Source organism: Lotus japonicus, chromosome 3, assembly GCF_012489685.1.
Source record: "Lotus japonicus ecotype B-129 chromosome 3, LjGifu_v1.2".
Lineage (NCBI taxonomy): Eukaryota > Viridiplantae > Streptophyta > Magnoliopsida > Fabales > Fabaceae > Lotus > Lotus japonicus.
The window spans coordinates 94,591,340-94,732,534 of NC_080043.1; the positions used below are offsets into that span (position 1 = coordinate 94,591,340).

General features: G+C 36.3%; 16 protein-coding genes and 2 long non-coding RNA genes across 28 annotated transcripts in view; 14 read left to right on the top strand and 4 right to left on the bottom strand.

Moving 5' to 3' along the window:
- The first annotated feature begins 8,911 nt into the window (after positions 1–8,911).
- Positions 8,912–11,047, top strand: LOC130747687 (serine carboxypeptidase-like 35). 3 transcript variants are annotated; one of them, XR_009022455.1, is made up of 2 exons: positions 8,912–9,277; positions 10,566–11,047. XR_009022455.1 is itself a non-coding variant. In XM_057600695.1 (2 exons), exons 1-2 carry the CDS (start codon positions 8,995–8,997, stop codon positions 10,973–10,975), a joined length of 366 nt encoding a protein of 121 aa, XP_057456678.1. In that variant the 5' UTR covers positions 8,924–8,994; the 3' UTR covers positions 10,976–11,034. The 3 variants fall into 3 exon arrangements, 1 of the variants encoding a protein (XP_057456678.1); XR_009022454.1 differs by having other exon boundaries at positions 10,590–11,047; XM_057600695.1 differs by having other exon boundaries at positions 8,924–9,277; positions 10,893–11,034.
- Positions 11,048–15,575: 4,528 nt separating this feature from the next.
- On the top strand, positions 15,576–19,352 carry LOC130747686 (serine carboxypeptidase-like 35). Its single transcript, XM_057600694.1, has 8 exons — positions 15,576–16,019; positions 16,696–16,800; positions 16,990–17,178; positions 17,315–17,403; positions 17,675–17,956; positions 18,058–18,194; positions 18,583–18,675; positions 18,956–19,352. The coding sequence occupies exons 1-8, from the start codon at positions 15,779–15,781 to the stop codon at positions 19,212–19,214; spliced, it is 1,395 nt and encodes a 464-aa protein (XP_057456677.1). The 5' UTR covers positions 15,576–15,778; the 3' UTR covers positions 19,215–19,352.
- An 845-nt stretch (positions 19,353–20,197) lies between these two features.
- Positions 20,198–24,129, top strand: LOC130747688 (uncharacterized). 3 transcript variants are annotated; one of them, XM_057600696.1, is made up of 5 exons: positions 20,198–20,416; positions 20,603–20,664; positions 21,410–21,504; positions 22,638–22,912; positions 23,136–24,129. In XM_057600696.1, the coding sequence occupies exons 2-5, from the start codon at positions 20,635–20,637 to the stop codon at positions 23,918–23,920; spliced, it is 1,185 nt and encodes a 394-aa protein (XP_057456679.1). In that variant the 5' UTR covers positions 20,198–20,416; positions 20,603–20,634; the 3' UTR covers positions 23,921–24,129. The 3 variants fall into 3 exon arrangements, with proteins under 3 accessions (XP_057456679.1, XP_057456680.1, XP_057456681.1); XM_057600697.1 differs by having other exon boundaries at positions 22,652–22,912; XM_057600698.1 differs by lacking the exon at positions 20,198–20,416 and having other exon boundaries at positions 20,620–20,664; positions 22,624–22,912.
- A 12,140-nt stretch (positions 24,130–36,269) lies between these two features.
- Positions 36,270–37,742, top strand: LOC130743066 (uncharacterized). The gene is made up of 2 exons (XM_057595170.1): positions 36,270–36,525; positions 36,749–37,742. Exons 1-2 carry the CDS (start codon positions 36,306–36,308, stop codon positions 37,531–37,533), a joined length of 1,005 nt encoding a protein of 334 aa, XP_057451153.1. The 5' UTR covers positions 36,270–36,305; the 3' UTR covers positions 37,534–37,742.
- Positions 37,743–45,279: 7,537 nt separating this feature from the next.
- LOC130747689 (uncharacterized) lies at positions 45,280–46,760 on the top strand. The gene is made up of 2 exons (XM_057600699.1): positions 45,280–45,543; positions 45,767–46,760. The coding sequence occupies exons 1-2, from the start codon at positions 45,324–45,326 to the stop codon at positions 46,549–46,551; spliced, it is 1,005 nt and encodes a 334-aa protein (XP_057456682.1). The 5' UTR covers positions 45,280–45,323; the 3' UTR covers positions 46,552–46,760.
- Positions 46,761–47,502: 742 nt separating this feature from the next.
- On the bottom strand, positions 47,503–48,986 carry LOC130747690 (uncharacterized). The gene is made up of 2 exons (XR_009022456.1): positions 47,843–48,986; positions 47,503–47,763 (listed from the first exon to the last, which is right to left on the bottom strand). It is a non-coding gene; the product is annotated as an uncharacterized LOC130747690 (long non-coding RNA).
- A 4,347-nt stretch (positions 48,987–53,333) lies between these two features.
- LOC130745069 (abscisic acid 8'-hydroxylase 2-like) lies at positions 53,334–56,786 on the top strand. Its single transcript, XM_057597214.1, has 4 exons — positions 53,334–53,345; positions 53,477–53,575; positions 53,927–54,112; positions 56,234–56,786. Exons 1-4 carry the CDS (start codon positions 53,334–53,336, stop codon positions 56,285–56,287), a joined length of 351 nt encoding a protein of 116 aa, XP_057453197.1. The 3' UTR covers positions 56,288–56,786.
- A 1,628-nt stretch (positions 56,787–58,414) lies between these two features.
- Positions 58,415–61,855, top strand: LOC130745070 (uncharacterized). The gene is made up of 7 exons (XM_057597215.1): positions 58,415–58,663; positions 59,390–59,576; positions 59,692–59,879; positions 60,308–60,377; positions 60,484–60,708; positions 60,886–61,252; positions 61,348–61,855. The coding sequence occupies exons 1-7, from the start codon at positions 58,415–58,417 to the stop codon at positions 61,853–61,855; spliced, it is 1,794 nt and encodes a 597-aa protein (XP_057453198.1).
- Positions 61,856–63,085: 1,230 nt separating this feature from the next.
- Positions 63,086–67,188, top strand: LOC130747691 (uncharacterized). 4 transcript variants are annotated; one of them, XM_057600700.1, is made up of 5 exons: positions 63,086–63,311; positions 63,552–63,663; positions 64,467–64,561; positions 65,706–65,980; positions 66,196–67,188. In XM_057600700.1, the coding sequence occupies exons 2-5, from the start codon at positions 63,634–63,636 to the stop codon at positions 66,978–66,980; spliced, it is 1,185 nt and encodes a 394-aa protein (XP_057456683.1). In that variant the 5' UTR covers positions 63,086–63,311; positions 63,552–63,633; the 3' UTR covers positions 66,981–67,188. The 4 variants fall into 4 exon arrangements, with proteins under 4 accessions (XP_057456683.1, XP_057456684.1, XP_057456685.1 ...); XM_057600701.1 differs by having other exon boundaries at positions 63,563–63,663; XM_057600702.1 differs by lacking the exon at positions 63,086–63,311 and having other exon boundaries at positions 63,563–63,663; positions 65,720–65,980.
- Positions 67,189–68,218: 1,030 nt separating this feature from the next.
- Positions 68,219–75,284, top strand: LOC130747693 (abscisic acid 8'-hydroxylase 2-like). Its single transcript, XM_057600704.1, is given in 9 exon segments — positions 68,219–68,618; positions 68,941–68,951; positions 68,954–69,249; positions 69,670–69,819; positions 71,344–71,486; positions 71,488–71,587; positions 71,688–71,777; positions 72,129–72,314; positions 74,436–75,284. Coding segments are annotated over 9 exon segments (1,251 nt in total). The 5' UTR covers positions 68,219–68,397; the 3' UTR covers positions 74,490–75,284.
- Positions 75,285–92,527: 17,243 nt separating this feature from the next.
- Positions 92,528–95,900, bottom strand: LOC130747694 (uncharacterized). The gene is made up of 5 exons (XM_057600705.1): positions 95,517–95,900; positions 95,315–95,437; positions 94,139–94,238; positions 93,500–93,618; positions 92,528–92,930 (listed from the first exon to the last, which is right to left on the bottom strand). Exons 1-5 carry the CDS (start codon positions 95,835–95,837, stop codon positions 92,718–92,720), a joined length of 876 nt encoding a protein of 291 aa, XP_057456688.1. The 5' UTR covers positions 95,838–95,900; the 3' UTR covers positions 92,528–92,717.
- Positions 95,901–97,188: 1,288 nt separating this feature from the next.
- Positions 97,189–99,703, top strand: LOC130747695 (SNW/SKI-interacting protein-like). The gene is made up of 2 exons (XM_057600707.1): positions 97,189–97,349; positions 97,514–99,703. Exon 2 carries the CDS (start codon positions 97,518–97,520, stop codon positions 99,333–99,335), a length of 1,818 nt encoding a protein of 605 aa, XP_057456690.1. The 5' UTR covers positions 97,189–97,349; positions 97,514–97,517; the 3' UTR covers positions 99,336–99,703.
- A 14,224-nt stretch (positions 99,704–113,927) lies between these two features.
- LOC130747696 (serine carboxypeptidase-like 34) lies at positions 113,928–121,711 on the top strand. Its single transcript, XM_057600708.1, has 10 exons — positions 113,928–114,431; positions 117,716–117,826; positions 118,090–118,185; positions 118,286–118,378; positions 118,472–118,560; positions 119,047–119,325; positions 119,932–120,068; positions 120,265–120,360; positions 120,933–121,038; positions 121,384–121,711. The coding sequence occupies exons 1-10, from the start codon at positions 114,140–114,142 to the stop codon at positions 121,531–121,533; spliced, it is 1,449 nt and encodes a 482-aa protein (XP_057456691.1). The 5' UTR covers positions 113,928–114,139; the 3' UTR covers positions 121,534–121,711.
- Positions 121,712–123,889: 2,178 nt separating this feature from the next.
- On the top strand, positions 123,890–127,302 carry LOC130747697 (uncharacterized). Its single transcript, XM_057600709.1, has 5 exons — positions 123,890–124,382; positions 124,516–124,791; positions 125,151–125,381; positions 125,495–125,721; positions 127,018–127,302. The coding sequence occupies exons 1-3, from the start codon at positions 123,984–123,986 to the stop codon at positions 125,301–125,303; spliced, it is 828 nt and encodes a 275-aa protein (XP_057456692.1). The 5' UTR covers positions 123,890–123,983; the 3' UTR covers positions 125,304–125,381; positions 125,495–125,721; positions 127,018–127,302.
- A 614-nt stretch (positions 127,303–127,916) lies between these two features.
- On the top strand, positions 127,917–128,930 carry LOC130745071 (uncharacterized). The gene has a single exon (XM_057597217.1). The coding sequence runs from the start codon at positions 127,917–127,919 to the stop codon at positions 128,928–128,930; it is 1,014 nt and encodes a 337-aa protein (XP_057453200.1).
- Positions 128,931–129,383: 453 nt separating this feature from the next.
- Positions 129,384–129,925, bottom strand: LOC130747698 (uncharacterized). The gene is made up of 2 exons (XR_009022457.1): positions 129,790–129,925; positions 129,384–129,698 (listed from the first exon to the last, which is right to left on the bottom strand). It is a non-coding gene; the product is annotated as an uncharacterized LOC130747698 (long non-coding RNA).
- Positions 129,926–130,285: 360 nt separating this feature from the next.
- LOC130747700 (uncharacterized) lies at positions 130,286–132,155 on the top strand. Of its 4 annotated transcripts, none has more exons than XM_057600713.1 (4): positions 130,286–130,541; positions 130,616–130,693; positions 130,781–130,870; positions 131,315–132,155. In XM_057600713.1, exons 1-4 carry the CDS (start codon positions 130,439–130,441, stop codon positions 131,863–131,865), a joined length of 822 nt encoding a protein of 273 aa, XP_057456696.1. In that variant the 5' UTR covers positions 130,286–130,438; the 3' UTR covers positions 131,866–132,155. The 4 variants fall into 4 exon arrangements, with proteins under 4 accessions (XP_057456696.1, XP_057456693.1, XP_057456695.1 ...); XM_057600710.1 differs by having other exon boundaries at positions 130,313–130,541; positions 130,613–130,693; positions 130,778–130,870; XM_057600712.1 differs by having other exon boundaries at positions 130,313–130,541; positions 130,778–130,870.
- A 6,973-nt stretch (positions 132,156–139,128) lies between these two features.
- Positions 139,129–141,195, bottom strand: part of LOC130747701 (uncharacterized) — a 4,144-nt gene continuing 2,077 nt past the window's right edge. The window contains exons 7-10 of the mRNA XM_057600714.1: positions 140,970–141,025; positions 140,668–140,890; positions 140,004–140,112; positions 139,129–139,617 (exon numbers count right to left, since the gene is read on the bottom strand). Coding sequence (XP_057456697.1) covers positions 139,355–139,617; positions 140,004–140,112; positions 140,668–140,890; positions 140,970–141,025 — 651 coding nt within the window. The 3' untranslated portion in view covers positions 139,129–139,354. The remainder of the gene's footprint in view (positions 139,618–140,003; positions 140,113–140,667; positions 140,891–140,969; positions 141,026–141,195) is intronic.

Genomic DNA, 141,195 nt, shown 5'->3' on the forward strand with positions numbered 1-141,195 from the left:
ATATGATAAATTTTAATTGATATAACACAATACTGTATCACACCCACAAACAACTCGTATGCGAAAGAATTGTGCTTCTAATAATTGGGCCAGAAATATTCAGTTTCATTATATTGCTATTTTATGAATATTAGTTTAATAATTCTAGTATTTTATTATATTTTATGATTTAGAATATTTTATTTCCTAAGATGATGTCACATGTAAGGTCACATTTCATTCCTTAAGTAAATAGTTACTATACTTTCATTATGAAATGGTAACAAGAAAAAATTGATTAAAATTTTTCCGTTCTATCTTTTTTTTTTATAGTTTAGAATAGGAACTAGCTCCTTATCAAATTAGCATTGGTACCTAGCTGGAGGCCACATGCTTCTTTCGAGTTAGATAAAATTAAGTTTAATACTCCCTCATTTCTTAAATAAGGCAATTAAGGTGCTTTAAAAAGTTTATACAATTTTTTACATTTTTTTTTGATGGAAAATGCAACTTCATTAAATGATAACTGAAAATACATCTGCTAAAAGCGCAGCTTGAATTTGAGAAGGAAAATTATCCCACCAACAATGGCTAGGATACTCTGCCGCTATTGAAGCTAGATTATGAGCTACTTTATTGGCATCCCTTTTTACATGTTGAAGTCTAAAAACAGCAAATTGTGTTGCAATCATCCGACAGTCTTGTAGAATTGGTTCCAGCTCTGCCCTGGCCACTATTAAAGTTATTAACTACAGTCAAAGCATCAGATTCAAAAATTATAGTGTCCAACTTCAAAGCCTGAGCACGATTAAGCGCCCACCTAAGAGCTGTTGCTTCCGCCAGTGTCGGTTCTAATCGGTTCTCAAGCAAGGCTGTCTCAGCATACATACACGTTCCCTCATGATCCCGTATCACCATTGCCATACCCAACCCGTCGTTTCCTGTCCAACCAGCGTCAATATTGATCTTCATAGTAAATGAATGTATTAGGAAGCTCTGAATAAATTAATTACTAAATTATCAAAATTTTGAAATTACAAAAGTTTGATAAATGCAAGCGTATATATGAATTTTTTTTAAATTCAATAGAAGGTCTTATATAAAAAGACACCAAATATGTCTCCAAGGACCTGAATAATCTCAACTGTAAACTCTCATGAACTTAGTTAAAACTTTTATATCTTTATATATGTATTAAATAGGCGTAATCATTTGAATATTTATTTATAAATAAATAAATAAATAAAGTGCTTTATTTAATATTGTCAATTCACTTGAAAAACTTTTCCGATGTACCGAAAAAAAATCCACTTGAAAAACCATAATCTATCTCTGATGGGTCTTATAGCTAGAAATCAAGATCATATGCAACTGCTTCATGGTCAAGTCTTTGTAAAAGCTCTATGTGATTTGTTTAATTAAATAACTATATATTACGGTTTTTTTATAAGCCAAATAATTACATATTATGGTATGTATAGATGTTAATGTCAGTGCTAACATGAGTTAACACACAAAATTAATGGAATTCTTCTAATAAATTGAGATAAATGTTTTTCCACATTATCTCGAATCTCAATTTGTAAAAGCCCTATATAATTTGTTTGTATATTACGGTTATTTTTATAAGTCAAATAATTATATATTATGGTATGTGTAGATATATATTAATCTCAGTGCTAAGCGCTAACATGAGTTAACACACACAAAATTAATAGAATTCTTCTAATAACTTGAGATGAATGTGTTTTCATATTATTTCAAATCTCAATTAGTATCTAAACACTTTTTTTTCTCGTATAAATAAATGTTAGTTGTTAGTAATGTTAGTAAATTATTATCTCCTCAAGATTTGAACTCTGGACACTGCATCATTCGTCCCACCCAACCCTTATATCTCTTAGGTTTTACCACTTGAGCTAACTCTCGAGGATGATCAACGTAATATTCAAATAACAAGTCATCAGGAAACAATCCGAAAGTTTAATACCTAGCATGCATTTTGGCCGGAATTATGGTACTGTGTCCTTAGTTTTAACTTTTAAGGTCACAAACGTAAACCTCTTAAATTAATGAAAATGACCATAGCCCGAATTCATGAAAATGACCATAGTGTATTACTTTCACTCTTCTGTCCATGACACCCTAATTTAAGGTCATTTGGCTCCACACGACTTTGACAGCCAAAATTCTCCTACCACAAACAAATCTCCTTGTGAACTTACGCTATGTTTGGTAGCATAGAGTTATCGAAGAGGAAGAGAGCAGAGAGAGAGTTGGAAAAGAAATACTTCATCCTCCTTGTTTGGTTCTATTTTACTGTACCTGCAGAGAGAAGAAAATGATGGGCCAACCCACCTTTTATGAATCTTCGCTATTTGCGAAGAAATATTGACTTGTGATTTCACTTTTTGTGCTTTCCAACATTCCCCTTATCAGCTTTTCACCTACTTGTTTCATAAATTTTATGTATAATTAAAAACTTAAATTTTAAGGTTAAAAATGTATTTCAACACAAAAGTTATTTTTATCTCTCTCTTCCACCTCATTAATTCTCATCTCTCTCCTTTATCTCTATCATACCAAACAACCTCTTAAATCCACTCTATTTCTCTCTACTATATTTCTCTCTACTCTACTTCTCTCTTCTCTACTCTCTCTTCTCTATCTCTCTCTTCTCTACCAAACAAAGCGTTAAGGCATCACAATTTCCTTGTATGGCTCTGTACTTATGTTCTAGCCCCTAAAAAGGTTAAACATTAGAAAAAGTTTATATAAACAATAAAATTGTTGTCTATGCAATGAATAATATATTTCCAACAACCTGATTTAACACAATTGATAGATAATTTGACAACTTAAACATTTAATCAGAGTTTAATCCCTCTATTTTTTACGTCCTGTATTAATATTTAATTTAGAATTAAGTAAGTACATACCAATTTTATAATATGGTTAAATGATTGATGAAGCTTATAAAAGTGGATAAATAATAAAAAATTAGGATTGGAATTCATTTGTAATTGTGATTACAAGATTCTAGATTGCAAAGCCCTATTTTTCTTGTTTGTTTACATGTAAACTAGATATAATACCCGTGCGTTGCACGTGCGCTGCACGAGTTTATTTACAATATTTTTCAATATTATAGGAAAATTATTGTAGTGTAATTATATAAATAATAATATTAAAATAATTTTTCATTATAAATATAACTGAAAAAATATTTGTGTAGAGACGTCTAAATAAATTGTATTAGAGGTTTTTATGCATTAAGTTCCTTGTATTAGAGCGTTCTCTTTATGAACATAACAGATATTACATAAATTTAATATAAGTAGTTGAATAATTTTTTTTTATAATTTTTTTAGTTTTGAATTTTTTTTTATTTAATAAATAAATGTATAGGAGCTTTATGGTATAATGCATGCAAAAACTCAAGTCTCTTTTACATATGTATATAGATAAATAGATATCATTTTTTTATTTTAAAAGTATTTTATCTAAATTACTTATTAATAAATATTATTTTATTACTAATTTTAATTTTTAATATTTTTCAAATGCAAAGCTCAAGACAATTTTAAGTTTATGAATGTTGTTATTTAATATAAGTAGTTGAATAGTTTTTTATAATACAAATGTTTTCAGTTATTTATTTATTTATGTATAAAAAAATATTTATTTAATATTTATTTGTTAGTTTTTAATGTATTTAATATAAAGGTATTAGAGTTTTTATGGTTTAAGGCAATTTAGTGATATTGGCATGTAGAGCCTTCTAAACCTCCTGATTATTGAAATATTTGCTTACATAATCTTCTGCACAGGGATCATATCCTGATGGTAGCGTATGCCACAGATCCTGAAGTTCAACAAAACAGAAGCATTAATTTTAAGTAGAATATAAAAAAATTATTCAATTTAACAATTGAATTGTAAATGTGTGAGAAGATAAGTTACATGTTGGGTGAGAAGATGAGGAGCAACAACAAGTTTGGTTGAAACTCTTCCTTTAGAGTCATCGAAGCAAATTGGTGAGTAAATGCTAAATATGTCAATGGCTCTATAAGCTCCAAAAAACCCTCTGAGATAAAATTCACAAGCCTCTGTTAGGTTTTCTCTTTTAAAGTTACAATTTCTTTCTATCCCATGATATACTTTGTCTGAGATGATGGCATGGCTCCAAGCATAATCAATCATGCCATATACATCTGTAAGATCATTTATCACAGCATTTCCAATCTGATTTGTTACCAAAAACAAAAATCATTTGTTAATTGCTATCATGTGATAAGAAGAGAGTAAGATAATAGAAAAAAAAGTGATAAATGTAAAATTTGATGTGATGTATCAAGAATAACAAACATGCGAGAAAAATAGTGTCTATGTGAGGTATTAATACTGTCTTCGTGTCTAAAAATTGGGAGATTTTTGAAAAGTAATGCAAATCGTTGGATAATTTTTTAATGTTTTATTGGATCATCTTTTACATAATTGGATGATAGGGATCATTACCATAAATCCCTTGAAGTTTATATAAGAACCCTGTTGTGTTGCTTTGTTTCCTTTATAGATGACGTCAGCAAGTTGTGGAACATAATTCCCTGTATTAAATCATTTCAAAAGTAACAAAAATTGTTTTGTTATGGTTTCGGTTGGGGAGGAGTGTAAGAGTATTACTCCCCAAATGTTATTATATTATTTAATCATATCTTATCATTTAAATTTTTTATTTTTTAATTAATAATATGAAAAAATATTAAGTGAAGTTGAAATATTTTAAATCAAATAATAAGTTTTTAATATAATTTGTAGTAAAAAGTTATGCTTAAGTTATACTTTTATCATCAATCAAATAATTTTAACTTTTAAAATTATAATAAATTATAATTTTGATATCATAAAATATTATCTAGTAAATTTAAATTTATTCATCATTGATTATAAACTTACCATCATTTTCCTCTGTTATGATTTCTCGACTTATTTTAACTACTATCAAATAGATTAAAAAGAATATTTAAAAAATGCGCGCGCACACACACACGCACACACACACAAATTTAAATTTATTCATCTTTAATTATAAACTTTTCATCATTTTCCTCTGTTATGATTTCTCGACACACACGATATATATTTAATAGCAAATACCTTATAGAGACAATTTTTTAATTTTTATATTATTTTTAATTATTTATCAATAAATATTATTTTTACGGTTAAGTAATTTAATTCTTAATATTGCTTACATCTAAATATACTTCTTTGTTTTGTTTTAAAATTTCTAAATTTTTGTCTCAATTTATTATTAATAATTAAAATTCTAACAATTTTTAATTAATACTTAAGTGATTATTTTTTAAGAAACTGAAAAGTTGATAATTAATAGTGCACACTTAAATTTTTTTCTGATGTATTTAATGCAAAACTCAAGTGTGCTTTATATATCTATATATATCTATCTATATACATATGTAAAGGAGACTTGAGTTTTTGCACTCCTTTACATTAAATGCATTAAATAATAAAGCATTTCTTTTTATATTAATACCTTTAATAATAAAATTAAAAATTAAATAAAATTTCTTAAGTTAATAATCTATTCAACTACCTACTAAAATCTTCTATATACTTATGCAAAGCAAATTTGAACAATAAAATTAAATACATAAATAAATAATGAATTTCTTTTGTATTAAATACACTTAATCAAAAAATTGAAAACTAAAATAAAAACTACATCCCCTTTATTATTCATTATATTAATTACTAATTGTTAAGCATTTCAATTTCTCCTATTTAAAATTTTTTAAAATTAAATATTAAAATTTAAAATTTTTTAAGTTCTCTTATTGAAAATTAAATATTTAAATTATTTAAATTATAATAATTTATTACAACTTGAGGTGAATTTTTTTAAAAATAATAATAATTTAAATTGACCACTTTTACATTAATGACAATAATATATTTTTAATAATAATTTTCTTATATTCTTTACTAATTGTTAATAATAATTATAAATTAAAATTAAAATTATTTTAATTTTCATTATTAATCATAAGTTGAGAAATTTTTTAAAAATAACAAATAAAACTTATTACTATTTCTTTATTAATAAATAATGTTAAAAAAATATTTGAAAATTAAAAAATGTCTCGATATGGTATTTACTATATGGTATTTATTATTACTATATCGAATGTATGTATTATTTGAAAAAGATTCTTTAAATATGATTTTCATCTATTATATAGATGTAAAAATAACTTGAGGAATTTAATCAAAAAAAAAAACTTGAAGAAGAATAATAGAGAAAAATAATTATAACAAAAGTTAAATAAATTTAAGTTTACTAAATAATATTCTAAAATATTAAAATTATGACTCATTATAGTTATAATTTTTAAAGTTAAAATTATTTCATTTTTGATAAAAAAAAGTATAAAAAAATGTTATTATAACTTATATTAAAACCTTATTACTTGATTTAAATTATTTCAAATTCACTTAAAGGATTTTTCAAATGATTAAATAAATAAATTATTAAATTATTTTTTAAGGATAAGTTATGATTAAAAAACAGAATAACATATGGGGATAATATTCTCTCTAACTGAGTATCAATGTTTACAACCGGATATATGATAAATCAATCTCTCTGCAATTGAAACCACAATAATAAACCCAAAACAGAGAACCCAAAACAATAGAATATGTTACAACCAAAGCTTCTAAAATTAATTCAATGCTAATTATTAAATATCAATTACTAAATTTGAGTGATATTATTTATTTACGGAAATAGATATTTTGTACGAGCAATTTAATACACCAAAACTATTATTTTGATGTCTCAACACAGTTTTTTATTATATTTACAATAAAAAATAATTTTTATATTTAGTAATTTAATTACAATATAATAATTTTTATACAATATTAAAAAAAGTAGTGTAAATAAACCCGTGCAACGCACGGGTATTATTTCTAGTATATATGTAAAGCACACTTGTGTTTTTTAAGCATTAAATATGTATATGTACAAGAGACTTTATCATTGTATTAAATACAAAGATTGAATTAAAATAATAATCTACATTAGTTTTTTTTTATAAGCATGATAATCCACATAAGTAAGTTGGCATACGAGGGAGTAAGGATTAAGAAACTGACAAAAATGAAAAGACCCCAATAATGGATAAATAAATAAATAGATGAATATGTATAATCAACATACAATGAATAATGTACTCCTAGAATGTATTTGTGTTTTCTGATGTATTCTCATTTTTCTTTTAATGAAAGGTCAATGAAATGAACTCGCAAAAAAATTATACTACATGCAAATCCATGGAGATGTAACCGACTAAAAAAATTTAAGTATCAGTTATTAGAAAATAATTAGATTATAATATGAAATCGTGTGGCATACCACAACTCTAAAAACTTAATAAAATTGCAATGTTTAAAGCCATTAACTAATTAAAAAACAAAGTTATAAGACAATAGTGAAGGAAATAGTGACTCTTCTTCTATTTAATATATTTCTTATATTTATAAAAAATTATAATTTATAAAGATCTTACAATAAAAAAATACAATTAAAAACAAATATGTGCATTTGAGTTTATATGTAAAGGAGACTTGGTCCTCGTAAGATAGCTCAAGTGGTAAGAGCTGGGAACATATGGGTTGGATAGGGGGAGGTCCAGGAATCGATTCCTGGCGAGTGCAATTTATCTTTCCGATGTACAAAAAAAAAGTGAAGGAGACTTGAGTTTTACATTAAATACATTAAACTATAAAACAATAAATATTTATTTGCATTTGACAAATATTAAATATTTATTTTAAATTATTTAAGTTTTGCATTTTACAAATATTAAAAATACCCAAAATTAAAATTATTTTAAAATTGAAAAATGCTGCTACAAGGTATTTAATATTAACTATAACATATATGTTCATTATTGAAAAAAAAAATATATTTTTTTATCTATGATATATTAATAAAATTACTCAAGGAAGCATAATAGAGAAATAATAATGGTCAAAGTTGAATAAATGCTTTCTGTGAGAGGCCTGGTCTATCCACTTAACGTGATCGTAGAGCCTCAAGGAATTAGTCTCATGGTTATCGGCGGTGAGAAAATACTCACAAACCAAATAAGTTGAAAAAAATTAAATTCATAAGATGATATTTTGGGCTTTTTTTCGTAAAAAGGTTATTTAAGTTATCACTTATTATAATTCAAAAAGTTAAAATTAATTTATTCTTCTTGGTCTTGACATGTCACACCAAATGACTTTTCCAGATAAAAAAATATAAAAAATGATATTAAAACTTATTTCAAGACATTAAACACTTACTACTTAACATTTTTTTAGTAATTTAAATATTTCAAATTAACTTAATAATTTTTCATATTATTAAATAAATAAAAAATTTAATTTTTAAAATTATTTTATGCTAATAATTAAATTTGAGTAATATTAATTATTTGAGATTAATGGATATGCACTATCAGTGTAAAGAAGTTTTACACTGACGTCCAATCACATTATGCCACATAAGACTAAGTAGTTACAAATCTTTTTAATTTTAATTAGTAAATTAATAAATTGCTGATGTGGCGGAAATCAATTGGGTGCATGTGTAAAACAAGTTTACACTGTCAGTGCATCTCCTATTTTCTCTAATTATTTATACAAAACGAACTATAATAATATTTATTGAAATGTCTTTACATAATTTTTTTTATATTTATAGTGAAAAATATTTTAATTTTAATTATTTAACTATGATAATTTTTATATAATGTTAAACAATATTTTAAGTAAGCTCGTGCATCGCACGGGTATGATATCTAGTATATATAGATATTAAACTTTATTCATGACCATGTGCTGTATAACTCTCACTCTAAGTTAATTAGAGTATCCAATAAAGAAACACTCAAGTATATATAATAACACTACACTAGCTACCGTCTACTTCACTTTCTCATGCTCCAACATCCAATGGCCACTTTCTGGACCTCACTATTCTACTGTCTCCTCCTCACCACCGTGGCAGCCGCCGCCACTGGAAGAGAATACTCCGGTGAGGAGGCACGACAGCAGGACGCTGATAGAGTGAAGAACTTGCCAGGGCAGCCGCCAGTGAAATTCAGACACTATGCTGGTTATGTGAAGCTAAGGCCACAAGAAGAGAAGGCATTGTTCTACTGGTTCTTTGAAGCTCAGGAAGCTCCTTCACAAAAGCCTCTTGTGCTTTGGCTTAATGGAGGTATGCTTTCATCACTATACACTCTCTCATATCTTAATTTTCTCCAGATTCAAAATTTTCTTCCTCCTTTCAAGATCTTTGAGTGCTAGTTAACTGTAGAGTATAGTTAAAATACTTTTAAAAGCTCAATTCAACACCAATTTTCCAATACTTTCTTATTGCTGAGTTAAAATTCATGTGAATTCCATTAAATTGAAAATGAGATTCATATTTTTAGTGGAACATAAATAAATTTCAAGCAATCAATTGAGAGTTGAAGTGAGTATTAGTGACATTTTTTATAAAGTTATCTTATAAATGAATTATAAGCACAAAGGCCCTTAATTAATTCCTATTGGTTTCTTTTTTCCGCTAAAACCTAAAGCTTATTCTAAAAAAGAGATTAATTTCTATGCATCGGCGGTGTAAAAAAACTTACACCATCATTCAATCACAACCTTCCATTTTCTATTTTAGATATTATTAAATTTAAAATTAATTGTGGGCTAACAAAATGGAGGAATGTGATTGAATAATTGTGTAAAACGTATTTACACCATCGGTGCATAGAAATTAATCTCTTCTAAAAAAAGTAAAAAACAACTCATCATGCAGGCAAAGATAACTTTCTCTCTTCACCCATTTCCTCTCTTCTCATTCCCTCCCATCTTCTCGCTTCTAGATAATTTGAAAAATGATGGATATCCATTAATTCTATCAAGGTTGACAAACTTGAAGCTTTGTAATAATTAAGGTTATCCTTTACCAATAAAGTGTGTTGCTCCATTTCTTCACCCGGGAACTTTTCTCCATTTCTAGGCCTACTTTCTCATTTTTAACATTGATTTTTTCATTATTAAGAAACTATTAGCCAACTACCAATATATACCGTCCAACAGAAGAGCTTCATTGTCCTCAATAATGGGCAAGAGGGCAAACCAAGCAATGATAATAAATTAATAATAATCCATGTGAGGAGAGTACAAATAATTGGGCTAAGCCCATATTGGTTCCAACATATGAAAATAATTTGTACTTCCATGAGCAAACTCAAAGAGTCGAAAACAAGAGAGATTGCATATTCGTGTAAAACCAATCACATGGTTCACACGTAACTGAAGTCTGAATATGACGACGGTGAGGAGTACGTCAGAAGGAAGACAATGGAGCTAGAATAACTAATCCTCAGCAAGAGTCTGATTAATGAGTTTTTTTTTACGTTCACAACTTTGTTTATTTAATGCACCTAGAGTTTTGAATACATATTAAATTTGTGCATTTTTTTCATACATAAATTTTGATTGCTAAGCCCAATGGGCCTGCAAAAAAACAGAGCATTGCAGTTTGTAAAATTGTGATAGTAGGCAATGGAATAGAAGCATATGCGAAGCTTTGAGGCACGACAGAGTAGAATGGGTGGGTCCGAGTTGGCTACGTTGATGGATTTGTGCTGTTGAATTTGGATCAATAATTCCAGTAAAAGCTGCCTAATTTCATCAAATTAGCATTACCAGGAAACGAGATAATGTAATGTTGATAGGTAGCCTACAAGGTGTTTGTAGAAATGCTGCTGTGGCATTGCCAGTAATAGTTTAGCATTACTTGTATTGATTAAGCCACTCTTTTTCTCTGCCAGAACATTTGCAGTATCTACAACTCAATGTGCATGAAAAGCATGTTCGGTGGTTGTCAATAGGAGCATCTACAACCTTTTTATAAACTTCAGCACTTTTCTAGAGGGTGTTGCTTTTTGGACTAGCATTTTTTTTCTTTATGCACCACTATAGAGTTAACTTTTAAAAACTAGGGTCCCATTTAAAAGAACATTTTAAAACTCGTTTTATAACATAAGTTAAGTATTGTCGTAAGTGTTTAGTTAAGTTATTTTCAAATTTTCGAAAAAATGTTATTTTTCAAATTTCCGTAATTTCGAAAAATAAATTTACTTGTAGAAAAATAAGCATATATCCTAGATGATGTTTTTTTTTTTGAAACTGAAAAATATTATTAAAAAGAGCTTAAGTGGCCATAGCGGCAGTTACATCAGAATCAACCGAACGGACACAATCCGGCGGAACCTCCTCAATCCAAACATAGTTGGGATACTTTGAAGAGATCTTAGCTAAGTGATCAACTACAGAGTTTCCGGATCAGTGAACAAAAGATAAACTAAAACTATTAAAGCGGGAAACCAAATCCTTACAATCTCTAAGAATTGAAATAAAATAAGAAGCACCATGCAGTGGCTTATTCCAAGCATCAAAAATTTGAAGACAATCTGTTTCCAAAGCAATCTCCATGAAGAACAAATCAGCGGCGAGTGAAAGTATCCAACGGAAGGCCAAGGCTTCAGCGATCAAAGGCGAAGGCGCATCAATGGGGAATGTCGCCGCAGCTGCCATAACTAGTCCCTGATCATTGCAAGCCACACAACCAAACCCAGCCTCTCGATCTTCCTTCCATGAACCGTCAAAGTTCAGCTTAATGATGTCCTGCTGTGGTCGGTGCCATGTTGCCGGAAGGATCCTCTCTCGAATTGAAGCTGTTGTGCGCGGTGGTGCCGCCATCAACTGTAATCGAGTCACCAAATCATCAACTCGCGGCTCCACCCCTTGGAAGACACACATGTTCCTTGCTTCCCAAATCACCCACAAAACTGAGACACACAAAGCTTCCAAGCTGCTGTCATGAAGCTCAAAAACCTGCTGCAACAAACTCATTACCGTGCTATCGGGCTGCACTCGCAAGCCACTCACCATCGCGAACCACCATCATGATGTAACCGGGCACGCTAGAAGCACGTGGTCGATCGTTTCAGGAATGTCATGGCAAAAAGGACAGCTAGCGTCCACATCAACTCCACGAACTTGCAACAATTTCCTCATTGGAATAATGCCTCTCACTGCCCTCCAAGCAACCTCCTTGCAACGGGGTAGAGCTTGGACATGCCAGAGAGATTTTCAGAACTTAACAGGAGCAATATGGGCAGTGGAAGAAGACGCTGTGCGAGAGATCTTCCACTGTATGAGGCTAGTACAACTCATCACGTTTAGCTATCAACGCAAGGGGAATTTGGAGAATCAATTTTGCTATTGGAGGCCAAAAAATCATCTCCACCAAGTCCTTATCCCACACTTGTGCGGCTGTGCACCAGGAATAAACAACTGCGAGACCAAGTTTAAGTTTGCACTTTGGGCAAGGTCCTCCCTAAAAATAAGCGGCTTATCATCCAGAAGCCACCTTTCCTTATTTTTTTAATCAACACTAAGCAATTTCATTCAACCAACGAAAGTGGCTAAAGGACCAGATGTTAAAATGCGAGTCAATAACAAAAGTTTTAATTTCACTTTTGATCCCTCAACTATTGCCTTCCTGCGAAAATCGTCCTCAAACTTCAAAATTAGCAAAAAATGTCCTCCAACTATACATGTTGTTGCACTTTTGGTCTGCCGTTTACCTTCCGTGAGAAAACTAACGTGAGAAGTTGATGTGGCCCCCTCACTTGTGTCTCACGTGACTTTCTTCAGAGAGCTTGATGACTTGACAAGTCACATGCTTCTCACGTGACTTTAAAAGGGTTCCATGGTGAAGAAGACGATGGAGGAGGGAGATGACCGTTGGAGCCTTTCAGAGTTACGTGAGAAGCATGTGACCAGTGTTATCAGACTCGGACCGGTGATCGACTCGGTCGAGGCACTGGGTCAATGAGTCAATGGTTCAACCACTGGGTCATTGGTTTGATTGCTTGACTCGGTTTATATTAAAAAATTATAATAATTTAAAATATAACCTTAGTATATCATATATATAAAATAATATGCATTCTTCTAAACAAGAAGTAAGGTGGTGTAGTGGAAATTTGGATTAGCTTTCCTCCTTGAGGTCCTGTGTTCAAGTCCTAGCCATGACAATTTTTTTAAATAACTCTCAATTGAATATCATTTGACCAAATAATTAACATTAAATGTAAATTAATTACAGTTTGACCATTAAAAACAGTTTCGACAAAAAAAAAAAAAATCAGAAAAAAAAAAAAAAAGACTGACCGGTCCAAAAAAAAACCGGCCGAGTCGCCGGTTTATTACCTGAACCGGCCGGTCCAAACCGGTTCATACCGGTTCAATTACATGCCCGATCCATTTAATGGCTCGGACCGGTCAAGGGTCCGGTTCCCGGTTCAACCGGCCGGTCCGGTCCGAGTTTTATAACTATGCATGTGACTTGTCCAGCATCAAACTCTCTGAAGAAAGTCACGTGAAACGCGCGTTAGGGAGCCATATCAGCTTCTCACGTTAATTTTCTCACGGAGGGCAAACGACAGAGTAAAAGTGCAACAACAGGTATAGTTGGATGACTTTTTTTTGCTAATTTTAAAATTTGGGTACAATTTTTGTAAGAATGCAATAATTGGGAAGCAAAAATGCAATTAACCCTAATAAAAAAGCATATGAACTGAACTAAAACCCTTTCCAAAAATTGTTTTGTTGCCGTTAATTTGTTTTGGGGTCAATTTGATAGGATTGCATTGCTAGCCAATGAAATTATGTCACATTAGAAAATAAATATTTGTCCAAAAATAAAATACATGTTTGACAAAAAAAAAAGGGATAAGGTTATAATCCTATATGATAAATTTTAATTGATATAAATAACACAATACTGTATCACACCCACAAACAACTCGTATGCGAAAGAATTGGAATTCTAATAATTGAGCCAGAAATATATAGTTTCATTATATTGCTCTTTTATGAATATTAGTTTAATCCTTTCAAAAAAAAATATTAGTTTAATAATTCCAGTATTTTATTATGTTTTATGATCTAGAATATTTTATTTTCTAAGATGGTGCCACATGTAAAGTCACATTTCATTCCTTAAGTGAATAGTTAGTATAAGTAGTATTACTTTCATTATGAAATGTTAATAAGAAAATTGATTAAAGTCTCTCTTTTCTAATTTTTTAGTTTAGATTTTAGAATTCTTAGTGTTCTTCCTTAATAGGAATCAGCTTCTTATCAAATTAGCTTTGGTACCTAACTGGAGGCCACATGTTTCTTTAAAGTTAGATAAAATTAAGTTTAATATTCCCTCATTTCTTAATTATAAGATAATAAGGCAATTAAGGTGCTTTAAAAAGTTTATACAATTTTCTACATTTATTTTTTAATGAATGTATTAGGAAGCACTGAATAAATTAATTACTAAATAATCAAAATTTTGAAATTACAAAAGTTTGATAAATGCAAGCGTATATATGATTTTTTTTTTTTAATTCAATAGAAGGTCTTATATAAAAAGACACCAAATATGTCTCCCAGGGACCTGAATCATCTCAACTGTAAACTCTCTTGAACTTAGTTAATTTTTTATATATTAAATAGACGTGATCATTTGAATATTTATAAATAATTAAATAAAAAAAATGCTTTATTTAATATTGTCAATCTACTTGAAAAACTTTTCCGATATACCGATAAAAAAACCACTTGAAAAACCATAATCTATCTCCGATGGGTCTTATAGCTAGAAATCAATATCATATGCAACTGCTTCAGGGTCAAGCCTTTGTAAAAGCCCTATGTGATTTTTTTAATTAAATAGTTATATATTACGGTTTTTTTTATAAGCCAAATAATTACATATTAGGGCATGTATATATGTTAATGTCACTGCGAATATGAGTTAACACACAAAATTAATGGAATTCTTCTAATAAATTAAGATGAATATGTTTTCACATTATTTCGAATTTCAATTTGTAAAAGCCCTATATAATTTGTTTATATATTACGGTTTTTTTATAAGCCAAATAATTATAATTATATATTACGGTATGCATAGATGTTAATCTCAGTGCTAACATGAGTTAACACACACAAAATTAATAGAATTCTTCTAATAACTTGAGATGAATGTGTTTTCACATTATCTCAAATCTCAATTAGTATCTAATTCTTAGTTTCAGGGTTTGAAGATGTGTAGGGTTTGCATTTGGACGCAGGAAGAGAAACGGGAAAACATGCTTTCAGAAGGAGGAGAGTAGTACCCTGCAACAAACTGCATCTCCTCATTTGACTTTTTAGAGAAACAGAACTGGAATAGATAGAAAACAAAATTAACGTTTAAAATACAACACACAGATAGAAGAGTCAAACTAAATTAAATCCAATCCAACAGAGAAATGGAAGCGTGTTGGGAGCAACAAAGATTTTTTAAACATTTTCTTTTCTGTGTTCTGTCACTTTCATCATGTATCAACTATATTTGAAATTTGAAATGATTCAATCTAAAGCATGAAAATGGAAGCGGCAACATAAAAGTTTTTATTTCTTAAATAAGCAAAATAAGGAGAAGACGACACGTGTCTAGTAAGGTATTCTTTATATATTTGATTGATTTAAAACCCTAAATACAACACCATCTTTCCCAGCGCTTTCTTCTTCTTCTTCTTCTTCCAGACAACACCATCTCTGTACAAATCATCTCCCCTGGAGTCTGGGCACGGGCACAAGCTCGCCGATGGCCACTTTCTGGACCTCACTTTTCTACTGTCTCCTCCTCACCACCGTGGCAGCCGAGGAGGCACGGCAGCAGGAGGCTGATAGAGTGAAGAACTTGCCAGGGCAGCCACCAGTGAAATTCAGACACTATGCTGGTTATGTGAAGCTAAGGCCACAAGAAGAGAAGGCATTGTTCTACTGGTTCTTTGAAGCTCAAGAAGCTCCTTCACAAAAGCCTCTTGTGCTTTGGCTGCACGGAGGTATATATGCTACACTCTCTCATATCTTAAATAATTTAAAAGTAGCTAGCTAGAGTGACATTAAATTATTGCTATCATTTATCAATTTTACTATAGGCCTTGGTTTTGGTTTGGCATCTGGAGTGTGGCATGTCATGTGTTGTCCAAAAAATCACCAATATAATGCGACCAAATCATAAGATCTTTCTTTCTCTAACTTTAATTTCATTTACAGACACCCGTGGCCCAGTGTTAGGTCTTAGGAGTTAGGACTAAAGACCAACTTACTGTGAGATGATGTGTTCACGAGTGTCATTTAGTAGCATAATTAATCTTAAAGACTAATTATGGGATGAAGGTGCTTCTCTTATGAAAAATATAAAATCCAACAATCACTAATGTGTAATTTGGAAGAGCATCTGATTTTAAATACTTATGCAATTATTTAAAAATTTATGGTTTACCTATAAGCCGTTTTCATCTCATATTCATAAGTTGTTAATATTAACTTATAATTGAAGAATTCATGTTTACCCATAAACTATTTTAAACTTATTTTAAATTAGCTTATGAATAATGTAAACGGTTAATTAAATTGAAACGCAAACGCACTATAAGTACAATTTTTAAGTTTTCATCATTATCCCATGTTTCTTCACTAGGACCCTTTTTTGTTGTTGGAATATTGATTGAGTAGGACCTGGTTGTTCATCCATTGCCTTTGGAGCTGCAAGTGAGCTTGGTCCATTTCTTGTGAAAGACAAACATGGCCTCAAACTTAACATGTTCTCTTGGAACAGAGGTAAATACTGCTTTCATTATTTTATTGAGTTTAATAGCAATTAGCAAGTGGAAATATATTCTATGTAGATGTTTAATTAGATTTACTACCTTGTACTAAAATTTTGCTTGTTTAAAGATATTTAATTGGATAGAACTAATTAATTTGAGTACTGCGATTAATATTTGTGTGACATTTATATTTTCCCAGTTGCCAATATCATATTCTTGGAGTCACCAGTTGGTGTTGGCTTTTCTTACACCAACAATTCCAAAGATTTACAGGAACTTGGAGATAGAGTTTCTGCCAGTGACAACTATGCTTTCTTGATTGGTTGGTTCAAAAGGTTCCCAAGCTTCAGATCCCATGAATTTTATATTGCAGGAGAGAGCTATGCAGGTATCATCATATAATTTTGATCTCTAGACTCTAAAATGAATTTCCACATCATACATACTCTTCCCCTGTTATAATTAATGTTTAGTCCAATATTTTAAGACACAATTTTTGTCTCTTTTGAAATGATTTAATACAGGGCATTATGTTCCACAACTTGCTGACCTCATCTATGAAGGAAACAAAGCAACACAACAGGGCTCTTTTATAAACTTGAAGGGATTTATGGTAATGATCACTATCATCCAATTATGTAAAAGATGATCCAAGAAAACATTAAAAAATATCCAACTATTTGCATTACTTTTAAAAAATTTCCCAATTTTTAGACACTAAGAGAGTATTAATACCTCACATACACAATATTTTTCTCGCATGTTTGTTATTTTTTATACATCACATCAAATTTCACATTTATCACTTTTTTTCTATTATCTTACTCTCTTCTTATCACATGATAGCAATTAACAAATGATTTTTGTTTTTGGTAACAAATCAGATTGGAAATGCTGTGATCAATGGTCTTACAGATGTGTATGGCATGATTGATTATGCTTGGAGCCATGCCATCATCTCAGACAAAGTATATCATGGGATAGAAAGAAATTGTGACTTTAAAAAAGAAAACCTAACAAAGGCTTGTGACTTGTATATGAGAGGGTTTTTTGGAGCTTACAAAGCCATTGACATATTTAGCATTTACTCACCAATTTGCCTCGATGACTCTAAAGGAAGAGTTTCAACCAAACTTGTTGTTGCTCCTCATCTTCTCACCCAACATGTAACTGATCTTCTCACACATTTACAATTCAATTGTTAAATTGAATAAATTTTTTGATATTCTACTTAAAATTAATGCTTCTGTTTTTTGTTGAACTTCAGGATCTGTGGCATACGCTACCATCAGGATATGATCCCTGTGCAGGAGATTATGTAAGCAAATATTTCAATAATCAGGAGGTTCAGAAGGCACTACATGCCAATATCACCAAATTGTCATACCCATATACTCTTTGCAGGTAATTAAGCATGCTATTCATCATTAATTAGTGTTAGAGTTTAGGTTAGGCCTAATTCTCATCTAAAAATTAGCTTGCGGGTAAGGGTTGCTCTACTACAAATGTATGTTTGATGTAATTTTCCATACATTATAAGCTTTAGGATTAAAACTAAATGTACCTTAACACTCGTTTTGAAATAAAAAGGTAACATAACTCTTTTTATGAATTTGGATGAAAATCAGTTCAAGCACATCCAACTGGCATATCTGGCTTTGCAAAAGTTTTTTTTCAATTGATAAAAAGTTATTAGCATAAGAAAAAACACAATCACCTTTTATCTACAAACACACACTAAATGGTTGTGAGATAGAACTTATGCTTTAACAAGTTCTTATGTTTTATGAAGCTCTGTAATTCAAAATTGGACTGACTCACCAGACACGGTTCTACCAGTCATTCAGAAGCTCCTAAATGCAGGTCTACGCATTTGGATCTACAGGTACTCCAAAATATATAACTTGTACAATTTAGATAACTTGTTGCATTTCAACTTCTACCAATGTTTTGCATGTTACTATATTTGAGTTAGAAATTTAGAAGGACTTCAATCACATTTTCCTGTCTCACTAATCAAAATTTAGCACATAAGTTAAAAAGACATGCTTTATATTGATATGACACATTTTTATTAGTGAGACACACAAATAAAACACAATTTGGGGTTTCAGGATTTCTATCCGAGAAGATTTTGATCTCATTTATATGTCTGATACATGCAGTGGGGACACAGATGGTAGAGTTCCAGTGACATCAACAAGGTACAGCATAAACAAGATGGGTTTGAAAGTCAAGAAAGAGTGGAGAGCTTGGTTTCACGAGCATCAAGTGGCAGGGTGGGTGGAAGTTTATGAGGGTGGTCTCACATTTGCAACCATTAGAGGTGCTGGCCACCAAGTTCCAGTGCTTGCACCACAACAATCCCTTTCTCTCTTCACCCATTTCCTCTCTTCTCATTCCCTCCCATCTTCTCGCTTCTAGATAATTTGAAAAAATGATGGATATCCATTAATTCTATTAAGGTTGACAAACATGAAGCTTTGTAATAACTAGGATTAAGACCCCTGCCTTAATATGTTATCATCTGATTTTACTAATGATTGAATTTTATATAAGCAACTGACGTTGAATGGTTAAAATTACAGCATTGCACAGATGTTTAATCTCTATTATCATTTCCTTAACATGATTAACTAAATTCAATTTAACAATACAGGCATTAAACATACAAAATACTTTTTCAAATATAATCCATCATACTACATAATTATAAATAAACTAATTTATAAAAGATTAAGATTATATGTGCAATTTGGTTGTGAATGGTATTTAATGTTGGTAAAACCTAATGGAGCTTTGATGCTAATTATCGTCACATTTATAATAATTCGAAAAAAATCCTCAGCCCTAAATTATATAAAAATTGGGTGAATATATTGAAGCATTTGAGAATTAAACTGAAAAAATAGTAACAACTTAGATTTAAAGAACTTCTTAACACATGTTTTTTGGTACATCACTTAGCTATGGTGACTCTGACATGAACACGAGGTGCAGGATAACAGGCCCAGGAACCCGGACAACTACCCCTTATGTGTCGATCGCTAGTGCATCTAGGGCCCCGACGCCCAACAGAGTTGGAGAGGCCTGACCTGATCTAGAAATGCTATAAAATCTTTAATAATACACACAAATATAAATAATATGGTTCATAATTATTACTAATACAAATAACAAAATATAGTGAGATGCACGAGTCATTTTTAGTTTTTGAATTTGAATTTCAGAAAAATATATAGCAAAATAAACATTGATTTTTACGACTATAATTATATTATAAAATTTGAGTTTACTATCACATGAATTAAGTTTTCATTATATATTTAAAATAATCAACACAACTAACAAATCTTTCAAGGGAATAAAATGATTTTTCTTTTCTTGACGACAAAAAAGAAAGACTTTGTATTTTTTATTTGAGAAGATTGCAGAGCATTTCATTGTTTTTACAGAAAAAAAAAAGCATTGCATTGTTGACAAAAAAACAGAGCAAGCATATGCGAAGCTTGTTGAGAAGAACGACGACGACGACGCTGACACCAGGAAGGGTGGGTGGGTCCGAGTTGGATCAACAATTCCAGTAAAAGCAATCAAATTAGCATTACCAGGAACAGTGGAACGAGGTAATGTAATGTTGTTAGGTTGCCTACAAGGTGTTTGTAGAAATGCTTCATTGATTTGTAGCATTTAGCTCTTCCTTGATTTGTATATATACCCAGTTTAATTTTCTGCCCAAGTCACAAACTTTCTAACTCAACTTGCCACTTTGTGACTGTTGTATTGATTAAGCCACTCTTTTTCTCTGGCAGCACATTTGCATGAAAAGGGCAACTAGTCACCAATGGCTTTTTTATTTCAGAAATTTCAAGAGGTATCTCCTTATCTTATCTTATGGTATATAAAAAGGGCAACTTGTTGCTCTAGAACTCCTGCTATGTCGGGGTGTAGGTAGGGGTTGGAGCCCTTAGTGTGTGTTTGGATTTCCGTTGGACTCAATGTGGATCCACGTTGAAGCCAACGTGTCAAAATCTCGTTAGCGTTGGCTCTAGGGCCAAACCAATCATGCACACTTAATCCCTTGTATATGAAAAAGAAGTTCTTTTTTCTGTGAATATAGTCAATATACTCATATATGTGGGTGTATTTGTGAACCCATCAAGTTCATTGGAGAAGTATCAGAAATTACTTTCAACATCAATCCTATATTTTCTTGCATTGGCTTTTCATGCTTTGGAACTTGTGACATTCAAAGAGAAAGTACTTTCAATTTTTATCCAAACATGAAATTGTTATTATCCATATTTATAGGAATGTGTCAATCCTACTTGTGATAAATGAGATGTGGTCTCTTCTCTAGAATGAGTGACTAAAGATCACTCAGAGGGCAATACATTTTGTTCAGGCAGTACAGCAGAATCTATTGTGCTAGATGACTTTCTGTGCGCTTCTATCGTGGAATTTTGATAGCTTATTCTTGTGTAGTCTATAGTGATAGTTCTTAAAGATGTTGAGTTTTACCAATTCTCTATAGTTTTATGCTATGCTAAAATATAGTTTTTACTGCTTTGCATCCTGTGAAATTTTTCACGACAATCTTGGTCTGAACTTTGTTTCAGGCTGTGAAAACCCTTGCAAAAAGTCCAACTTTTGCTAGGGATCCGAAACATCTACAATTTGATGCTGATATCAATCGTTTGTTCTTTTATACAAGGTAAGTGTTTTTCTGTTATCAATGTTTGATAATTAACTGTAAGGGTGGATTAATTATGAATTGTCGGTTTTTTTTGTGAATCATGAAATGTTGTTAAGTTTGCTCTTTTTCTTTTTTTCACACTTAATATCTTTCTAACTTCTGCCATATTAGTGGATAATTTGCTGTCTGTGCTTTGTTTATCATATTACCCAATATTTTGGTAAAAAAACTCAATTTCCTTCTCTTATCCCACTGGGGTTAGTTTTGAGTTTTGTTGATATTTTGGGAATTAGATGGAAAAGGAAGAGAGAGATAGAATGGTACGATGCAAAAGACTGACTTTATATTGCATATTTGGGAATCAGATGGAAAAGGGAATGATAGAGATAGAATTGTTCAATACAAAAACCAGACTTTATATTGCATATTAATAACAAACAGAGGTGCTCTAGCCAGTCCAATGGGTCTGTTAACATTCAGTTCGGCTAGTAGCTTATTGGATTAAAAATGGTTCAGGAGGGTCAAATAGAGTTGGAGTGAGTGGAAATATCTTCAGCTGTGGTCTTCTACATATATGCTTTACAGCGGCATTTGGATATGATTATATTTGTTTTTCCAAAAGGACATCATCTGGATAGGCAATATAGAAGGCCACCACTTTGACATTAACAGCCAGATCTCTAAACTGAGCTACCAAGACAAGCTGTATCGTTTTAGTTAGCCAATTAGGTATAGCTTAAATGGTCTTCTTCAGAATTTCAAAACTTCATAGTTCTATTGCCCTATATTTAAAGAATGATGAGTCTTACTTATGAGATAGAAAATCAACAAGATTTATTGCCCAGTAATATGTTTTTTATATGAAGGTAGTGTTATGAGCTTAGACTACAATTGGTCCAACTGTTCCTTGGGGGACTCTGCCTTGATAGCATTAGGTTGGCCTTTTATAGACCTACTGGATATCCCTGCAAATAATGATTGACTCTTTCATATCTTCAATTTTAAGTTTTCTTTGATAAATTGTTGTCTAAAGATGCTATTGCGGGTTCATATAACTTAAATGCCTAATATTTCAATTTTGCTGTGTATGTGATTCTTTTCCCTTTTAACATCTCGACATATTTTGCTCATGCAAAGACTTAAATATCCAGCTACAATCGGTTAGGGAAGGACGCTGATGAAGCAGATGCAGAAGAGATTATTGAAATGGGCAGTAAAGCCTCAGTTGCTGATCAAAAGATGCAAGTGGAAGAAAATGTTCATTCTCAAATAAAAGCATTTTGCACGTTCATGGATGAAAAAATTCGTCCAAATGAAAAGATTGTGACTGACTCCTTTGAGTTATCTCAACAAGCAAACAATTTGCCTCACCATAGTGGACCTAGTTCAGCTAAGGGTCGGTGTGACCCACCAACTAACAATCCTGGTGAGTTAATTTTTGTTTTAATTTCCCCCTTTTGACTTGTCATTTGGCTATATAAAATAATTTCCTTTTCCTTTGGATCCAGTTCCAATGTGGTAATGTGGTATATAAAATTAATCTGTTCTGTAGCAATGAGTGTACCTTTATTTGTTTATTCATATCTTTCATGTTACTGTGAAACTTTCTAACCTTCAACTCTTTATTTATTGATGTGTTTGTTGCACAGCTGTCTCTAAACGAAGGCCATTAAGCCAAGCTGAAGTTTCTCAGAAATTAAAGGATCAAATTGGCTACAGTCTTGATGTAAAACCTTCTCAAATATCTCACAAGGATGCTGGGCAAGGTCTATTTTTAGATGGGGTAGCAGATGTGGGTGCTGTGCTAGCCTTTTATCCTGGCGTAGTCTACTTTCCATCTTATTATCATTGTATTCCTGGATATCTTGATGAGAAGAACGCCTATTTGATTACAAGATATGATGGAACTGTCATCGACGCCCAACCTTGGTGTCGTAGAGGTGATCGGCAAGAACTGTGGAATGGTAGAGATATGTTAGAAAACAAGGCTGAAATGGAAGGAGCTGAGAAAGGTGCAGACAGCCTAAGTAAGCCTTTGGAAGGATCCCAAGTAGATAGTAGTGATGATGTACTTGAGTGTAGAAACCCATTATCCTTGGCACACTTCGCTAATCACCCTGCAAAAGGGATGCTTCCAAATGTCATGGTTTGCCCTTATGACTTTCCATTGACTGAAAACAACATGAGAGTTTACATTCCTAATATCTTATATGGAAATGCAGAGGTCAATGTGAAGAGTTTTAGCAGGTTTTGGTTCAAAAATGGGGTTTCAAGAAATAGTGAATCAAAAGTTCCTACTCTAAATACTGTTGTTTTGGTAGCAACTAGGGCTCTTCAAGATGAGGAACTGCTTCTGAACTACAGGCTGAGCAACTCTAAGCGGCGGCCAGAATGGTATGCTCCACTGGATGAAGAAGAGGACATGAGCAGTTGAAACTAGCCAATATCTATTGGAGCCATAAGTCTCTGTAGATATTCAGAGCACACCCTTTATCACGATGGTGGCTTAATGAAGTAATTTTTCCTCAAGAAGCTGTAGTAGTCACAATTTTTTGGATGTTATCTCTAAGTAATAAGAATGAGGTCATTTTGTAACGGATGAAGTATGTGATGACGAAATTTCTATGAGATTTATTTTGGACATTTTGCACTTATCCATCACATTATAACAAGTTAAACTACAACGACTTGATAAGTTACAACTACATCCTTGATTCTAAGGAACTAAATCAAAGTTTTTGTTAGCTTAGGTCTTACAAGTTACAAGGGCTGCAAAAAGTTTTTCTGTCTAACACAAGTATTCTTCTATTTGAGTTGGAAATATTCACATTCTAGTTGTACTAACTTTTTGAATTTTTTTCATACAAAAGAGTCAAAAAATCAAATATATATCACTTGAACCAACCACTCATTTGTTAAAGGCCACACAATTGAATTTTTCTTTCATGTCTCATGCTTAGAATATATATATATATATATATATATATATATATATATATATATATATATATATATATATATATATATATATATATATATATATATTCCTTCGTATTAATCAAGGCTATTTGAGGCGAATTCAAATATTTAAGCCCCTTTTAATTCATGGTTACCCTTCCCCCTTACCTTATCTTAGCAGCACACATATGTCTTTCATATCTTTTTGAGTTTATCTCTTAACTAAAACATTTTTCTCTAAAAAACTGCAAGTACACGTGTTGTATAGAACATGCATGTACCTATTTTGCCTTAAATCCCCTGTCTCTTTGTGCTTAGGTTTCAGGAAAGCTTTCTACTTTAGTTTTCCTTGCAAATCTTCAGAGGTTTTGTCCTGCTTGCTTATAAATAGCTCACTTAATTTATCTGTGTATCTTAAGGCAGCAAGTAAGGTGATTAGAGAATCATTTAAACCACTATCAAACAAGTACTAATTTCGTCACTTCTTCAAAATTCAGCCAGCTGTCTCTTGAAAACGTGGATCCCAAAAATGGAATGTTAATTTGTGTTCCCATGATGCCAATGACGCCTCTCCCAAAACTCTCCCCCTATAGCCCCACATTTTCCTCTGTAAAACCTCCTTCCACCACAGTCCTCACTTCTCACTCTTGTCAGGAGGATCATATCATCATGTGAAAACTCTCTCATGTTCCATAATGTTAATATTTTGTATATATCCGTGTGTTGCCGCAGGTGCCACCAAGACGAAACACATATATGCCGTTTGGAAATGGAGTCCACTCTTGTCCAGGCAGGGAGCTGGCTAAGCTTGAGGTGCATGTCCTCCTCCACCACCTCACCGTTTCTTGCAGGTACATTCACGATTCATGTCTTTCTCCTTATTATGAAGGTTTGATTATGATGATAAATAATGAAGATTTGTGTGATTAGTTGTCCTTAAGTTCATTAATTGATACATTAAGTTTAAGAATGAATTAATTGAAACTTCACTAGTATTTAGCACCATCTGATTGACAAGATGAATTTTGTCCATGAATTTGATGGACTAAAGTAATTATATTTTGTATCAATAACAGTTATATGTTTATGTCCATGAATTTTGTCCATGAATTTGATAGATGATAAGATGAGAGAGATAGAAATAAAAAAAGTGGAAATGAAGTGTTTAAAAAATAAGGTGTGTATATATCATTACTGGAGCTGAAAGATGCCATGAAAAGGATCTATATCTGGTATGTTGTGTTTGCTTCCGTCTGATCAATTCCATGTTGTCATTGAGGCCTTGTGGGAACCCCTCTCCAAGTTACTCATTTCTTCAATGATGACTGGGTAAGTTCGATTGAAAAATTTGTATATTATCTCTATTGAGGCTTGCTATTATGGTTGTAAATGTAGGAGTGTTATTTACTTGAAAATCTGATATGAATTATGCTCCCAAACCTTGACATGTGTGAAAGAGATCTAGAGAAGCCAAAGGCAGAAAGTACTAAAATGGACTTAGAAGGATTGCTGCATGACAGTGAAAATGTACTCGACTTTGGTCAAAAAAATTATTAAAGATTTCTTAAATTATAATAAGATCAATATACCCCTTTCATAATAATTTTAAAATAATAGAAAATAATGACAATGTTAATACACAATAATAAATGTAAATATTTAATACTCCATCTGTTCCTAATTATAAGATTTCTTAAAAAATATTTGTTGTACCTTAATATAAGACCCCCTACTAATTTGAAGAAAAAATTATTATTTTTTTCCATATTTACCCATGACATTTATTAAGAGAGAGGGAGAGAGAGTAAATATTAAAGAGATAGTGGGAAACAATTAATTCAATGCTTAATGACTCTTTTGATCCCTCACTTATCACGGTTTTGCACTTTTGGTTCCTTCAGAAGAAATTTTTTTTAGCAAAATTAGTCCCTCACATTTATACACTTTTGCCGTTTTAGTCCCAAATAGATAGGGATCATTTTTAATTTGCAAAGGATTAAGCAATGTAGAGGATCAAAAGTGCTAATTTTTTTATTTTGGACAGAAAAGTGCAAAATCATGACAAGTGAGAGACCAAATGAGCTATTAAGCCTTAATGCAATGATGAAATAGATAAGGGTAAATATGAAATATTGTATAACTTTTATTAAAACCAGTGCATTAATTTTTTCATGTTTTAATAATTCAGTGGGATGAGCGATTCCGGTAAGCCGCCGGAAGATGGGCTGCCAGAGGTGGCCACTGTGACCATGCTGGACAGAAAAGTGATCTCCTACAAAGATATCTGCTTAGGTGTCAATGGTGGGGAGGAGTCAGAGGAAGATGAGGTGCCATTCGAGGGGTTCCAATCTGAATCGGAGACGAGCGATACGGATGTCGACGAGAGACCTCAGACGAACCCCCTCTGCCCAGTGATCAAATTATCAAAGGAAAAGCGCCGAGAGCTACGCAAACCATGGCAAAGCTCCATTATCGTTAAGCTCTTGGGGAAGCGCATAGGCCTCAATTTGCTCAAGGACCGCCTAAATAAGCTATGGAACCCATCGGGGGAGATGGAGGTCATCGACCTAGACTTTGAGTTCTTCGTCGTGAGGTTTGCTAATCGGAATGACTATGCGCACGTTTTCACAGGGGGACCCTGGGTGATCATGGGGCATTACCTGGTTATTCAGCAGTGGCGGCCTATGTTCATTCCGTCGAAAGGTGAACTCACACGGGTTGCGGTCTGGTTCAGGATCCCAGGCTTCCCGGTGGAATGCTATGATCAGGATGTCCTTCACGAGATTGGAAAAAATGTGGGCCGTTTTGTGAAGGTGGACGATTATACGTGGAAGACTATGGCGGGAAAAGGCCAACCTGGTCCTCTGACGGAACGAGCCAAGTTTGCTAGGATCTGTGTTGAGATTGATCTTCGTAAGACCTTGGTTTCCAAATTTGTCTTCGAGGGAGAGGAGTTCAAGATTGAATATGAAGGTCTGAATTTAATCTGCTTTGACTGTGGCAAATTTGGCCATCGGAAGGAGGGATGTCCTCTGAAAGTTGCAGACATGGAAGGGTCAAAACCACCCAGTGAACCAGGGAAGAAGACAACTGTTGACAAAGGCGAGGATGACTTTGGGCCTTGGATGATCGCAAAAAGGTTTTCTCGAAGTGCTCCCAAGAAGGCTCCGGTCACTAGTAGAGGCTCCGCACCCACCGGAAAACGGTCCAGCTCCGGTGCTCCGCCGGGAGGTTCGAGGTTTTCCGCTTTGGAAACAATGGACGTTGACGTAATCAATGGAGCAAATCACGAGAAACCAGCTGGAACGAGCAACGCAGTAACAGACCCAGTTTCCGCGCCCGTGACAGTGGGTGAGAATATTCTCCCAAATCATCAGGTCATTGCTAATAATGAGGTGGGCCCCAAGAAGTCCCCTATACCCAATCCGATCGCAGAAGCAGATTCCCACGGAATTGGAAGTGACGTTAGTGCACGTGCAGGAGGAAATACCAATTTCGTAATCCCAAATCAAACAAAATCCCTCCCGGGTCAACCTAGTATTCAGCTTGACGCTAATAATTCAGGAGTGGGCCAGGCAATCAATAGCCAGGGTTCTAATTCCCCAATCACTGCTGGGAATCACAGAAACCCTAATCCTCTCTCCCCGTCACCAAATACGCGCCCCCATGTGGGTAAGGTGGGTCCTACTTCTTTGAAGAAGGTAAAATCCCAAGCCCGCAAACCCTTGGGCTCGTTTGAAGGAAGCTCGTCTCATAGTATGGATGCTCCTAAACAGCAGGAACTTGGTAATAGTCCTTCTAGGGATGCCCCTTCGAAGGCTGAGGCTACTGACCAGTCGTTTGGTTTTGCAAGGGACCGGGATCGGAGTCTCTCTCCCAGGGCCCGTAGAAGTTCTTGACGTCCTCACCCCCCCCCCCCTCTATCAGTTTATTATGTTATACAACATACTAAGTTGGAATGTCCGGGGTGCTGCTGCGAAAGGTGTTCCCTTTCTCTTGAAGGATCTTGTATCCAGGCATAATGTCTTTTGCCTAGCTTTGTTTGAGACACGTGTTAATGCCAAGAAAATTCCAGGAATCTTGAAAGCTACAGGTTTTGATGATTTTTTCGTGGTGGAGGCGGAAGGCTTCTCAGGAGGAATTTGGATTCTGTGGCAAAAACAATGGGGTAGTATTGAAATTCTCTCCTCCCATCGCCAATTCGTTCACACACGTATTACTCCTAGAGGAAATGCCCCTTGCATGCTAGTGACATTTGTGTATGGGAGTCCGAATGTGTCGACTAGGGACTCTCTGTGGCGTGAGCTGCGTCGCCTTGCTTCTAATGTGTCTCTTCCCTGGGCTGTGGTAGGAGACTTTAACACCTATCTTCATGCCTCTGACAAGGTTGGTGGGGGCCCTCCTAACATGGTGTCCATGCACAAATTCCGTGATTGTATCGATGATTGCTCTCTTTTTGATCTTGGGTTCAAGGGTCCTCCCTTTACTTGGGAAGGCAGAGGTGTGAAAGAGCGGATAGATTGGGCATTGGGGAATGATCCCTGGGTGGTATCTTTCCCTGAGGCGTCTATTGTTCACCTCCCCAAGCTCAAATCAGACCATAAGCCTGTCTTGATTAAGTTTCGTGATGACCCTTGTGATGCCTCTCAACGGCCTTTCCGCTTTTTGGCATCATGGATTACCCATATGGATTTCCCGCGAGTAGTCAAGGAGGCCTGGGACGCTCATGTTGATTGGAGTCCCTCTTCCTCAGCTTTCCGTGACGCTGCAACCCACTGGAATTCGGAGGTGTTTGGGGAAATTGGGAAGCGAAAAAGGAAACTCATGCGGCGGCTTGAAGGGATAAATAATAAGCTCCGGATGCAGCATATTCCTTATCTTGAGAAACTGCAAAAACGTCTTTGGGAGGAGTACTATGAAGCGTTAATTCAAGAGGAATTATTATGGAAACAAAAATCCAGAATTTCTTGGCTCAACCATGGTGATAAGAACACTCGTTACTTCCATACAACAACTTTGGTTCGTAGGAAAAGGAACAAAATTGAGGCCTTGACCGATGATGGGGGTAACTTGGTGACGGACCCGAATGCTCTTCGTGCCATGGCGGTTGATTACTTCCAACGCCTCTACACGAGCCCAGGTGATGGCCATCCTCTTCCCTCTTGCATGTCCTTCCCGAGACTCTCAAGGGAGACTATTTGCGAGATCATGAAGCCCTTGGATGCACATGAGATACGTGCTGCAGTGTTTAGCATGGGCGCCTTAAAAGCTCCAGGCCCAGATGGCTTGAACCCACTTTTCTTTCAAACTCAATGGGAGATAATTGGTAAATCAGTTGTTGAGTTCATCCAGAGTTGTGTCATGTGCCCAGAGAAGGTGAAGGAGGTGAATGATACCCTCATAGTTCTGATCCCCAAGCTTGAGAGGCCGAATCTCCTCTCGCAATTTCGGCCTATAGGCTTGTGTAATGTGATTTATAAGACTCTGACCAAGGCTATTGCAAACCGTTTGAAAGGGGTGCTTGGAGATCTTGTTGCCCCAAACCAATGCAGTTTCATACCAGGAAGACAGAGTTCCGATAACATTATTATTGCTCAAGAGGTTTTCCACTCTATGCGTTACCTAAAGCGGAAAAACGGATGGGTAGCCATGAAGATCGACCTTGAGAAAGCTTATGATAGGCTCAATTGGAATTTTTTACGGGATACTCTACTGGAAGTGGGCTTTGACCATAGCTTTTGTGACTTGATTGTTAATTGTGTATCCTTAAGCTCCTTCCAAGTGATGTTTAATGGTAGTAAAACTGACAAGTTCACCCCTTCCAGAGGCATCAGACAAGGTGATCCTATTTCCCCTTATCTCTTTGTCTTATGTATTGAGAGGTTGGCCCATATGATCCAGCATGAAGTTGACGGCGGCCGATGGAAGCCCATTTTCCTCAACAAAAATGGCCCACCAATTACTCATCTTTTCTTCGCTGACGATCTCCTCTTATTTGGAGAAGCTTCACTAGATCAAATGGCTTTAATGATGCAGTGCCTAGACTCCTTTTGTGAGGCCTCTGGCCAAAAGGTTAGTAAAGAGAAATCTCGTATTTTGGTTTCTAATAATGTTAATCGAGGTGTTGCTCACAGGTTGAGCCAGTTGGCAGGTATTGGCATTACCTCCGATCTCGGTAAATACCTTGGCGTTCCCCTTCTCCACAAAACTCCAACAAGAGCTACCTATGATTTTATCCTAGAGAGAACCCAGAAGCGTCTTAGTGCGTGGAAGGCGTCCACCCTGAGTTTGGCTGGTCGAGTTACGTTAGCCAAATCTGTGATAGCTGCTCTACCATCATATTGCATGCAGACAATGTTAATTCCTAAAGGGGTTTGTGAGAAGCTGGACAAACTTCAGCGGGACTTCGTGTGGGGATCGGAAAATGGCCAAAAGCGGGTTCACCAGGTTAATTGGGATGTGATTTGCAGTCCTAAGTCTCAGGGTGGCCTAGGTTTCCGATTGTCCTCAGATTTCAATCAAGCACTATTAATGAAATTGGGTTGGGGGCTGATCAATCAACCTTCTTCGCTCTGGGTGCGCGTTCTTCGTAGTAAGTACGGGTGTGGAGATTCTGTGTTACCCTTGGTGAGGAAGTGCAGTCGCGAATCCTTGGTGTGGCGTGGTATCCGCTCCACGTGGGATACCTTACTGACAGGGTGCAGATGGAAGGTGGGGAACGGGGCACAAGTTAATTTTTGGTCCGATTCTTGGTTGCTCTCGGGTCATAAGCTCCAGGATGTGATCGAGCAACCTATTCCCCATGACTTGCGTGAGCTTCCAATAAACCACTTCTATGAGGCAGGGAGGGGGTGGAAATTGTTTCTCTTCTCCCATATACTACCTCACAGATTTATCAGTGAAATTCTTGGAGATAATACTCCCCATCTCTCAAGCGATGCCCCTGACACAATTCAATGGGCCTATAATCCGAATGGGCAGTTCACTACGAAAACTGCATATGAGTTGGTGGCGGGCAGGCCTCTCCAGCGCACTCACGAAAAACTCTGGAAGGCAGTTTGGAAAATAAGAGGCCCGCAACGGGTGAGAGTGTTCCTCTGGAAACTTTTGAATAATGGTGTGCTCACTAATGTCGCTCGCCTCCGACGGCATATGGCCTCCTCTGATATATGCCCTCTCTGTGCTACCTCTGCAGAAACCTTGATCCACCGTTTTCGTGATTGTAGTGTTGTCCAATCCTTTTGGTCAGCAGCGTTACCTGGTGGAGGCGCTTCTAGTTTCTTCATAACCGATTGGGACGCTTGGTTGGAGGATAATATTACAGATTCTTTGGGGATGTCTTCCGGATTGGATTGGCCTCGGTTCTTTGCTTCTGCTTTATCTGCCATTTGGCGAATGAGGAACGAATTGGTCTTTCATGGCACAGCGCATAGTTCAACTCGCGTTTGGGGCTTTATACGGACTCTAGGCATGGAAGAAATCACTACAAATAGAGCTTTGTCTTCCTCCCTGAGTTTTTTACAGGGCCAGCAACGGGGTTCGTTTTCTGGAGGTGGATCCAGCACCAGGTTGGAGCATTGGACTAGACCGCCCGAGGGCTGGGTTAAGGCTAACGTTGACGGGGCTCTCGCCTCCGACCTTCGCGCGAGTTGTGGTGGTGCAATCCGTGATTCAGCAGGGGACTGGAGGATAGGTTTTAGTCTTAATATTGGTGATCTTGGCAGACCGGATGCGTTTCTGGTTGAGCTCCTCGCTGTTCAAGCAGCAGTGAACCTCATTGTTAGCTTGGATATCCCACAAGTCATCGTTGAAAGTGATTCTGACCAAGTGATTGATCTGTTAAATGGCCAGGCCATCTCTTACCACCAATTTGGTCATCTTGCTGCAGCTATTCTGGAGCTAGCCTCAGTTCATGGTTCTATTCGCTTCCAGTACTGCCCCAGGGATTCTAACTGTCTGGCAGATTACCTTGCTAAGGTGGGACTTTCTCTGCCGGTTGGTCTTCACACCTATGATTCTCCCTTCGGCGAGTGTCATTCGTGGCTGCAAAGGGATTTGATGGTCCCTCTTCCCCGTTCTTTAGGGCCTGCTGCTTCCTAGTTTCTTTCTGTTTGGGTTTTCCCTCATTGTAACCAAAAAAAAAAAAAAACCAGTGCATTAATTAGTCTTATTACATGTTTTTTTAATGAGCGTTTTTATCCCCAAGGGGTCTGATAATTAGGAATGAATGAGTAATATTTATAAAATTGAATACTATATTTAAAATTAATTATCATATTTTTTCAATAGAAACATCTATTCATCATCTTCCAAAAATTATTATTTCATTTTGGTGGTTCCTAATTAGTGTACTAACACTCTATTTATTACCAAATTATTTGGATAGATAAAAACACCAAAGAGGAGTTTGGCGAAAAAGGGCAATACCACCTTTATTTAGTAAAAGATCAAAGTGGTGAGAGAGGTCTATAACCTTTAAATGAAATTATAAATAATTGACATATTCATTAATATTTTATTATTAAAAACAGTTTCAATATTTCATTTTTCATTTAAACTTTTTTTATTTAAGTTTTATCAGCAATGGACTGTTAGAAACACACAACTTAACTTTTTGTGAACAAAAAAGATAAGACAATTCATAAATAATTTATTTTTACTCATACTATCACTTTCAAGTGAAGACATGGTACATTAATATTTTAGATTTTGGCACCACAATCATACGTACATAAACATACACCTCCAACGCAAATCCCACGACCTTGAGCCTTAATATACTTAAAAAAACACATCTTTTCACAATTTGGCTCGTTTCCGCAAGGACCTAGCGATGTCGAACATGTTGAAGTTTTTTGTTCACTTGTCCCTGCCACAACTTAGAAAATGCAAAAATAACTTTAGAAAATACAAGTGATAGCTGAAATATTTTACAAAATGCAAAAAATAAGAAGTGTTCAACATAAAATACAAAGTGCTATACTTAAAATACAGAGAGCCTTATCGATTTATAAATTTTTTTGGTAGCAACAAGGTATTTTAAGAACACCCAAAAATTTGGAACAAGTAAAGGACCTCAAGTACTAAAAAATTGACTTTTCAAGAAAAAATCATATGAGAAAATATTCTTTCAAAGCACATTTAACATCCATCCTTAAAGAAAGATATGGACGTAAGAGACAATTGATTGATGAGTAAAAAACTGATCCGCGACGCGATGGAAAAATAAGAGAATGTTTGGTATAGAAAATATGTGAAAATAAGATGAAATTGAAAGTGAGTGCGAACATATAAAATTTGTTAGTATACCTGTTGTGAAGAGAAGTCCAATAAATAAAATTAGTATGAAGGAAATCTTAGCCATCGTCAGTAGCTGAAATGTCAATACGTTTATGTGTTTGTCTTTGCTGAAATACTGAAAGTAAAATCAAAGATTTATATAACCTTAGTAGTTGGTCTCATGCTTCAAACGAGTCATTCTCTTCCACCTTTTATAATACAAGTTTCCTTGGTTTGAATTTCCATAGTTATTTCTATTTATTGTAGTCAATATTTTTTCTCTTATTTAAGAAATTAAAATCTTTAATTGTAGTCAATCATTATTTACATTATCAATATATTAGTCTTAAAATATACAAAAAAATAATTCAAAAATTAAATATTGAGACTAATCTCTATAGCAAGATATTAATAAAGGATACTATTGATTATTTCACTCACACGTTATACTAGTCTGAAACAGAAAAAATACAAAACAATTAATTAAAATATGAAACATTAAAACTACTTTTCATGACAAAATATTAATGAATGAATCTATTTATTATTTCAGTCAAAAGCGATAAATGTAGTGTCATTCTTGCGTATCAAAAAAATGTAAAACTATTGTTAAACAAACACAAATACTGACAAAAATATGAAATTAAGAAACTACTTTCCCTGAAAAAATATTAATGAATGATATTAATAATTGGTTATTTCAAGAAAAAGTAGTATAACATATACTATTTTTAAACAACAATAAAATATTAAAAAATAATATAAATATAAACATTGAACAACTTTACATAACAAAAGTATTAGTTAATGATATTATTGATTATTCTAATTAAAAATTAAAAATAATATATTAGTCTTTAAATAAATGCTTAAAAATAATTGAAATATGAAACACTGAAACTCATTCCCTTGACCAAATATTAGTGAATGATATTATTGATTATTTCAGTCAAAAGTGATAAATATTTTATTAATCTTAAACAAAATAAAATGCTAAAAAATAATAATAATAAAATCTTAATGAACGAAATTATTGATCATTTTTGTTAAGAGTTATCAATATTTTAAACTATTCAACATATTGCTTAGTGTCTTATTATTAAATAAAATTAGAAAATTGAATATTATTATTGATAATATAAGTTCTTAACTAATTATAGAGTCTACAAACTGATTAAAAGTGATGAGTAGGGGCTAGGGGACCATGTTATGTTACTCCAAGAATATTTTTCTAAAAATATTCCTCATTCTATATTTTATTAAAAAAACAATGGTTACTTCTGACGAGAATATATCATTGTTTAATTCTTATGGAAGAATAAATCTTTCATTCATGACATAATAACATTTCTCAATTTCTTCTAAGATCACGCGATCGAAAGGATTAAAGAAGGTTGTTGTGACGCTCGGGGCCGACGAGGGCGGGGAGTGATCGCCGGTGCTGAGGCACGGACAAGGAGCGGCTCCCGGCAGGCTTCTAGGCGGAGGGACACATGAATGAACCGATCTCACACCCGAACAAGAGATATTCCAAGACTGTATAGGGATGGACTATACAGTTGAGGAGAGCATAAAAGATTTGATTTTACTACCCATAACAACAAGTTGCAACTTCTTTTCGAGAGCAAAACTCATAAGAACTCCATGGTTAAGTGTGCTAGCCTTGGAGCAATATTATGATGGGTGACCTCCTGGGAAGTTTTCCCGGGAAGCGCACGAGTGAGGACAAAGCGCGTTGAAAAGACTCGTGTTGTTACCGTGATGTCAGTCGTCAAGTCAGGATGTTACAAATGGTATCAGAGCCGACCTCTCCTAGTACGGTGTGGTTCGGGGACGAACCAAGCGGAAGTTGGTGGGCCTGTGACGCCAGGGGCCAACGAGGGCGGGGAGTGATCGCCGGTGCTGAGGCACGGAAAAGGAGCGGCTCCTGGCAGGCTTCTAGGCGGAGGGGCACATGAATGAACCGATCTCACACCCGAACAAGAGGTATTCCGAGACTGTATAGGGATGGACTATACAGTTGAGGAGGGCATAAAAGATTTGATTGTACTACCCATAACAACAAGTTGCAACTTCTTTTCGGGAACACAACTCATAAGAACTTCATGGTTAAGTGTGCTAGCCTTGGAGCAATGTTATGATGGGTGACCTCCTGGGAAGGAAGACAAAGCGCGCTGAAATGACTCGTGTTGTTACCGTGAGGCCAGTCGTCAAGTCAGGATGTTACACAAAACTTCATAGTTCTATTTCCCTATATTTAAAGAATGATGGTCCAACTGTTCCTTGGGGGACTCTGCCTTGATAGCATTAGGTTGGCCTTTTATAGACCTACTGGATATCCCTTCAAATAATGATTGACTCTTTCATATCTTCAATTTTAAGTTTTCTTTGATAAATTGTTGTCTAAAGATGCTATTGCGGGTTCATATAACTTAAATGCCTAATATTTCAATTTGGCTGTGTATGTGATTCTTTTCCCTTTTAACATCTCGACATATTTTGCTCATGCAAAGACTTAAATATCCAGCTACAATCGGTTAGGGAAGGATGCTGATGGAGCAGATGCAGAAGAGATTATTGAAATGGGCAGTAAAGCCTCAGTTGCTGATCAAAAGATGCAAGTGGAAGAAAATGTTCATTCTCAAATAAAAGCATTTTGCACGTTCATGGATGAAAAAATTCGTCCAAATGAAAAGATTGTGACTGACTCCTTTGAGTTATCTCAACAAGCAAACAATTTGCCTCACCATAGTGGACCTAGTTCAGCTAAGGGTCGGTGTGACCCACCAACTAACAATCCTGGTGAGTTAATTTTTGTTTTAATTTCCCCCTTTTGACTTGTCATTTGGCTATATAAAATAAATTCCTCTTCCTTTGGATCCAGTTCCAATGTGGTAATGTGGTATATAAAATTAATCTGTTCTGTAGCAATGAGTGTACCTTTATTTGTTTATTCATATCTTTCATGTTACTGTGAAACTTTCTAACCTTCAACTCTTTATTTATTGATGTGTTTGTTGCACAGCTGTCTCTAAACGAAGGCCATTAAGCCAAGCTGAAGTTTCTCAGAAATTAAAGGATCAAATTGGCTACAGTCTCTATGTAAAACCTTCTCAAATATCTCACAAGGATGCTGGGCAAGGTCTATTTTTAGATGGGGTAGCAGATGTGGGTGCTGTGCTAGCCTTTTATCCTGGTGTAGTCTACTTTCCATCTCATTGTCATTGTATTCCTGGATATCTTGATGAGAAGAACCCCTATTTGATAACAAGATATGATGGAACTGTCATTGACGCCCAACCTTGGAGTCGTAGAGGTGATCGGCAAGAACTGTGGAATGGTAGAAATATGTTAGAAAACAAGGCTGAAATGGAAGGAGCTGAGAAAGGTGCAGACAGCCTAAGTAAGCCTTTGGAAGGATCCCAAGTAGATAGTAGTGATGATGTACTTGAGTGTAGAAACCCATTAGCCTTGGCACACTTCGCTAATCACCCTGCAAAAGGGATGCTTCCAAATGTCATGGTTTGCCCTTATGACTTTCCATTGACTGAAAACAACATGAGAGTTTACATTCCTAATATCTTATATGGAAATGCAGAGGTCAATGTGAAGAGTTTTAGCAGGTTTTGGTTCAAAAATGGGGTTTCAAGAAATAGTGAATCAAAAGTTCCTACTCTAAATACTGTTTTTTTGGTAGCAACTAGGGCTCTTCAAGATGAGGAACTGCTTCTGAACTACGGGCTGAGCAACTCTAAGCGGCGGCCAGAATGGTATGCTCCACTGGATGAAGAAGAGGACATGAGCAGTTGAAACTAGCCAATATCTATTGGAGCCATAAGTCTCTGTAGATATTCAGAGCACACCCTTTATCACGATGGTGGCTTAATGAAGTAATTTTTCCTCAAGAAGCTGTAGTAGTCACAATTTTTTGGATGTTATCTCTAAGTAATAAGAATGAGGTCATTTTGTAACGGATGAAGTATGTGATGACGAAATTTCTATGAGATTTATTTTGGACATTTTGCACTTATCCATCACATTATAACAAGTTAAACTACAACGACTTGATAAGTTACAACTACATCCTTGATTCTAAGGAACTAAATCAAAGTTTTTGTTAGCTTAGGTCTTACAAGTTACAAGGGCTGCAAAAAGTTTTTCTGTCTAACACAAGTATTCTTCTATTTGAGTTGGAAATATTCACATTCTAGTTGTACTAACTTTTTGAATTTTTTTCATACAAAAGAGTCAAAAAATCAAATATATATCACTTGAACCAACCACTCATTTGTTAAAGGCCACACAATTGAATTTTTCTTTCATGTCTCATGCTTAGAACATATATATATATATATATATATATATATATATATATATATATATATTCCTTCGTATTAATCAAGGCTATTTGAGGCGAATTCAAATATTTAAGCCCCTTTTAATTTATGGTTACCCTTCCCCCTTACCTTATCTTAGCAGCACACATATGTCTTTCATATCTTTTTGAGTTTATCTCTTACCTAAAACATTTTTCTCTGAAAAACTGCAAGTACACGTGTTGTATAGAACATGCATGTACCTATTTTGCCTTAAATCCCCTGTCTCTTTGTGCTTAGGTTTCAGGAAAGCTTTCTACTTTAGTTTTCCTTGCAAATCTTCAGAGGTTTTGTCCTGCTTGCTTATAAATAGCTCACTTAATTTATCTGTGTACCTTAAGGCAGCAAGTAAGGTGATTAGAGAATCATTTAAACCACTATCAAACAAGTACTAATTTCGTCACTTCTTCAAAATTCAGCCAGCTGTCTCTTGAAAACGTGGATCCCAAAAATGGAATGTTAATTTGTGTTCCCATGATGCCAATGACGCCTCTCCCAAAACTCTCCCCCTATAGCCCCACATTTTCCTCTGTAAAACCTCCTTCCACCACAGTCCTCACTTCTCACTCTTGTCAGGAGGATCATATCATCATGTGAAAACTCTCTCATGTTCCATAATGTTAATATTTTGTATATATCCGTGTGTTGCCGCAGGTGCCACCAAGACGAAACACATATATGCCGTTTGGAAATGGAGTCCACTCTTGTCCAGGCAGGGAGCTGGCTAAGCTTGAGGTGCATGTCCTCCTCCACCACCTCACCGTTTCTTGCAGGTACATTCACGATTCATGTCTTTCTCCTTATTATGAAGGTTTGATTATGATGATAAATAATGAAGATTTGTGTGATTAGTTGTCCTTAAGTTCATTAATTGATACATTAAGTTTAAGAATGAATTAATTGAAACTTCACTAGTATTTAGCACCATCTGATTGACAAGATGAATTTTGTCCATGAATTTGATGGACTAAAGTAATTATATTTTGTATCAATAACAGTTATATGTTTATGTCCATGAATTTTGTCCATGAATTTGATAGATGATAAGATGAGAGAGATAGAAATAAAAAAAGGTGGAAATGAAGTGTTTAAAAAATAAGGTGTGTATATATCATTACTGGAGCTGAAAGATGCCATGAAAAGGATCTATATCTGGTATGTTGTGTTTGCTTCCGTCTGATCAATTCCATGTTGTCATTGAGGCCTTGTGGGAACCCCTCTCCAAGTTACTCATTTCTTCAATGATGACTGGGTAAGTTCGATTGAAAAATTTGTATATTATCTCTATTGAGGCTTGCTATTATGGTTGTAAATGTAGGAGTGTTATTTACTTGAAAATCTGATATGAATTATGCTCCCAAACCTTGACATGTGTGAAAGAGATCTAGAGAAGCCAAAGGCAGAAAGTACTAAAATGGACTTAGAAGGATTGCTGCATGACAGTGAAAATGTACTCGACTTTGGTCAAAAAAATTATTAAAGATTTCTTAAATTATAATAAGATCAATATACCCCTTTCATAATAATTTTAAAATAATAGAAAATAATGACAATGTTAATACACAATAATAAATGTAAATATTTAATACTCCATCTGTTCCTAATTATAAGATTTCTTAAAAAATATTTGTTGTACCTTAATATAAGACCCCCTACTAATTTGAAGAAAAAATTATTATTTTTTTTCCATATTTACCCATGACATTTATTAAGAGAGAGGGAGAGAGAGTAAATATTAAAGAGATAGTGGGAAACAATTAATTCAAGGCTTAATGACTCTTTTGATCCCTCACTTATCACGGTTTTGCACTTTTGGTCCCTTCAGAAGAAATTTTTTTTAGCAAAATTAGTCCCTCACATTTATACACTTTTGCCGTTTTAGTCCCAAATAGATAGGGATCATTTTTAATTTGCAAAGGATTAAGCAATGTAGAGGATCAAAAGTGCTAATTTTTTTATTTTGGACAGAAAAGTGCAAAATCATGACAAGTGAGAGACTTTGCAGTCCCAGACCAGATCAAGAAGCTGGTCCCTCCAAAGGTAGCTTTGTTGTTCTAGCAGGCAGTCCACAACAAGTTGGCCACAAGAATGAACCTCTGGCAAAGAGGGATACTTCAGGAAGACAACAGGTATTGTTGCTTTTGTAACCTGAACATTGAGACTGTTAATCATCTTTTTGTGACATGCCCTCGGGTTAGTGCTATCTGGTATAATATCTTCAGCAAAGAAGGGATTTTGTGGGCAAATCCAAACTCCTTGCTGGCTCTACATGAGGAGTGGAATAATTTCAGCTCCTCTATGGACAACACCATTTGGAAAATTATTCCATACTCTCTTGTGTGGTCAGTATGGATGGCAAGAAATAACATAATCTTCAGAGGAAGAGGAGTTCAATCTCAAGAGATTGAAGACATGTATATATTACGAGTGGCATGGTGGGTGAGAAATGCATGGCCAGGCTGTCCTTATGATACAAATCAGTTGACAAGGAACTTGGGAAGCATCCAACTTCCAAAATCTGCTTCTGTACCTAGACAGGTGTCTTGGTTACCCCCGGACGCTGGGTTACTGAAATGCAATGTTGATGGAGCATCCAAAGGCAACCCTGGTAACAGTGGTGCTGGGGGAGTTATTAGAGATTCCAACAAGAAATACGTGGGGTATTTTGCTCTGGGAATTGGATTTGGGTGGGCCTATGAGGCTGAAGTAAAAGCAATTTTATATGGTCTACTATTTTGTCACCAAAACCTTCTAAGGAATCTGGTTCTTGAAAGCGACTCCACAATGGCAATAGGATGGGTAGTCTCAAAAGAGAAAAGACCATGGAAGCTAAGGAATGAGCTGAACAAAATTGATCTATTGATGACAGAAGTCAATTGCTTGGAAATAAGACACATTGTTAGAGAAGGCAACTCAGAAGCTGATTTGCTAGCAAATATGGGATGTGAAGCCACTACCCCCATATGGGTACTGCTTGAGGATAGGAGCATGGATGTGTTACCAGTTGGGTGATATGTCTGCTGATAAGGTCTACCAGCAAAATGTCATAAAATGGCAGGAGAATTCTACCAGGTACCCCGCAAGGTCATGACTTTTGAAAAGCTCTTCCTGGTTCCTGGCCCATTGCCACGGCAATGGAAAAGGTATATCATGGAATTGATCCTATTTTAAAAGAGATGCATTTAGAGCTTGTTGCGTGTTGAACGTCAATATGGAGCTGGTGGGGAAGCTTTGGCTGTAATGCACTGGAACAGGTTTATTATAGATAGATTAGTAGTTAAGTGGTATTTTCATTTGTAATTCAATGGTGATGGAGAGAGTAGCTCTAACTCATGTACTGTAACTGGCACTTTGGTTGTGTTCTGTAATTTGGTCTATGACCTCTTTAATCATAATATCATTTGACTTTTCAAAAAAAAATGACAAGTGAGAGACCAAATGAGCTATTAAGCCTTAATGCAATGATGAAATAGATAAGGGTAAATATGAAATATTGTATAACTTTTATTAAAACCAGTGCATTAATTAGTCTTATTACATGTTTTTTTAATGAGCGTTTTTATCCCCAAGGGGTCTGATAATTAGGAATGAATGAGTAATATTTATAAAATTGAATACTATATTTAAAATTAATTATCATATTTTTTCAATAGAAACATCTATTCATCATCTTCCAAAAATTATTATTTCATTTTGGTGGTTCCTAATTAGTGTACTAACACTCTATTTATTACCAAATTATTTGGATAGATAAAAACACCAAAGAGGAGTTTGGCGAAAAAGGGCAATACCACCTTTATTTAGTAAAAGATCAAAGTGGTGAGAGAGGTCTATAACCTTTAAATGAAATTATAAATAATTGACATATTCATTAATATTTTATTATTAAAAACAGTTTCAATATTTCATTTTTCATTTAAACTTTTTTTATTTAAGTTTTATCAGCAATGGACTGTTAGAAACACACAACTTAACTTTTTGTGAACAAAAAAGATAAGACAATTCATAAATAATTTATTTTTACTCATACTATCACTTTCAAGTGAAGACATGGTACATTAATATTTTAGATTTTGGCACCACAATCATACGTACATAAACATACACCTCCAACGCAAATCCCACGACCTTGAGCCTTAATATACTTAAAAAAACACATCTTTTCACAATTTGGCTCGTTTCCGCAAGGACCTAGCGATGTCGAACATGTTGAAGTTTTTTGTTCACTTGTCCCTGCCACAACTTAGAAAATGCAAAAATAACTTTAGAAAATACAAGTGATAGCTGAAATATTTTACAAAATGCAAAAAATAAGAAGTGTTCAACATAAAATACAAAGTGCTATACTTAAAATACAGAGAGCCTTATCGATTTATAAATTTTTTTGGTAGCAACAAGGTATTTTAAGAACACCCAAAAATTTGGAACAAGTAAAGGACCTCAAGTACTAAAAAATTGACTTTTCAAGAAAAAATCATATGAGAAAATATTCTTTCAAAGCACATTTAACATCCATCCTTAAAGAAAGATATGGACGTAAGAGACAATTGATTGATGAGTAAAAAACTGATCCGCGACGCGATGGAAAAATAAGAGAATGTTTGGTATAGAAAATATGTGAAAATAAGATGAAATTGAAAGTAAGTGCGAACATATAAAATTTGTTAGTATACCTGTTGTGAAGAGAAGTCCAATAAATAAAATTAGTATGAAGGAAATCTTAGCCATCGTCAGTAGCTGAAATGTCAATACGTTTATGTGTTTGTCTTTGCTGAAATACTGAAAGTAAAATCAAAGATTTATATAACCTTAGTAGTTGGTCTCATGCTTCAAACGAGTCATTCTCTTCCACCTTTTATAATACAAGTTTCCTTGGTTTGAATTTCCATAGTTATTTCTATTTATTATAGTCAATATTTTATCTCTTATTTAAGAAATTAAAATCTTTAATTGTAGTCAATCATTATTTACATTATCAATATATTAGTCTTAAAATATACAAAAAAATAATTCAAAAATTAAATATTGAGACTAATCTCTATAGCAAGATATTAATAAAGGATACTATTGATTATTTCACTCACACGTTATACTAGTCTGAAACAGAAAAAATACAAAACAATTAATTAAAATATGAAACATTAAAACTACTTTTCATGACAAAATATTAATGAATGAATCTATTTATTATTTCAGTCAAAAGCGATAAATGTAGTGTCATTCTTGCGTATCAAAAAAATGTAAAACTATTGTTAAACAAACACAAATACTAACAAAAATATGAAATTAAGAAACTACTTTCCCTGAAAAAATATTAATGAATGATATTAATAATTGGTTATTTCAAGAAAAAGTAGTATAACATATACTATTTTTAAACAACAATAAAATATTAAAAAATAATATAAATATAAACATTGAACAACTTTACATAACAAAAGTATTAGTTAATGATATTATTGATTATTCTAATTAAAAATTAAAAATAATATATTAGTCTTTAAATAAATGCTTAAAAATAATTGAAATATGAAACACTGAAACTCATTCCCTTGACCAAATATTAGTGAATGATATTATTGATTATTTCAGTCAAAAGTGATAAATATTTTATTAATCTTAAACAAAATAAAATGCTAAAAAATCATAATAATAAAATCTTAATGAACGAAATTATTGATCATTTTTGTTAAGAGTTATCAATATTTTAAACTATTCAACATATTGCTTAGTGTCTTATTATTAAATAAAATTAGAAAATTGAATATTATTATTGATAATATAAGTTCTTAACTAATTATAGAGTCTACAAACTGATTAAAAGTGATGAGTAGGGGCTAGGGGACCATGTTATGTTACTCCAAGAATATTTTTCTAAAAATATTCCTCATTCTATATTTTATTAAAAAAACAATGGTTACTTCTGACGAGAATATATCATTGTTTAATACTATGGAAGAATAAATCTTTCATTCATGACATAATAACATTTCTCAATTTCTTCTAAGATCACGCGATCGAAAGGATTAAAGAAGGTTGTTGTGACGCTCGGGGCCGACGAGGGCGGGGAGTGATCGCCGGTGCTGAGGCACGGACAAGGAGCGGCTCCCGGCAGGCTTCTAGGCGGAGGGACACATGAATGAACCGATCTCACACCCGAACAAGAGATATTCCAAGACTGTATAGGGATGGACTATACAGTTGAGGAGAGCATAAAAGATTTGATTTTACTACCCATAACAACAAGTTGCAACTTCTTTTCGAGAGCAAAACTCATAAGAACTCCATGGTTAAGTGTGCTAGCCTTGGAGCAATATTATGATGGGTGACCTCCTGGGAAGTTTTCCCGGGAAGCGCACGAGTGAGGACAAAGCGCGTTGAAAAGACTCGTGTTGTTACCGTGATGTCAGTCGTCAAGTCAGGATGTTACAAATGGTATCAGAGCCGACCTCTCCTAGTACGGTGTGGTTCGGGGACGAACCAAGCGGAAGTTGGTGGGCCTGTGACGCCAGGGGCCAACGAGGGCGGGGAGTGATCGCCGGTGCTGAGGCACGGAAAAGGAGCGGCTCCTGGCAGGCTTCTAGGCGGAGGGGCACATGAATGAACCGATCTCACACCCGAACAAGAGGTATTCCGAGACTGTATAGGGATGGACTATACAGTTGAGGAGGGCATAAAAGATTTGATTGTACTACCCATAACAACAAGTTGCAACTTCTTTTCGGGAACACAACTCATAAGAACTTCATGGTTAAGTGTGCTAGCCTTGGAGCAATGTTATGATGGGTGACCTCCTGGGAAGGAAGACAAAGCGCGCTGAAATGACTCGTGTTGTTACCGTGAGGCCAGTCGTCAAGTCAGGATGTTACACAAAACTTCATAGTTCTATTTCCCTATATTTAAAGAATGATGGTCCAACTGTTCCTTGGGGGACTCTGCCTTGATAGCATTAGGTTGGCCTTTTATAGACCTACTGGATATCCCTTCAAATAATGATTGACTCTTTCATATCTTCAATTTTAAGTTTTCTTTGATAAATTGTTGTCTAAAGATGCTATTGCGGGTTCATATAACTTAAATGCCTAATATTTCAATTTTGCTGTGTATGTGATTCTTTTCCCTTTTAACATCTCGACATATTTTGCTCATGCAAAGACTTAAATATCCAGCTACAATCGGTTAGGGAAGGATGCTGATGGAGCAGATGCAGAAGAGATTATTGAAATGGGCAGTAAAGCCTCAGTTGCTGATCAAAAGATGCAAGTGGAAGAAAATGTTCATTCTCAAATAAAAGCATTTTGCACGTTCATGGTTGAAAAAATTCGTCCAAATGAAAAGATTGTGACTGACTCCTTTGAGTTATCTCAACAAGCAAACAATTTGCCTCACCATAGTGGACCTAGTTCAGCTAAGGGTCGGTGTGACCCACCAACTAACAATCCTGGTGAGTTAATTTTTGTTTTAATTTCCCCCTTTTGACTTGTCATTTGGCTATATAAAATAAATTCCTCTTCCTTTGGATCCAGTTCCAATGTGGTAATGTGGTATATAAAATTAATCTGTTCTGTAGCAATGAGTGTACCTTTATTTGTTTATTCATATCTTTCATGTTACTGTGAAACTTTCTAACCTTCAACTCTTTATTTATTGATGTGTTTGTTGCACAGCTGTCTCTAAACGAAGGCCATTAAGCCAAGCTGAAGTTTCTCAGAAATTAAAGGATCAAATTGGCTACAGTCTCTATGTAAAACCTTCTCAAATATCTCACAAGGATGCTGGGCAAGGTCTATTTTTAGATGGGGTAGCAGATGTGGGTGCTGTGCTAGCCTTTTATCCTGGTGTAGTCTACTTTCCATCTCATTGTCATTGTATTCCTGGATATCTTGATGAGAAGAACCCCTATTTGATAACAAGATATGATGGAACTGTCATTGACGCCCAACCTTGGAGTCGTAGAGGTGATCGGCAAGAACTGTGGAATGGTAGAAATATGTTAGAAAACAAGGCTGAAATGGAAGGAGCTGAGAAAGGTGCAGACAGCCTAAGTAAGCCTTTGGAAGGATCCCAAGTAGATAGTAGTGATGATGTACTTGAGTGTAGAAACCCATTAGCCTTGGCACACTTCGCTAATCACCCTGCAAAAGGGATGCTTCCAAATGTCATGGTTTGCCCTTATGACTTTCCATTGACTGAAAACAACATGAGAGTTTACATTCCTAATATCTTATATGGAAATGCAGAGGTCAATGTGAAGAGTTTTAGCAGGTTTTGGTTCAAAAATGGGGTTTCAAGAAATAGTGAATCAAAAGTTCCTACTCTAAATACTGTTTTTTTGGTAGCAACTAGGGCTCTTCAAGATGAGGAACTGCTTCTGAACTACAGGCTGAGCAACTCTAAGCGGTGGCCAGAATGGTATGCTCCAGTGGATGAAGAAGAGGACATGAGCAGTTGAAACTAGCCAATATATATTGGAGCCATAAGTCTCTGTAGATATTCAGAGCACACCCTTTATCACGATGGTGGCTTAATGAAGTAATTTTTCCTCAAGAAGCTGTAGTAGTCACAATTTTTTGGATGTTATCTCTAAGTAATAAGAATGAGGTCATTTTGTAACGGATGAAGTATGTGATGACGAAATTTCTATGAGATTTATTTTGGACATTTTGCACTTATCCATCACATTATAACAAGTTAAACTACAACGACTTGATAAGTTACAACTACATCCTTGATTCTAAGGAACTAAATCAAAGTTTTTGTTTGAATTAGTTATTACTTATTAGGTTAGGTCTTACAAGGGCTGCACAAGTTTTTCTGTCTAACACAAGTATTCTTTTATTCGAGTTAGAAATATTCACATTCTAGTTGTACTATTTCTTTCAAATTTTTTCATAGAGAAGAGTAAAAAAATCAAATATATATCACTTGAACCAATCATTCGTTGGTTAAAGGCCACACAATTGAATTTTTCTTTCATGCATGTCTCATGCTTAGAATATCTACTACACTTTAAAAGAGACTCAAGAAATCACTATTCCTAAAAGAACTTCCAATCTGAGCCGTCTATTCCAATCTCTCTCCATTTTCACTCTTTAATCTTGGCCACTCACTTGTGAGACTTTTTTTTGCCTCACTTTCAATATGAACCATTGATTTCAACTTCTAATCCAACAGCTGATTCTCCTCCTCACCTAATCACACATCACCTGCAGTGTCTCTCTTACACACACTGTTCACATGCCACCACCAACTACACTGCCACTGCCAGGAACTTCTCCCTTCCATACGCTACCAACAACTCCACTCCCATCATTCACTTTCTCAGGTCAGAGGAGAAAGTAAGTAGAGGAAGAAGCATGCATCAACTAGAGTATAAAGCAGAAGAGAAGGTGATGAGAAAGTAGAAGGAGAAGTAGAGGCAAAATTGCATCAACAAAAGGATACAAGCAGAAGGAGAAGGAAAGGAGCATCAAAGAGGTTAGCATACATCTTATAGCAATACATATAAGAACTGATATTGATCTTATAACAATACATCTTTACATAAAAAATCAAACTTTACAGTAAAAAATTGTTCTTTTACCCTGCATATTGATATTTACATTAAAAAAAAAACTCCATCTTCAGAGGCTTGCATGTCACATTTGGTTGACAGGGAGATGATCTAGAAGGGAGAGGAGAAGGATTCAGTGAATGAAAATATTAAAAGAACAAAATCAAGTAAAAATGTGATTTTAACATACCTTAGAGCCTAAAATGTCCGATCCAGGTGCTTCTTGACTCGGATTTTGGTGAAAAAATCGTTGCTTGTGTAGCTCAGATTGTAAAAATCTCCGATCCATGTGGTTCTTAACTCGGATTTGGAGAAAAATGAGGGTTTTGGATCTGTAGGGGGCGAAAATTAGGGTTTAGGATCGTTTGGGGGCGAAAATGGTGGAGGGGACCAGAGGAGTGGAAGAAGAAGAATACGGTTTGAAGAACAGCAGAAGAAGAGGAAAAAATCAGAGGAAGAAAAGGATTAGGGGAAGAACAGTAAGAGTAGCGGCTAGGGTTTTAGAGAGAAGGGAGAAAGGGAGGAAGAAGAAGAAGAAGAAGAAGAAGAAGAAGAAGAAGAAGAAATGAAGAGAGGAGGAAGCAGACGAGATTTCAGAGAAGGAGAGAGGCAGCGGCTAGGGTTTTGGGTGAGGAAGAGAGGAAATGATCTTTATATAGTGGGTGACCTGCTGAGCAGGTCATCCAGCCGTTTTGGACCATTTCCAGACCGGTTATAGCCGGTTTTTTTACCAGTTTTCTTCCCTTTTTCAGCTTTTATTGTTTAAATATTAAGTAAAATTATTTATGTATAAAATCATAATTAATTGTTTCCAAAATATAATTTAAGGCCACTAAATAAAAGCTGAAGAAGTTTTTTTAATCCGAAATTGGTGGGTAAATTTTGAAGTCTGTATTTGAATTTAGTTGAACAAAATCTCAGAAATACCCGTAGTAACCCAAATTAAGTGGATATGCAATATTTTCTCTCAGAGCAATCAAAGATTCCATAGTCGTAAATAAATGTTTAATTCTGGAAATGTACAAATTGTGATGATCCCATACAGTAGTCGAGTCAAGTAACAAGGATCAATAGTACTTATCCAAACAATTATTACTTGAACAAATCAAACAACAGAGTGGATATTACAAAAGCAAGGGCAGAGGAAAAAAATGATATTTTTACATAGGCTGACACGCATCCACACTAATGTGTTTATTTGGCACCGAAAATTGGTTTTTTTTTTGTTATTTTAGACATAAATTGACTCACATGTTAGTGAAAATCTATCTATATATTAACCAGGCAAGATGGTTTGATCTGAGCTTCTCCTCACTTTATCCTATTCGTGTATGTTTTCTAGAGGGGGATGTTTTTAAACTTGCTAAGAAATTCCAGTATGTTTGTTCTTTAAATATGCTAAGAAATTCCTTATTGGCTTAAGTTGAAAGTAGTAAGTAAAATTGTAGTGAAGAGATTTTCATCATTTTCACTCTGAGGCTTCGTATATTTATAACAGAAACTTTAACATTGTAATTGTGTTCAAGTTATTTTGACAATGATAAATGAAAATACAACTTTTGTTATCCATATTAATGTTTATAATTAGTCGTTGATGTCTATGTTTCGGTTAAGCCATATTTTGTATTGTGATTAGTAAGGGTTACAATAAATGGTATGTGATTTAAATAGATGAAGTTAAATAAATTGATTGAATAAATATGATAAATTGAAGAACTGCTCGTCCGTGCATCGCACGGAGACGGGCTAAAATCCTAGTATAGTATTAATCAAGGCTATTTGAGGCGAATTCCAATATATAAGCCCCTTTTCATTCATGGTTACCCTTCCCCTTATCTTATCTTAGCAGCACACATATGTCTTTCATATCTAGTTGAGTTTATCTTTTAACTAAAACATTTTTCTCTGAAAAACTGCAAGTACACGTGTTGTATAGAACATGCATGTACCTATCTTTCCTTAAACCCCCCGTCTCTTTGTGCTTAGATTTGAGGAAAGTTTTCTACATTAGTTTTCCTTGCAAATCTTCAGAGGTTTGGTCTTGCTTGCTTATAAATAGCTCACTTAATTTATCTGTTTACCTTAAGGCAGCAAGTAAGGTGATTAGAGAATCAATTAAACCACTATCAAACAAGTACTAATTTCATCACTTCTTCAAAATTCAGCCAGCTGTCTCTTGAAAACGTGTTTACTCTCTGGTGCCAACAGATACACATATCTAAAAATAGCTTTGAAGTTTAAGATAGTATATGAAGCTTAAATCGTGAACAGAAACAACACTCGAAGGAATTTGATTGAGGAAATCTCGTCATATCGTGTAACATGTTAATAGAACATTAAAAGGACAACGTGGGAAATATAATGGGGGCATGTCCTTTGAAAAGGACTGACTCAAGGTGTTACCATGATGCCAATGACGCCTGTCCCAAAACTCTCCTTCTATAGCCCCACATTTTCCTCTATAAAACCTCCATCCACCACAGTCCTCACTTCTCACTCCAAATTTCACTATTCCAATTTTGAGACCAAACTCTTCCTTCTCTATGCAGCTTTTCACATCATTGCCAACTTTCTATCCTCACCTCCTTCCTTCACTGCTTTTCTGTTCTTCATTTCTTGTGTTTGTGTATCTTTTCCTACAACAATGGCTCCAATCCAAATGCAAACGTTTTCCCCCTGGTTCCATGGGTTGGCCTTACCTAGGAGAGACCTCCAAGCTCTACAATGAACATCCAAATACATTCTTCTCCAACAGACAGAAAAGGTGTATATATAGCTCTTATAGGATATAGCAAACTTGATAAGTGTATATATAGTTAATTTATATATCAGTAACAATACTTAGACACCTAAATAGTGCAAACACTACATTTTTTATCTATCTCTCTTTATATCACATCCATCATATATATATTCATATCACGTACATTACTTTTCTCGCTTCTCTTCCTTCCTCACTCTGGGTGTTTGTTAGATGTTTGCATTATTCGGATGTTTACGAATCATTTACCCTTATACCTTATATAATATATATGTGTGTGTGTGAATCAGTTTTTTAATGTTTTGTCATTGTCAATTGTATGTAGATATGGGGATATAGAATACTGGGGTGTCCTAGTGTGGTGATTTCAAGCCCTGAGGCAATGAGGACTGTGCTTGTGACTCAAGCACATCTGTTCAGGCCAACATACCCAGTAAGCAAAGAGAAGATGATAGGGCCAGAGGCTGTTTTCTTTCAGCAGGGTGAATATCACTCCATGCTCAAGAAACTGATTCAGGCCACTTTTAAGCCCTCTGCTATAAAAACATCAGTCTCTGAGGTTGAGAAAATTGTCCTTAAACTGCTGCCAACTTGGGTCAACACAACCATCAATGCCTTACAAGAGATGAAGAGGGTACATTACACTTTCACATATTGTTACTATCTCCATTCATAATCTCTTGTCGTTTTAGTTTTTTCCTATTTTTTCGAAACATCTATTGTTTTAGAAATGTAAGATTTTTTAATCAACCAACTACTTCAATTATATCTCACATCTATCAGCTCATATTTTCACCTACCAGCATTTTCATGAATTACTCAACTAATTACTTTCATTTTCTCTCTTTAACATAACTCACTTTCTAAATAAGGGTATTTAGTCAAGTTTCATAACATTTAAAGAGCGCTTAGACTGTGCAGAATCTTAAACAACCAAAGATAATGAAGATAGATTAGTTTTACTAACAAATACTTTTATATATTTGATTTTCCACATTAGGAATCTCTGAAACTTCATTTCTCTCTCTGTTGATTCTTTTCCCTGCATTTTTAGTATGCTTTTGAGGTAGCTGCCATCTCTGCCTTTGGTCAAATTATGAAGCTTGAAATGGAGCAAATTAAAGGCCTGAATAGGAGCTTGGAGAAGGGCTATAATTCCTCTCCATTATATCTTCCTGGAACTTCCTACTGGAAATCAATGAAGGTTCTTAAAATCCTTCTATTTCTTTCTCTTCTTTTTCCTACCTGTTTTCTATTGTCTATTTTTTTTTTTTGGGGTTAATTTCGGGACTTAAAGCGCCCAACTAACCTCTCTCATAGAGGGTGTTACAAGAGTCAAACCTAAAAGGAACATAGCAAAAAGAAGGTAAGATATCAAAAACTTTCATAGGCATAAGCAAGCCTAAGCCATTCTTTGCAAACGCATCAGCGCACGAGTTCGCCTCACGGTAGACATGCTTCCAATTGTACTGTGAGCAATGAGTCACAAGATCTTTGATTTCCCTTATAAGAGGAGCACTAGAGTGAGAAGGAGGGCACCCCTTTATGAGGAGATTGATAGCAGGCTTGGAATCCGATTCTATGAGGACTTGGGAGAATCCTCTAGCTAAGGCAATCCTCAAACCATGAAAGATTCCCCATAACTCAGCTTGGACAATTGAGCAGCAACCCAAATTAACTGAGTATCCTAGGAGAAATTGGCCCTCATGGTCCCTGATAATACCACCACACGCTGCACTTTGCTGTTGAGAAACAAGGGATCCATCTGAGTTCAGCTTGATCCAAGCGACAGGGGGAGGCGTCCAACGCAAGGTTAGCATCTCACTAACCCGGGTTAGCGATGATCCAAGCACTTCATCATCTGAGGCTGTTCTGATATCTGCAATGAGGCTCTTAATTCTGCTGCAAGTGGCACTAGGTGAGCTTCCAATATTCTCAAAGATGAGCTCATTCCTAGCTCTCCAGATAGCCTCCAGCGCCACACCAAAGACTGTGCTCCAAGGAACCTCGAGCCCAAACTGACAGTGATTATCAAGGTTGCTGGATATCCAATTCTCTCTTCCTAAGCTGAAAAAACCTCGAAGTAATTCAGGGGGAAGCAGGTGAAGCCAAATTTCTTCAGCAAACACACAGTCCCTGAGGACATGCAGAGTTGATTCACAAATAAACGGGCACCTTGGACAAGAGAAATCAGTTGTTAGGTGCCTATGTACTCTCTGTTCATTTGTTAGGAGAACATTGGAAGCAATTTTCCATAAGAGAATGCGGATTCTCTGGGGACCTCTCCATCTCCACACCAGCTGGAAGAGCTTGCCCTGGTTTTCTATTGTCTATTGCTACTTTATGTGCACCATAATTTCAGCAATACACACTTGTCTTTGTCATGGTACTAGGAGACATGCCAAGTTTATGATTATGTAATTTTTTTGGAAGCATTTGGCAAAGCAAGTTTAACTATTTATGAATTGAAATCTTATGTCATGGAACTCTGTCTCATTCTTTATCACACAAATAAAATGTTGACATGTAAATTAATAACCACCATCAAAGCTTGTAACTGCGTCAGTCATGTCTTCAGTAATTGGTGGATTTTTTTTTCAATATTGAGACGGGAAATTGAGACATCATTTGGGAACAGAAGATGTTGATCAAGTGCACATTTCTAATTAACATTTACTTTGGCAACACTGTTAATTTTTTTTTTCTTCTCATTGTTGGGTGATATAAGGCAAGGAAGCTTCTGAATGAAACTATAAGGAGATTAATACATGAAAGAAGGGAAATTAATGACTGTGGAGGAGGATTGTTGGGAGATTATCTGAGAGCTAGAGGTCACAAAATGGATCAACTCACTGATTCTCAGATTGCTGATCTTTGGTGTGATCTTTGCTGCACACGATACCACTGCTAGTGTTTTGACATGGGTTCTCAAGTACTTGCATGATAATCACAATCTCCTGCAAGTTGTGACGGTCATATATACTTTCTTCCTCTCTTCCTTCTATTTTTTCATCCTTTAATTTCCCTCTGGTATTTTATTTTGATTCTTTTCTCTGTAATCAGTCTTTGCAGGAAGAGCAACAAGGAATTAGAAACAAACTAGCTATAGAAAATCGTGGACTTACATGGGATGATACAAGGCAAATGTCACTCTCTGGCAGGGTAAATTCATTTTTTTTTCTTCATTATTTGTGTATTCTTTTAGGTTTTGGACTGACTTTGGGTGTATCTACCAGTTAAGTGTAAAGTGAATATATTTTCATCCCTATCATAAGAAGAGTTCCTCTATTCACATTTTTGTACTGAGACCAATAGATATCCAAACATAACCTTAATCCGTAAACACATCTCCACTCTCATATCTTGATGACTGATTGTCTGATTGGCATGTCCTCTTGCAAGCTTAGACTCTCAAAAAATTGTATGAACAATTTGCTGTGTTAAAGTATTTTAAGGCCATTAAAATCAGGCATAAAGCATATTTATTCAGAAGTGTAAGATTAATATTACCAGGTAATCCAAGAAACTTTGAGGTGTGCAAGCATAGTGTCATTCACATTCAGAGAAGCTGTACAAGATGTTGAGTTGGAAGGTTACTTCATTCCCAAGGGATGGAAGGTCCTTCCCCTCTTGAGAAGCATTCATCACTCTGCTGATTTTTTTCCTCACCAACAAACATTTGACCCTTCAAGATTCGAGGTAATTAACTAATCTCCCATCTATCTCATCAAATATGATAAATAATGACAAAAACCATTGTAACTTCTTCACCCTTTTAACCTTAGTAGCTATAGCTAACTAGTGCTAATTACAGTAAACATATCAGGAGGATCATATCATCATGTGAAAACTCTCTCATGTTCCATAATATTAATATTTTGTGTATATCTGTGTGTTGCCGCAGGTGCCACCAAGACCAAACATGAAACTTTTCATTACTGGCTCTTTTGGTCCCTCACTTATCACAGTTTTGCACAATTAATACAAGCCTTAATGACTCTTTTGGTCCCTCACTTATACAATTTTTCACTTTTGGTCCCTTCATAAGAAAAAAAAAATTAGCAAAATTAGTCTCTCACATTTATACACTTTTGCTGCTTTAGTCCCAAATAGATAGAGATCATTTTTGCAAAGGATTAAGCAATGTAGAGGACCAAAAATGCTAATTTTTTTATTGGGGACCAAAAAGTGCAAAATCATGACAAGTAAGAGACCAAAGGAGCTATTAAGCCTTAATACAATGATGAAATAGATAAGGGTAAATATGAAATATTGTATAACTTTTATTAAAACCAATGCATTAATTAGTCTTAGTACATGTTTTTTTAATAAGCGTTTTTGTCCTCAAGAGGTCTGATAATTAGGAATGGATGAGTAATATTTATAAAATTGAATACTATAGTTAAAAATTAATTATCATATTTTTTCAATAGAAAGATCTATTCATCATCTTCCAAAAATTATTATTTCATTTTGGTGGTTTCTAATTAGTGTACTAACACTCTGTTTATTACCGAATTGTTTGGAAAGATAAAAACACCACAGAGGAGTTTGGCGAAAAAGGGCAATACCACCTTTATTTAGTAAAAGATCAAAGTGGTGAGAGAGGTCTATAACCTTTAAATGAAATTATAAATAATTGACATATTCATTAATATTTTATTATTAAAAATAGTTTCAATATTTCATTTTTCAATTAAACTTCAATATTTCATTTTTCAATTAAACTTTTTTTATTTAAGTTTTATCAGCAATGGACTGTTAGAAACACACAACTTAACTTTTTGTGAAAAAAAAAGTTAAGACAATTCATAAATAATTTATTTTTACTCATACTATCACTTTCAAGTGAAGAGATGGTACATTAATATTTTAGATTTTGGCACCACAAACATACGTACATGCACATACACCTCCAACGCACAACCCACGACCTTGAGCCTTAATATACTTAAAAAAACACATCTTTTCACAATTTGGCTCGTTTCCGCAAGGACCTAGCGATGTCGAACATGTTGAAGTTTGTACTTCACTTGTCCCTGCCACAACTGAGAAAATGCAAAATAACTTTAGAAAATACAAGTGATAGATGAAATATTTTACAAAATGCAAAAGATAAGAAGTGTTCAACATAAAATACAAAGTGCTATACATTTTTATGTTTTTATTGTTACTTTTGCGTTTCTATATTTTTTCATAATTACAATTTTCTCACCATTGTTGTTTAATTATCGATTTATACATTTTTTTGGTAGCAACAAGGAATTTTAAGAACACCCTAAAATTTGGAGCGAGTAAAGGACCTCAAGTACTAAAAAAAATGACTTTTTAAGAAAAAATCATATGAGAAAATGTTCTTTCAAAGCAAATTTAACATCCATCCTTAAAGAAAGATATAAACGTAAGAGACAATTGATTGATGAGTAAAAAATTGATCCGCGATGCGATAGAAAAATAAGAGAATGTTTTGGTATAGAAAATATGTGAAAATAAGATGAAATTGAAAGTGAGTGCGAACATATAAAATTTGTTCGTATACCTGTGAAGAGAAGTCCAATAAATAAAATTAGTATGAAGGAAATCTTAGCCATCGTCAGTAGCTGCAATGTCAATACGTTTATGTGTTTTTCTTCGCTGAAATATGATAAGTACCAAAAATACCTGATTTTCTCTACTAATTTGGGTACTTTTCTGTTCTAGATGTGTACATTATCTTCTAAATTATCCCTCAATAGGTTAATGTAGTAAGTAGATAGTTTTTATATAGAAAATACATAGATATGTTAGTTTTATCATTTAAGCTCTTTGGTTTTATTGTAGGAGAAAAGTCAAGAGATCCAAACAATTTCAAATGAAAAGGGCTACAAATGTTGATCTTCGCTTAAGCCAAATGCTGGCTCGCTTAAGCCAAATTATATGGCAGTAGCAGTGGCAAGTATGTTGATCTTCGCTTAAGCCGAATGTAGCCTCGCTTAAGCCAAATTACAGGGCAGTAGCAGTGGTTCTGGAAGACAATTTGGCTTAAGCGAGAAATGGTCTCGCTTAAGCTGAAAGACCTTACCTGAACATGAAGAAATCTCCTCGCTTAAGCGGAACCTTTTTCAGCTTAAGCGGAACTGTGCCCTGTTTATAAAAGGCTCGACCAAGATCAGAAAGGGATGATCTTTTGACCTATTTTGGACTTTTGAGAGAGAAAACTTCAGAGAGAAGAAGGGAGGAACTTTGGGAGCTTTGATTCACCATCCATCAAGCTGGAATCATCACCGAGGACGGCACGGATCATAACTTTCGTCTTAGTTCTTCTTGTAAGCATAGCATCCATGTCTATGGATAGCTAAACTTCTCTTTGTTGGGATTGGGTGTAATACTTGACTTAAATGTATCCATCTTAGTTCTTTTTCATATGAATCTAGTTTATCTCTTGATTTCAATGATATGATCTTGATTTTAATGCTTGTTTTAGCTTGATCAACTAGAACATGATTTGAGATTTGATATGTGAGTGAAAGCTACATATTTGAATTAGATTTAGGTTGTATCATCTAATTTACCTGATTGCTAGACATAGGGTTAGGTTTATTAGTCGCTTAACATCTGAACTCATTACGTTTTGCTTCGTTAGTTATGCGAGACATCGATAATTAGAGAAGTGAATCGTTAATCTGCTCATGTAAGAAATTAATGAGATAGATAAGAACTGATGTGATGAAATCAAGGATAGAATAGGTTGTATGTGTTGAATTATAGGATATATGAGAGTTGATGTGTGAACCCCAATCCCAACAGCTTTCTCAATCTGTTTTTAAACCCGTTTTTATTACTGTTTTATGTCCACAACATTTCTCAAAACAATCAACCAAACGTTTCTTGAACTCGTTGCTTAAGTAATTTAGCTAAAGAACGGCGTTGTATTTCCAATTCCCTGAGGACGATAAAAACCCTTTACTATACTACAATTGAATCTTGAAAGGGATTTGAAAGTAGTTGTGGTAAAAACCTTTCAACAAAATACTGAAAGTAAAATCAAAGATTTATATAACCTTAGTAGTTGGTCTCATGCTTCAAACGGGTTATTCTATTCCACCTTTTATAATACAAGTTTCCTTGGTTTGAATTTCGATAGTTATTTCTATTTATTATAGTCAATATTTTTTCACTTATTTAAGAAATTAAAATCTTTAATTGTAGTCAATCATTATTTACAGTATCAATATATTAGTCTTCAAATATACAAAAAATAATAATTTAAAAATTGAATATTGAGATTAATTTCTATAGCAAGATATTAATAAAGGATACTATTGATTATTTCAGTCAAACGTTATATTAGTCTGAAACAGAAAAAATATAAAAAAATTAATTAAAATATGAAACATTAAAACTACTATTCATGAAAAAATATTAATGAATGAATCTATTTATTATTTCAGTCAAAAGCGATAAATGTAGTGTCATTCTTGCGTATCAAAAAACTGTAAAACTATTCTTACACAAACACAAATGCTACAAATAACAAAAATATGAAATTAACAAACAACTTTCCCTGAAAAAATAATAATGAATGATATTAATAATTGGTTATTTCAAGAAAAAGTAGTATATGTTATACTACTTTTAAAGAACAATAAAATATTAAAAAATAATATAAATATAAACATTGAACAACTTTACATAACAAAAATATTAGTTAAGGATATTATTGATTATTATAATTAAAAATGAAAAATATTATATTATTATTTAAATAAATGCTTAAAAAAAATTGAAATAGGAAAAGCAGAGGGGAAAAGCAATGAGAACCCCTACAAGAGGTGTGGTAATTCGAGAGGGATCAGGGAAAGGAACAAAAAATGGTGGCCTAACTCCTATGAAAAGGTCAAGTGTTTCCTCCTCACTGCTTGGGCCAAGTAGCACGGGTATTTCACCCCCTTTGAAGAAAAAGAATATTGATATTGGATTGGGATTGGCGGAGACTGCAGATGAGCAGTCCCGCCTACCTCAATGAAGATCCTATCGTGGAACTGTCGTGGGCTTGGGAACCTACTGACAGTACGGGCTCTTAAACAGCTCATCCACTCTAAAGATCCCGATGTGGTGTTTATTTCGGAGACAAAGTTACATGAAGCGGAGGACCTTCGACATAGAGGATTGGGGGGTCTTTATAACATTTTCCCAGTTCAATGTGCAGGTCAAGGGAGATCTAGAGCCAGTGATTTATGCTTATGGTGGCGCAGTGAACTGAAATTGGAGGTAATTAATGCATTTATGAATCATATTTTGTGTAAAATTTTGCATCCTGAGGACCAGACATCTATGTCACTGGTCGGTATTTATGGCTTCCCGGATGACCGTTTAAAAAATGACACTTGGACTCTTGTCCGAAATCTTTTGCCGAATGGCACTGATGCATGCTTATATATAGGAGATTTTAATGATATCCTATCTCCGGCTTATAAGCAGGGAGGGAATCCCCCGGATTTTAACCATATTCAATGGGTTTCTAGTATGTGCAGGGATTCAGGGCTCCATGAGGTGGATTTCTGAGGAGATCGCTTCACTTGGTCAAATAATAGGACGGATCCGGGGACTATCCTAGAGAGGATTGATTATGCTTTAGTAAATGAGGCTTGGGATGCTATGTGGCCGAGAACCGCTGTGACGCATTTTGAGAGACACCAGTCTGACCATAGCCCTATCCTTTTGACATGTGGAGCAAGAAGGGGTAGAAGAGAGCTGAAGAGGACCCACATGTTTCGTTTTGAGGAGATGTGGCTTAGAGGGTGAGGAGTGTGCAGAGGTGGTGACTGAGACATGGTGTAATGGGGGGGAATGGGGGATCATGTACTGACCAAATTAACAGGGGTGGGGAATGCACTTGATGGTTGGGGAAGAACAAAGTTTGGGGATCTTCCAAAGAGAATCAAGGCTCAGAGGGACCTGCTTCAAGAGTTACAACAGAAAACACAAACTGAGTAGGTTAGACTGGCAACAGTGGAGGTAGGGAAAGAGTTGGACTCGCTCCTGGAACAGGAGGAGGTGTGGTGGGGACAGCGATCTAGAGCGTCCTGGCTTAAGCATGGGGACCGGAACTCGAGGTTTTTTCATCAGAAAGCTTCCCAGGGGAAGAAAAGGAATATGATAGAGCTCATCAAGGATGATCGAGGTAGAGAATTTGAGGATGATAGAGATATTTCGAGTGTCCTAATGGACTATTTTACTACACTTTTTGAAAACCTCACACCCTTCGGGGATTGGGGAGACCACTTCTCTTGTTGCAGGTCGTGTTACTCCTTCTCACTTGGGGATCCTGGCGGAGCCTTTCTCGAAAGAGGAGGTGGAAGAAGCACTTTTCCAGATGCATCCGACGAAGGCCCCAGGAGCGGATGGCCTTCCTGCTCTTTTCTATCAGAAATTTTGGCATGTGATTGGAGATGAGGTAGCTGCTTTCTGCTTGCAGATTCTCCAGGTATGATAAATCACACTTTATTGGTCCTAATCCCAAAGATAAAAAAGTCTGAGCATGCAACACATTTTAGGCCAATAAGTTTGTGTAATGTTATTTTTAAAATTGTCACTAAGACGATAGCGAATAGGCTTAAAGTGATTTTACCAGATCTTATTTGTGAAAACCAGAGCGCATTTGTACCAGGGTGTTTGATTACTGACAATGTGCTGATTGCATACGAATGTTTTCACTATATGAAAAAAAGAATCTCAGGCCGGAATGGCATTATGGCGCTAAAATTGGACATGTCCAAAGCGTATGACCGGATCGAATGGTTTTTCCTTGAATCGGTTTTACTACAGATGGGTTTCCCTGTGAACTGGGTAAGACTCATCATGAATTGTGTCACATCTGTGTCTTTCTCTATTATGCTAAATGGTAATCCGCAGGAAAAGTTTTTCCCTAAAAGAGGACTCAGACAAGGTGACCCATTGTCCCCATATTTGTTTATACTTTGTGGTGAGGTTTTTTCAGCTATGATTGAGAAATCCATGGCTGCATCTGACATTAGTGGAATAAAAAATTAGTCGGCATGCGCCTATGATATCTCACTTGCTTTTTGCAGATGACAGTGTTTTGTTTGCACGAGCAACTATGGAAGAGGCCCAATGCATAAAGAACATTCTTGGTGCTTTTGAGCGTGCTTCTGGACAGCAGATTAATTTTGACAAATCAATGCTTTCTGCGAGCCGAAATGTGCATGATAATCGATTCAATGAAATTAAGCAACTTTTGCAAGTAAAGGCGGTTGGAAGCTATGATCGATATTTGGGTTTACCGACTATCGTAGGTAAGTCAAAAACCCAAAATTTCAATTTTGTCAAAGAACGAGTCTGGAAAAAGCTTAAAGGCTGGAAAGAGAAATTTCTTTCGAGGGCAAGAAGGGAGGTTCTTATAAAATCTGTGGTTCAAGCCATACCTTCTTATGTTATGTCATGTTTTATTTTACCTGATGGTTTGTGTGCAGATATTGATCATATGATTTCGAGATTTTATTGGGGTGGTGATTCAACTTGTCGTGGTCTCCATTGGACAAAATGGGAGAATTTATGTAAGAGCAAGGTGGAAGGAGGAATGGGGTTCCGAGACTTTAAGTCTTTTAACATGGCCTTAGTAGGGAAGAATTGGTGGCGTATCTACACCCGCCCTGAAAGCTTGGTGGCTCGGATTTTTAAAGGTGTCTACTTTCCTAGAAGTTCATTGCGAGATGCAAAAAAAGGGTACCGTCCAAGCTATACATGGACTAGTATTTTAAAAACAAGCTGGGTTTTTGAACGAGGGGGGCTTTGGAAGATTGGTGATGGTTCACAGTTCATACATGGAATGATAATTGGGTACCAGGGGGTGCACCCCTTATTTATAACCAGGATCTTGTTGATGAATTTCACTTAACACATGTCTCTATGCTTATTGATCATGCTTTGCACAGGTGGAGGACAGATTTGATTGAGCTTGTCTTTAATCCTAGCACTGCAGCTCGTATATTATCAATCCCTTTAGGGGTGCATGGTGGCCCGGATGAGTTCCATTGGCCTAGCACTACCAATGGTCATTACACATGCAAGGAAGGATACAAGAACATGAGAAACCTTCTGTCCATGGCTGAAGCTTCATCTTCCACGGCTGTCACGTTAGAGGCCAAGTTTTGGAATTTTTTCTGGTCATCCCGAGCTCTCCCACGATGCAAGGAGACACGTTGGAGGGCTATCCAAGGTTACTTACCCTTGAAAGAGAGGTTGTTTAGCCGTCGAGTTGATGTGGATCCAGGATGCCCTTTTTGCGCGACGGAGAGGGAGAATGAGGACCATCTATTCATCCATTGTCCAGCAGCGAAGCATGTATGGTTTGCTTCTCAACTTGCTGTCCACATGGCATATTTCTCCACTTTTCGTGAGCTTTGGCTTGCGGTTTTGGAGCTGCATGATGAGGAGGTCTAGGCCCTTGTACAGTCCACGGTTTAGAATGACTTCAATCACATTTTCCTGTCTCACTAATCAAAATTTAGCACATAAGTTAAAAAGACATTCTTTATATTGATATGACACATTTTTATTAGTGAGACACACAAATAAAACACAATTTGGGGTTACAGGATTTCCATCCGAGAAGATTTTGATCTCATTTATATGTCTGATACATGCAGTGGGGACACAGATGGTAGAGTTCCAGTGACATCAACAAGGTACAGCATAAACAAGATGGGTTTGAAAGTCAAGAAAGAGTGGAGAGCTTGGTTTCACAAGCATCAAGTGGCAGGGTGGGTGGAAGTTTATGAGGGTGGTCTCACATTTGCAACCATTAGAGGTGCTGGCCACCAAGTTCCAGTGTTTGCACCACAACAATCCCTTTCTCTCTTCACCCATTTCCTCTCTTCTCATTCCCTCCCATCTTCTCGCTTCTAGATAATTTGAAAAATGATGGATATCCATTAATTATATCAAGGTTGACAAACTTGAAGCTTTGTAATAATTAAGGTTATCCTTTACCAATAAAGTGTGTTGCTCCATTTCTTCACCCGGGAACATTTTCTCCATTTCTATGCCTACTTTCTCATTTTTAACATTGATTTTTTCATTATTAAAAAACTATTAGCTAACTACCAATATATACCGTCCAACAGAAGAGCTTCATTGTCCTCAATAATGGGCAAGAGGGCAAACCAAGCAATGATAATGAATTAATAATGATCCATGTGAGGAGAGTACAAATAATTGGGCTATTGGTTCGAACATATGAAAATAATTTTACTATCCATGTGCCAACTCAAAGAGTAAAAAACAAGAGATGTGTATTGTCCAAAAAGAAAAGAAAAAAGAAAACAAGAGAGATGTGCAGATTTGTGTGAAACTGGTTTAAACGTAATTGAATATGACGACGGTGATTAGTACGACAAAAGGAAGACAATGGAGCTATAATGACTAGTCTTCTGCTCTACTATCAGCGCACTTAGCGGTAGGAGACTCACTAATGATTTTTTTTACGTTCACAACTTTATTTATTTGTTTTTTAACATATACTATTTAAATTGTGCATTTTTTTTCTTTCTATATATTGTATACATTTATTCTTTTGTTTTTGGTCGAACGTGAGAAGTTTGATTGCTAAGCCCAATGGGCCTGCTATTCAAGATCTACAAATAAGCATTGCATTGTTTGAACAAAAAAAAATGCATTGTTGACAAAAAAAAAAACAGAGCATGGAATAGAAGCATATGCGAAGCTTGTTGGCACTGTGAAAGCTTTGAAGTTAAACACTTTGAGCTGAGACTAAGAAGGGTGGGTAGGTCCGGTCTGCAACATTGATGATTTGTGCTGTTGAATTTGGATCAACAATTCCAGTAATGCACAGGAAAAGCAGTCAAATTTGATCAAATTAGCATTACCAGCAAACGAGGTAATGTAATGTTGATAGGTTGCCTACAAGGTGTTTGTAGAAATGCTGCTGTGGCATTGCATAGTTTAAGTAAACTGTTTTTTTGTTTTGTTCTTGTACTACTTCACTTGATCTTTCTCTCACTCTACTTTGATTTATATACCCCAGTTTAATTTTCTGTCCAAGTCACAAACTTTCTAACTCTAACTTGCTACTTTCTGACTTTGTTGTATTGATTAAGCCACTCTTTTTCTCTGGCAGCACATTTCCAGTATCTACAACTTATTGTGCATGAAAAGCATGTTCGGTTGTCAATAGCAGCTTCGTTGTCAACTAGTCACCAATGGCTTTTTTATTTCAGAAATTTCAAGAGGTATCTCCTTATCTTATGGTATATAAAAAGAACAACTTGGTGCTCTAGAACTCCTACTATGTCGAGGTCTAGGAAAGGGTCGGAGCCCCTTAGTGTGTGTTTGGATTTCTGTTGAACTCAATGTGAATCAATGTTGAAGCCAACATGTCAAAATTTTGCTTCTTTGATCCACATTAAACTCAACATGACAAAATCTAGCTTTTCCGTTGGTGTCTTGAGATACGTGAAATGGCGTTAGCGTTGGCTCTGAGGCCAAACCAAACGTGCACTCCCTTGTATATGAAAAATAAGTTCTTTTTGCTGTGAATATGCTCAAATATGTTGGTGTTCTTGGGACCCCCTCAAGTTCAATGGAAAATTATCAGAAATTACTTTCAACATCAATCCTATATTTTGTTGCATTGGCTTTTCATGCTTTGGAACTTGTGACATTCAAAGAGAAAGTACTTTCAATTTTTATCCAAACATGAAATTGTTATGATCCATATTTATAAGAATGTGTCAATCCTACTTGTGATAAATGACATGTGGTCTCTTCTCTAGAAGGAGTGACTAAAGATCACTCAGAGGGCAATACATTTTGTTCACGCAGTACAGCAGAATCTATTGTGCTAGATGACTTTCTGTGCGCTTCTATCGTGGAAGTTTGATAGCTTATTCTTGTGTAGATTACAGTGGTAGTTCTTAAAAATGTTGTGCTTTACCAATTCTCTATAGTTTTATGCTATGCTAAAATATAGTTTTTACTGCTTTGCATCCTGTGAGATTTTTCATAACAATCTTGGTCTGAACTTTGTTTTCAGGCTGTGAAAACACTTGCAAAAAGTCCTACTTTTGCTAGGGACCCGAAACATCTACAATTTGATGCTGATATCAATCGTTTGTTCTTTTATACAAGGTAAGTGTTTTTCTGTTATCAGTGTTTGATAACTAACTGTAAGGGTGGATTAATTATGAATTTTCGTTTTTTTTTTGTGAATCATGAAATGCTGTTAAGTTTTCTCTTTTTTGTTTTTCGCACTTCTTATCTTTCTAACTTCTGCCATATTAGAGGATAATTTGCTGTCTGTGCTTTGTTTCACATATTAGCCAATATTTTGGTAAACTCAAACTTAAAATTTCCTTCTCTTATCTCACTGGGGTTAGTTTTGAGTTTTGTTGATATTTTGGGAATTAGATGGAAAAGAAAGAGAGAGATAGAATGGTTCGATGCAAAAGACTGACTTTATATTTGCATATTTGGGAATCAGAAGGAAAAGGGAATGATAGAGAGAGAATTGTTCAATACAAAAACCAGACTTTATATTGCATATTAATAACAAACAGAGGTGCTCTAGCCAGTCCAATGGGTCTGTCAACATTCAGTTCGGCTAGAAGCTTATTGGATTAAAAATGGTTCAGGAGGCTCAGATAGAGTCAGAGTGAGTGGAAATATCTTCAGCTGTGGTCTTCTATGTATATACTTTACAGCGGCATTTGGATATGATTATATTTGTTTTTCAAAAGTACATCATCTGGATAGGCAATATAGAAGGCCACCACTTTGACATTAACAGCCAGATCTCTAAACTGAGCTACCAAGACAAGCTGTATCGTTTTAGTTAGCCAATTAGGCATAGCTTAAATGGTCTTCTTCAGAATTTCAAAACTTCAAACTATTGCCCTATATTTAAAGAATGACGAGTCTTACTTATGAGATAGAAAATCAACAACATTTATTGCCCAGGGGAGATTCTAGTAATATGTTTCTTATATGAAGGTAGTGTTATTATCTTAGACTACAAAGTACAACTGTTCCTTGGGGGACTCTGCCTTGATAGCATTAAGTTGGCCTTTTATAGACCTAGTGGATATCCCTTCAAATAATGCTTGACTCTTTCATATCTTCAATTTTAAGTTTTCATTGATAAATTGTTGTCTAAAGATGCTATTGCGGGTTCATATAACTTAAATACCTAATATTTCAATTTTGCTGTGGATGTGATTCTTTTCCCTTTTAACATCTCGACATATTTTGCTCATGCTAAGACTTAAATATCCAGCTACAATCGGTTAGGGAAGGATGCTGATGAAGCAGACGCAGAAGAGATTATTGAAATGGGCAGTAAAGCCTCAGTTGCTGATCAAAAGATGCAAGTGGAAGAAAATGTTCATTCTCAAGTAAAAGCCTTTTGCACGTTCATGGATGAAATACTTCGTTCAAATGAAAAGATGGTGACTGACTCCTTTGAGTTATCTCTACAAGCAAACACTTTGCCTCACCATAGTGGAACTAGTTCAGCTAAGGGTCGGTGTGACCCACCAACTAAATATCCTGGTGAGTTAACTTTTGTTTTAATTTCCTCCTTTTGACTTGTCATTTGGCTATATAAAATAATTTCCTCTTCCCTTGGATCCAGTTCCAATGTGGTATATAAAATTAATCGGTTCTGTAGCAATGATTGTACCTTTATTTGTTTATTCATATCTTTCATGTTATTGTGAAATTTTCTAACCTTCAACTCTTTATTTATTGATGTGTTTGTTGCACAGCTGCCTCTAAACGAAGGCCATTAAGCCAAGCTGAAGTTTCTCAGAAATTAAAGGATCAAATTGGCTACAGTCTTGATGTGAGACCTTCTCAAATATCTCACAAGGATGCTGGGCAAGGTCTATTTTTAGATGGGGTAGCAGATGTGGGTGCTGTGCTAGCCTTTTATCCTGGTGTAGTCTACTTTCCATCTCATTGTCATTGTATTCCTGGATATCTTGATGAGAAGAACCCTTATTTGATAACAAGATATGATGGAACTGTCATTGACGCCCAACCTTGGAGTCGTAGAGGTGATCAGCAAGAACTGTGGAATGGTAGAAATATGTTAGAAAACAAGGTTGAAGTGGAAGGAGCTGAGAAAGGTGCAGACAGCCTAAGTAAGCCTTTGGAAGGATCCCAAGTAGATAGTAGCGATGATGTACTTGAGTGTAGAAACCCATTAGCCTTGGCACACTTCGCTAATCACCCTGCGAAAGGGATGCTTCCAAATGTCATGGTTTGCCCTTATGACTTTCCATTGACTGAAAACAACATGAGAGTTTACATTCCTAATATCTTATATAGAAATGCAGAGGTCAATGTGAAGAGTTTTAGCAGGTTTTGGTTCAAAATTGGGGTTTCAAGAAATAGTGAATCAAAAGTTCCTACTCTAAATACTGTTGTTTTGGTAGCAACTAGGGCTCTTCAAGATGAGGAACTACTTCTGAACTACAGGCTGAGCAACTCTAAGCGGCGGCCAGAATGGTATGCTCCATTGGATGAAGAAGAGGACATGAGCAGTTGAAACTAGCCAATATCTATTGGAGCCATAAGTCTCTGTAGATATTCAGAGCACACCCTTTATCACGATGGTGGCTTAATGAAGTAATTTTTCCTAAGAAGCTGTAGTAGTCACAATTTTTTGGATGTTATCTTTAAGTAATAAGAATGAGGTCATTTTGTAACGGATGAAGTATGTGATGACGAAATTTTTATGAGATTTATTTTGGACATTTTGCACTTATCCATCACATTATAACAAGTTAAACTACAACGACTTGATAAGTTACAACTACATCCTTGATTCTAAGGAACTAAATCAAAGTTTTTGTTAGCTTAGGTCTTACAAGTTACAAGGGCTGCAAAAAAAATTTCTGTCTAACACAAGTATTCTTCTATTTGAGTTGGAAATATTCACATTCTAGTTGTACTAACTTTTTGAATTTTTTTCATACAAAAGAGTCAAAAAATCAAATATATATCACTTGAACCAACCACTCATTAGTTAAAGGCCACACAATTGAATTTTTCTTTCATGTCTCATGCTTAGAATATATATATATATATATATATATATATATATATATATATATATATATATTCCTTTGTATTAATCAAGGCTATTTGAGGCGAATTCCAATATTTAAGCCCCTTTTAATTCATGGTTACCCTTCCCCCTTATCTTATCTTAGCAGCACACATATGTCTTTCATATCTTTTTGAGTTTATCTCTTAACTAAAACATTTTTCTCTGAAAAAATGCAAGTACACGTGTTGTATAGAACATGCATGTACCTATTTTGCCTTAAATCCCCTGTCTCTTTGTGCTTAGGTTTCAGGAAAGCTTTCTACTTTAGTTTTCCTTGCAAATCTTCAGAGGTTTTGTCCTGCTTGCTTATAAATAGCTCACTTAATTTATCTGTGTACCTTAAGGCAGCAAGTAAGGTGATTAGAGAATCATTTAAACCACTATCAAACAAGTACTAATTTCATCACTTCTTCAAAATTCAGCCAGCTGTCTCTTGAAAACGTGGATCCCAAAAATGGAATGTTAATGTGTGTTTACTCTCTGGTGCCAACAGATACAGATATCTAAACATAGCTTTGAAGTTTAAGATAGTATATGAAGCTTAAATCGTGAACAGAAACAACACTCGAAGGAATTTGATTGAGGAAATCTCGCATATCGTGTAACATGTTAATAGAACATTAAAAGGACAACGTGGGAAATATAATGGGGGCATGTCCTTTGAAAAGGACTGACTCAAGGTCTTACCTTGATGCCAATGACGCCTGTCCCAAAACTCTCCCCCTATAGCCCCACATTTTCTACTATAAAACCTTCCACCACAGTCCTCACTTCTCACTCCAAAACCTTTTCACTATTTCAATTTTGAGACCCTGCCACCTCTCTTACCTTGTCACCAAACTCTTCCTTCTCCATGCAGCTTTTCACATCATTGCCAGCTTTCTATCCTCACCTCCTTCCTTCACTGCTTTTCTGTTCTTCATTTCTTGTGTTTGTGTATCTTTTCCTACAACAATGGCTCCAATCCAAATGCAAACGTTTTCCCCCTGGTTCCATGGGTTGGCCTTACCTAGGAGAGACCTCCAAGCTCTACAATGAACATCCAAATACATTCTTCTCCAACAGACAGAAAAGGTGTATATATAGCTCTTATAGGATATAGCAAACTTGATAAGTGTATATATAGTTAATTTATATATCAGTAACAGTACTTAGACACCTAAATAGTGCAAACACTACATTTTTTATCTATCTCTCTTTATATCACATCCATCATATATATATTCATATCACATACATTACTTTTCTCGCTTCTCTTCCTTCCTCACTCTGGGTGTTTGTTAGATGTTTGCATTATTCGGATGTTTACGAATCATTTACCCTTATACCTTATATAATATATATGTGTGTGTGTGAATCAGTTTTTTAATGTTTTGTCATTGTCAATTGTATGTAGATATGGGGATATAGAATACTGGGGTGTCCTAGTGTGGTGATTTCAAGCCCTGAGGCAATGAGGACTGTGCTTGTGACTCAAGCACATCTGTTCAGGCCAACATACCCAGTAAGCAAAGAGAAGATGATAGGGCCAGAGGCTGTTTTCTTTCAGCAGGGTGAATATCACTCCATGCTCAAGAAACTGATTCAGGCCACTTTTAAGCCCTCTGCTATAAAAACATCAGTCTCTGAGGTTGAGAAAATTGTCCTTAAACTGCTGCCAACTTGGGTCAACACAACCATCAATGCCTTACAAGAGATGAAGAGGGTACATTACACTTTCACATATTGTTACTATCTCCATTCATAATCTCTTGTCGTTTTAGTTTTTTCCTATTTTTTCGAAACATCTATTGTTTTAGAAATGTAAGATTTTTTAATCAACCAACTACTTCAATTATATCTCAAATCTATCACCTCATATTTTCACCAACCAGCATTTTCATGAATTACTCAACTAATTACTTTCATTTTCTCTCTTTAACATAACTCACTTTCTAAATAAGGGTATTTAGTCAAGTTTCATAACATTTAAAGAGCGCTTAGACTGTGCAGAATCTTAAACAACCAAAGATAATGAAGATAGATTAGTTTTACTAACAAATACTTTTATATATTTGATTTTCCACATTAGGAATCTCTGAAACTTCATTTCTCTCTCTGTTGATTCTTTTCCCTGCATTTTTAGTATGCTTTTGAGGTAGCTGCCATCTCTGCCTTTGGTCAAATTATGAAGCTTGAAATGGAGCAAATTAAAGGCCTGTATAGGAGCTTGGAGAAGGGCTATAATTCCTCTCCATTATATCTTCCTGGAACTTCCTACTGGAAATCAATGAAGGTTCTTAAAATCCTTCTATTTCTTTCTCTTCTTTTTCCTACCTGTTTTCTATTGTCTATTTTTTTTTTTTGGGGTTAATTTCGGGACTTAAAGCGCCCAACTAACCTCTCTCATAGAGGGTGTTACAAGAGTCAAACCTAAAAGGAACATAGCAAAAAGAAGGTAAGATATCAAAAACTTTCATAGGCATAAGCAAGCCTAAGCCATTCTTTGCAAACGCATCAGCGCACGAGTTCGCCTCACGGTAGACATGCTTCCAATTGTACTGTGAGCAATGAGTCACAAGATCTTTGATTTCCCTTATAAGAGGAGCACTAGAGTGAGAAGGAGGGCACCCCTTTATGAGGAGATTGATAGCAGGCTTGGAATCCGATTCTATGAGGACTTGGGAGAATCCTCTAGCTAAGGCAATCCTCAAACCATGAAAGATTCCCCATAACTCAGCTTGGACAATTGAGCAGCAACCCAAATTAACTGAGTATCCTAGGAGAAATTGGCCCTCATGGTCCCTGATAATACCACCACACGCTGCACTTTGCTGTTAAGAAACAAGGGATCCATCTGAGTTCAGCTTGATCCAAGCGACAGGGGGAGGCGTCCAACGCAAGGTTAGCATCTCACTAACCCGGGTTAGCGATGATCCAAGCACTTCATCATCTGAGGCTGTTCTGATATCTGCAATGAGGCTCTTAATTCTGCTGCAAGTGGCACTAGGTGAGCTTCCAATATTCTCAAAGATGAGCTCATTCCTAGCTCTCCAGATAGCCTCCAGCGCCACACCAAAGACTGTGCTCCAAGGAACCTCGAGCCCAAACTGACAGTGATTATCAAGGTTGCTGGATATCCAATTCTCTCTTCCTAAGCTGAAAAAACCTCGAAGTAATTCAGGGGGAAGCAGGTGAAGCCAAATTTCTTCAGCAAACACACAGTCCCTGAGGACATGCAGAGTTGATTCACAAATAAACGGGCACCTTGGACAAGAGAAATCAGTTGTTAGGTGCCTATGTACTCTCTGTTCATTTGTTAGGAGAACATTGGAAGCAATTTTCCATAAGAGAATGCGGATTCTCTGGGGACCTCTCCATCTCCACACCAGCTGGAAGAGCTTGCCCTGGTTTTCTATTGTCTATTGCTACTTTATGTGCACCATAATTTCAGCAATACACACTTGTCTTTGTCATGGTACTAGGAGACATGCCAAGTTTATGATTATGTAATTTTTTTGGAAGCATTTGGCAAAGCAAGTTTAACTATTTATGAATTGAAATCTTATGTCATGGAACTCTGTCTCATTCTTTATCACACAAATAAAATGTTGACATGTAAATTAATAACCACCATCAAAGCTTGTAACTGCGTCAGTCATGTCTTCAGTAATTGGTGGATTTTTTTTTCAATATTGAGACGGGAAATTGAGACATCATTTGGGAACAGAAGATGTTGATCAAGTGCACATTTCTAATTAACATTTACTTTGGCAACACTGTTAATTTTTTTTTTCTTCTCATTGTTGGGTGATATAAGGCAAGGAAGCTTCTGAATGAAACTATAAGGAGATTAATACATGAAAGAAGGGAAATTAATGACTGTGGAGGAGGATTGTTGGGAGATTATCTGAGAGCTAGAGGTCACAAAATGGATCAACTCACTGATTCTCAGATTGCTGATCTTTGGTGTGATCTTTGCTGCACACGATACCACTGCTAGTGTTTTGACATGGGTTCTCAAGTACTTGCATGATAATCACAATCTCCTGCAAGTTGTGACGGTCATATATACTTTCTTCCTCTCTTCCTTCTATTTTTTCATCCTTTAATTTCCCTCTGGTATTTTATTTTGATTCTTTTCTCTGTAACCAGTCTTTGCAGGAAGAGCAACAAGGAATTAGAAACAAACTAGCTATAGAAAATCGTGGACTTACATGGGATGATACAAGGCAAATGTCACTCTCTGGCAGGGTAAATTCATTTTTTTTTCTTCATTATTTGTGTATTCTTTTAGGTTTTGGACTGACTTTGGGTGTATCTACCAGTTAAGTGTAAAGTGAATATATTTTCATCCCTATCATAAGAAGAGTTCCTCTATTCACATTTTTGTACTGAGACCAATAGATATCCAAACATAACCTTAATCCGTAAACACATCTCCACTCTCATATCTTGATGACTGATTGTCTGATTGGCATGTCCTCTTGCAAGCTTAGACTCTCAAAAAATTGTATGAACAATTTGCTGTGTTAAAGTATTTTAAGGCCATTAAAATCAGGCATAAAGCATATTTATTCAGAAGTGTAAGATTAATATTACCAGGTAATCCAAGAAACTTTGAGGTGTGCAAGCATAGTGTCATTCACATTCAGAGAAGCTGTACAAGATGTTGAGTTGGAAGGTTACTTCATTCCCAAGGGATGGAAGGTCCTTCCCCTCTTGAGAAGCATTCATCACTCTGCTGATTTTTTTCCTCACCAACAAACATTTGACCCTTCAAGATTCGAGGTAATTAACTAATCTCCCATCTATCTCATCAAATATGATAAATAATGACAAAAACCATTGTAACTTCTTCACCCTTTTAACCTTAGTAGCTATAGCTAACTAGTGCTAATTACAGTAAACATATCAGGAGGATCATATCATCATGTGAAAACTCTCTCATGTTCCATAATATTAATATTTTGTGTATATCTGTGTGTTGCCGCAGGTGCCACCAAGACCAAACATGAAACTTTTCATTACTGGCTCTTTTGGTCCCTCACTTATCACAGTTTTGCACAATTAATACAAGCCTTAATGGCTCTTTTGGTCCCTCACTTATACAATTTTTCACTTTTGGTCCCTTCATAAGAAAAAAAAAATTAGCAAAATTAGTCTCTCACATTTATACACTTTTGCTGCTTTAGTCCCAAATAGATAGAGATCATTTTTGCAAAGGATTAAGCAATGTAGAGGACCAAAAATGCTAATTTTTTTATTGGGGACCAAAAAGTGCAAAATCATGACAAGTAAGAGACCAAAGGAGCTATTAAGCCTTAATACAATGATGAAATAGATAAGGGTAAATATGAAATATTGTATAACTTTTATTAAAACCAATGCATTAATTAGTCTTAGTACATGTTTTTTTAATAAGCGTTTTTGTCCTCAAGAGGTCTGATAATTAGGAATGGATGAGTAATATTTATAAAATTGAATACTATAGTTAAAAATTAATTATCATATTTTTTCAATAGAAAGATCTATTCATCATCTTCCAAAAATTATTATTTCATTTTGGTGGTTTCTAATTAGTGTACTAACACTCTGTTTATTACCGAATTGTTTGGAAAGATAAAAACACCACAGAGGAGTTTGGCGAAAAAGGGCAATACCACCTTTATTTAGTAAAAGATCAAAGTGGTGAGAGAGGTCTATAACCTTTAAATGAAATTATAAATAATTGACATATTCATTAATATTTTATTATTAAAAATAGTTTCAATATTTCATTTTTCAATTAAACTTCAATATTTCATTTTTCAATTAAACTTTTTTTATTTAAGTTTTATCAGCAATGGACTGTTAGAAACACACAACTTAACTTTTTGTGAAAAAAAAAGTTAAGACAATTCATAAATAATTTATTTTTACTCATACTATCACTTTCAAGTGAAGAGATGGTACATTAATATTTTAGATTTTGGCACCACAAACATACGTACATGCACATACACCTCCAACGCACAACCCACGACCTTGAGCCTTAATATACTTAAAAAAACACATCTTTTCACAATTTGGCTCGTTTCCGCAAGGACCTAGCGATGTCGAACATGTTGAAGTTTGTACTTCACTTGTCCCTGCCACAACTGAGAAAATGCAAAATAACTTTAGAAAATACAAGTGATAGATGAAATATTTTACAAAATGCAAAAGATAAGAAGTGTTCAACATAAAATACAAAGTGCTATACATTTTTATGTTTTTATTGTTACTTTTGCGTTTCTATATTTTTTCATAATTACAATTTTCTCACCATTGTTGTTTAATTATCGATTTATACATTTTTTTGGTAGCAACAAGGAATTTTAAGAACACCCTAAAATTTGGAGCGAGTAAAGGACCTCAAGTACTAAAAAAAATGACTTTTTAAGAAAAAATCATATGAGAAAATGTTCTTTCAAAGCAAATTTAACATCCATCCTTAAAGAAAGATATAAACGTAAGAGACAATTGATTGATGAGTAAAAAATTGATCCGCGATGCGATAGAAAAATAAGAGAATGTTTTGGTATAGAAAATATGTGAAAATAAGATGAAATTGAAAGTGAGTGCGAACATATAAAATTTGTTCGTATACCTGTGAAGAGAAGTCCAATAAATAAAATTAGTATGAAGGAAATCTTAGCCATCGTCAGTAGCTGCAATGTCAATACGTTTATGTGTTTTTCTTCGCTGAAATATGATAAGTACCAAAAATACCTGATTTTCTCTACTAATTTGGGTACTTTTCTGTTCTAGATGTGTACATTATCTTCTAAATTATCCCTCAATAGGTTAATGTAGTAAGTAGATAGTTTTTATATAGAAAATACATAGATATGTTAGTTTTATCATTTAAGCTCTTTGGTTTTATTGTAGGAGAAAAGTCAAGAGATCCAAACAATTTCAAATGAAAAGGGCTACAAATGTTGATCTTCGCTTAAGCCAAATGCTGGCTCGCTTAAGCCAAATTATATGGCAGTAGCAGTGGCAAGTATGTTGATCTTCGCTTAAGCCGAATGTAGCCTCGCTTAAGCCAAATTACAGGGCAGTAGCAGTGGTTCTGGAAGACAATTTGGCTTAAGCGAGAAATGGTCTCGCTTAAGCTGAAAGACCTTACCTGAACATGAAGAAATCTCCTCGCTTAAGCGGAACCTTTTTCAGCTTAAGCGGAACTGTGCCCTGTTTATAAAAGGCTCGACCAAGATCAGAAAGGGATGATCTTTTGACCTATTTTGGACTTTTGAGAGAGAAAACTTCAGAGAGAAGAAGGGAGGAACTTTGGGAGCTTTGATTCACCATCCATCAAGCTGGAATCATCACCGAGGACGGCACAGATCATAACTTTCGTCTTAGTTCTTCTTGTAAGCATAGCATCCATGTCTATGGATAGCTAAACTTCTCTTTGTTGGGATTGGGTGTAATACTTGACTTAAATGTATCCATCTTAGTTCTCTTTCATATGAATCTAGTTTATCTCTTGATTTCAATGATATGATCTTGATTTTAATGCTTGTTTTAGCTTGATCAACTAGAACATGATTTGAGATTTGATATGTGAGTGAAAGCTACATATTTGAATTAGATTTAGGTTGTATCATCTAATTTACCTGATTGCTAGACATAGGGTTAGGTTTATTAGTCGCTTAACATCTGAACTCATTACGTTTTGCTTCGTTAGTTATGCGAGACATCGATAATTAGAGAAGTGAATCGTTAATCTGCTCATGTAAGAAATTAATGAGATAGATAAGAACTGATGTGATGAAATCAAGGATAGAATAGGTTGTATGTGTTGAATTATAGGATATATGAGAGTTGATGTGTGAACCCCAATCCCAACAGCTTTCTCAATCTGTTTTTAAACCCGTTTTTATTACTGTTTTATGTCCACAACATTTCTCAAAACAATCAACCAAACGTTTCTTGAACTCGTTGCTTAAGTAATTTAGCTAAAGAACGGCGTTGTATTTCCAATTCCCTGAGGACGATAAAAACCCTTTACTATACTACAATTGAATCTTGAAAGGGATTTGAAAGTAGTTGTGGTAAAAACCTTTCAACAAAATACTGAAAGTAAAATCAAAGATTTATATAACCTTAGTAGTTGGTCTCATGCTTCAAACGGGTTATTCTATTCCACCTTTTATAATACAAGTTTCCTTGGTTTAAATTTCGATAGTTATTTCTATTTATTATAGTCAATATTTTTTCACTTATTTAAGAAATTAAAATCTTTAATTGTAGTCAATCATTATTTACAGTATCAATATATTAGTCTTCAAATATACAAAAAATAATAATTTAAAAATTGAATATTGAGATTAATTTCTATAGCAAGATATTAATAAAGGATACTATTGATTATTTCAGTCAAACGTTATATTAGTCTGAAACAGAAAAAATATAAAAAAAATTAATTAAAATATGAAACATTAAAACTACTATTCATGAAAAAATATTAATGAATGAATCTATTTATTATTTCAGTCAAAAGCGATAAATGTAGTGTCATTCTTGCGTATCAAAAAACTGTAAAACTATTCTTACACAAACACAAATGCTACAAATAACAAAAATATGAAATTAACAAACTACTTTCCCTGAAAAAAATATTAATGAATGATATTAATAATTGGTTATTTCAAGAAAAAGTAGTATATGTTATACTACTTTTAAAGAACAATAAAATATTAAAAAATAATATAAATATAAACATTGAACAACTTTACATAACAAAAATATTAGTTAAGGATATTATTGATTATTATAATTAAAAATGAAAAATATTATATTATTATTTAAATAAATGCTTAAAAAAAATTGAAATAGGAAAAGCAGAGGGGAAAAGCAATGAGAACCCCTACAAGAGGTGTGGTAATTTGAGAGGGATCAGGGAAAGGAACAAAAAATGGTGGCCTAACTCCTATGAAAAGGTCAAGTGTTTCCTCCTCACTGCTTGGGCCAAGTAGCACGGGTATTTCACCCCCTTTGAAGAAAAATAATATTGATATTGGATTGGGATTGGCGGAGACTGCAGATGAGCAGTCCCGCCTACCTCAATGAAGATCCTATCGTGGAACTGTCGTGGGCTTGGGAACCTACTGACAGTACGGGCTCTTAAACAGCTCATCCACTCTAAAGATCCCGATGTGGTGTTTATTTCGGAGACAAAGTTACATGAAGCGGAGGACCTTCGACATAGAGGATTGGGGGGTCTTTATAACATTTTCCCAGTTCAATGTGCAGGTCAAGGGAGATCTAGAGCCAGTGATTTATGCTTATGGTGGCGCAGTGAACTGAAATTGGAGGTAATTAATACATTTATGAATCATATTTTGTGTAAAATTTTGCATCCTGAGGACCAGACATCTATGTCACTGGTCGGTATTTATGGCTTCCCGGATGACCGTTTAAAAAATGACACTTGGACTCTTGTCCGAAATCTTTTGCCGAATGGCACTGATGCATGCTTATATATAGGAGATTTTAATGATATCCTATCTCCGGCTTATAAGCAGGGAGGGAATCCCCCGGATTTTAACCATATTCAGTGGGTTTCTAGTATGTGCAGGGATTCAGGGCTCCATGAGGTGGATTTCTGAGGAGATCGCTTCACTTGGTCAAATAATAGGACGGATCCGGGGACTATCCTAGAGAGGATTGATTATGCTTTAGTAAATGAGGCTTGGGATGCTATGTGGCCGAGAACACAAATGCTACAAATAACAAAAATATGAAATTAACAAACTACTTTCCCTGAAAAAATATTAATGAATGATATTAATAATTGGTTATTTCAAGAAAAAGTAGTATATGTTATACTACTTTTAAAGAACAATAAAATATTAAAAAATAATATAAATATAAACATTGAACAACTTTACATAACAAAAATATTAGTTAAGGATATTATTGATTATTATAATTAAAAATGAAAAATATTATATTATTATTTAAATAAATGCTTAAAAAAAATTGAAATAGGAAACACTCAAACTCATGACCAAATATTAGTGAATGATACTATTGATTATTTCAGTCAAAAGTGATAAATATTGAATTAATTTTAAACAAAATAAAATGTTACTAGAAAACAAAAAATAATAATAGTAAAATAATTGGAATATTACACATTGAAACTACTTTACAAGACAAAATCTTAATAAATGAAATTATTGATCATTTTTGTTAAGAGTTATCAATATTTTAAACTATTCAACATATTGCTTAGTGTCTTTATTATTAAATAAAATTAGAAAATTGAATATTATTATTGATAATATAAGTTCTTAACTAATTATAGAGTCTACAAACTGATTTAAAGTGACGAGTAGGGGCTCGGGGACTATGTTATGTTACTCTAAGAATATTTTTTTTAAAATATTCCTAAAAAAACAATGGTTACTTCTGACAACAATATATCATTGTTTAATTCTTATGGAATAATAAATCTTTCATTCTTGACATAATAACCTTTCTCAGTTTCTTCTCAGATCACGCGATCGAAAGGATTAAAGAAGGTTGTTGTTGATGGGTGATTGATTGTATTATAAAAGGAGTAAATAAGCCTAAAATGGATAAAAGATGAGGGAGTTATGCTCTTTACAAGTTATGCCCTTTAAAGTTTTTCCCTTAACTTGTAATAGGGATAATTCCCTCATCTTTTATATGTTTTAGGCTTATGACCCATTCTAGAAGGTCTCAACAGTCTACTTTCATAAGAGCTAGCTACACACTTTAAAATGCGTAGAACATGCACTTTAAAGTGTGCAGGAAAAAAATTTCAATGGCATGTTAGGATTTTACATATGTAAGGGAGGTGAAACTAGATGACGGGGTGGGAAAAACAATGACCCTATTAGTTTTAATGTTTAAGTTTGAGCAGTGTAAAATTGCTCTTTAGAAATCGTTGTTCTCTTTCTTTGTAAGTGTTGTTAGGCGGCCTTAAGGCCCGTTTGGTGGCCAGGAGAGGACATGATATGATATGTGAACGGATAGCAACATGATATGATAAGAGAAAATGTTTGAGGTGCACATGATAAGGACAAGATATGATAAGGTAAAATGTATCAAATTTATAATTAAAGAAAAATAAAATTTAAAAATTAATCATTATATTAAATTTAATTTTTTATACATTTTCATGAATGAGTCTATATTTTAAAATAAACTTAATTTTTATTAATTAGTCTATTTTATTGTTTTGAAGATAGCATATATTTTAAAAAAATTTATGTAATTAACCAATTGGTTTTCACTTAGTTGTGACACGTGATAATTAACAATAAAAGTTAACTAAATTAAGAATATTATTATTTCAAAAGTACTTTATATTTAAATTATAAATTATTATATAAGTAGATAAATAATTTTAAATAATAGGAGATGAAAATATAAAATTAGTATATTACGATTAACAAATTCATATTTGTAACCAATTGATTTTCACTTAATTATGACACGTGACAAATAATAAAAATTAAGAAAATTAAAAATATTATTATTTCAAAGGGGAGGCGCAGTAAATCCTAATCGCAGTGTCAAGGTCAAAGCTAAAAGAGGTAGGCCAAAGGGTAGCAAAAACAAATCAAGGGCTCGTTTGGTATGCTGTATAGTATAAGGCCTAATAGTATAAGGCATGATTGTATTAGGCCTGATAGTATAAGACCTGATAAAAATTTAATACTGTACAATGTTTGGTGTGACATTGAATAACCTGTCGTATTGTTAAACTTAATACAATCATATGTTTGGTGAAGTCATAAATAATGATGGATAGTATAAAAATTAAATATTTGTTCAAAAGTACCCTTTAACAAAATACCCTTTAAACAAATTTTATAATACTTGCCAAAATATTTTCTTGATTTGAACTATGAAATAATTTAACAATCTTCCTAATAGCAATATAGAAATAGTTTTCATCAATTAAAATAACATGCCACACCTAGTCCTAAACAGTAATTGATCAAAACCAAGGGATATGCAAGCTACAGTCACGCTTAATGGCACAATAACAGATAATACAAATCAAAACATGTGCCAATCCTCAAAGCATGACCTCCCATCTGTTCTCCCTTAAAAACCACACCTTTCCGATGCATCTCCAAAGGCCATGGATCAAGCTTGTTTCTCTCCAAACTATCTAAGGCACAAATTTCATAGAGAAATATGTTACTTTTCTTTGAATCTTGGTGATATGAGGTTAAAAACAAGCCCAGAGGGTCGAGAGCTTACAGAAATCAGCTTCTGGAAATTTTCCGGCGGGTCTTCGCTGGAGAAGAAGGCTGATGACGGCGGAGAAACTCGCCGGAGATGAAAATGCAGAAAGGGATTGTTCCTCTCTTCAATCTGATTACTATGGTGACGTTTTCGCGGCCAATGGACGTTGGAGAAGAGGGATTTCGTCAGTTGCAGGTCGATTTGCTCGCCGGGGAAGCGTCCAGATCGCGGCGGAGCTTCCTCCGATGGGTTCCTGGGTTGTTCCTCTTCAAGTTGCAGGTTAGAAGCGGTGATTTTGTGGAGGTTTTGGGTCTGGTTCGAGAGCCACAGATCTCACAGAAAGAGAAATTTCTAGTTGGGGGAAACAGCGTGAAAGGAGAGGAAGGTGAAAGGAGGAAGAAGAGGAAAAGGGGCTGGGAGAAAAAATAGAAAAGAGGAAGAAGAAGAGGAACAGGGGAGGAAGAAGATGAATGAAGGCCACATAGGAAGAAGAGAACGTGTGATGATAGATGAATGAGGCTAGGGTTGGAAATATTTTTAAGTAGCTAATACATCAAAACTTATCAGGCCTTATCCTCCTTTTGAGTGATGTATTAAGTTATCCATCATTTTAATGTATTAGAAGAAATTGATGGATAAAGTTATCCAATACGATGTAAGCCCAAACACCTGATAAGCATATAACGTATTGTATAAGCTTATACAATCAGGCTTAATACGTTGTACCAAACGGGCCCCAAAAGTTGTATTGGAGGTCCCTGCTTATTGTTCAGATGGTGAGATAGGTGAGGAAGGAGCTTCTTCGTGGGCAAGAAGTGTGTGGAAAGTGGGCAAAGAACTAGGTGTGGTATACAATGGCGATGACGACGTGATGATCAATAGACTTGAGGACCAGGTTCGTTTTAATCACCCAGAGCTACAGTAAATTCAGTTTGAGTTTGGGGGTTTGGTTCTCATATGATGGGGAATCCTTGGGTTACTTGGAATGTGCGAGGCATGGGTCGTTCTACCAAACGCATGGTTGTTAAAAACCATATTTCGTGTACAAAGCCTGGGGTTGTCATGATTCAGGAATCTAAATTAGGGCCTGATAGAGAGAAGGTGGTTGATTCATGGGCAAAATCGATGGGAATGAATCATCGCATGGTTCAGGCAAATGGTTCACCAGGTGGCTTAATCACACTATGGCGGGGAAATGTGCTGGAGGTAATTCAGACAATTACTGACCAAAGCTTCATAGCGCTAGTGGCAAAACTACATAATGCAGAGGGTCTGGTGCTTGTTGTCAATGTATACGGACCTCATTCCGATGCAGAGAGGTTTGTATTGTTTACTCGGCTGGCTGAGTTGTTGAATGAACACAACGGTGGGGTTTTTGTGGGGGGAGATTTTAATGCCGTCTTGAAAGAGAACGAACGGAAAGGGGGTGGAGCTTTGTCGTTAGGGGATATTGTGTTTCACCAGTTTGTTAATGATGCATGCTTGGTGGATTTACCTATGCAGAAGGGGGAATTCACATGGTCTTCGACAAGGAATGATGGTGTCGGGAGTCGGTTGGATCGCTGGTTATTGTCGGAAGATGTGTTCTTGTGGTTTAACAACTTTAATCAGTGTGCTTTAGATTGGGGTATATCAGATCACAGAGCAGTGGCTTTACACTTTGGGGTGGACGACTATGGCCCAAAGCCTTTCAAATTTTTTAATCACTGGGTGATTGAGGATGGTTTCAATGAATTGGTTGAGGGCTGGTGGAGCTCAATAGTGGTGGAAGGGTGGGGAGGTTTTGTTCTGATGCAAAAATTAAAAGAATTGAAAGTCAGAATAAAAGAGTGGAGTAAATCAAGAGGTGTGTGGGGTGTTCAACGCATTCGCGAGTTGGAAGAGAAGGTGCATAAGGTGATGGCTCGGATGGAGGTGGAGGGATCGACAGAATCTTTGAGAGCGGAGCGGATTACAATAATGGGTGAATTGTGGAAGGCATACCGAGTGGAGGAGGCAGCGTGGATACAGAAGTCTAGATTGCGGTGGGCAAGAGAGGGGGACAGAAATACAAAATTTTATCACAGGGTATGCAAAGTGAGATCAGCAAAAAAAGCAATTACACATATCCGGTCAGAGGGGCGGTTGCTTGAGGATCCTCAAAGCATCAAGAATGCAGTGAGAGACCATTTTAAAAGCTTCTTTGCGCATGTGGCAGCAAATCGACCTAGTATACAGTGCCAGAATTTGACCAAGGTAGATGAGGAGCTTAATAATTTCTTAGTGGCAACGTTCACAGTGGATGAGGTTTTTGAGGCCGTAAAAAGCTGTGATGGTAGCAAGGCACCGGGACCGGATGGTTACACAATGGTTTTCTTCAAACAGTTCTGGTCACTCATAAAGGACGACGTTATGAGATTTTTTGGGGAGTTTCATAAGAATGGAAAAATTGTCAAAGGTTTGAATTCTGCTTTTCTTGTGCTGATTCCTAAAGGAAGTCAACAAGAGTCAGTGGCTGATTACAGGCCTATCAGTTTGATTGGAGGGGCGTATAAGTTACTGACAAAAGTGTTGGCAAACAGGTTGAGGGAGGTAATGCCCATTGTTTTGACCCAAAATCAGTTTGCTTTCACAAAAGGGAGACAAATAGTGGACTGTAGCTTGATTGCTCATGAGGTTGTAGACAACTTGAGAAAGAGGGATGGAGGAGGTTTCTTAATGAAGCTTGATTTTGCTAAGGCATATGATAACATAGAATGGGATTTTTTATTGGGTATGATGAAGGAGATGGGGTTTGGAGAAAAATGGCGAACTTGGATACATAGTTGTGTTTCAACAGCGACTTTGGCAGTTTTGGTGAATGGTTCACCAACTGATTTCTTCCAAATTCAGAAAGGGTTAAGGCAAGGGGGTCCTTTATCCCCCTTGTTGTTTAACCTGTGTGTAAATGGGATGTCTTCCATGCTCAATCAGACACTGAGGGGAAGGATTCCTTGCGGAGTGAATATTGGAGAATAGTTCAGGATTAATCACTTACAATTCGCTGATGATGCCTTGCTATTTTGCGAAAATGATATGGAGCAGGTTATTCGTTTAGCTAAGGCAATGGAAGCTTTCCTCTTTGTTTCCGGTTTGAAGGTGAATTTCAGGAAATCTTCTATAATTGGTGTAAATGTTTCCCAAGAAGAGGAGGATCAAGCAGTCAAGGTTTTAGGCTTCAACAAAGAGCACTTGCCTACAGTTTATCTAGGGCTGCCCCTAGGTGGTAATCCGAGGCGCTTAAGTTTCTGGAAACCGGTTCTGGAACAAATGGCTGTGAAGTTGGGAAGTTGGAGTTCAAAAACATTATCATCAAGTGGTCGGCTAGTGATGCTCAAAGATGTGATCACTGCTATTCCGCTGTATTATATGTCTGTGTTTAGAGCTCCACGAGGCGTCATATCGGAAATGGAGGTTATGATGAGGAGGTTTTTATGGGGGGGAACAGTGGGGAATCGGAAGATCGCATGGGTAGCATGGAAAGATTTTTGCAAAGGGGTTCGATTTGGTGGAATGGGATTGGGTTTTTTGGAGTGGAAAAATAAAGCACTACTCTTAAAATGGTTTTGGCGCTTTGGAAGAGAGAAAAACTCGCTTTGGAGAAAATTGATGTGTGCGAAATTTGGCTTGCAAGATCAGTTTATAATGCCAAAGTTGGAAAGGGTACGGGCTACCTCAAGGTCTTGCATAGCAAAAGATTTATTACTATTGTGGAGGGAACAATCGGTGGTGGTGAGTGAGTTCATTAATGGGTTAGCATGCAAGGTGGGGGGTGGGGACTGTGTTTGTTTTTGGGAGGATATTTGGATTGGTGATATGTCTCTACAGATAAGGTTCCCAAGAGTCTTTGCTTTGTGTCTAAATAAAGAGGTAGCAGTGGCTGAGGTTGGCTCTCGGCTAGGAGGAAAATGGGAGTGGAAATTGGAATTCAGAAGACGTTTTTTCGATTGGGAGGTGGAGCAATATCAGAGTTTTCTGAATCTCATCAATTCTCATGTATCCAGTGGTACATATGACCTCTTGTTCTGGAAAGGAGATGCAATGGGGATGTTTTCGGTAAAAGTCCTTTGTTGTGCATTGGAAGATAAGTGGTTCCAAGAAGCGGGATGGGTGGTGTCTAGGCCAATTCGCAAAATGGTGCCCGCAAAGGTGACTACTTTCATGTGGCAATTGCAGAAAAATAGAGTGGCGACGAAGGCAAATCTGTTAGATCGCGGGATAAGCTTGCCGGATTCAGGGTGTTGTAGTTTGTGCTTCACTGACATTGAGACAACCTCTCATCTGTTTCTTCACTGCAATTCGGTTTGGGCTGCTTGGTGTGCAATACTGTGTAAGGAGGGAGTGTCTTGGGCAGTACCAAAAGCAATGAATGAGCTGCTCCTCGAGTGGAGGGAATTGAGATCAATATCTGATGTTGTGGTGTGGGATATGATACCATATGCTCTTGTGTGGTCAGTATGGTTAGAGCGTAATGGGGTTGTATTCAACAATAAAGAGTTTTGTGTGAATACAAATTGCAAGGCTTACATGGTGGTTAAAAGCATGGTGGAGTTCATGCCCGTATAGCGCAGTGCAACTTGCAATGGGGTTACAGCATATTGCTTTACCTAAACCACCAAAGATTCGTAAAGCACAACAATGGGTTCCGCCGGAGGAGCAGGTACTGAAATTTAATGTTGATGGTTTGTCTTTAGGAACGCCGAGGAGAAGTGGTATATGGGGGGTGTTGCGTAATCATAAAGGGGAAGCTCTGAGGTATTTTGCACAACAAGTAGATGATATGTGGGCTTATGAGGCAGAAGTTCATGCAATTCTTCAAGCGTTGCTTTTCTGCCAGGAATTCAATTTCAGAACAGTTCTAATTGAAAGTGAATCAACCTCAGTGGTGGGATGGGCAAGTAATGATTCGCGGAGGCCATGGAAGTTGCATCAGATCCTGAGCAAAATTGATCTACTTCAGCCCTTGATTAATTGTGTTGGCATTGTTCATGTGTTGAGGGAAGCAAACGAAGTAGCAGATTTCTTGGCAAAGAGTGGAAGGGATGGGAGGGTTGTACTGTGGCAGGTCTGTGTTTGAGATCTTACTTTGTCAAAGGGTGAGAGGGGCTTCCAGAAATAATTTAAAACATGCAGTATTGTGTTTAAAAGTCACTATATAGTGCAGTGTTTTGGGTTCTGTAATAAGCAGGAGTTGGCAGAGATGGTTGTTCTATATTCTCTGTCATAGTACTAGATTAGCTTCTTAAATTGCAGGAATGAGTGTCATGTTTTGGGCGCATGGGCTGGCTGTTTTTCTTGGTGATGTTTTATACTTTTGTAGGTGGCAGAAACAGTGGAAGGTGGAATGCAAATTGTGCTGCATTGGATAAGTATTGAATTTGATTTGAAGATGGGATACAACGTATATTGGCATGTTGAAGCTGTTTTTGGATAAGTATTGCAAGAAGGATGTTATGTGCTAGGCATATGCTACTGATTACTTTGGCTGTTCTTTAAGGGGATGCTTTATATTTTGTTGTGGGGTTTTGTTGCCACTTTGGAATATCTCAAGTGCATATGGATATATTAAGATGGTTCAGGTTTTAAAATCTCATAGAGATAGTGTACTCTTTTTCCTTCTCTAAGTTTTTTTCCCCAAATGGGTTTTTCCTAGAGAAGGTTTTAACGAGGCACGATCTCTATGCTTGGATGTTCGGGGGAAGGGATTTGTTAGCATTGTATCTATGTTTCCCATGTCTTGAGAGGGTTGCTCTCAGGCTACTTCTTTCAATCAATAAATATCATATGTTGTAAAAAAAAAAAGTAATTTATATTTAAATTATTATATAAGTAGATAAATTTATTTTAAATAATAGAAGATGAAAATATTAAATTAGTCTATTACTATTAATAAATCAATATTTGTAAGTGAGTAGTCTATTTTACTATTTATGAATAGTAATTTTATTTATTTTGGTAAATTAATATTTTTTATTTATTAATTAATATTATTATAAATTATATAATATTAAAATAAATTAATTTCGAGTTAGGATACTAAAAGAAAATATATAACTGGTATTCTATCATGTTATATCCTAACTCCCCCTCAGGATAACTTTTACACATGATGGACAAGATATGATAAGAGATAAGATAGTGTTATACTGTTGGCACAACAAACAACAGATAATAACTTAACATAAAAAAGAAGAAAGAGAAGGGGATGTACAAACGAAAATGTCCAAAGTGCAAAACTGTAAGGTTGTGTTTGGATGAGGGATTGTAGAAAATTCCAAGGATTTTAAATGCAAGGGAATTCAATTGATTGTTTCAAATTTTATTGTTTGGATAAAATGGTGAAATTCCCTCAACTGTAAAATTCTTTGTTTGGATGGTATAATTGAATTTCCTTCATTTAATTTTTTTTATCTTAATATAATCGGCTGAAAACCCGAAAACCCTAAAAATTAGCACAACTCTAAAAAATCGACAATAAACTTAAAAGTCAACACAAAACCTAAAAGTGGCCTAAAGCCGAAAGTCTGCCGAAAACCCAAAAATCAGACAAAAACCCTAAAAATCGGTCGAAAACCCTAAAATCAGTCCAACACTAAAAAATCAGCCTAAAACTCGAAAGTTGGCTGCAAAGGCAAAGTAAATTTATTTATGTGGATCTTCATTTGATTCCCAGATCATAATATAACAGTTGGTCATTTGAGACATTGAGTTGCAGCCCTGAAGGATTTTATAAAATTTTCATTGCATTCACAGAATCAGGGGCATGGCTTAGAGTTTTCTAATAGCCTTCATTTTCTTAACCTTTCTCTTAGAGAAGGGGTGTATAAGACCTAACCTGAAAAATGTCATGCACGAATTAATTTAATAGCGGTAAGAAATATAATGATGATAATAAATAATAATTTTATTTATAGGTAAATGTTAGTTGCTAATAATGTTAGTAAATTAGTTATTGTTAAACTCTTCACCCTACATCCCACTCAACCCTTATGTCTCTAGCTCTTACCACTTGAGCTATCATTTGGGGACAAATATCGTAAACAATGATAATATTTTAATAATAATTATGAATAATATGTATTATGGATATTTTTTGAAATACTACAAAAGACACTCAACCAAAAGTTTTTATATATTTTAATAGATTATACTTAATTCATTCCTATATATAAGTAATATTTACTTAATTATCTGTAATTAAGAAATATAATTAGTATTAATAAATTTGTAAAAAGTTTTATGTTTGGTTTTTATAAATGTGAGCAAGGAAAAGAAAGGAGTTTCTTAAGATCTCAATTTTTCTTTTCTTTTCCCCCTTCTTTTGGTTCCCCTAATTCTCAATTCAATCATGAGTTTCAGATCCCTCCACCACCACCACCACTATCACCGCGGGCATCGTGATCTCGCGCGCACCCTTGCTCTTATTGCACTCACGCGCCCATTTCACGAAGGAATTGGAGAAGGTGTTTTAAGAAATTCGACGTCGACCGCAACGACAAGATCTCTTCCTCGGAGTTAGGCTGGGAGCCTAGGGCAATCTGCAACCAAGGAAGAGCTCGACAAAATGATCCGCGAGGTGGATTCGGATGTTGACGATTGCATTAGCCTCGAGGAATTCGTCGAGCTAAATACCAAGGACATTGATCTGAACGAGGTCGTTGAGAATATGAGAGACGCGCTTTCTATTTTCGACATTGACGACAATTGTTCGACAATCACTGAGGACTTGCACAATGCTATGGCGACCCTCGACGATCAGTGTTCTCTAGAGGAGTGCTAGAAAATGATTGGCGTTGTTGATAGCAGCGACGACGAGATGATCGATTTCGAGGAGTTTAGGACGGTAATGATAATGCCTCGTCGTGAATCGATGGCAAGAATTTAGGGTAAGAGTGAAGATTTTATTATCTTTATTGTGCTCATTGTAAATTGAAATGATCACTTCTCTTATTGTTTCATTAATTTTTGGTTCCTTAACATAATATATAAAGCTATTTTTTTGAGCTTTCAAAAAAGATAAAGTTAAATAATAATATTAAATGAATGTGGCAAAGATCAAGAAGAAAAAAAATACAGAGGAAGATCAGAGCCATGTTCCATCAAATTCATGCCCTCACTCGAATCACAAGCTCACGGTATTTACTATTTAGAGATGTCAAGACACCAACAGACTTAAGGTGGTGTAGTCTATGTTGGATATGGTATGTTCCAACTGTTTCCTTGATCCTTCCCAACAACTTTCCAAACTACTGCAAATCAATCTGTTGGTTTGTCCGAATCAATAGCTTGATGATCATGAATTTTCATGGAAAATACTTGGCCATGGATATGAAGCCTGTTCTCAATATAATGCTTGATAATTGTGGAGTTGTGCAAAACAAAGAATGCTTGAGAGGGCACAAATAGCAAGGTATTTGACGGACCCTCCCTTATTAAAAAGTAACTTATAATCATGTGGTCCTATTAGAACTTAAACAAACCTCCAATTTGAAAGGAAACACATCCAATATTTGGAGGAATTTATGGTGCACAATTGAATGTTTGTGTAAGGTTATACAAGCTATTTTTGACCTGCAATAGCAAGTTTAGCAGGTTTTAAAAAAAAAAATTCAAAAAATATATATATTAGTAAATTTATTAATGAAGAATTAGGTTAATTATCCTTAATTACTTCACTATCCTCTCTCCCCTTTCATCTCTGAAAAATGCTCTCTGCCTCTGCAATTATCCATTTCCTGGATCTAAATTTTGCAATGTTTTTCTGGATCTGCTGTGGGGTTTTAGGCTAGAAAACATGAACCTTCAACTCCAAAATTATCATAACATGTCTCTACTTTCTCATCTCATCCATTTTTTCAACCCCAGAATCTTAATTTTGTGCAAGTTTCACCGGCAATACAATTTATGCAAAGCTTACATCTAGTACAATTCTTGAATATAAACCATAGCTTCATTTATGAAAACTATGACTGCAAAATTGAACAGATTTGTATCACGGTTAACCAAAGATATATTTTCCAACCAACTTATGTCAAGGCCACCATCAATTAACTTATTTTCCCTCTCTTTTTCTAGAATATCATTGAATATCCAAAACCTACAGGAACATAGAGAATTTTTATGAAAGCTATTAACCTAATAACCTCCGTGCAAATCATCTCATGTGCATAGGCAAACTCAGAAACCCATCATTTTCCCACCTCCGGTCACCTCCCCTCCCTTCCTCCAGATCTGCAGAAGCAAGGGCATCGTTAAGGCCAAATACCGCCACAAGCACCAGATCTGCAGGTACGGTTGCGGTCCTCGACGCCTCCACCACCAGATTTGTGGTCTCATCGCAACACAACCACTGAGAAACGAAGAGGACACGACCCAGGAAGGAGAACCACCGCAACTTCTGAAACACACACGCCACCTCCACGCAGATCTGAGACTAGAAGTGGAGGAGAGAGATGGAAGGCGTCGAGGGAGGAAGAGGATGTTGTGGTCGCCGGGAAATGCGCCGACGGAGGAAAGAGGAGAAGAGGTGGAGGTGTGGTTGAGCAGAAGGAAACGAGGTCAGGAGGGAGAGGGAGGTGGCGGTGGCGGCAGCGGCACAGCCATGGATGTGTGGCGGCGAGGCTAAGGAGGTGGCAGCTAGGGTTCTGATGGTTAATGGATTTTTGTTGGATGATATGATATGATGAGAATGATTTTTTTTTCTGGGTTTTGGTTGTTAGGATCAGATGATTGATTAAGAATAAATATATTTTTCTGAAATTAATTAAAAATAAATATTTAATTAAAAAAATATGTTTTTTGATTTTTTTTTAAACCTGCTATAGTGGGTCTAAAGGCCAATGTGCAACCATACACAAGTTTTTACTTGTGTAGGTTAAATTTTTCCCGAATATTTATCCGAGTTAGAGGTGCATGCACTTTTCACATTATCCATTTTTAGATGGAGCCTCCACAAGGTTAGCTCGGTTAATAACATCAGCCCAGGTGTTAAATAGACAACCTTTTTGTGAGTCTAACTTTATTGATCATCATAGCTACAGGTGGCAAGGTGTGGGAAATGAAGTTGCAAATTCAGTGGGGCCAAAGCAATACATCCCTGTCAAAAATATCTCTTAAATTTATAAGCTTAAAGCTTTCCCAAATTATAAGACTTATTTCAGCCATAAAATGGTTCATATATACGAAACACAAGAAAAAATCTTTAAACTGAATGTAAAAAATTAAATTAATTTTGTAGGAAACATCAACATCTTCCACTTGGCAAGTAGCAAATTGAAGATCTTCACAATCCCAACAAATAATTACAGGAACATTCGTTTTATATCCATGTTAGAGGTGTATGCTTTTTCCACTGAGTGATGTGGGACTTTGACAGCAAAAGGTTTAGCCAACAAGAATGTCTAACTGATGTTTGTCAAACTGGAGATGCCTGATCTAGTTTAAATTTTAAGCACAATTAATAAAGCTAGGCCAATTAATCTTAGATAGAAGTATAAGAGGCTGTTTGACATCTCTTCTCAACAACAATGCAATATTGGCGAGGTGAGGGAGTGGGTGAATGGAACATGAGAGTGAAAGTTTAGATGGAGAAGAGAGCTGTACTGTTTGTATGGGAGAACCAATTCTTCGACAATTTTATGCAGGTTATTGGCACTATTAGGCTGAACCAAGGTATTAATGACAAATGGATTTGGCTGTCCTCCGAAGATGGGAATTCCAAGGCTAGAGGCAAAGGCAGAGTTCCCCGGATGAGTTTGGGCTGCATAAAATTCAGTGGAAGATCGCAGCGCCTTAGAATGTATTTAGCCACCAAAAACGTCTAACTGATGGTGCAATGCGGATGGTGCTGTATATATGTCCAATCTGCTAAGGAAAATCAACACAGAATGGCCTAAATTTAGCTGTTGAAACGACCTAACAATTGCTGATCATCTAGACTGATATTGTCCAACCTATTCTTACCGAGCTAATGTCGAACTAGCTTTTCCAAGCTAATGTCAACTTTTTCGGTATGTAGACAATCCTCCAAATCCTATGTTAATTGACTTGTATTTGTGTCAAACTCTGACATAGTTTGTCCGTCTCTATGTTGAGGTAATGCCAATTTATTTGACATGTGCACAACCCTCCCAAGTCTAAGCAGGCATTTTAATTAATGAACTTGTAATAATGCATGTATGTGGAACTAACTCGGTAGAAACTAGAAAGTGTTTTGGTGCATATAATGGCTCTACCCAACTTAATCAGGATTAAACTTGCGGTTCAAACGATAAAAAAAAGTGGAGCCAAAACACTTGGTAAGGAACTTCCGCTAAAATTATACAGTTTTTTTAAAAATTGATGTCACTTGAAATGAAACAGTTTTTTATATTTCTATTTTGTATTAAAATCATTATTGTAATTATGTTAAGTTTTATGGCTATGTAATCAACCAATTGAAACCCAAAATCAGTGAAAGAATTACATGCAAGAATCTAAAGGAAGCTTTTACTTTATGTTGCTTAACCTCTTAGTTATTGAATAAAAAGTTACAAGACAAACTTGCAAAAAGGTATAAGTTAATCCTTGGTAGTAAAGCTTGGACTTTGGCAGTAAAGCTTTAGCAAGCAAAAAGGTATAAGTAATTTCTAACTGATGTTGTTCAAACTTACCTAGTTTAAGTTTTACACAATTAATAAAGCTAGGCCATATACTTTGGTCAGAAATCATGGTAAACTAACACTGATAAGACTAATGAATGAGTGAATGAACAAGAGAAGATCTTGGGTCATGGGAGGAGAAAGTAAAGCAGAGTGAAAATTGTTAGCAGCAAGCTGGGAAAAAAGTATAGGTGCATGCATGAATAATCAGGATTATTTCATGTGAAAATTCTCGCATGTTCTCTCATGTTTAAGTTTTATGTTTATTTGTGTTACCGCAGGTGCTAGTGCTACAGAGACCGAACACATGCAAGACATCCCTGTCAAAAATAAATTTTTATTTTTATTTTCTTTTATCCAACGATGTCTCATGGTAAATATCTATGTCAACTCTGTTTCTGCAGAAAATTATATAAGCATAATTTGTACAAGTTTAAATTGCTTTACAAATTATAAGACTTATTTCAGCCATAAAATGGTTCATGAAACACAAAAAAACCGATGACCCTTGACATAACCACTATACACATCAGGCCAGCTGCAATGGCCTAAACCCAAAAATCTTAAACTGAATTGGATGGGTTGGGTGCGCCAGGCAGTAGCAAGCTACTTGATTGACCATCCCCTTAAAAAAATAATCTAACATTGTGGGATCATTTGTTCAATCTAAGAGAAACCTCCAATTTGGAATGGAATGCATATCAAATACTAATCCTTTCTAATCAAAGATTTGTCTTAGAATCGAACCAAAAGACCACACAATGTTAAATTGTAGTCACATGTAAGATCTTAGCGAAAGGTTATGAATTGTGGACTAAGGGAACGTTCATTTTATACCCATGTTAGAGTTGCATGCTCTTTTCACTCGGCGGTGTGGGACTTGGTCAGAAAAGTTTTAGCCAGCAAAAATGTCTAACAGATGTTGTTCAAACACAATTAACAATGCTGATAATTGTAGAAATTCATTGGACGCTCCTAACCTGCTTGTGAATGTAAACTTTTCATCATCATCTTAGTTTTCCATTTCCAAAAAAATGTTAATAAACCAGAAAATCAAACTTTTGGCACAATCAATAATTCTTAAAAGAATCAGGAAAAATATAGAAAAGTGATTTTAGAATCTGCTTGTGATAAAGAAGAAGCTAATCAACTAACATGATCACATCATGTAAAACATTACCATAAAAAAACCAACTCTTCTTGGGACTTAACGTCAATTGAACGCCTAGTAGGAGACCACAATAATGTTCTAATTTACAATTGACATTTGACATTGAGATTAGGAGGCCTGTGACAAGGCAGCTCGAGCCGCACGCCTTTCTAGTGCCTTCAACCTATTTGCTTCCATACGAGCTCTCTGCTCTTCTGTTATCTCATCTTTTCCTGACGTGCTGGCTACATTATTTGTAACTTCATTTGATGTTTTTTCAATGACGCTACTTTTGGAAGGTGCACTAGCGCCAATAACATTGAGTGTGGACTGAGAAGGTTCCTGTAATAAAATGGGGACATAATACTGACATTAAGACTTCAACATCAGCTCCTTGCTTACAAATATTTAATTTGGTTTAATTGATTTTTTATTTTATTTTTGCATAAAGTAATCTGCAACAATTGTTTCACTAAATATATAATGTTCTGAAGAGATATTGGCATCTGACTTCATAACAAAGGCAAAAATATAAAGGAACCAAGGACAAGAGGAGTAGGAAAGATAAAATGAATATGAACCATATGCTCAAGTAGTATCATGAAAGCATACAAGAGCTGGAAATTGTATGAAGGAGGTGTTGTTACTCTTGGGTTACTGTATTCAGTATGCAACTGGATGAGGATAACAACTGAAAATGACTTAAACTTTTTCCAAGGAATTCAAATTTCTGATAAATTTGTGAGAATCGGAACCTTAGAAGATGATTTTACCTCTTTTCTCCCTGATTGATTTAAGTAAATATTGAAAGATTTTCTTTCACCAAGCGAAAATTCGAATGTGTTTTAACCGATAGAAATATTTTATTGCATGATAACAAACAAACTGTGTTTAAAAGAAATTAAACTTACTTCAGTAGCTTTATCATATACATCATTAAGCATGTCTTCTTGAATGTCATTAACATTTTCAGATTCTGCAAACACATCTCTCTCTTGATGACTGGGTTCTCCGTCTTCTGTGCCTACAGCTAAACAACACAAAAGGATATAATGGCAAAGCTGCTTAAGAATGTAAATAGATAAAAACATATTCTACACAACCATCTTAGTGATGTTCAAGTGAATTATATTGGAAAATAGGTCTGGCTACCCTATTTGACATATGGTTGGAAGTTTGTCAAAAGTTATGCATTTTCTATGGCTACCTAGAATTAGCCAAAGAGTTTCAAGGATCAAATCGTTGATCATTAGATCCTACCTCATGCAATTTGACATTCAAGATGTATATGTAATTGAAGAAAGGAAAATTAAGAGATAGGTATTATTGGAAAAATATTCCTGAAAAACTATGTAGAGATAGATAAGTCAATAAGTACTATTCATTAAGTACTCATTGAGCAGATAATTGTCCCAAAATGAAAGTAATAAGCAATAATTCTCTTTTCTATTCAATGATGTTTTCTAAAAATTATATTCATAGAACTTGTAAGTACAATGCAACTAATGCATCTTGAGACCTTAATAGCAAATTGCTGAGTAAGTAAATACCTTGTTCATCAGCTGGAATGTCCTGAGCAACATATTGTTCATGCAATTTTGTTGGATCCCCACCATTTGCAACTCTTTCTCTCAATTCTCTAAGGCAAGTCTGGTTATAGAAGGCATTATAAAAAACATAGAACCAGTAAGAATTTACTTTTGTAGAGGGTGGAAGACTAGCAGCAAGGATGCATGCACCATTCAAGAAAGCACATAGACATGCAACTGACAGGCCTTCTCAACAAATACTGAAAATAGAGTGATGGAGAGAGAGCATACACAGCAAAGACAAAGTATATCAAAGGAATATAAAAGCATGTAGAAACAGAACAGAAGAAATGGAACCTTTCATATATGTGTGATGGGTCATACACATTTTAAGAACTAACTGAAAACATTTAATAGAAAATAGGTCTGGAAAGTGGAAACATGGGCGTTGCGTTCAAGGACTAAAACATAAAGCTAATATATGCGTATTCAACATCAATGAACTATTTCTGGTCAAAGAGCAAGCACCCATGATCAGTTGTTCCCTTGAATGGGCTTTGGCTACAGAAATGCCTCTGAGATTTTACTTTTGAGTCAAAGGATAATTGAAGCCCAAGTCCTTATTGTTATCTCTATTATTTGCATTCAGCTATTAGTTACTCCCTAAATCACATTCATTTGACTTCTAGCCACAGTGTAGGCATGCAAAATTTCAGCATCTGATCTCTAGTCCATTAAAGTTCAACTTTTAACTTCCAGAGATAAAGTTTATGTCCGGAATCTTGCAGCTGATCTCATCACTCCAATCATTTCAACTATGGCACTTTTAACATTAGGTTCTTTGATAAACATATACTGCTGAAATCTACTACACCACACTAAAACTGCTAAAAGCATCATTTGACCAAAACATTTCACCAAATCCACTTATAAACTAAAAACTATCATCATGCTCATATAAAATTTTACAATAACATGAATTACTTCAATTCCATAAATATATCTCCAAGTTCACATATATCAGACATTTCAAACAAACAAACAAAAATGGACCATCTGATCTCCAATTCATCAGCATATATAATATCAACACAGTAATTTAAGTACAATTCAATAATCGGATCAGATTGATTAAAATCATCTTCTAATAGGACTAATAAGATGGTGCAGGTACAAATTGAAGAGAAAGAGTCGTACCTTGACGCGTCTGGTAGCAGCGACTTTCTCGACTTTGTGAATAAATTGATTGAAAGGGAAATAAGGGAGCAAGCGAGAGTGCCAATCGGAATAAAGCTGAAGCAGGTTCCCCAAATCACGAACCTAACCAACCAACCAACCACACAAATCAGAAACAAAAAATTTCAACAATAAAATGAGATTAAGTTCGGTGGTTGATTACCTCGTGGCCGCGGCCATGGTATTTGAAGGCTTGAGGGAAATAGCGGAGGACGTAACCGAGGCCGTCGTCGGAGAGGAGAAGCTCGGGGGTGAGTTTGGGCCTTTGTCGGGGGAGTTTTTTGGGTTTCTCGACGGCGGATCTGGGTTTGAAGGAGGAGGAAGAAGGAAGGAGAGGATTGGGAGTGGTGGTGGTGTTAGGGTTAGGGTTGGGATTGGAATTGGGAGCGGAGGAAGGGCAATCACGGGACCAGTGACCTGGTCTGCCGCACTTGTAACAACCTGTTGCTGTTCCTGATCCCGATCCTGGTCCTGAACCCTCCATTGTTCCGCTTCTTTCTTCCTCAATTCGCAACTCGGTCACGACTCAGTCACACTCACCTCTGTCATGTGTGAAATGAAATGAAAAATAGGGAGGGATTTTATTTCGCGGGAAATGGCGGGAAACATGCGAGGGATTCTCTTAATTTTTTTTATTTTATTTTTAAAAAATGGAATTGTGTTTAGTTTTTATTTTATGTTTTAAAACTGGAATTGTTTGGATATAAAAAAAAGTGATAGGAAATAAAGAGAAAGGGAAAGAATAGAAGGGATAATTTCTTATAGACTTAAATATGTTTTTAGGCAATGTAAAATAGGGGCAAAAGTAAATTGGATACGTTAAGGGAGACACTAAGGTCGGCTACCCAATCACATCTGACCACCAACTTGGGACCAGGATTGATTGCAATTGACCGACCGCACGATGAGATCAGGTGAACCAAGCACGGTTGTCGCCAGTTAGAGATAAGATTCGTCGGTTCACCTCAGCTATCCCATTGCTGACCTTAGGGACTAGATGTAGACAGTGACGAATCCATAAAAATTGAGTTTTGGGGGCATATACATACTCACATGCATATAAATAAATAGTGGGGGCAAATAACACATATAGTGGTAAGAAAATAATTTATTTGTAAGACAAATAATACAAACAACACATAATATTGAGGATACATTAAAAAAAATGGTGGAGGCAAATGCCCCCTATCCTATAACCTAGATCCATCATTGGTTGCAGAGACTAGGAACGTGGCTCGAGGCTTAGTCCCTACTAACTAGGAACCATTGATTGTCAGATCTCTAGAATTGACAAAAACCACAAAAAAGATCCTACGACGGAGAGATACTCAGAGTCTAGCCACTCATGGCACCACCTGAGTCTACCCCCCCCCCCCCCCGACAAGAATATAATGCCCTTGCTCATGAGGCTTCACTCAGGTATTCATTAATCTTAAACTTGAAGATTTTTCATGGCTGGTTCCATAACTAACTTAGGCATCAGAGTGCCTTTGCAGAAAGCCCTTCCGAACTCATTTAAGGTGCTCGAACCCAACACTTCAACCCTATCAGCTCCAAGCGTTATGCCCCTCTCCTCAACTCAAAGTTCCACCGCTCCCTTTTCAATCAACACCTCCTCGGGTGATTTGGTCGGCTCCCCCATCATGATAAAAAAAATTGTATCTTTTTCCCCACAAAAGTCTTTTCATTTGAAATCAGGACTTACTGTCTCTATTTTTTTTTACAATAGAATCGTTTTTTAAAAAGCAATCGTTTTTCTTTGTCGCCCATTAATGCATTATCATTAGAATTACTGATTGGTTTATAAAGCCCGTGACCTGAACCCGCATTTCGGCCCATTCCTGAACCGACATTCAATTATGAACCCACTGGCGCAGCGCGTTGTTTCAACTTTCCAAGGCTATTCAATATTCATCATCGTATACCATATCACTATCCAGCTTCACCGTCTCACCTAAACGCACCGTCGCCATCACCGTCGTCGCTAATAATCCAGGTTCGTCGTTTCTTCCCTCCACTCCCTCCACGTTTAGGGTTTCTATTCTCCATCATCAAACCACTTCAATCTTCTATTCGCAATTAGGGTTCCACCTAAACTCTTCAATTCCCAATCCCGAATTAGGTCTCCGCTGATTTCACAACGTGTTTTTGCTTTTGCAGAATCATGGCAGCTTTGAAAGAGCTTCTCCCTCAACCCAAATCATCTTCCACCACTTACTACGACCACAGCAACGATCCATGGTTCAAGCAGAGGTTCACCTCATCGGAGGAGGAAAAGGCCTCCGCTGCGATCAAGCAGAAGCCGGTGCCGCCATACCTCAAGCGCGCCGGCTTCGTTCCTCGCAGAGTCGAGGATTTCGGGGACGGCGGAGCCTTCCCCGAAATCCACGTCGCACAGTATCCTCTCGACATGGGAAGGGATAAATCCTCGAAAACCGGTTCCAAGATTCTGCCAGTAACTGTTGATGCGCATGGGAATGTTGCTTATGATGCCATAGTGAAGCAGAATGAGAATGCTAAGAAAATTGTGTACACGCAGCAGAAGGATTTGATACCGAAGATTTTGAAGAATGAAGAAGATGATGGGATGGATGAGGATGAGGATGTGCAGAAAGAGATTGAGGAAACCATGCAGGAAACTAAAGCTGCTCTTGAGAAGATAGTTAATGTCAGACTCAGTGCGGCGCAGCCGAAGAATGTTGCCAAGCAATCATCGGATTCGAAGTATATTAAGTACAAGCCTTCGCAGCAGAGTGCGGCATTCAATTCCGGGGCGAAGGAGAGGGTGATTAGGATGGTTGAGATGCCGGTGGATCCACTTGAGCCTCCGAAGTTCAAGCATAAGCGTGTTCCTAAGGCTTCTGGTTCGCCTCCGGTGCCGGTTATGCATTCGCCGCCTAGGCCTGTTACTGTGAAGGATCAACAAGATTGGAAGATACCTCCTTGTATTTCGAATTGGAAGAATCCAAAGGGTTACACGATCCCGCTTGACAAGCGTCTTGCAGCGGATGGGAGAGGCCTTCAGGAGGTTCAGATCAATGATAATTTTGCTAAGCTTTCGGAGTCGTTGTATGTTGCGGAGCAGAAGGCTAGAGAAGCTGTTGCTATGAGGTCTAAGGTTCAGAAGGAGATGCTTTTGAAGGAGAAGGAAAGGAAGGAGCAGGAGCTGAGGGCTTTGGCGCAGAAAGCTCGTTCTGAGAGAACTGGCGTGGCCCCTCCAGCTGCTGTTTCTGCTGTTTCTATGAGTATGGAGAAGAGCAGTGTGGAAGATGCTGATATGAGAGGTGATTATGAGCATCCAAGGGAAAGGGAGAAGAATTTTCCAAAGGAGTCGAGGGAAGAGAGGGAGGATCGGCTGCAGCGTGAAAAGATTCGTGAGGAGCGGCGCAAGGAGAGGGAGAGGGAGAGAAGATTGGAGGCTAAGGATGCTGCAATGGGAAAGAAGAGTAAGATCACAAGAGATAGGGATCGTGATATAAGTGAGAAAGTTGCTCTTGGTATGGCTACTGCTAAGACAGGGACAGAGGTCATGTATGATGAGAGGCTATTCAACCAGGATCAAGGGATGTCATCTGGGTTTGCCACTGATGATCAATATAATGTGTACGATAAAGGCTTGTTTACTGCACAGCCAACGCTTTCAACCCTGTATAGGCCAAAGAAGGATGTTGACAATGAGACTTATGGAGGTGCTGATGAGCAACTAGAGAAGATTATGAAGACTGATCGCTTTAAGCCAGACAAAGCATTTTCTGGGGCTTCTGAAAGGGCAGGTCCAAGGGATAGGCCGGTTGAGTTTGAGAATGAAGAAGCTGATCCATTTGGTCTGGATCAGTTCTTGACGGAGGTGAAGAAGGGTAAGAAGGCCATGGAGAAAGTGGGCGGTGGAGGAACTATGAAAGCAAGTGCCGGATCTTCAATGCGGGACGGTTATGAGGGAGGTTCGAGTAGGACTCGCATTGGATTTGAAAGGGGACATTAAGGAGCTCAGGATTAAATTATGCCTATTTCTCATGCTTAGTGTTGAGTATTACTATTCACAGTGGTGGCATAAGTTGGTATGCGCCTTGAAATGAATAGTGGGGATGATCTGGTCGAATTAGCACCCCCACCCTCTGGGTATCATATTTTGGGTGGTGGAATAAGCTGGTTTTGTATTCTGTTGTGTTGATGACAATTTGTCTTTCAGTAAGTTATATTGAATGAATTTTAATGTTTCAAGTAGATATTGTCTATTAGAAAGTAGAAACTCTGGTATAGATGGTTGTTTAGATGTAAGGAACAGCATTGCAGGATACTCTTCATGCTGATATCTAAATCTGTTACTTTAGAATCTCTATGTTGTATTTACACCTCATGTCAATTTTGTGTTTTGTTCTACATTCCTTCTTCTACGCAGCTGAAAATGTCATCCAAAGTATTAATAACTCTGTCCAGGAGAGCTATTTCATGTCAATTATTTGTGAGTTTAAATTGCAGCCCATATATTTTTCTTGTTTCCTCACCATCTGTTACAAATAGTAGAACTTCTGAGACAAGATTTTCTATCCTTTCCTTCCTTTTTTCTTATCCTTTCTATCATTTTAAAGAAGCTTTTTGTATTGTCCAAGATGTCTTGCAGTAAATTTCATCCTCTACCTAATCCGCTAAGCTCAAATTGTATCATAATGTGTTGGGATTGTTTCAATCTTCAACCCAGTGTTTGCATGCAACTAAGTTACTTACCTTTTTCACTGAAACAAAAAAATAATAATTCAAAGACAAAGAGATGAAGAAGCGAATTACTTGGCAGGGTAAATTGGAAAGTAAGGAAATTTTTACTTGTCTTTTGTTGTGGCTTAATTAGCTCTTCATGCCTTTTCCATTTGTTATTTTTCAAACTGCTTTGGTAGCCAAGGGACTTTTTTCATCTTTTATGAATGGTTTGTTCAATACCCAGATTAGTGTCTTAGGCATCTGTGATTGCACCTGTATTGTTTTTCTTTTCATCCATAATTCCATGCCATGAGATGGAGTATATTTTCTAACATTTACAGCCTTGAAGCATCAGACTTATTTTTTTACCTTTTCCTTCTATCAAGAACTACCATTTTGGAATACTTGGGTTGTGAGGTTTCTATCGTCATAGCTATGAAAAGTTTAAAAATTTAATAAACCTAAGTTTTTGTGGACTAGAATTTGTACTAGGTTTAATGCAAATGAACTGCTAAAATACCAATGATTATGACACAAGCCTAAAAGAGCTGGAAAGTGAATTTTTTAGATATAAAATATTAGATAGATTGGATTTTGAGCAAAAGCTGGTATGTACCACCTGAAATAAAATGCACATTTCTGGTGCCTCTGGATTTTGAGTCCTGGAGCCTAAATGCTGGTATCAGGAAATTTGGAATGTTGTGTTTGGCTCTGAAATTCTTCTCCTGTTGATACTGATATTCTACTCCTCTTTTGTTTACGCATATTTGATTCATTATATTGAGCTTCAACAGTTTTATAGGTCACTTGATGGAAAACATTGAATAGGAGAATTTGCTGTAGAGAGCTGTCAGTGTATTCCTGTTCAACTCAGTATGAATTGCTTCTTTGGGTAAGTATTCAAATTTGGTTTGTTTTATGAAGGAATCAGCATGCAGTTGTTTGTGTTCTTAATAATACAAAATATAGCTCCCACTGTAATAGTTGACCATGCATGTTGTTCCGTACTAGGGAGATCTGACGTCGGAAACTGACAGAAAGTAAACCCTAGCAGAGTACTAAAAATATCACAAAAGGAATATTCTCATTAAATGTTCGAAAGGTGCTTTTTACAAGGGGTTGACCTCTCCTTTTATAGAGGGAATGGTCATAACGTGGACTTTCTCTGTACTTGGGCCTGACAATCGGGGCCCAAGCCTCTATACATATAAGACAAAACTAAAGGAATTCTTCCAGCTGGCGCGTGGACCCATCCAAAAGAAGGGCGGGCTTCGACGTTGTTCCACAAACCCCGCCATGGCTGCTTTCGTTCATCTAAATGTTCGATTTGGGCGGGAATAAGGGATACTTATGTCCCGCCCCGTCCACATGCCCCCAAGACATGAGGCTTAAGTAAGTTGAGTCGAAATGTCTTTATACGTTGCTTCGTCGCCCGCCTTTATCATTTACCTCGTTCTTCTGATAATTGTGTCGCCGTTCTTTCATTTGTGTATGTGACATGAGACTTAGGTTCCTTGAGCCGAGACGTCTTTACGGTATATCGCCATCCTTTGTAGTTATGGGCCTGTCGTCGCTTTCTCGCCTTTTCATGTTCCTTTATATGTCGCCATTTTTTATCTTTGTCGATACATCGCCGTTATCACACCTGTCAATCACGTCTTTTCAACTGACGCACGTATCCTTCTTTTCCGGGATTTTGTTATCATTTGCCATAAATGCAGTTGTGCGTCTCGAGGAGTTATGTCTTTTCGTTTCATACCTTTTCAAATTTCAAATCCCACGATCCCACGATCCCATGACCCTTCGCAGTCTTTCCCACTCATTCTCTCTCTTCCTTTTTCTTCTATAAATACCCTTTTCACCTTTCACTTTTCACTTTTCTGAAAACCTTTGCTCTGAAAACTTTTCATCGTAGCTTTCACTCTCTTCTTTGTTCTCCGGTGAACCTTGCTCACTCCGGCCGTCGTCATTGCGCGGTGCTCCCCCATCGCCGACGTTATCTTTACTCAATCCTCCGCTTCTTCCTCCGGTGAGTCCTTCCCCTTTCTCTTTTCTTGACACTGTGTCTTCTTCTTTCTTTGTGTTTGGACCTGTTCATCTTCTTTTTTATTTTTATGAAATTACCCAGCATGTCGACACAAAATTTTAGCATTTCCTCCTTAGAGCTCACTTCCCCTTCTACGGAGGGGGAAGTTTCTGCCCCCACCGTTATCGAAATACAATCTTCGCCCTCCATTCACGAGGATTCCGGTCCCGCCGGCTCCGTTGATTCTATTCTCTCCTCTAATGGAGATTTGTCTTCACCCGAATGGCGTTCCAACGTGCATTTGGTTGAAGATAAGTGTCTTTGGCGCTCCATCTGGGGTAGCCTTGGAAGCATCAGTTCGCTTCGAATATCTTCTCAAGGGTTTACAAAGATAAATCCCGCCACCTCTAATAACGAAGATCACCTGTTAAATGTTCTTCCCTGTGGCGAGGATGATTGCGTTCTTTTACGCAAGGAACCTACTGATGAATCGCCCGATTTCTTTTTTGTTTATGGTTATTTTTTCTTGGATTTGAATATCAAACTCCCTTTCTCGCCCTTTATATGTCACGTTCTTACCTTTTTGAACGTGGCGCCTTGTCAACTTCAACCCAACGCCTGAGGCTTTATACGCTGCTTTGAAATTCTCTGTGAACATTTGAGTTGCACTCCCACCTATCCCTTGTTTTTCATTTTCTATAAGACAGTCACCACAAAACCTACATCTGTCAAGTGGGTTCCTCTTTTGGCTCGCAAGAACATGAGCCGATTCACCGCCCTTAAAAGTCATTACAAAGTGTGGCAGAAAAAATATTTCAAAGTCATGGAGTCGCCTGAAATGAATAACTTGTTTCGAGATTCCAATAACAACCCTCTCTTCCCCTTTTACTGGACAAAAAACCCTCGCCGAAAAATATCCGTTTCATACGACGCCTTGGATGAATCCGAGCAGGCCATCGCCGATTACCTCCGCACATTACCAGTAATCTCTGGTCATGACTTGATTGAAGCGTCAAAATCCGGCACTTTAAATCAATTTTTTAGTAAGTTTATAATTTTTGCACAACTTGTTTTTCTTTTTGTTCATGTACCTCGCCTAATTGATGTTTTCCATGCAGCCACGATGGGAAAAAGCAAGGTTGATGCCAACCCCATCAAGATGAAGGAATACCTCGCCCAGTCTGCTGCGGCGGCGAAGAAAAGGGCCGCCGAGACTGAGCAAAAGAAAAAGAATGAAGGTACTTCGGGCTCTGATAACGTCAGGGACCCAAAGCGCCAAAAAACTTCGAGCGCTGCTGGTGGTAAACCTCTTCACCAATCAACTCTTGATTCAAAAGGTCGTCCGACTGAGAAAAAGAAGGGGCATGACAATGTCCCGCCACCTCAACCGGATTCAGGCGCACTGATCAACCGCCCATCAACTCCATTCAACCAAGCTGGCCCTAGCTCAGCTATTGGTGGCGAGGCTCTTCCCCCTTTGCTGAGCCTATCTGATCCTCGCTTCAACGGATTGGATTTTATGAATCGTACCTTTGACAACCGGATTCACAAGGATGTTTCCGGTCAAGGCCCCCCCAACATTGCTTCTGTGGCGATCCATCATGCGCTCTCTGCCGCCAGTACTGTGGCGGGAATGGCTCAGTGCGTGAAGGAGTTGATAGCAACCAAGAACCGTTATGAAAAGAAGGCGGCTGATTATAAGACTGCCTATGAGCGAGCAAAAACCGATGCTGAGACCGCCAACAAAAACCTGAAGGCTGCTGAGGAGAGGTGTGCTAAGTTAACTGATGACTTGGCGGCTTCTGACTTGCTTCTTCAAAAGACCAAATCTCTGAAAGAAACTATCAACGACAAACACACTGCTGTTCAGGCCAAGTGCCAAAAACTGGAAAAGAAGTACGAACGCCTAAATGCTTCCATCTTGGGGCGTGCTTCTCTCCAGTTTGCTCAAGGCTTTCTGGCGGCCAAAGAGCAGATTAGTGTGGTTGAGCCGGGCTTTGATCTTTCCCGTATTGGGTGGCTGAAGGAGATCAAGGATGGTCAAGTAGTTGGTGATGATGACATTAGCCTCGACCTCCTTCCCCAATTCGATGATGAAAGTGAGCCTGAAGAAGATGGCGAGGATGGGAATGAGCAGCACAAGAATGAGGATCACGAGAAGGAAGACCCTCAAGCTGGGACAAGCCAGGGCAACAACGCCAACAATGAGAACCTGGCTTGAATTTCTTCTTTTATTTCATGAAGTTAAAATTTTGCTTTGGGCATTGCCCTGTCTTTTATCATCATTCCAAATCATGTATGGGCGTCGCCCCCTTTGCCTTACTTTTAATGGATATCATTTTAAGTTCATTCGTTGTTACCTTGAGTTGTTACCAACTTTTGTTGTTACTTTGGTTTGCATACCTTAGCCGATTTTTCGACGAGGCTTGGTTTCTAGTGGCCACTAGAATTGCCAAGGCTTTTAACATTTGATGGCGACACTTTCTTATTCCGAAAGGTTTACTCGCAGTATTGCATACTTTGATACGATTTGCATTGCATGAACTCGTAATATAAATTATATTGAATTAAAAAATACAGGCGATTCTGTTGAAATAACCTTTTCATTAATTTTCTTTCACATGAGAACAATTGTCCCATTCTTTTTACATGCCGCCTCATTAAAAACCTCTCCACAGAAAGGAAAAAAGAGTGCGGCTTCATTCACCTTTGGTTGTTTCTATTAACTAAAATACTGCTTTAGATGAGAGGCGTTCCATGTTCGTGGAACCTTTTGACCATTTAGTTGTTCCAACTTATAAGCTCCTCCTCCAACATCGCCTATAATCCTGTAAGGCCCGCCCCAGTTGGGTGAAAGTTTGTTGTGTTTATCGGGTATTGTATTTTTTCGGAGCACTAAGTCTCCTACCCTCATTTTTCTTGGCACTACTTTCGTTGAGAATTTTCTTGCAACCTTCACTTTTCCCGCCTCATTCCTTATGTGAGCCTCACGTTGTTCCTCGGGCAGCATGATTAGATTTGCTATTAAATTTTCCCCGTTGTCATTCTCATTAAACCGAACCACTCGCCAATTTTGGTTTTCAATTTCAACTGGGAGCATGACGTCAGTCCCATAAGTTAAACGATACGGGGTTTCCTTTGTGCTTGACTGTTCAGTGGTGTTGTATGCCCAAAGAACGCCTGGTAGTTCATCCGCCCAAAGCCCTTTTGCTTCATCCAATTTCTTCTTTAAACCTTTCAGGATAACCTTGTTAGCCGATTCAGCCTGCCCATTGGTTTGTGGATGTTCTACAGAGGCAAATCGCATCTCGATTCCCATTTCTGTACAAAATTCCCGGGTAACATTACTTGTGAATTGTGTTCCATTATCCATTACTAACGCCCTGGGGACCCCAAATCTACAAACAATCCTTCGCCACAAGAAACTCCTGACCTTGGCGGCCGTGATAGTTGCCACCGCCTCGGCTTCTATCCATTTAGTGAAGTAATCAACCGCCACGATGATATACTTCATTTGTGCCTTCGCTACTGGGAATGGTCCCAAAATGTCAACCCCCCACATAGCAAATGGCCAAGGCGCCATCATGGTTGTTAACTCTTCTGGCGGAGCCTTGTGCAAGTCAGAGAAGACTTGGCATTTTTCACATTTCTTAACATACTCAAGACAGTCCTTCTTCATTATCGGCCAATAAAATCCAGCTCTCACAATTTTCACCGCCAAGGATTTCCCGCCTATATGGCTTGAACAAACACCTTCATGGACTTCCGCCATTATTCCATGGGCGTTCTTGGTGTCAACACATTTGAGCATAGGGGACATAATTCCCCGCCGATACAACTCACCATCCACCACTGTGTAAAAACTGGCTTCCCTTCGTTTCGCTCTTGTGTTCACATCGTCATCCTTTGGAGGGTTTTCTAGGAAGATCTTGATTGACTCCATCCAAGAAGGCTCGCCTTCAATTACTGACTTGACTGCTTTCAACTTTATTTCTACCAAATCAATGCTTGGGCGAGGCAGGGTTTCCTGAATGACTGTTTGGTAATTGCCCAATCTCCCTGTGCTCGCCAATTTTGCTAACACATCTGCCCTCTCATTTTGGCCCCTCGGGACATGTTCTATCTTAATTTCTTTGACCTCCATCATCAATCTGTGTACCACTTCCAAGTATTTGGAAAGTTGCGGATCCTTTACTTGGTACTCGCCTTTCACCTGTTTAACCACTAACTGCGAATCTCCCTTGATAAATAACTTTTGGACCCCCAGCTCAATGGCTAGCCTTAAGCCGGCGATCAAAGCCTCATACTCAGATTGATTGTTGCTCGCCTTGAACTCGAACTTTAGAGACTGTTCAATGATCATTTTGTCTGGACTTTCAATTGTTATCCCAGCCCCACTTCCAGTCTTATTAGAGGATCCATCCACAGATAGGACCCATTCTCCTCGAGTCTTCTCGCCTTCCGTGGGTGTTAATTCCGCCACGAAGTCGATCAAACTTTGAACTGTGACTTGGCCCCTTGGCTCATATTGTATATCATATTCTGACAATTCCACTGACCAGCTAACCAATCGCCCCGATAAATCAGGCTTCTGAAGTACTTGTCTTAAGGGGACATCAGTTTTAACTTTGACTTGGAAACTTTGGAAATAAGGCCTAAGGCGCCTCGCAGTTTTCAAAATCGCCAATGCAGCCTTTTCAATTTTTTGGTACCGCAACTCTGCCCCCTGTAAAGTATGGCTCACGAAATATATAACTTTATGCTTTTTTCCCTCTTCCTGGAGCAACACTGTACTCACCGCCTTGTCAGTAACTGCTAGATAGAGCACTAATGGAAAGCCTGGTGTTGGCTTGGAAAGTACTGGCAATGTGGCCAATGATTCCTTTAATTTGGTAAAAGCTTGTTCGCATTCCTCTGTCCACTGAAACTTTGAATTCTTTTTTAAGCATGTGAAGAATGGGGCCGCTTTGTCACCCGCCATTGGCAAGAAACGTGACAAGGCGGTCATTCGTCCTGTCAAACGCTGAACTTCTTTGACACTTGTTGGGCTTTTCATCTCGAAGATCGCCCTTCCCTTATCAGGATTCACTTCTATTCCTCTCGATGTCAACATGAATCCCAAGAACTTTCCTCCCTGGATCCCAAAAGAACACTTCTCAGGATTCAACTTCATTTGATATGTTCTTAATTGAGTAAACGCTTCCTTAAGATCGCCGCCATGATCACTAGCCCTGGCGGACTTTACGATCATGTCGTCCACATACACCTCCATATTCCTGCCCACTTGTTTTGAAAAGATTTTATCCATGAGCCGTTGGTACGTAGCTCCTGCATTCTTCAATCCAAAAGGCATTGTCTTGTAACAATAATTCGCCTGATTGGTCATAAATGCTGTACTTTCTTCATCCGATGGATGCATCATGATTTGATTGTAGCCCGAGTAAGCATCCATGAGACTTAAAAGTTCATTCCCCGACGCTCCATCCACAAGCTTATCAACATTGGGAAGTGGATATGAATCTTTAGGACACACTTTGTTCAAGCTTGTGTAGTCCGTGCACATTCGCCACTTCCCATTGGATTTTTTGACCATCACAACATTGGCGAGCCATGTCGGGTACTGCACCTCACGGATGAAGCGGGCCTTGATTAGTTTCTCAGTCTCTAATTGTACTGCCTTATTCTTTTCATCACTCATTCTCCGCCTTGGCTGGATGACTGGGGTCGCCCCTGGTCGAATAGCCAATTTGTGAGTGATCACATTGGGGTCAATCCCTGGTACATCATTGATGGTCCATGCAAAGAGATCCAAATTATCACCCAGCAGCGTGATCAACCTTTCCTCTTGTTCCTTTGTCAAACTGCTGCCAATCTTTAAAATTTTATCCTTAATTTGCACTTGCTTGGTTTCTTCCAGAGGTTGTGGGCGGAAATCATCAGCATCGTCTCTTGGATCCAAACTGAATCCCTCTTGCGGAAAGATTTCTGTGATTCTGTGACTTTCTTTGGCGGCCTTACGCCCATAAAGCGCCACACTTCTCAGATAACATTCTCTTGCTGCATTTTGGTCCACATGTAATACCCCAACCTTTCCATTGCAGGCTGGATATTTAACAGTCAAATGAGCTGTTGAAACGACCGCACATAGCTTGTTGAGGGTGTCTCGTCCCAAGAGTACATTGTAGTTGGCTCTGCACGCCAGGACTAAGTACTTCACTTGAAATTTCTTTACAAACTCTCCTTCGCCAAAAGCAGTTGGTATTTCCACATATCCTCGAACAGTGACACGGTCCCCTGTAAACCCTACCAAGGTTCCTTTATACGGCCTCAAGTCTGACTCTTTTAGCCCCAGGCGATCAAAGGCATCTCCATAAATGATATCCGCCGAAGACCCCTGGTCTAAAAATACTTTCTTCGTGACATAATTGTTAACCCTGATTGTTACCACAATTGGATCGTTGTCATGGGGAATCACGTGCGCAAAATCCTGAGGGGTAAATATGATAGGGGAGTGATTCACCCAACACTCGCTTTCGCTTGCCTCATGCACTGAGTGTACTGCCGCCACATAGCGTTTTCTAGCCTTACTTGAAATTGCACCCCCGCCAAATCCTCCTGCAATAGATGAACATTCCCCAACAGGATCGCCCAACTCTTCCACTATCTCCTTGCCTTTGCCTTTGTCTCCTTGGGTGATCCTAGCGACTTCTGGCGTTGCTGTGTCTTTAACGAAGTTTGCCAGATGACCAGCCTTAATCAAACGATCAATTTCCCGCCTCAAATTCCAACAATTATCCGTCGTATGCCCCAACGCTTTGTGGTACTCGCACCACCTATTGGTATCTACATTAGCTGGCGGTCGCCGCGGTGGTGGCGGGTACTGCACAACATTTGTTTGCCCAACGGCCCTTAAAATGGTGCTTAAGGGCGCATTTAACTTCGTAAGTGGAACTGGAGCTGGCGTAGTACCATGCTGACCAGTTGTGGCTGCAGCGGGACCTTGAGAATTGCGGTGCCATGTATTTTGAAATCCTGGTTTGGAGTTTTGATATGGTCCCGGTCTTGGTACACGGGGGGTTTGTGCTACCCTGGTTTCCTTCCCCGCCTTAGGTTTATCCTGCGAAACCCCGCCGGAATGGGCTTGCTTGCGTCCTTCCTCTCTTTCTTGTTTTTTCTGATCATCCTGCTCAATTAATATGAATTCCTGAACACGAGCACGAAGGTCCATCATGTCTTTTGCTGGTCGCCTCGTCAAGTCCCGATTCAAATCACCCGCCCGAAGACCATTTTTGAAAGACGCAAGGCAAACATCCGGATTGTCCTCCTCCAGTTGAACCGCCATTTTACTAAATCGCGCCATGTAGTTCTTGAGCTTCTCCCCTGGCTGTTGATGTATGCTGATAAGATCAAACATGGTTGCCTTGGTAGTTTTATTGGCGGAGAATTGAGTTAAGAACTTTGTGGACAAATCAGTAAAATTGTCAATGGAGAAGGGCGGTTGACGGATGAACCATTGCATCGCCATCCCCTTGAATGTTGATGGTAACAACCTACACTTCACCTCATCTGTTGCTCCTCCAATAACCATTTTCGTGTTAAAATAACGCAAGTGTTCCATGGGGTCTGAGTCGCCTGAAAAGGCGTCCAACGCCATCGTTTGCAGATGCTTTGGTATGCCCACCCGTGTGATGGCGGGAACAAAAGGCTGGAATTCAACAACGTCTTCGGCCTCGAGCCGTTGTTCTTGCTTATAGTCTTGTCGATGAGTTAAGTACTGCACCTGGGCTTGCAACTGCTCGTTCTGGCTTTGTACTTTTTGCAAAGTGTCCAACATTTGTTGCAAGGCCGCCGGAGTGATTCCCGTCACCACCTCTGGCGCTTTTCTCGGAACGCTGGTTTTGAGGTCATCCAGATTTACATATTCAGGCGGCGCTGATCGTCGCCTGACTCCTGGATCTGATCTAGCTATCAGATCTGAAGGTCTTCCTGGAGCTGCATTCACCAACGAGACCGGTGACTGCGCCACCGAGTGAACCCCTGCCGAAGAAGCCTCCTGCTCCGGCTCTTGAGGTACTTCGCGGTTGTTGTACCGTCCACCGCCGCGGCCGCCGTGACGACCACCCCTCCGGCGATGATCGCGGCGGCCCACACCACACGAACGAGTTTCCATGGATCTTAAAACGCAACTTCTATGTCAAGTAGTAGATCGAAGTAAGACCCACAGACGGCGCCAATGTTCCGTACTAGGGAGATCTGACGTCGGAAACTGACAGAAAGTAAACCCTAGCAGAGTACTAAAAATATCACAAAAGGAATATTCTCATTAAATGTTCGAAAGGTGCTTTTTACAAGGGGTTGACCTCTCCTTTTATAGAGGGAATGGTCATAACGTGGACTTTCTCTGTACTTGGGCCTGACAATCGGGGCCCAAGCCTCTATACATATAAGACAAAACTAAAGGAATTCTTCCAGCTGGCGCGTGGACCCATCCAAAAGAAGGGCGGGCTTCGACGTTGTTCCACAAACCCCGTCATGGCTGCTTTCGTTCATCTAAATGTTCGATTTGGGCGGGAATAAGGGATACTTATGTCCCGCCCCGTCCACATGTAATTGTAAGTTGATCTGTTACTAACTTTTAGTATCTGGCCATAATATTCCCCCTCTGGCATGTTTTTTGAATGAGTCAGAATTATTTGTTTTGTCTTGGCTGTATTTAATGATGTCAGGAATGAGTCAGAATTACTTTTCTGACCTTACATGTAACATGTTGCATTGGTCATGATTAATCGAATCCTTGAATCAAGAGATCAAGCTGAGTTTATGTTAAAGTGACTTATTTTATGATGAAGTTTTTGTTTTGGTACAATGCATATATGTATTTACATAAGAACAGGTTGTCTGTGAGAAAAGTACAAGAATGCCAAGAGGGAATTTGTTCCATTTCAAAACTTAAAAGCACATTTAATGGAAGCTCATGCCTTACAATGGATTAAAATGAAAGTAGTTTTAAGTGAATTTAACAGATATCCAAACACACATTTGAGGGATAGGCAATCACTTGAGGAGTTTGGGGTAGCTTTTGCCATGCCAGAAAATTTCTCTCATTTATTTTTCTTTCTTTTCTCATTATACTTTAGCTGTAATTTTCTTGTAATGAGAGCTTCTTCTCCAAACTTTCATTATCCTATTAGAAGATTTGATGTCAAGATTTTTTATAAGTTAATTTGATTGACCATCATGTTTAGCATTGTGTACATCACAAGCTGAGAACCAAAAGCATCTGCCTTAAAGGTTAATTAATTTGACTGACCATCATCTAACTTTTTTTTTCTTTTTTTTTCTTTCTTTCTAATGCATCACTTTATATATACACTTGTATGTCAAAGTTGAGCTTCTAAATGAGTTTTTATACATTCAGATCCACTTTCTCTTCCATCCACTTTCCACCCATTTTTTTTGTTTCTAAATTATGTCCAAAGTTGACATAGAAGGTGGAAGACTTATATGTGGTAGATCATCTTTTGTTCCACATTTGCAAGTGGTATAATTGATTTTCCACCCTTAAAATCAATTATTGATGTTTGAATATTTCCTTACATAATTAATTCTAATTCGAAACACTATAAATCTCAGGATCAGCCTTCCACACAGTGAGTTGTAAGACCTCAACACTAGATTTCACAATATCATCCTACAAAAGTAATTTTTTTCATGATTATATCCAAATAGTCACTTTACTTTTTAACTCATTTATACTATAATCAATTCAATCCATAATTTATTATGACAACTCTTATCCAAACAACATGATATGCTACTTTGCTGGCCCTCACTTTTTCACCTTGCCGTTTGAGGCCTGCTTTTCAGTAATTTTGGCTTTAAATATATGAAGCCGGCGGAAAATCCGAACACTATTCTGCTCTGTTCTTGTTTTTAGTCTGCTGATCAGGTTTTCAGTACCAGCCAGAGACAAAATTTTCTGCATGGCCAAACAGCTAACACAAGACATTTTTTGGTCTTACTTTCTGTTATTTATGAATGTGACATTGAAATGATGGTACTTGAGATGTCAAGTAGTATAATGTGTACACATTATTACACGTAATGTGTCTGTAGAACGTATCTGTAATGTGTGGTTTCTGGCTGTTGGCAGAATATTCAAAGATTTCAACCCAAAGCAATTGACCAGTCCGCAAATCATGGCCCTTGAGCTCCCTTGGATCATACAGAATCATTATGAATTCTCTCGTACAAACTTCCACTCAACTTCACTGAGCTTTGGAAAGGTCCAATAGGAAAGTGATGTGTTCAACGGTGGTGTATTACATGGCTCAAAATCCTCTCTACACAAGTGACGTCTCATTCTAAATGTTCCATCAATAAATTTGTAAGATTGTGTTATGTTAATTAAAAATCACCTATAAAAGATTATAGATGTCATATATCGATGTATTTTTAGGTTGACTTGGCTGATAGTAGAATAAATATATAGAGAAAAAAGATAATGATGCATGTGGGATGATGTTTGTTGTCTAAAAATCAAAGATGCATTTATATTCTATTTATTAAAATTCATCTTGATGTTAACTAGATAAAATTTAACACCAAGGGTTGTCAAGTGAAGCAAGGGCTGCAAGGCTCGACCATTATACAGCACGTGGTAGAGTCAAGCCTCCATTTGTCTCATTGAGCTCAGCTATATGCAAGAACGGGTCCATGTAATATAATGGAGAAATCGCCCTTAAGAGAAATGATTTCCATATTATAATGATATTCAACTAGTGTATTTGCCCTTGAAAATTCTTACACTGCTTGTTCCAATATTCTGTAAAATGATAAAAAAAAAATATAAAATAGGGTGAATATCAAACACATTTACGGGTCCATGTAATATAATGGAGAAATCGCCCTTAAGAGAAATGATTTCCATATTATAATGATATTCAACTAGTGTATTTGCCCTTGAAAATTCTTACACTGCTTGTTCCAATATTCTGTAAAATGATAAAAAAAAAAAATAGGGTGAATATCAAACACATTTATTAGAATGAATAAATAGGGTGAATATCATACACATTTAACAAAATCTATTATAGAATATTGGACCTAACACATTTATTAGAATGATAAAATAAGGTGAATATCAAACACATTTATTAGAATGATATTCTAGTAAATATGGTGAATATCAAACACATTTAACAAAATCTATTATAGAATATTGGACCAAACACATTTATTAGAATGATAAAATAGGGTCAATATCAAACACATTTATTAGAATGATATTCTAATAAATAGGGTGAATATTAAACACATTTATTTAATAATGATATTCTATTAAAATATAAAATAGGGTGAATATCAAACACATTTATTAGAATGATATTCTTGTATTTGAACCGGATAACTTTCCATGCTTTCAACTGGCAAGTGACACTATTTTCTCTCTCTAAAATTTATTTACCAAAATATTCGATTGCAGTTTTTGAAAATTATATTTAAAAACTGTTATCAAAACTATTTTTTAAGAAAAAACTGTTTGAATTAAATGTTTTCCAACATTAAAAAAATTGTAATATAAAAACTAAAAACTGATATAGAAAACATCTTTGAATTGTTTTGCTATTTTAGTTTTAAAAACTTAAATTAAGAACTGCTTTCGAAAACAGTTTTGAAAATAATGAGTTTCTATTTATCAGTTTTTTAAACAGAAAACAGTTTTCAAAAACTGTAATCAAACAACTCTTAATAAAATTCAAGCCTCCACAAGAAAACTTTTTTTCTTCTTTTTTCTTATATGGTATACAATCACACTCTGTCAAAGCGGCATGCTTCCAAAACGGGGCATATCAATCACTTTGAGGGAATAGGAAAATATGTTTGTTTTGGAGGTAAAGCAACAGTAGCTAAAGTACACATACTTGCCTGTTTTTTCAAGAATCTTCATTATCATATAAACCAAAGCCCACGCCTGCAATATATAGAGAGACACATTCTCTTGGTCCCTTCGTTAGAGGCTGAGAAAAGTGAGAGAAACAAAGAGAATTATTATCACAAACCATATGGCTTTGTGTTCAGTTATTTCCAATCTTGTTCTTCTACATGTTTTGCTTCTTATCTGTTTTTCTACCAAAGAAGCTTTTGGTGTGTCAAAAGTTTATTTAAGCAGAGAGGTAAAAGCAGAGCAAGAAGCAGATAGAGTGTATGGACTACCAGGGCAGCCTGAGGTGAAGTTCAATCAATATTCTGGTTATGTCACAGTCAATGAAACTCATGGAAGAGCACTGTTCTATTGGTTCTTTGAGGCAGCTAATAAACCACAAGAAAAACCTCTTCTCCTTTGGCTCAATGGAGGTAAGTAAATATATTTTACTAAATTAATGATACTCGCACACCCTAACAATTCAAACACGTGACACATATGTCTCATTTTTTCTCTTTATCTCTTTATTTTTATCACATTCATCATATATCACATATAAATTATTTCTTCTTTTTTTTATTTATTTCTCATTCTAAAGGCATGTCCAGTATGTGACTATGTGAGTGCGTACGAATCGTTTTCCATTTTACTAGCGCCTAAGCCATATTATATATATATATATATATATATATATATATATATATATATATTTAACATTCACCACTATCATGTTTTATCACATGGAACTGCTTGGTTTTTCATCTTAATGAATTCACTGTTAACATGTTTCGTTTAAGAGTGAAATTTTTTAAAATTACTTCAGGTATGCTAGCTAAAAATCCTTATATAACTTTTAAATAAATGGATCTTAGATTCTCTGCAAATCGTGAAATAATAAATATTATAAGTATCACTCTTGTATAATTAGACCAAACTTAACGAGTCTTCCCAATTTATGAATGACTGTAACAATGTTGGCATGTTCTTATTTATTACTACGTCAATTCGACAATGACCGCTGAATTACTAGTTTGTGTATATATATGAAGTTAGTTAAAAACAAATTTCATTAAAAAAATAAAAACAATGTTCAACCAAATATGAGGCCTCTGCAATTTCAGTATACATATCTTGGTTTAGTTGGAATTATTGTGATGAATTTTAAGTAGCGTTTGGCATTATTTATGCTATGAGGAAAATGGACTTTCTTATTGGGAATAGGGTATTTAATATTTTAGTAGCTAGGCGAAGCCTAAATTTACCTCATGTCCCCCCATCCCTTTAACCATAATATCCATTTCTGATAATATAATTAATGAGTTGTTATATTGCGCTAGAGGGCATATATATAGTTATTTAACTTTATGTTTAATTTATAGGTTACGTATGCCTTCAAAATATAAATAGGGTTACGCAATCTCATCAATTTAGCTTACCAACAAAAACAAACAAGAATACAAATTGAATAAAGAAGCCATATAGGATTGGAAATGAAAGCTACAAGTAATGACTATCATGCTACTTTAAGTGTTTAACAATTACAATATAACTACAAACTATATATGAGGTATAACCAGTTGGTTTCTCACCGCTGAAGTTACCGGTTCGATTCTCATTTATACAAAAATGAAACACATTTTATGGTCATTTGTTTGCCATTTATGAATACTCGTATAAATAAACTAGTTCATGCTCGACGGTTAGGATTTATATGTTTATATATGCATGTATTTATATGTGTGTGTCAATAACTTTGCACAAAAAGATATATCAAAACTTAAATATGGTTAAGTCAAGCCGGCATAGGTATTGGAAATTTGAGTAAAATATGATGAGGGCTAGCAACACTCTTTTAAAAATACTATAATTCAACAAACACATTGTGATTTATTTATTTTTTAAAAGGCCAACACATTTCTCTTATTTTTGAAAAAAAAAAGTGTTGACTTTTTAAAAAATAAATTTCTTTTTTGATGGACTTTTAAAAATAAGTGTGTTGAAGTGTATCACTAAAAAAATGTGTTACTAGCATTTCTCGGTTAGTGGCTTCAACTTGCAGCAGAGACTGCCATAATGAAAGTCCACATTAGTAATGAATATTGCTTTGAACTCAAGATACAAACCCAGCTTTTTTGACTACTGATGATAGGAACATAAAGGCAAGGGAACCTAATTTGGATCAGAAACGCCAGAAAATAAAAGAAAGGGTCAATAAAAGAAAATTAACGAACTATGTGTATAAATATGAAGCACATGACTTGTTGGTGTAACTTCCTTATCTTCATGAAGTAGTTAAACCCTGCAATGATGTACTCTATGAAAGTTAAACTCTTGAGAGTAACTTCATGATGATTAATTGATGAAAGCAAAGAACACAATCAATTTTGTATGTCTTGCTTTTCTTTTGACAATAATAACAACACCCAAGTTGGACTTTGTAGCTTATATCCTCAAAATATTGCTCTGTCATTTTCAATGTTAGTTCTAATCTACAAGTATAGGTTTAATTTGCTTTCGTGATTAGGCAAAAATATAATAGAGGGCTAGGAACTTAACATAAGAGAAGACCATAAGGATTTGTAACACAAAGGGAAATGCTTACGAATTATGTGGTGAGAAAAAAGATGAAGTAAGTAGATATATATAGGTAAGGAAATTAAATAAATAAACGCGGTAAACGTCCATTTCTTTAGTGGAAGATCGACTTTTTGTGTTCAATGCTCGATGGTAAAAAATAAAATGGATTGAGTGATCAGCTCAATTCAGAAAGATTTTGCCGCTCGAAAGTTAATTCATGAAAGAAGAAGAACCGATTTAAAATTCTCGAATGTGTAAAATATTATTCAAGTTAGTTCATATAGAGACAAGCTTTACCGATATTTTAATAAGTCAAATTCAATCTTTAAGTCTGACTTAACTGAATTTTATGCATTTATAAACTTTTTGAACATATTTTCTTCTTTTATAAATTATCTTGCCTATGGCAAAAAATTTAAAGAATCAAATTGATCATTCACTCGTTTAAAATTGCTTAATTTGTAACATCAAAACAATTCTCCTAAAAAAACTAATCATGAATTGGATCCAACCATGATGTGACCCAATACTTGCCCTAACCTTTCAGCAAGGTGATATCATTTAAGTTTTTTTTGTCAACATATCATTTTTTTTGGTTACATGTGGAAAGAAATTCAACATATCATTTAAGTTCAAAGTTGGAAAAAAAAAATTCAAGGTCATAATTAGCCGAACTCTCTCCTACAAAATTCTTCCCCCCCCCAGTAATTTGTGGTCAGCTTCAATATTTTTTTTTATGTACATTAAGATTAAATTTACCATTTTTACGCATGAGGTGTGACGTGGTGGTTGATCACCTCATCCTTTAACCATAAGTCGAATGTTCATATTTGATCATGTAAATGAAGCAAATCGTTTTCACTTTTTAATGTGAACACTTGTGCGAGAGGATTAGTCACGATTTAGTAAATCCTATAATCAATTAGAATGGGAAATTGCATACTTAAACTGTATCTTTGTTTTTTCAAACAGAACTAGAATCTCCCAGTAAGAAGCAAGAAAGAATAAATCCTCTGTATCTACAATGCATTTCTTCTGCACAATTAGAAATACAATGAGTAATTGACTGTGACACGATGGTGTGAATGCTTGACTCACATCACATAAATGTACTTAACTGCATTCATAAATATTTCAGGCCCAGGTTGTTCCTCAATTGGTTATGGAGAAGCAGAGGAGCTAGGACCCTTCTTTCCCCAGGACAGTTTCGAACCAAAGTTAAAGTTGAACCCTTATTCTTGGAACAAAGGTTGGTGAATTTGTAATTTAATAGTCATACAGAAAAAGATTGTTTTACTCAAAAGTTGTTTTTGTACATTTGGTATATGTCTTAATTTTATGTGAACCTGAAAATCAGTGATAGTGGTGAATATTGCTTTGGAAAGCTGACTAACGAAAATCAAACTTGTTTAATTTCTATTAATTAATAAGGTCTCAAGTTCGAGTTTTGTGTATAGAAAAAATCTCTGCTAGGAGATATAAGTGATCCTTTAAAATTGATGATTTCTACAGCTGCAAATCTTTTGTTTCTGGAATCCCCTTTTGGAGTGGGATTCTCCTACACCAACACCAGCAGTGACATGAGTGAGCTTGGTGACACCATTGCTGGTAATGCTGCTATCATCCATGGACTTATAAACTTTCTTATTAGTTTCATCACTTGATGTTATATATTCACTGATGGTTACTGATTTTATTCCATGACCAGCTAAGGATGCACACACCTTTCTCATCAATTGGTTTAGGAGATTTCCACAATTCAGATCACACAAGTTCTACATTTCTGGTGAAAGCTATGCAGGTATGAAATTCTAAAACACTTTCCCTTAAGAAACATGCATGATTTAGCCCTTTTTTCACCTTGAAGCAAATTTGATTTGTGTTAACATTTCAGGGCACTATGTTCCCCAACTTTCTGAGCTCATTTTTGACAACAATCGTAATGCTTCCAATAAAGACTACATTAACTTCAAGGGGTTCATGGTGAATCTTCTGTCTCATCAAGCTCGAATTAAGATACTCTCATTTCACGTGATAATGTCAAGTGAAACTTTGTATCTATCTCTCTCTAAAGAAATATTTGAATGAGCCCAGATATTTAATACATACGAAGAGAAAGATAGAAACATAATTTCAACATGACAATGTCATGTGAAATTTACGAATTTGAGTTCCTTGCAGTGAGAGCAATCTTAAATTCACACAGTGAAGGAATCTAAATTGTTTGATTAAGATCAGTCGGCTCATATAATTCATCAAACAACAGAATTAAGCATGGAATTTTGAGCCGTCCAATCTTAATTGAACGAATTAGATTTCTTAACTGCCTTGAGTTTAGGATTTTGCTGAGAGAAGGTAATTCAAATTTGAAGTTTCAACATAAAGGACCCTGATCTCATCAAGCTTCGTGCAGAATGGATAAACAAAGTAAACCAATGTTAATTTGACACGATGACACTACTTGTGCAGATTGGAAATGCACTAATGGATGATGAAACAGATCAAAAGGGTATGATAGACTATGCATGGGATCATGCTGTGATATCTGATGCTTTATACCACAACATCACAACCACATGCAATTTCAGCAACCCAACAAGTGAATGCAATGCTGAACTCAATAAGTACTTCAGTGTCTATAGCATTATTGACATGTATAGCTTGTACACTCCCAGGTGTTTCAGCAACAGCAGTGAAACTGTAACCCCTGCAATCAAAGGCGTAACTCCTCAGTCCTTTTCCAAATTTGTGAGCATTCATCAACTTAACTTCGTTTTTTCCTTGAAGTAAAATTCAAACATAGTCAAACAATGAGTATTGAAAAAATTAGAACATCATCTACATAACCATCTGACATAAGTTGAAACCATCTGACTTTTTTTTGGATAAACGAACCATCTGACTTAAGATGAGAACAAAGTCAACAAACACTTGTCACATGGGTGCTTATTCATAAACTTATTTAATGAACTTATTAAAATAAGCTCAAAAAAACTTATAAATAAACATTAGTGCTTATTCATAAGCTAGTTTAAAAAGCTTGTGAAAATAAGATCAAAATACTCGTAAAAGGGTTTATGATAAGATAACTTCGAATAAATTTTGTATATTGTGCCAAAAGCCCAATGATGCATCTAAATACTATACATCTAGTTGCCAGGTGAACAGAAAAATAAGTATTGTTAGGAACATTTTATGGAGCAGGTTGGCTTTTGAATTTATAGCATGTTTGTGAAAAATTCTACTCTTAATTCTAAAGTTAAAATCAATTATAGAAAGAAGCTTTTGATTCTATTAGTGCTTAGAATCGACTGCAAAAAAATAAGTTGATTCAAATTAACATGCTATATACAGGGTATGAGGCTTGGAAAACCAGCTGGATATGATCCCTGTGCATCGGATCATACTTATGATTATCTAAATAGGCCAGAAGTTCAAAAGGCACTGCATGCCAATGTCACCAAAATTCCCTATCCATGGTCTCACTGCAGGTATTTGTCTAGCTACCATTACCTTTTTATGTTTTTTATCTTCTTTTCCAATTATGATTTACCTTTAGTTTTTTGTTAACAATATATATAGGCAAATGTAGTTTAAGAACATTGATCTGTGCCATATTAACTAGGTGATAGATAAATCAATCATGAATAAAATTTATATTGATGGTGTCCTTTTGTTTGTGAATAGCGACAATGTCAGCAATTTTTGGAATGTCGCACCACAATCCACCCTCCCGGTCATTAAGAAGCTTATTGCTGGTGGTCTTCGCGTATGGGTTTACAGGTAAATTGCAAGTATTTGTTTGTGTTATTAAACTCGACTTCGTCATTGAATCGATTGAAGAACTAGGTGAATAGGTTATTGATTCAACTTGCGACTCATGGTTGAACCGGTTAAGCTAAAATATATAATAAGAATGAATAATAGCAGACAGTGAGTGTTCTAATAGCAAAATGCTATGTGATCCGTGGTTGGCACATGTATTTCATGTCTTTGAAGAACTATGTTAGAAACCTCAAGGAGAATGAGACCGGTTCGATTCAATCATCTGAATTTTTACTCTCTTAGTTTGCTTCGACGGGTTCAGTAATAGAACCGGTCTATATTTATGGTTAGACTAATTATATATTTGGTTTCCGATACCGGTCTGGCTCGATTTTAATAATAGTGTTTCATAGGTTGGTTTAGAATTTAAATATTAGTTTATGAAACTCAAATGAAATTTAGTTGTGATTGTTTATATATATACCAAGTGTTTTTATATAGATAGAACCATTCTTTCATTCATTGTTTACTTTTATTAGTATGTTTAGTTTTTCCATTTGATAATTTACTTCATTTTTAAATTTATTCAGTGGAGATACCGATGGGAGAATTCCTGTGACTTCAACAAGATACACATTAAAAAAATTAGGGCTCAAAATTGTAGAAGATTGGACTCCTTGGTATACTAGCCGGCAGGTAAACCAACTTGTGTGACTTATATTTTTGTGGTTGGTTTTTGAATTAAATTATGCTTAACACAACTTCCTTAAAATTGCAACTTTCTTTGTAATCTAGTGGCTAAATTTGTGGAGTTGTGTCATTGTTGAAGTTGGATTCTATGACAGTTAGGGAATTCTTAAATTCACACAATTAAGAAATCTATATTATTTAATTAAGATCATATGGCTAATTATAAGTTGCTGATTGATCTTAATGAACGGTTCAAATTTCTTAATTTCGTGAATGTATGAGACTCTCTTACGTTTGTTCCTGCAATTTAATTCTTATGAATGATTTTTGTTTGGGGGTATGGAATTGCAGGTGGGAGGATGGACCGTTGAATATGATGGGCTGACTTTTGTGACCATTAGAGGTGCTGGTCATCAAGTTCCAACTTTTGCTCCCAAGCAAGCTCTCCAGCTAATTCGGCACTTCTTAGTCGATAAGAAATTACCACAACACCCAATTTAAAAAGTTTTTCTATTAGTTTTTCATTTTAATTTGATGTTTGATCCACAATAAGCTTGGGTAGCTATTTTATTCCTTCAGGAATGGTGAATCCATCATTGAAGTGTGAATTCTAACACTTACAATTAAAGAAAGTATAAACCGATTTGAGTTTGAGTTCAAAAACGTTACATTGCGCAAATGTTAATATTTTCATTTCTAAGAATATGTTTGGATAAATATTAGATTCATGTTATTTCGCGTTCTAATCCAAAGTCACTTTTTTAAAAAAAATGGTTACAAAATATAAGTCACTTTCTAAAACTCTAGGAAGCATTAAATAATTTTTTCCAATTTCACCCTCATATTTAATATGAAAGAGATGATAAACTTTAGAAGTATTAACTTGGAAAGAGAAAATCATAAGAAAGTAAATAAGGGTAATCTAGGAAGGCTTAATAGCTCTTTTGATCCCTCACTTATCACGATTTTTCATTTTTGGTCCCCAATAAAAAATTAGCACTTTTGATCCTCCACATTGCTTAATTTTTTGCAAAAATGATCCACATTTGGGACTAAATCGGCAAAAGTGTGTAAATGTAAGGGACTAATTTTGCTTTTTTTTTAAGGGACCAAAAGTGCAACATCGTGATAAGTGAGGGACCAAAAGAGTTATTAAGCCATCTAGGAAAGTAAATCATTTTATTTTCTTAATCTAAGAAAATTAGTTATTTGTGCTTTACATATAGGAACAAAGGGAGTTTTACAAATATTAATGATGTCATATTGTGTCTTTTTTTATGGTTGAAAATAGCTTCACTAAATCAAATCAAATGAAAGTATATTAGAGAGTAACAAAGGAAATAAATTAGAGGAGACGTCTTCCACCCATACTTCAAAACGAAAATAAACATTTATAGCAAGAAAATCAGTCACGACATTGCCTTGTATTTTGCGTGATGTTTAACACTTCATCCTTAAGTAAGTGGTTGTGTGTTCGATTCACAAATCTTACTAATGAAAAAACACTCACTAGTCAGCCTCCTATTGCTTAGTGACTCGAGAAATTAATCTCACAGTTATCGCATATGAAATATCTAAATTAACACTGAAAAAAAACTAGGACCTTTCCAACCTCGTCTTAACCACAAAACGTATCCAGCTCCCAAACCAACCTTTTAGGAGGCTTAGATGTTGACCTTAATAGTGTCCACAATAATGGTTTACTATATTTATTGGCAAATACTATTTAGGTTGTTGAACACTAGTTTTATAAGTCTAAAATGTCATATGTGATTTAAGTACTTAAGTAATCTATAAGCAACTCTCTTGTATATTTTACTCTTTTTATTGAATCCCACAAAAAACAAGTTAGACCATGATAAAGGCGAAAATACATGTTTGATACATGGCAAAAACATTTGTTGAGTGAGTTATAATAATTTTTCAAACGAGTAGAAACATCCAACAAAGTAGTAGGATGGATATATTTAGGAGGAACCCTAGGTCGTTCAGTTCTGGACATTTGTTTCCCTCTTGAGATCACAACAATGGTCAGAGCCGCTTTAATCCTCTCAGTCCGTAATCTCAACCGCAACAGCCACCTTCCGATGCCCTCGCTTCGCGTCCGTTTCGCTTCCGACCACCTTAAAGGTAAAACCTTAAACCCATTCTACAACTTCCGATGGATTTTCGAGAGAACCGATAAATCTTGGTTGTCCCACCCTTCACTAACAATTTTCGCACATTCATCACCACTCTCGAGCCAAACCTCCTCAAATCTAAACATATTTATATAATCTCGAATATTAATTATTATAATCATTGGTAAAATCATATTTTCAAGTTTATATATTTTAGAAATATTTCTTACAAAAAGAACACATATATATATGGAGCTTTTATTGAACTTCCCAGAGGTGAAGGCATGATCTACGGTAGTTAAAAGTGATTGTTTAAATCCCGGAGTCAAGTTTAATTTTTAAAAAACGCCTCTTGAGGAGACTTTTGGCCTTCACCACACTTTAAGTCTAAATTACAATAGAAATTTAGTTAAAAAAATTATATAGCTGATTTTTCAATTGAGTCAAGCAACATCTTTCACATGCTAACTTTAAGTCTTTAACCAATTGAAATTAATAGAAAATACATTTACTGCTGGGTTTTATCCACTTGGACCTTGAGCGGTGACTAGTTTCGGGTTAAAAAAGTTTCATGTTATTGACCCAAAAAAAAAAAAGTTTCATGTTTCATATAGACACCTCATTTTTTAAACACTTCATTTCCAAATCTTTTTGTTTCTACCTCCCTCATCTTATCATCTATCACATCTCATACTTTCTCTCTCTTACTTTTTCTTTTCTTCCTATATCTCTTCATTCCACCTCTTCCACCTCAAATGAGAGGTGTGTGACCCTTAGTCCTTACGGTTGACCCTAGTATAAACCCTAAACCTTATTCTTCACACCATCTTCATGCAGTCGCGTAAACACTTCTTCCCCTCTTCTCTCGCTCCGTTGAGGTCAATCCATGGCACTCTGGTGCGACGATTTGGAACCCCCACCACCACCCAACTTGGCATCTTCCTCAACCCTAGTCAAACACGCTCTTTCTCCTCCGTTTCTCCCACCGTTGTTGTTCCTAGTCCCACGCCCACTACATTCCCACCCCCAATCACTGAGTGTTATAGGAAACAGAATACGGAGGATCTTCTTCGTTCGACCACCGCTCTCCCATTCCGCCATCTCGAACTTGGCCGTCTCCCCGCTCCCACAGGCGTGGCCTCGCTTCTTGGCCGTCAGGGTCGCTCTTCTTCACTCTGCTTGCCACGAAAATTTTCAACATCTCGAGATGAGGAGAAGGAGAATGAGGAGGTATAATCATATTCTTTATCTTGAAACATTTGGACTTACTGTGTTTGGGATGGAAAATGATCTGATTAATGTTTATTAAAAGAAAATTACTAAAGACAATTCCTAACCTTTTCTTCTCTCGTTTAATTTTCAGAGATATGGGAAAAAGTTCCCCAATTCCTTAAATTGGAGATCTATAACTGGGGTTAAGGTAAAGGATCAAGGCTTCATCGAACCACATTCAAATTCCTGTGCCGCATACTCAATTTCCACGATACTGGAAATTTACCATAAGTTGCAAACGGGCAAGTCGGCAGAACTCTCGGTTGATAGGATTGTGGAGGAGAATCCAGATGGGACTCATTTATATAATGTCTTACATTTCGCTGCTCAACACGGCTTTGAGTACACCAAAAGCCCTGTCAATTCTGTAAGTTTTACCTGTAATTTGCGGCTTTTTTTTTTTTCAATACTTTCAATAAGCACTATGATCTTGACACCTACTTTACTTCTTCATAATGTTCTTTTTGTGCCTTCATTTAATGTTTACCTTATCAAATTGGTTACTGAATTGTTAATACATGATCAAGGTTGCTTAATTTTGCAGAAGCAAACCTACTTTACTTCTTCATAATGTTCTTTTTTTGCCTTCATTTAATGTTCACCTAATCTCTGAGAAAATTGGTTACTCAATTGTAATGTGAATTGTTGATACATGATCAATGTGAATTGTTGTCAATGTGAATTGGTGATAGAAAAGATGAGCTTTAACCATGTTTCTTTTTGCAGGGTAATGGAAGGGTTTTACGGGTAAAAAGTCACAAAACCTCATTCGTTAAACCTGGCAATAGGATTCTCACACTCACCAACCCGAGAACTATTGTGGGTGATCTAACGCTGGCTGATCGAACTGAGATAGCAATTGAGCCAGATGATGACTGACTGTTTCAGCTGGTCTCTAAGCACGCTGTGGCGGTTAGCTTATGCTTACCGAATGATAAAGTTTGTGCCCATAGAGAGGTAATTTTTTATTCTTGTGTTCTTTTGCTTTTCCCTCCAGCCGGCGTGTGTTAGTCAAGTTTACCTTATTTTTTCCCCTCAACTGTCTCAAGTGAAATAATGAACTTCAACAGGGTATTTTTGAGGCTGAATATCCATCTCAAACCGAACAAGTGCAACATGCTATGGCTCTCATCGGTTACGAGGAGCATTGTTGGCGGCTCCAGAATAGCTATGGAACGCTTCTAGAGCCCGACGGAGATATTTTGATGTCCCGAAATACCCTGATGAAACTAATGCATTATGTGTCATATCCCACTGCCGAATTAATATATATTTGATTGAACCAAAACCTGTCTCGGTACGCAGATTTTTCTTTTTACTGGAATGATCTGTTATTAGTCTAACTGACATTGAATGATTCAAGTTCACAACTCATCAACTATTTCAGTGACAATTTGTCCTAAGGAACTTTGTTTGAGCCTGGAGTCAATGGTTAACTTTGTGTAGTTGGAATTTTAGACACAGATATAGATTTCATAGGGCGATGGCATAGGAATGTGCACCAAAAATGTGTTTGTTCTGTGAAATATGAAAATGATTATTAGTTTGTGAGTGAGAGTGACTATCATTACCATATTGGTTTGCTACTGTGGTTAGGTGGACAGCACTTCAGCTCTTGGTAGATATTTAACTTTTTATAGGAAAAATAAATTGATTCAATATGTTTTGATTTGCCTTTCAATTTCGAATTGTTGGTAGGGCTTATTTATTACCTATTTTGTTTTTCTTTTATTTTTCCACAGTGGATTAGCTGCATCATGTGTGAAGTTTCTTATAGTTAGAGGACTTACTGTTGAACTTTGAAACGTTTGGTTTCTACTTAAGTAGTGCATCCTGCATGATATATTAATTTTAATGCTTCATTAACATGAAATGTTGAAATAACTATGCTTCCTTTTCATTGAACATGAACTGTACAAGTAGTCAAGTAGTGGTGAGTCCATGACATAGCTTGAGTTTGTCGATGTTTTCAATTGTTTTCCTGATTGAATAACTTGTTAGACCATCTTGGACCTTTTCTTTTGCCTAAATAAGATTTGAAATGAACTTTTGCTCTGAACCTTAAACCATTATTTCTTACTGTATAGGATGAGCTTAAGTTGTTTTTGGGTATATGCAATTAACTCACTTTCTGTTTTGAGATAATTGCAGTCTTGTAAATCAACTTTGACTATTTTTTTTTTAAAGTTATTAACTCACAGCTATTTTGGAATGAACTTCTTAAGACAAACTTGTAGGGTTAAAAGTTAAAATGATTTTCGAGGAATTATGCGTCTTCTAATAATAGTTTTCCACATAAGTTAAAATCAGCTTCACATAACTTATTTAGAAGCTCCTTCATTTATCTTCTCTATAAGCAACCTATAAACTTGTAAGTGATTTTTTGTAGATTGGAACCAAATACTTATCTCCGTTGAAAAGTTTCTCATAAGCTTAAAGCTAATCCATGCTGAGTCATAGTCCACTCAATAGCATAATTTATTTTTAAACTTTACTTCTGTTGTAATTGTGATTATTGGCATATGGAACGCTGTTGTTGGCTTGTTGCTGCCACTTCCCTCAGTTTCTGTTTTAATGTTAATGTTGCTTGCAGACCCTCGTGAACCAGAGACTTCACTGCCATTGGACATGCATCATGGGATGGAAGTTCGCCTGGGTCTATCTAAAGGACCAGTGAACCTAAGTATTGTATAGTTCAGTTTCACTGTTATTCTAGTACCAAAAATATGAGAGTAATTTTTAATTGAAGCTTTTTGTTATTGATTAGAAGGAAAGTGTCCAAGGAACATGCAAGTTTATTCATAGACTTATGTTTTCCTTGTAACATGTTTGAATCAGTTTGTTTTTCCCATAAATTACTCACAGAAGCTTTTCCCCATAACTGATTTCGATTTTAGAATTAGTTGAAAAAGGATTTCTTATCATGATGGTCCATTCAAATGCAGCCTATCTTTCAAAAGTAAAACCGAATATTTATGTATTTGAGGCATTTGAGTTGAGCATCTGTTTACTTGTAGCATATCTCGCCTTTTTAACTGACTGTTGAGCAATCATGCTTTCAATCGCGTATTGTCGTTGTGTTCAAAGAAATGGTAGCTACATCTTATTGGGTTGTTTTTTTAGGAGATAGTTAGATTTGACATGAAAGATCAGATTACTGCTATGGAATTCTTAAGCATGAGTCGGAACGAGCTTTTGTGTTGAACCATATTTGATATCCATAGATGTTTGATGTTTGAAAAGCCTATAGATTTTCATTTTTGAGAGAAGTGATTTTTGAGAGTAGAGATTGTGAGAGGGTTAACTATGAAGGTAAACATACTGTAAGAATATATACATTGTGCCGGGTCTACATTACATTTACATTAGGAAAAAAGGCTGATATAAAGGGTTTGATCATACTGGTGGAGGAATTATTAGTTAAAAATGGACTATCCTCTTTATTACTAGACGAACGAATTACAAGAAATAAAATTTCTTTAGCCCTCTTTCATGAAGGATTTCGGACTCTTTGCTTTGATTCATGGCCAGGCAGCTTCTTCTTCAACTCATGTCCTGCCAACTTCGTTCTGGAAGTTGCTTTGGAAAGCCCCGGCTCTTCTTGTGTGGCGCGGTTGCATGAAAATCCTCCCCGTTCGTGGCAGTTTACGGGCGCGCGGTATGGACGTGGATGAGGCCTGTGCATTCTGCGGAGAAGGGGCCGAGACGATGGGACATGTGCTCTTGTTTTGTTCCCGAGTTCGCCAGTGGTGGTTCGCTTCACCGCTTGGCCTGAGGCAGGAGAATGAGGTAGAGTTTCATGAGTTTATGCAGGATTTCTCGAAGGCAGTGGATCCCCAGACGTTGGCTCGGTTTTTCACGCTATGCTACATTTTTTGGGAAGCTCGGAATGCTCTGGTTTTCCATGGTACTCCACCGCGCCTGAAGCTGTTGCTGGCTCGCGAAGCAGCGCTGTTTTTGCCCCCCGATAGCCGGCAGACCCAGGCTAACGACCTACCGTTACCGGCGACCTGGTTGGCCCCGAGCAATGACGTGATAAAACTGAATTTTGATGCATCTTGGCGGGTTAATGCAGCTTCTGGTTTTGCTTGTGTAGCTCGTAACAATGTTGGTGAGATCATGGCAGCTGCCACAGCTCCACATATGGCAGCTCTATCCCCCCTCTTGGCGGAAGCCGGTGCTTTCAAATGGACGATTGGCTTGGCTATGGACCTAGGCTTCCGGAGAGTTTGCATGGAAACGGACTGTATGAGGCTCTTTCAGGCTTGGAATAGGAAGGAAGTAGGATGCTCTTATTTATTTTCGCTTTTGATGGATTGTAGGCACTTAGCCAACACGGGTTTTGTTTCTTTTGATGTCTCTTTTGTTAAACGTTCTAGCAATAAGGTGGCGGATTATCTTGCTCGTCATGCGGAGGCTTTTGGCCAAACCGTTTGGATTGAGGAAGTCCCCACCGTAGTTGAACCTTTGGTTCTTGATGATGTAACGACCTTAGTGCCCACGTGATTTTCCGCTTTAATATAATATCCCTTTCAAAAAAAAAAATCATACACCCATTTAATAATATAAAGATTCTAAAAAAAGCGAATTAATTTGCCAGAATCTTTACCTACCCGTTCATTGCGTGGGCTTGTATATTTTAAACATGTACCAATATATAAAATATATTTATTATTAAAATTATTTTAAAAATTATGAAAAATGCACTTAAATTATATGAAATTGTATTTTCCTGTTAGTTTTAACATGAAAGTTTGATTTCATGTAAAATGTCCTTTCCCATAAGTGATTTTTAGCTTGTAATTTTGACCAAGTAAGGATGGATAAAAAATTCAATAATACTAATATTTTAGCATCATTTAGACTAACTTCTTCACTAGTCTTTTTTAAAAGATAAGTTAGTGCTTAAGGTCCCACTATGTGACTAAAGAATATGATTCTCTTTGTATCTAGGCCCTGTTTGGAAGAACTTATTTGAACTTATCTGATAACATAAGCGTGTATGTCAATGTTTGAGAGAGTTTATGCAACCATAAGTTGTTTTGGGCTTATTTTCATAAGCTACTAATGATAGCTTATGAAAAAGAGCTTATTGTTATTTACAGGTTATTTTTGATTTACTTCAATAATTTTTTTTTTAAAAATAGCTAATGAATAAGCGCTTATAACCATAAGCGCTTAATTAAGCTGTTTTTTCCAAACGGGACCTTAGTGTGTGTTTGTCTAGCTTTTGGCTCTTCCCCTTCCAACTCGATCATGACAGGTGCATTCATGCTGCTCATACAGAAATGCAACAACTAGTGTTATAGCTTCACAAATAATCAACAAACAGAATCTTAGACTCTAAAAAAGTTGAGAATAAAACCTGATTTGAAGAGCACTAGTACCCAAAACCCTCGTTCTTGTTGTCCAAATCTTGCCTAATCCAGTGATCCACCGATAACCCCCACCGATTCATTCAATGCTAAGTTTCATATACATAAATTTACAAGAGAAAGAATTCAATACCTTAATCTCAGGCTCTACTGGATCATTTTCCTCCTGAGAAACCATTCACCGCCCCTGCGAGTTAAGAGAGGGTGTGAGCGAGGGAGGCGAAAGGGGGAGGGTTCGCCAGAGAGGAAGCGAGCGAGTTAAGCGAGAGAAGAAGCAGAACCCACGGCGGAGTGGTCGGCGCCGGCGAGAAAGGGAGAGATGCAGTGGAAGAGTATAATGGTAATGATGAAAAAAAAATACTAAGGGATATAATGGTAAAATGGGAGGAGGGATAAAATAGTAACTTACCCTAACTTATTTACAGCCACTCATTATTTATGGCCATGATTATAAATTTAGATTTTTTTTTGCTAATTTCTTGTGGTCCTAGAATAGGTTAGATTACATATTACATCGATTCTGTGTATAGAATTTTGTGGACCTGGTCTAGAGTAGTAGGATAGATATATTTAGGAGGAACCCTAAGTCGTTCAATTCGTTCAGTTCTGGACATTTGTTTCCCTCTTGAGATCACAACAATGGTCAGAGCCGCTTTAATCCGCTCAGTCCGTAATCTCAACCGCAACAGCCACCTTCCGATGCTCTCGCTTCGCGTCCGTTTCGCTTCCGACCACCTTGAAGGTAAAACCTTAAACCCATTCTACAACTTCCGATGGATTTTTCATATCTGAGACTGTTTTGTTTTTCTTCAGCAGGCCATTTCAATTCTGAAAAGGGAGCCATGGAACTGCCCAAAAGCCCCGAGGTTCGCTCGACCATCGCTCCCCCTGAAGGTAAAACCAAACCTTAAACCCATTCTACAACTTCCGATGGATTTTTCATACCTTAGTCTGTTTTGTTACCTAATGTTTCTTCAGCAGACTATTTCAATGCTGAAATGGGAGGCATGGAACTGGCCAAAAGTGGGCAATCATTCACCATCACCCTGCCTTCTTCCCGTTTCTACCGAGGTAAAACCGCATATTCATATGTCCCCATTTATCATCAATTAGTGTAAAAACCATCATCTCTTGAATATACTAGATAATTGGAACACATGTAATTTGAAAACTAACTAAATACTCCCTAACTCAATTAATTAGGGGTCTTATAATAGGGCACCAAGTACCACTTTAATTTACTTTTACAAACTCAAACTGAGACTCAGAACCTATGCAGCACGGACACACCGTGTCCACGTGTGAGAAATGTCCGAATGAAAAATTATTTTTTTAATATATATAAGCCGTGTCCTACTTCTTTAGATTTTAGCCGTTCCCGCCCGTGTCCGAGTCCGTGCTTCATAGCTGAGAACTGTTTTCAAACAAACAAATTTTTAAACAGACCCATAATTTTTTTATGGATTTCTCTCCCTCCTTCTTGTTAGAATAATTTCACTTTTCCCTCATCTGTAGATCCAGCTGCCTTGCGAGACGCAAAGCGCAATGTCAAAGGCCTTTCTGAAGGGGAAGCCAGAGAACTGTTCGAGTGCTGGTGCAGGAAATATCGCAAAATATACCCTTCCGAAGAACACAAACTCTACAGGTTTACTGTCTTCAAGGAAACTCTTGAACGTTGCACCATCGAAGCCCATGTGCACGTTTATGCTGATCTAACCTCCCAAGAAAGGAAGGGATTATTCTTTCAGAAGCCTTTATACAGTCCAGATCCAGATTCAACACTCATTCCCAATCCCGACGGCAGTTTCTATTCTCAAACAGAAGCTAGACAAGTGTTCGAAATCTGGTGCAACCACTATCACAGATCATATCCTTCAGAACAAGAGAAACTCTACAGGTTCACTGTCTTCAAGGAATCTCTTGAATTCGTCGCCCGCTTAAACCACAAGCGTGATCACCCAAAAGCTGCCTCCTTCGGCATCTGCTCTTTGGCTGATCTTACCAGTGAAGAAAAACAGGAAGTCATGGGGGATGCGTGTAGGTGGAGGCCTTTGCGGAATTATTGAAGGGCGCGCTTATCTCCTGACTTATATATAAGCCAGAAATAATTTAACTTTAATCTTCATGTGGTCTCCTTTTCAATTTTAATGTTATTTGACAGAGAATATTTTCTATGCAAGTGGCTACTTTATGTACCCTTTACTCTGTTAGTGAACACTGTGGAATAAGAGTGTCAGAGAGTGTTACCAGCACTCTCCTCACACCTGGTTTTCTTGGAAAAGTTTTATGGCTGTATTCTTGCCAAGCACAATTTCATTTTCCATATGATTTAAGTTTGCCAATTGCCATTGTATCATTGGGAAAAATCTTTTCTTTACTATTTTGCATTTACTGGTTTAGAAAATTTATTTTGGCAATGAAATTGTGGAATGGTATCTTAAGAAATTGCTGGATATATGTGTGTGTCTCTAAGATTTGATGCAAGTGTTTTCAGGCTTCATCTCCTCCTTTAATACGCTTCATATTGTTTACTGTTTAGATGAAACATGTGCAATGAGAAGTGAGAACATCCACGGGATCTTTGTTTACTCCTCCTCATTGACAAAGTATTCCTAATGTGTCTTTTGCATATTATTAACCAAAGTCTACCACTGGTAGAAGCAGTTTTTTACTTTTGGAATGTTTAGGAAGTGTTAGAAGAGTTGGTGTTAGGTTTGTAGCAGTCATAAGGTTGTTTTTGCTGGCTTCCTTTGCTGCCTGTTAGTTGAGGTTGAATTAGCCTCGAATGGGAGAATTTAACTGAGTTTGTTTTATAGCATAAGTGTTCATACAAGCGTTTGAAAAAATGTATGTTAGTGGCATATGTGTATGAAACTTGCAGCATAAACTCGCCTTTTTTTCTGAATGATTTGAAAGCTTAAGTCATTGTTTTAAAACTCCATTTTTCAAATGACTTCATATCATAAAGTGCATCTGAAGTTCTTTCTGATACTTGTGACAAGCTTTTTAATTTAACTTGAAGTCCTCTTATCAGAATATGGGACCAACAGCAACAATCTCTTCAGTCAACTTTTCATCTTCCCCTATGTTATTGTGCTCATGAATCCATCAAATTTCTTTTTAATGGACTATTGCCAATTTATAGGGAAGAAAATCTAATTTTAGAAGGAGAATGACTAGATTCTTTTGATCTCAAATTGTGTCGCACTTCCACCAATTAAATTTGGACAAATAGATTAAAAATCACCATTTAAATTTTAAGTGCTTCACTCATGGTGTGATAAGATTTTATTGGTGAAATGAGAATTGTAAACATCATTTAGGGATAGAAAATATTGATCTAATGGCTTCTGGGAGAAAAGTGTGATACATATGCATTTTTGTGTTTGAGTCCACACCTTCCTCCTGACCAGCCAGTATTGACAAGCTTCCCAATAGCCTCATGCTGCTGCATCTTTTCAGCCAACATTGTCGCGTATTTAGTAGAGGATGCATCATTATAATTTCAGCCCCGAAATAATGCAAACCAAAAACAAGTAGAGAATGTGGCCCCGGGCTCTTTTATACCACTTGTGCCCCAACAACCTGCGTCAATTGTCATAGACTAATTATGGAAACTTGTGCATGCAGAAAGCACCTTGCAATTTGTCTGCATATACAATAGGATGCCCAGCTGAGCTTGCTTACTGGGAGGAAGTACCCCAAATGCATCACAAGCTAGAAAGATGACCATCTTAGCATTGGCCATGAACTCAGTAGGATATATTGCCTGAGTGTTCTCTGCAAAACCAAAAGCTCCCATTATTCAACATGAATCCAAGAATTTTTTAATCATATAATTTGTAAGATGAGAACAATGATTTCCATCTATAGTTATTTCATAATTCATAGTCATCATGTTAGTATGGATGGTGTAGCAAGAGGTGTCACATTACCAGATGAGGGGAGGTGTAGCTTGTGTTTGGATGGTATTGAGAGTTCGTATTATCTCTTTTTACATTGTGATTGGTTATGCACTGTCTTAAGGAGTGCCCTCACTCAAAGGAACTATGGTCTCGGTTGGGAGCTCTTTCTTGGCCAGGGTTTGGCATCTTGAACTTGGAAAGGTGGGTGGTGACCTTAGCCCGCACTAGCCAGTAGCCACAACACAGCGTTCCTAGCAGGGTTGTGGGGTGTATGGAAATGGCGAAACAATATGTGCTTCAACCCAAACCCGTGGAGTGTGCAGGAAGCGTGGCGAAGGCTCTACATTGATCATGATGACTTCTTGAGAATTAGGCACATGGAGAATCGGTAAGGTTCGTTCAGAGTTGCAACTCGCAAGGACTTGCATATTTTCCTAGTGGCTACTAACATCGTTGAGCTTTTGCAACGTAATTGGGTTGTTTCACTGGTTTGGATTCCACGGGATTGCAAGACGTACTTCTATTTATCGACAATATCTTCCAATGAAAGAATCCGGAGTAATTAATGAAAAAAATATTGCAGAATCAAAAGTAGCTCTAGTCTACGGTCATAGCAAAAGTAGCTTCGCTTCTGGATAACACGGAACCTCAAACTCTAGTTGTGCCGTTTTTTGAGTTGGAGTCTCACTTATTGAGTGACTCCCTTTATTGTTCGTAGTTGCCTTTGTTATTAGTTTCCCAATGAAGAAAAAAAAATCAAATAAAAGTATATTAGAGAGTAACAAAGGAAATAAATTAAAGGGGATGTCTTCCACCCATACTTCAAAATGAAAATGAACAACATTTCTAGTGAGAAAATCAATCACGACATTGCCCTGTATTTCACTATTAACAAGATGAGAAATTAGAGGACAAAGAAATACAATCATGAATCAAAATGGATAAGTAGGTTGTGTGTTTGTAATCCTGCCTTCCAAGCGTTGTGCAAAAAAGACAATCAATATCAAAGAGAACAACCCTAAAACAAAGGTCCTTAGCAAGCACCAATGCCCACTAAAAGCATTTGCAATAAGAAGGTCATTCATTTTACTACACCATTTAATTGCAGTAGTTATGGCCTTTCAACCCTTAGCAAGCACCAGTGCCCACTAAAAGCATTTGCAATAAGAAGGTCATTCATTTTACTACATCATTTAATTGCAGTAGTTATGGCCTTTCAACCAAGTGGGTTTGCGTGATGTTCAACACTTCATCTTTAAGTAAGTGGTTGTGTGTTTGATTTGCAACTCTTACAAACGAAAAAACACTCACTAGTCAACCTCATACTGCTTAATGCACCGATAGTGACACGAGAGATTAGTTTCACAATTATTTTTTCTGTGAAATATCTAAATTTACACCAAACAATAAACTAGGACCTTTCCAACTTCGTCTTAACCACAAAACGTATCCAACTCCCAAATTAACCTTTTAGGAGGCTTAGATGTTGACCTTAATAGAGCCCAAAATAATGGTTTACTATTTAGGTTGTTGAACACTACTTTTATAGGTCTAAAATGTCACACGTAATTTAAGTATTTAAGTAATCTAAAAGCAACTCTCTCATGTATATATTACTCTTTTTATTGAGTCTCATAAGAAACAAGTTAAAAACAAGTTAGACTACCATAAAGCCGAAAATACATTTATATCCCTAATTCTTTACCACTTGAGCTATATATATTTGATACATGGCGAGTGACAGCTATAATTTTTCGAACAAGTAGAAACATCTGACCAACAGAGTGAAACTACATAATTCAGTAATGCAAAGAGTGAATGAAGGGATGACAATGGGTAGGATTTGGGTAGGGTACTATAGTACCCATCCCCATACCTGCGTTTTAAAAAATTACCCGTACCCGTCCCCATACCCGCGTTGGTAGCAATTTGAATGCCCATCCCCGTACCCTCTGGGTACCTATATGCCCGTACCCGTACCCATTACCCGCAATTTAGCTAACCAAAATATATTTTTCACTATTTTTTGTTAATAGAAAACAAAAAGTACAACTAACTTTTTAAATAAAAAACACTAAAATAAATACAAAAGATTATCCAAATACTTAACAAATAAAATCATTCAACTAAGAATATTTCTTCTTAGAAAGAATAAGCAAGAAAGATATAATTTTAATTTTTAACTTTGGATTATAATATAGTCCTAAAGTTGTAGGTTATTAACTTACTAATTTTAAAAATAAGTGAGAGTAAATTAACAATGATTATGAATACTTTAAATACTCACATATTTTTTAAAATAAGTAAGTTTGAAAGGTATAGCTTAAGTTAATTTGTTCATATATTACTAAATAATAATAATAGTATGCCATTGCGGGTAATTACCCATACCCAACCCCATACCCATCTAGCGGGTTTTTACCCTACCCATCGTGGGTATTTTTTGCGGGTACCCTATGGGTCCGAGACCCATTGCCATCTGTGAATCCAATCCATAGTCTCTCTATAAAAACAAAGGGGTAAAGATGGGATTTCGACTCAATATAAATTATTATGTTAAAATATATATATATTTATGGGTAAGTTAAAATGGAGGGTGCGAGATCTTGTGGAAACTCTACTGAGCTGAATTGATCCAGAAAGATGGGAGGAGGACACGGCGGAGGCACGACGTACAAGGGCGTCACCGTTCACACCCCTAAACGCTGGCACGCCGTCACCGGCAAGGGCTTGTGTGCTGTCATGTGGTTCGTCCATTCATCCATTTCAATTTGATTTTACCCTAATTTTGTTTCGTTCAATTGATTCTCAATTGTTTGATTTTCCCCCCATCAGGTTTTGGGTTTTGTACAGAGCAAAGCAAGATGGTCCTGTAGTATTGGTAATTAACAAACATCACTCTCAATCGAATCAAACTTCATTTTGTTTATCTCTATAACAATCACGATTATCAATTTTGGGGATTTTTTTTCTAGGGCTGGAGGCATCCCTGGGAGGGTCATGGCGATCATGGCGATGGGCATTAGCCTTCGTTAATTAGGTACCCTCTTCAAAATTTGATTTTTCTGCAAAATTTGCATCTGGGTCATGAGTTGTTATTCACTCATTGCTTTTATCTATCTCTTATCCTATTGAACAAAGTTAGTGATATTAAGCATGGAAAAAAATGTTTCTCTTATTTTAGCTGAAATGGATTCTCTGGGGTTAGATAATCCCTACATTCGCGTCCATGTAGTCATGCAATTTGAGCCGATCAAGATCGGCTGGATTAGATTTTAAATTTATTTCTACCGTCAGATTTTGATTAAACATATGAATCGGCCAATCTTGATTGCGTGAGATTGCGTGACTGCATGGATGCAGAGTGAACCTGAATGCAGCTCCTCCTCTTGCCATGGTCTAGATTGGACAGCTCATATTGTGTGAATGCATGAATGTAGAGTGACCCTGTATGCTGCTCCCTCTTGCCATGGATAAAAACACGCTACTTTGATATATACATGCCCACTATCTCACTTCCACCTCTCTTTCCCTTTCTCTCTCTATTCTTTTCACATCACATTACCTATTATTGTTTACACTTCTCTTTTTTATTCATTTCTCACTCTAGGTGGAGTATAGGTTGATTATGAAAACATTAGTGAAAAGCTAAACAATGTGCAATGTGTCTTCATTCAGTTACTTTTTATATGATAGTTGGTAAGTTAGTTTTTCTTGCAATGGGTTTGTCATTTAGTTGAACTCACATAACGAGTTTTCTTTCTCATTTTTCGGTATTTTGTATTGCAATGACTGCATTCTACACATATATAATGACATAGTTCCACAGATGACCCTCAATCTCCTTGTGTTGGATTTGAAAGTATTAACACTTGCTCAGTCTAGTTAGTACTTTAAAATTAGGATTAGCTGAAAGTGCGTCCTGGCCATACGTCATATAATTGTTTATTAAGCAGCTATTTTGTTCCCAAAAGTTGGTATTGTTATTTATTTATTTATAAATTGATCCCGCCCTCCCCCCAAAACAAAAGAAAGAGTGAAAACTTCGAAACTTCTCTAAAGGCAGAAATACCTGTAGAGGAAAAAAATTACAGATAAGATTTGTTTGGAGTGGAATTTACGTATTGACAAGTGATGTATGCATTGTTTTTGCGACAGGCATCAGCTGCAAGGACGGGAGCAAAAAAACTTGAAGGGTCTGTGGCAGTGGATGTGCTGTTAATCAAATGTTGTTTATCTTGTTCCATTCAATAAATTGCCTGTAAAAGAAATTTCTTTTTGCATGATTTCATGAGCATTAGCTATGTTTCAACACCTTACCTGTTAAATTGGATAAAAAGGTTTATGGTTGTTTGGATAAATCAATCGATATCAGGGGAGACATATGGGACTGTACTCAATGTGTGTGTGTCAGCTATGAATCATAGATGTGTGCTTGTGAGTTAACAATACAACGTTATAGTGCAATTTGCTTACTTCAAAGAGCTTCCTGTTGTAATCTCTGATCTCCATATCCACGAATGAGGATGGTAGCGTTAAAATCAGGAGTTCCTTCTGGGAATGGTAGTGTAGAAAACACAGGAATTTATCATTTTGACTTGGTTAAAAAGGTAGACTTTAACCTGGTAAACTAGATATCCATGGGAAATGGCCATGAAGTAATCTTCATGTGTGTGAGATTGGAATAATGGAATAACGTTTTGTCCAACTCAATGTAAACAAGGGTTGGTCTGTTTGGTTGGACTCTTCTTTTCATGGTTGGACATGTTACGAGGATTTTGTCTTTCATCCTTTGACCAGGTGGAACTGCATTTTATACTGTAGACGGAATTATGATATCAACATTTCAGTATCTTTTTCGCTTGAAAAAGGTCCAAGCTAATGAACATAATAATTTAAGTTAGCTCTGGACCCATGATGGGTGGTAATATTAGCTATATTAATATTGAATCTATGGAAGATGTATACCATGTCGCTACTTAGATATATTTGGCTCATTACATTAAATTTTTGTCCACGCTTGGCCTGGAATAAGAAAGTGTCTTTTTTGTGTTTCCAGAGATTTCTTCTCTGCTCTACTGAGTTGGCACCTTCATATTCATATTAACATATACTCCATCTGTTCCAAAAAAAAGGGTTGTTTTAATCTCTCTTCATATTTTTCAAAATGTTTGTTGTTTTATAAAACCAAGATATTTTTTTTCCTAAATTTTTTCCACCTATACCAAGAAAATGTTGAAGGAAAGGTGGAGGAAGATATCCAATCTCAGAACTAAAGCATTTACAAGCCTACTAAGAACTTACGGAAGGGCGTATTGCTTTAGGTAAAAATCAAGTGAAATTCTTGGCAGATAAATTTTTACAAGAGGTGAGCATGCAACTAACATAGTCAATCTTTCTACTTTTATTTTTACACCTGAAAAATGCATATTCAAACATTTTTATTCCTTTCTGAGCACCATGAGGGGACCGATATCAAAACTATTACGTGAACTGTTACATCTTGCTACCCTTATAATACAGAAGTACAAAAAAGGTAAATTAATGAATAAGAAAAAGAAAAGGGAAAGCAGGAACCTAAGTCCCAACTTCTGATTAGGGTCACCTTATAATGTCACGAGCACCTAAAAACCAACTATGGTTTGGGTTTTCACTGAAAAGGAACTGGAACACCTTGCTTCTTGTTTACTATAGCCATTGCCTTATACCGGGTACCCATACCAATGGGGGCACCTTCATCAGGTCCTTCCCAAAAGGGAGCTTCACCATCACCGACAAGACGCCAATATCCTGTCCTCAAAGATTCAGCCTGTTCTTCAGTGCAGTTTTGAAGGAGAGATTCGACGCGAAAGTTTATTCCAAGGGAGCCAAGAAATTGTGATTGAGTAATTGGCCCATGGACAGATACTTCTCCTGCATAAATATTAAATTACCGTTTCAAAAAGCTTATTTGAGTTAATCTTACAGGCTACACAGTTAACACTTATGCACGTGATTGAGAGAGTTCATGTAAATAGCTTATGAGTCTATGACCAACATATAAGCCACTTTGAGCTTATTTTCATAAGCCGCTTAGATTAGCTTATGAATAAGCGTTTATGTCTACCTATAACCTATTTTTGAGTTTATTTCAAAAAGTTAATCAAATTAGATTATAGAAGCACTTATCGCTATAAATGGTTAATTTAGATGTTTACCCAAACACAGACTAAATCAGTTGAAAACTAATCTTTATTTGTTAAGCAAATATGTTTTCATTTTAAATACTATGTTACACCTATTATTAGGTAGAAAAGCACCTGAAGCTTCCTCTGCGGAATGCTTGATGGAAGCGAAATCAACATATGCACTGATATCAGCAGACCCAGGATCATCTAGAAGGTTGACAAACTTGTGTTTCCGAATCGCCTGCAAAAATTCATAAACCATGTTAAAGAAAGCAATGGGAGGGGGGACAATTTAAATATAATGTATCAACTTCACATTGAATTGAAAGGTTTACTCAGACATTGGGCTGTGCAAAGGTTTGTAAAAAAATATCCGTAAGTTGTAATTTAATCTTCAAGAAGAAACTTGTTTACAGCAACACACCTAATGGTTCCCCAATGGCACACAAATAGATTCCAGTGACAGCATAGGTTACAATTTCACAAGCAAAGCAAGCAGAAGAAAAAGACAGATACTAAGGACGTTTCTCTCCAGGTTCTATACCTAACCCTTAGATTTCGCAAAGCACATACATTCATCTAGATGAAAAGATGTACTTAAACGTACAGGTTCTGACTAGTATCATGATGTTTGTCAATTTTTATCATAAACTTAATCAACATGTTGTGCTAATGTTAATATTTTCATGGAAGTACTATGCAAGACAAAATTAGGATAAAGGATGCAAACTTGGGAGATAAAACACAGTAAAAACTAGATAGTAATACTACAAGGAATAAGACTGGAATGCTTGACCTGGAGACTATCGGAGATCACTCCATCTGAACCATAGTCAATAATTAGAGCTCCACCACCGTCAGAGCTTATTCTTTCAGCAATGTCCTGGCTCAACTCCATAGCTTTGGGGCAAACTTCAATTTGATCGAGTTTTGCAATCTCCTCAGTTGCAGCCCACTTGCACCGTTTCAATAAATATAGTGTTGTAGGTGTAGGATGTGGTGATAGAACAAAATGAAACCTACCCAATGTATGTAAGAAGTAAGATACACTAAATTCAGCAGAAATGCAGTTTCAGTATATTACATTACAATACTTACGATGATGAATCTTCAGCGACATCAACCATTTTTTCACACCAGCCACGAGATGCTTTCTGTAGATAAATAATCACTATCATATTTCATGGAAATGTGATGCTAATAGAAAATATATAAAAGGTGGCTGCAGCCAAGTTGGGTATCTTTTTGTTTATAAAAACAGTGTAAAGTATGAGTAGGAAAAGACTTTTACTCTAAGGAACACAAAGATTGTTTGCCAAGACCA

Coding starts and splice junctions, on each gene's coding strand:
- LOC130745069 (XM_057597214.1), top strand. Junction 53,576..53,926: donor AAATGTCACTCTCTGGCAGG/GTAAATTCATTT, acceptor TAATATTACCAG/GTAATCCAAGAAACTTTGAG. Junction 54,113..56,233: donor TTGACCCTTCAAGATTCGAG/GTAATTAACTAA, acceptor GTTTTATTGTAG/GAGAAAAGTCAAGAGATCCA.
- LOC130743066 (XM_057595170.1), top strand. CDS start 36,306: ATGGGCAGTAAAGCCTCAGTTGCTGATCAAAAGATGCAAGTGGAAGAA. Junction 36,526..36,748: donor CCCACCAACTAACAATCCTG/GTGAGTTAATTT, acceptor TTTGTTGCACAG/CTGTCTCTAAACGAAGGCCA.
- LOC130747691 (XM_057600700.1), top strand. CDS start 63,634: ATGGCTTTTTTATTTCAGAAATTTCAAGAG. Junction 64,562..65,705: donor CGTTTGTTCTTTTATACAAG/GTAAGTGTTTTT, acceptor TTAAATATCCAG/CTACAATCGGTTAGGGAAGG. Junction 65,981..66,195: donor CCCACCAACTAAATATCCTG/GTGAGTTAACTT, acceptor TTTGTTGCACAG/CTGCCTCTAAACGAAGGCCA.
- LOC130747687 (XM_057600695.1), top strand. CDS start 8,995: ATGCTCCAACATCCAATGGCCACTTTCTGGACCTCACTATTCTACTGT. Junction 9,278..10,892: donor TGTGCTTTGGCTTAATGGAG/GTATGCTTTCAT, acceptor TTTCTCTGCCAG/AACATTTGCAGTATCTACAA.
- LOC130747694 (XM_057600705.1), bottom strand. CDS start 95,837: ATGGAGGGTTCAGGACCAGGATCGGGATCAGGAACAGCAACAGGTTGT. Junction 95,438..95,516: donor ACCATGGCCGCGGCCACGAG/GTAATCAACCAC, acceptor TTGGTTGGTTAG/GTTCGTGATTTGGGGAACCT. Junction 94,239..95,314: donor CTGCTACCAGACGCGTCAAG/GTACGACTCTTT, acceptor TTCTATAACCAG/ACTTGCCTTAGAGAATTGAG.
- LOC130747696 (XM_057600708.1), top strand. CDS start 114,140: ATGGCTTTGTGTTCAGTTATTTCCAATCTTGTTCTTCTACATGTTTTG. Junction 119,326..119,931: donor CTCAGTCCTTTTCCAAATTT/GTGAGCATTCAT, acceptor TGCTATATACAG/GGTATGAGGCTTGGAAAACC. Junction 120,361..120,932: donor CTTCGCGTATGGGTTTACAG/GTAAATTGCAAG, acceptor AAATTTATTCAG/TGGAGATACCGATGGGAGAA.
- LOC130745071 (XM_057597217.1), top strand. CDS start 127,917: ATGAAGGATTTCGGACTCTTTGCTTTGATTCATGGCCAGGCAGCTTCT.
- LOC130745070 (XM_057597215.1), top strand. CDS start 58,415: ATGAAGATCCTATCGTGGAACTGTCGTGGGCTTGGGAACCTACTGACA. Junction 58,664..59,389: donor GCAGTGAACTGAAATTGGAG/GTAATTAATGCA, acceptor CAAACTGAGTAG/GTTAGACTGGCAACAGTGGA. Junction 61,253..61,347: donor ATACATGGAATGATAATTGG/GTACCAGGGGGT, acceptor TGCTTTGCACAG/GTGGAGGACAGATTTGATTG.
- LOC130747697 (XM_057600709.1), top strand. CDS start 123,984: ATGCAGTCGCGTAAACACTTCTTCCCCTCTTCTCTCGCTCCGTTGAGG. Junction 124,383..124,515: donor AGGAGAAGGAGAATGAGGAG/GTATAATCATAT, acceptor TTTAATTTTCAG/AGATATGGGAAAAAGTTCCC. Junction 124,792..125,150: donor CCAAAAGCCCTGTCAATTCT/GTAAGTTTTACC, acceptor TTCTTTTTGCAG/GGTAATGGAAGGGTTTTACG.
- LOC130747688 (XM_057600696.1), top strand. CDS start 20,635: ATGGCTTTTTTATTTCAGAAATTTCAAGAG. Junction 20,665..21,409: donor TATTTCAGAAATTTCAAGAG/GTATCTCCTTAT, acceptor ACTTTGTTTCAG/GCTGTGAAAACCCTTGCAAA. Junction 22,913..23,135: donor CCCACCAACTAACAATCCTG/GTGAGTTAATTT, acceptor TTTGTTGCACAG/CTGTCTCTAAACGAAGGCCA.
- LOC130747686 (XM_057600694.1), top strand. CDS start 15,779: ATGGCCACTTTCTGGACCTCACTTTTCTACTGTCTCCTCCTCACCACC. Junction 17,179..17,314: donor TGCAGGAGAGAGCTATGCAG/GTATCATCATAT, acceptor GATTTAATACAG/GGCATTATGTTCCACAACTT. Junction 18,676..18,955: donor CTACGCATTTGGATCTACAG/GTACTCCAAAAT, acceptor TGATACATGCAG/TGGGGACACAGATGGTAGAG.
- LOC130747689 (XM_057600699.1), top strand. CDS start 45,324: ATGGGCAGTAAAGCCTCAGTTGCTGATCAAAAGATGCAAGTGGAAGAA. Junction 45,544..45,766: donor CCCACCAACTAACAATCCTG/GTGAGTTAATTT, acceptor TTTGTTGCACAG/CTGTCTCTAAACGAAGGCCA.
- LOC130747695 (XM_057600707.1), top strand. CDS start 97,518: ATGGCAGCTTTGAAAGAGCTTCTCCCTCAACCCAAATCATCTTCCACC.
- LOC130747700 (XM_057600710.1), top strand. CDS start 130,439: ATGGTCAGAGCCGCTTTAATCCGCTCAGTCCGTAATCTCAACCGCAAC. Junction 130,542..130,612: donor CGCTTCCGACCACCTTGAAG/GTAAAACCTTAA, acceptor GTTTTTCTTCAG/CAGGCCATTTCAATTCTGAA. Junction 130,694..130,777: donor GACCATCGCTCCCCCTGAAG/GTAAAACCAAAC, acceptor ATGTTTCTTCAG/CAGACTATTTCAATGCTGAA.